This window comes from Canis lupus, chromosome 2 (assembly GCF_011100685.1).
Source record: "Canis lupus familiaris isolate Mischka breed German Shepherd chromosome 2, alternate assembly UU_Cfam_GSD_1.0, whole genome shotgun sequence".
Taxonomy (NCBI): Eukaryota; Metazoa; Chordata; class Mammalia; order Carnivora; family Canidae; genus Canis; species Canis lupus.
In genome coordinates, this window is record NC_049223.1 from 29,442,133 (window position 1) to 29,584,768 (window position 142,636).

Here is a 142,636-nt window from a genome sequence, read left to right on the forward strand (position 1 = left end):
TCACAGAGCGCTAGAGCTGAAGGGGGTTCCTCAAGGTGACGGCAATGGTGGCTGTCACTTATTAAGCACCTACTGCATGCCAGGCATGTTCAGAAGGTGATTCCTAACCCTCTGGCAAATGCTCCAGAGCCGCCCTGTTATGGTCAGCGGTGCCAGTGGAGGCGAAGGGGGTGTGCAGGGGCTGCACAGTGTGGTCCAGGGCGCAGACCTGCGGCCTCAGCCCCTCACCCCGCAGCTCGGAAGGTGGGGAAGCTACTCAGCGCAGCCCCTGCGCCGGGTGGTGCCGAGCCACCGTGCTCCCCAGTGCTCCCCACGGTGCCCCCCCGCCGCTGCCGTGGGAAGCAGGTGGAGACCCCCGTCTGTCCAGCGCCAGTGCTCATGTTCCTGGTTTTACACATGAGGACACGCGTGGTGGGGACGGGGTGTGGGGGAAAGGACTTCTCCGAGAGCAGCCAGCTGCTTCGTGACGGTCCCTTGAGCCCCAGGACCGTGTCCACTGCAGACGCTGCTCCCTTGGGCACCGAAATGACCCCTTTGCATGGTCCCTTTGACCTCAGGGTTACTGGGCGCGCCTTCTGGGAGGGACTCCACGCGGGGGGCTGGGGTGCCGTGGGTGCTGGGGGGCAGTGCGCACCCTCCACTGCCCACCTGGCCCCACCCTTGGAGCGGCGCAGCCCAGGGCTGCCAGGGCCGGGAATGCACCTGTTACCCACTCCAGGGGCTCTGCCTCTCGTTGTAACCACTCCTTGCCACTGACCTAGCCATTTCGTGTGACATCAACTTGCCAGAGTTACCTTATTAGGCTTCTGTGTTTTCGCGACGGCCTCCGACGCAAGGCTCCGCTGCCTTTTCTAAATGCAGGAGCGCGGAGAGCCTGCCTCGCCTACACCCAGGCCGCGGCAAGGATCGTTTCAGCGGGATCCAGAACAAAAAAGCAAGCGTTTTATTATTCCCTCCCCTTCTGCTCAAATTCCCCTCCGTGGAGCTGAACACGAGCATGTTACAACAGACCCCGGCTTTACTCTCAGCATCAAAGGATGAATCACAGACAAGACAGCACGCAGTGGAAGGAGGCGAGGTCTCTCTGGAAGCTGGATCTGCAGCATCGTCACCTTCAGCGGCCCCCTCACCCCGGGGCCCTCATCACCCCCAGTCCAGCAGCAGATGGAGCCCGCCCCCCTGCACTGGGGGCTACCGCCCCCCCGGGCGAGTGTTGAGGGTCTGTCAGGGGTCCAGCCAAGGGCTCTGTGATGTCTCACTGCGCCTCCCCCAGGAGCCAGCCAGCACGGCTTGATCTGTCCTCTGCTCGGCGACGGTGCAGAGTGATGCTGCTGTGGCTTCTGAGCACCAGAAGCACCTCGTGTTTGCTGGGCTTGTGGGTGGCCTTTGTCATTCCGGCTGAGAAGAGGCTCAGGGAGGGTTGGCAGGAAAAAGGGGGCCAAGGAAGTGCTGGCAAGTGGGCGGAATCACCTGGTCGGAGAAGCAGCAGGGCCCAGAGGGGCCGGAGGGACGCAGGGAGCACCGCAGGGCCCAGGTGCCCACGGCAGAGCCGGGTGGCCGGCTACGGAGGCCGCGGCGCCAGGCCCGGCCCCTCACTTGGACACCAGCATGTGGACGAACTCTTCGTAGTTCACCTGCCCGTCCCCGTCCACGTCGGCGGCCCGGATCATCTCGTCCACCTCCTCGTCACTCAGCTTCTCCCCCAGCCTGGTCATCACGTGCCGCAGCTCGGCTGCGCTCACCAGGCCGTTGCCGTCCTTGTCGAAGACGCGGAAGGCCTCGCGGATCTGCTCCTCGCTGTCCCTGCCCTTCAGCTGCCTGGCCATCATGCCCAGGAACTCGGGGAAGTCCACGGAGCCGTTGCCGTCCCGGTCGATCTCGCCCACCATGTCCCGCAGCTCGGCCTCCGTGGGGTTCTGGCCCAGGGAGCGCATGACGGTGCCCAGCTCCTGGGTGGTGATGGCCCCGTCCCCGTCCTTGTCAAACAGGCAGAAGGCCTCCTTGAACTCGGCCACCTGTTCCTCGCTCAGCTGGTCAGCCATGGAGGGTGGGCGGAGGAGGGCGGCGGTGGCCGGCCCCGGTGGCGGTGGCGGTGGCGGTGGCGGCCGGTGGAGCAGCAGGACGGGAGGCGGCGGGGCCCGGGGCGCGGGGCGCAGGCTGCTGGCCGTCTGGCCCGGGCTTGACTGGCGGGCGCTTAAGAGGGAGCAGGGCCCTCCGCACACGCAGACTCCCCGCCCTGCGGTTGCCCCAGGCCGGGTGCTGTTGGAACAGGAGTCCGGCTGGCCGAGGGTTGAGCTGACGCCAGCGCCGGGCGTGTGTGTGTGTGTGTGTGTGTGTGTGTGTGTGTGTGTGTGCACGGCTCCCCACCCCTGCACCGGGAGCCCCGGTAACCCCGCGAGGACACCCTCAGGGAGGGCGGCCTGCCCAGCCCCAGGGACTGGCTCCGGCCCTTCCTGCTCACTCTGAATCGCCCCGTCCCGTCTTCAGACCCTGCGCTCCGCAGGACAGCCAGCTTCCCTCCAGGGGCGGCCGGGGCAGGAGGAGAGGCCCAGGCTGCCTTTGCCTCACGGGACCGTCCCCTGCTTGTCTTTGCTTTCCACAGCCTGAAAGCCTTCGGGTTCCCAAGAGGGTTTGCAGAGAAGGAACGAGGTTTTCTTCTTTGGGTAGGAGCAGACTGTCTTCTCGTCTCCAGAAGAAACATGAATGGAGAAGGATTTCCCCCAGCTCCTTCATTCCTACCCGTGTACTGAGGGCCTGGGCAGGTATGGTTTGAGAAGCTGGGGATGGAGCCACGAGCCAGACGGGCAGCTTCCGGTCCTCCAGAAGCTTACATTCCCTCTGCGAGACAGCCGGCTAGCAAGTAAGCTGACAGGTGAGATACTTGGAGATGGCGACGAATGCCATGAAGGAAATTAAAAGGGTCCTGGTGGGGAGAACACGGGAAGGTCACACAGTAATGGTCAGGGGACGCAATCTCAGAGGCAGCACCCGAGGGTGACCTGACGGGAGAAGGTGCGGTCCGGGCAGGGGGCTGAGCTGGCTGGGACAGGGCTTGGTGTGGCCAAGTGGCAGAAAGGGGCTGGCGTGGCTGCAGCCCGATGGATGAGGGGACAGAAGCACCCGAGGAGGGGCACGCTAGCAGGCCAGGTAAGAGGCGGTGAGGGGTTCCCATTTTGCCCTCTGACTGACGGGAAGACATGCAAAGGCACGTCTGCATCTGGACCCCCGGGTTTGGGAGAGCAGAGCAGAAGAGGGGATATTTTCGAGAAGGTGAAGTGGGGGTGCTCACTGAGCATAGCCTCCTGCCCCCAAGTCCCAGGAAGCCTGGGGGAATGACCACCCACTGCCTGTGGGGATCCATGAAAAACTGGGAGAGACCCTGAGAGCCACCAGGATATTGCAGGAGAACAAAGTTGGAGGGTGGACACTACCTGGCTTCAGGACTCACTGTGAGCCCTGGTAATCTGGGTGGTGCGGTGTTGCCAGAGTGGATCAGTGGAGCAGGAGCATGGGGTGCCCAGAAATAGCCCCTCACGACACAGTTGGCTGGTCTTTGACAAAGGAGCGACGAGAGGGAGGAATGATAGTCTTTCCAACAAATGGTTCTGGCATTGGCATGAGCGGACATCGATGCGCAACAAGTGAGGCTAGACACAGGCCTTCCACCCTTCCCTAAAAGTGACTCAAAATGGATCGTAGACAAAATATAAAATGCAAAACTATAAAACTGGCAGACGATGGCATAGAAAAGTCTGAATGACCTGGGGCTTGGCCATGACATCCAGCTCATCCAGTTTGGGTCTGGGGTGGGTTTAGATATGACATCAAAGATATGATCCGTGAAAGAAGGAATCATTAAACTGGATGCCGTGGTCTGAATGTGTCCCTCTAAAATTCAGAAGCTGAAATCTCACCCCCAAAGGGATGTACCCATGAGATAATTCGAGGGCGGCAGCAGGAGGCAGAAGGAGAACCGCCATGGTGGGAGAGCTCGTGCCTGAGACAGGCCCCCTGATGGATGCTACGGTCGGTCTTGCTTCCTGCCTACCTCACCTGCAAGGGGGTAAGTGGCCAACAGGTGTCTGCAGGTTTCTGGATTATGGTTTCGGGGCTCCAACATCCATCCCTCGCCCTAAGCGTGTTCTTCAACAAGGGACATTGAAAGGGAGCTCAGTAAGGATTTTAAGCAAAGTTACTCATGACTCAGCAAGGAGAGTGCTGGGATGGGCTCAGCTGGGGCGTCTCGCTAGTTAGGAAACCAGCTCTTTTTTCATGAGCTTCTGCAACTCTCTCCCTTGTAGCCTTCCCTCAGAACACATTTTTGATCTTCGGATGCATCTAAGCATCTACAATTATTGAGGACCCCGAGGAGCTTTTGTGTATGTGGGGTGTATCTGTCAATAGTTATTGGACTTGGAATTGAGACTGGAAAAACGTGAACTATTGAAATATATTTTTCTCGATTTATCTGTAACAGAAAAAAAAGAAATGAAAAACTCATTATATGCAAATATTGTTTTCCGGAAAATAATTACATTTCTAAAACTAAAAAAAAAAAAAAAAAGGAGATGAGGGGCACCTAATAAAAATAATTTTGCAAGTCTTTTTATACGTCCGGTCTTGTAGAAGCATGTCTGCCCCTGCCGCACTGGATTTGTGGGAAGGTGCTTTGATTTGAAACATGGGTTAACCCAGCTTCACACAGATTCGCAGTTGGAAAAAGAAAGAACATGTAAGTGACTCCTCTGGATATTGGTGGCTAGTCTTCTTTGGTACGGTATCAAAATTTGATAAGTGGTGGTTCCTCAAACATTACCCGTAGTGTGGAATCTAAAACCACGCCAACGAATCTATTCGTACTGTCACATTAAAATCCGTTGGTCGTCTTGTGCTTTGTGATTTTGTCACGCTGTGGTTGGTCATTTGGATGATATTGGTTCACCGAGTTCTGCAGATCTACAGGTTGAGCCATTGCACATATAATTAAAAAAAAATCACATTCATTAATGTCACCACCAATCCTATTAGAAAAGTATCAGAAAGTCTCAAGCACATGTGAAATTTCCAAAAATTTATAATTTTCATTTGAAAACTCCAATATCATCATCGACAACAAATAGGGTCAGTTGTTTTTCTTGAAGCGACAGGCTCACTTCATCCAATTTTGAAAAAGCGTCTGCCAAATACGCAGTCTGAGCGACCATACTTGTCACATCAGCTGTTCTTTCCAGTAAAAGTGGCATTCCGTCCAAAAGGCGGTCCCTGTTACTTAGGGTGTTCGCACGGGCGCTTTTCTGATGGCAGCCACTATATCTCCACATTCAGTAGTGTATTAAAGATGCACGTGCAAGGGGGGAAATTGAATAAAATTCACCACTCCAAGAATATTCTTAAGTGAAACTGGCTTTTTTTTTTTTTTTTAAACAATTGAGATGCCATGAAGAATATCATGACTGTTCGTGCAGGAGCCTTGATTCACGCCAAGGGGCTGTGATTGCACCCAACATTGCTTTGGCCTCAGAGCAAGATGTCAGCACAGGAAAAAAAAAAAAGGCAAATAATGTATTATTAGGAGAATCATTCTGACCTCCCAGGCTCTCTGAAGGGCACTGGGGCCACCCTTCCCCCACAGGGGTCCTTGGAATACACTTGGAGGATGACGACGGTGGAGCATGGAGAACCAAGTCTGAACCAAGAGCAGAGCTCCCTGGGCTGGAGGTGAGAGGTGCCGAGGACGCTGGGATCCTGGCCGGGGCAGGGTTGGCCTTACAGAATCCGTATTCATGAGGACCCCGATCAATCCCCCGGCCTTCATGAAGACGCCCGTCAAAGGGACTGCCTACTGCGGCTACTGCCTTTGAAGAGTAGGGGACCCGAGGTATCGCTGGTCTGTGTGAATTGGTGGCAGAGTAGGTTTTGTTAAAGGGTTCATGGAGCACCCTCGGGGCGGTGCCTCTGCCGCCGGGGGCTCTGGAGAAGCCCACCGGGATTCCCCAGTGCGGTCAGCCGGTGCCATGCGTGTGCCCTGCAAGAAGGGCCATGAGAACTTCTCCCCCCTCCACGCCTCTCTCTTAAGCCACTCCCCAGGCCTAACAGTTGCTCAACAACCAGCCCCCAGGATGAATTAGAAACACCTTGTCCTGGTGTGTTCAGGTCACTACAACAAAATACAACAAACTGGGTGGCTTCCAGACTCAGTGCATGACCCAGCTCTTGGAATGACTCTTGGTCACTCTCGTGTGAGTCATCCAGAGCCCTCCACAGCCGTCCTGGGTTAGGTAGGCTAAGACTGGAGTTTGAGCTGAGGGAGGAGATCGTTGTTCTGATCACACCTGGGAGTCGTTTGACTGAAATCTGATTGAGTAACCGAGTGACCTCATGGTTTAGGAGGCTGGTAGAGGGTGTGAGAGCACCTTTTCCCGAGCTGGCAGGGCAGCGCCTGTTGCCTCTTGCTAGGTCATAAAGGGAAAGGAGTGGTTCACTTTTATGATCGGAGGCCTCACCTGCAGAATGAAGTCCACCGAGGCACAGGAAGCAAAAAATTGGGCTGTTCTGAGAAGTTTCTTGGATCTTCTCGGGTCAGTGTGTCCTCACGTCAGCTTCCCCTGCTTTTACCGGCAGCAGATCTGGGGGCAGCCTTCAGGGGGGTTCTCCACCGTGCCAAGGCCCCCTGTTGGGTATCTCCAAGCTTCTTAGCAGCTCGACGACTGAAGCCTCTGCCTCCAGTGACTTAGAGCACCTCAATCAGAACACGTACACAAGAGGCAGGAGGATGCAGGACACGAAGTGACCTCTATTTAATTATTGACAGTCCCTTGGATTAAGTCAAGATTAAATGATCACCCCAAACGAAAGCAAATTAGTACTAAATCCCACAATAAAAGCAGATAAACAAATTCAAATCTCTTCTCAGACTTCCTGTTTTCCAGGGATAAGGGTGATTTTTTTTTTTTTTTTCTGACACCTGCTGGTGACTTAGCCCAGGTAACTCACTGTGATCCCTGGTGTCTCCCGTGACCATCTGGGCAGGCGACAGAGTCCTGGAGAAGCCTTAGGGGAGGGCAGGGTGGAGAGGCAGGGCAGGGGTCTGGAAGGGCCTCTCTGTACCACCCGCTGGCCTTTGAAATCTGATATTGGATATGGTGTTTACATTTTTAACTTATTTTATTTTTTTAAGGATTTGTTTATTTATTCATGAGAGACAGAGGCAGAGACATGGGCAGAGGGAGAAGCAGTCTGAGCTGAGCAACTCAGGCACCCCCGTTGCATTTTTTTATATAAAACTTTAAAAAAATTTTAAATTAAAAAATTTTTTAATTTTATTTTAAAATTTTTAAATTAAAAAAAATCTAAAATTAAAATTAATAAAATTAAATTAATTAATAAAAACTAAAGTCTAAAAAAATATTTGATGTTTTGAAATGAAATCAACCAACAGAAAACATTAAAGGAGGTGACGTTGCTGAGGGGCTGGAGCAATGCTCGCCGGCAGGCTACACTTGGGTGGCCAGGCGGGTGACCCCCAGTCCCCACGAGAACAGGGTGCGGGACTTACCTTCCAGAGAACGAGCTGGTCTTCCCGGAGGGTTCAGAGCTCTTGAAGAGGCCGGAAGAGCGTTTGTTCCAAGTTCCAGGCCTTTGAAGTTTATAATTGTGATGAAAACATTTTCCCTGGATGCAGAAAGCACGTGTGCGTGCATGTGCTTGTGTGTGTGCAAGTGTGTGCTCGTGTGGGCATGGGGCTCAGGTGAGCGCCAGGTGAGCCCCCCCACCTGCCGGGAGCACCGGCGGGGTGGGGAAGGCAGGAGCGTCTGGGGCGCGGGCTCCGTACCCGTAAGCGATTTGAGAGGGGCGAAGGGGTTCAGCCAAGTGCGGACGTCTCTTTGCAGGCTGCTCACTCGGTGGCTCTCAACTCGCTGGGCGTCGGCAGGGGTCCCTCCCGAGAGGCCGGTGACCGAGAGGGGGATGCGGAGGCCCGGGTGCCTGTCCTTCCTGCGCGGGGCCCGGTTGCGGCTCTGCTGGCCCGGGGTCGTCATCTGCAGGGTGGCACAGGGGTCAGCCCGTGTGACGCCGAGGGCTCCATAGGAGCCGATGGTCACTGAGCATCTGAGGAAGATGTCCTTGCAAAACCGGCCTCCGCGGCTCAGGATTTCCGAAAGACGCCTCCCGCCTAAACCCCCTTCTTCCCCAGACAAGGACGTGGTCACCCACCAGCCTCGGGTGATTACCCCGGACTCGGCACCTTGGGATGGAGCCACAAAACCGCGCCAGCGGGAGGGTGTCCTGGCTTTCTGGGCTCTGGGGACCGGGCTGAGGGGCGTCACCACCGCCGAGGGAATCTCTCCTCTGAGTCCCTGGGAGGCAGGGAGGGCGTCTCGTTCACGGGAGACTCTCCAGGTCCCGCAGAGCCCCCAGCATGGAGCCGGCGTTCAAGAAACACCTGCTGCACGGGCGATGAGGCCTTTGGCCAAGGTCAGCTGGCGGGGGTGGAACCTGGGAGACAGAAGGTGCTGGAAGGCTTGGTCCCAGGAGTGGGGCTGTGTGGTGGGGGGGACGGGGCAGGAGGGCTGGTGACCTGGGGCGCAGTGTCTCGGAGCCAGCCAAGGCTCTCCAGGGCCCAGCTGACCCGGAGCGCCCCCCGCGTCCAACCCGGCGTCCAACCCGGCGTCGGCGTTTCTGGGTTTGAGCCCGGAGGACAGGCCACCCCGAGCTCCTTTGAAGCAGTACAGGGGCCCCCAGTGCACCTCACCCAGGAGCAAGCATTGCACGTGGACAAGGCCAAATTTGGGGACGCGGAGAAGGGATGGCCCCAGGAGGAGAAAGGGGCCGGGTGTGCGGTGTGGAGTTGCCTCCGGGAGCCCCACCAGGAGTCCGGGGCAAAGGGGGGAATGGATGGGGCGGTGCTCAGTTCTGAGATTTTCCTCCGCGGGGTGCTGGAGGGCAAGTCACAGGTGAGCTCGGGGCGGGCTCGAGAAGGAGGCACCTGCTGCAGGCCTGACTTGGGGGGTGGGGGTGGGCCCAGCATCGGGTCCGCCCCGGGGGGCCTGACATTGTACCCCCCAACTTCCCCTGACCTCCTCTGTCTGCGCGGAGCCAGGCGTGTCTCGGTGGGCAGGTGTGGGGACAGCATCTTTGGCCTCCCGAGGAGTCGGGGTTTCGGCAGCACCTGACCCCTAGACCTGCCAGGGCGGAGGCCCCTGTGAGGCTGGGCGCTGGGTGGGTGCTGCTTCCCTACAGGGAAGGAGGCGGCAGGTGCAGGATGCGCGGAGGGCTGGGTGGGGCTCTTGGTGTGTGCCCCCGCTGCTCCGCTCATCGGTGCCCCAACTCCTTGCCACGCTGACCTGGGGAGCTGCAGAACTATGGCCCCCCTCTCTCACCCGTTATCGATCAGTCTTCTCTTATCTACTATCTATTATCCATATGTCTGTCCGTCTAGTAGACCCAGAGGAAGGAATTTCAAATGCATCGTAGGGGGAAAAGCTGTGCAGCTCGAGGAAACAAATGTACCACATGACCATGAACCCAAATATTTAGCACTAGTGTGCAACACTTTGGTTCTAAAAGAAGATTGTTTCAGTGTGCGTGGTAACAGTTTGGAATACACTCAGGGAAGCGAGATGGCCCAGCATCAGCGGCGGCACAGGGAGCAGGAAGAGAGAGCTAGGCAGGTGCTGTCGGCCGCGTGGGGATCAGGCTGCAGAGCACGGCCTGCGTGGGCGGGCACAGGTGGAGAGGAAGCTCTGCTCCCCTCTTCTCTCTCTCTTTTTTAAAGATTTTATTTATTTCTTCATGAGAGACACAGGGAGAGAGGCAGAGACACAGGCAGAGGGAGAAGCAGGCTCCCTGCGGGGAGCCCGGTGCGGGACTCGATCCCAGGACCCTGGGGTCATGACCTGGGCTGAAGGCAGACGCTCAACCACTGAGCCCCCCAGGTGCCCTTCTGTTCTCTTTTCAAGATGCCGGAAAGTAGTCAGATAAGCTAAAAAAATGTGAAGAAAATTCTTAAATTTTCTTCAAGGTAAAGACTGGAGATCTTTAAAAAACAAATCATTGTTCCATATGTGAATGGGGAGCGTGGACCTCAAAAAGACACACAGATGAAGAACCCGGAGGAAAAGTAGGAGAAAAACATGAAAAAGCCCCAGAAAAGAGATGGGCGAGGCCACAGGCCAGGTTACCCAGGGACGGAGGGGGTCAGGCAGGAGGGGGGCAGCGTGCCCCGGAAGGCTGGGGAGCAGGAAGCTGAGGGCGGACGAAGGTGGATGCAGGCTCGTGGAGGCGACGCGGGGGGCAGGCGCGTGGGTGCAGCCCGGGCAGGTGAGCCCATGTGGAGGGGCCAGGCAGAGCAGTGGGCGTGAGGGGCCCTGACCCAGAAGGTCTGATATCCCCACACCCAAGGTGGTGGGAACTCGGGGCCAGGTGACCTCAGGTCCAGGGCTCCCCCAGGGGGAGTGTGAGCTCAGGGCCTGCACTGACCCAGGCCTGGGGTCTGTGGGGGTGGGCACCGCACCCCCCCCCAGGGAGGGAGGAAGGAGTGAACACAGCCTGGGGTCCCTGGGGTGGGCACAGCCCCCCGGGGAGGCAGCACTGAGCAATCCCTGCTGGGGCACCTCTCCGCGGGCAGCAGGGGCTCTGGGAACAGCCGGAGCTGGGGCATGGGGCGTCTGTGCCGAGGCCCCCCTCCCCCCCCCGCGCTGAAGCTGGCACAAGGGGACGGGCTCCTTGGGGATGACTGAGCCTTTCCGGGCGGGGTCATGAGGAGCCGCCCCGCGGTGTGTCACCTGGTCCTGCCCAGGTTGGGCAAGGAGCCTGTCAGGCGGGGCGGGCGGCCCTTCTCCCTGGCTCTGGGCTCTGTGGAGCCCCCCACATCCGCTGTCAGAGCCCCCAGGAACCCCGAGCCTGCCCCGCCACTCGGCCGCAGGTCCCTCTCTCCCCGGCCCCCCGGGCAGGTGCAAGGACCGCCAGCGTCTTCCTTTGCAGCATCTGGGTCAAAAGGAGCCTCCGGGTCAGCCCAGGCGGGGGGTGGTGAACACGAAGACGCTGGGTCACCCCCTACCGGTGGTCGGCTGGCCCGGGGCCCCTGGGATCCAGGGGAGGCTGGGCGGTCTAGAGAGGACGCGGGGGGATCACCCCGGGACGGCCCCATTCACTCCTGAGCAGTGGCTTCTCCGCAGCCTGATGGGCAGGGCAGCCGCTGAGCCCCTCGTCCTGCGAGGCCTCCTCTCCCAGGCTGGTCCCTCGGGGCCCCGCGCACCCTGCCTGGGCGCCCTCACACGGCCCCTGCCCCGGGCCCTCCTGGGCCGCTCCATTCCCTCCCTCTGGGGTCAGGGGCCGTCCAGGACCTGAGACTAGAAAGTTCCTTCGCGGGGTTGGCCTGGGGGCAGCAGGAGTGGCCCTGGGGGCGCGCCGGCCACAGGCCTCAGGCCCGCTCCTGGGGACTCCAGGGGGATCGGAGGAGCCCTGCTGTGCCCATTGTCCCACCGTTGCTAACCTGGGCATTATGGAAAGGCCCCCCCTTCCCCGGAGTTGAGTCGGTGGCTCAGCCACACCACCTAGTACCAGCCGAGCCTCAGATACACCCCGTCAGGCGCCAACAGGCCCATGGGCCGCATCTCGTGGAAGCATGTCCTCGCCACCTCCTTAGGCCCAGAGCGGGGACCCCTGGTGTCAGGGAATGTGCCCTACGGAGGTTCCGTTCCACGTGTTCTACACTTGGCTCCCTGAACAGCCGAGAGTCTCCCTGAACGTGATGATCTAACAGAGTCACCTTGCCCGACTTGCTACCTGCTTCCCAGGTGACACTCAAAAGATACCAAACGTGCAGCTTGAGAAAACATAACAAAAATCAAGACCTGCTCACGTCCTGGGCAAGTTTGAGGAGCCAACAAGACAGTCCCTCAGGTGGATCTAAAAGGAAAGAGGGAGTGCCCGGGGTCTCCATCAGTTGAGGGTCTGCCTTGGGCTCAGGTCATGACCTCAGAGCCCTGGGATCCAGCCCTGCCTCAGTGAGCCTCCCAGCTCAGCGGGGAGCCTGCCTCTCCCCCCTGCCCCTTACCCCATTGGTGCTCTCTCTCTCACTCAAATAAATAAATAAAAATCTTAAAAAAAACAAAAGGCCGGAGAGAAAGAACCCCTCTGAAACCCCCTTGGGCCGGAAGCCCCAAGGACCAGAAGCCGCTGGGCCTGCGGACCCTTCCCAGTGGCAGGGAGGCCTCACTCGCGCCTGGGGGCCACCGCCGGGGGACCAGGCCTCCCCCTCCGGCTCTCTGGAAACCCAGGATGGTGAATCGATTCCACCAAGCGTGCCTCTCTTGATTCCCTTTTTTCTTAAAAATGAAAGCCCTGCGAAGCCTGGGATTTGTGAAAAACACAAACAAGGGGTAGTGGAAGGGAGGTGGGTGGAGGAATGGGGTGACTGGGTGATGGGCACTTGATGGGATGAGCACTGGGTGTTATGCTATATATTGGCAAATCGAACTCCAATAAAAAATATACAAAAAAAAAAGAGAGTGAAGACAAATAGTTCAGAGATCAAATCAAACATTGCAGGTCACAGATGTTAAGAACAACAGAATAAACTTCCAATTTTAATACATGAGCTACATAACCCCAATGGGTCAAAACACATATTATCTGTGAAAACAACAAACCAAGTAAATAATCTCTCTGTAGAAAACCATTTATAACTCCCTTGGAAACTGAATTCATAATCTTTAATAAAGCTTGTTCATAATGATGATGAAAGAGTCAACCTAAAAAAAAAAAAAAAAAAAAAAAAAGAAAGAGTCAACCTAAAAGATTTTCCACTAGCCAAAGTTGGGACAAGTTCAGCAGCAATTATGATAATAACTGCAATGGATTAGAACACACCCAAAGCACTTAAATCCATGAATTTATAATGACACTCAGAAAACAAAACAACTCTCACTGGTCACCTTCAGGGGATGCTAAGAGAACAACCTATTTTTCCAAAAACTGATAAATAAGCTGAAAAAAAAATCAAAGTATTTATCCTGTTTTTCCTCTACAAACTGCCTCAAGATAACCAAATAGTTAATAGGAAATGTCTTTTTTATATAAGTCTTACAACTAAGAAAAATGAAAGAATTAGAAAATTTAAAAAAAAAGGAAAATGAGTCATCACAGAAATAGCAGCAGATATAAAGGTCCTTTAAAGATAAGTTGTCTTGCACACGTACACCCGTGCTCATGTGCGCACACGGACCATATCATGCATGTTTTTCATCTTTTCCTTCTCTTTGTACTTCTTTCCCTGCGCTCCCCGCCCTGCTCACGGCCCAGATTTGTGATCGTGCTCATATAATCCTACTCCGGGTTTTACTGCATGACCTGTTGCTGCCCCAGCTGACCTCTTGCCGAGCAACCTGGAGCGATACCCATTTCTTGGTGTCCTCTCTCTCTGGCAATAGCGATTTCAACGAATTTTTGCCAGCCAGACTGGGGATAAAATGATACCTTGTTATTATTATTACTCTAGTTTGTACGTCTCCATCTCCTGCCAAATGGCAGAGTCTTTCCATATGTTTGTTGGCCATTTGGATTTGCTCTTCTGTGAGCTGGCTTCGTATCCTTGGCCTGTTTTTTTCTATTTAATTATGGTTTCTTAAAAAAAAAAATTAAGGGCTCTTCATTGATATATTAAATGACTGGTCTCTCGATCATTTCCTCCAAGACCTGTCACTTTTTCTTTTTCTTTCTCTTGTCTTTTTTTTTTTTTTTTTTTTTTTTAGCTTACACAATGTAGGATTTTATTCCATGAATATAAAGGAAGTCCACAGGAGAGCCATGTGATGATGTCCCTACTTCTACACCACCTCCTGATCCCCAGCGACGGGTCAGGGCCTCGCCTCAAGCTGGAATTCTGGAAAATGGTGGAGAAAGTCCATCTCCTCCTTCCCTTCTAGCAAGGGAAGTTGTAAGTGTATTCTTGGAAGCCTCCAGCTGGCCACATTTCCTGGGAGAAATAATGGGGTTTATGACATTCATATTACTTTTAGGGAAGGCTGTGAGTATAAACTCTTGGTCGTCTTTGCCACGAAATCCCAGAGAAGCTGTTTGCGTTCTCGGCACGACCCAGGCTCTAAATGAGATATTTCATCTCTCCTTCTGAGCCCTGACCGCTAGGAGTATTCATGCCAACACAAAAGGCACCAACTTTTCTTTATGGACAGTCACTTTTTACCACTCACAAGACAGCTTATTTTTAACAGAGTCCCTCTTATTTTTTAGCGTAGTCTTTCATGACTTCGCATTTCCAGAATCATTTTACTGTATTTCTGCTGTTTCACCTCTGACTTTGGGCCTCCATCCACTGGCACGTCGAGTCAGATCTAAACTTCCTGATGGCTGTCTGAGTCCGCGTGTCACAGCATTTAGCATGACCAGGACAGGGCACTGGTTATGTCCTCGTGTAACAGGTGGATTATTTGTGTCCTGGGACTTCTGGCAAAATGGTGAAGAATCGTAATTAGTTTCTGGCAACTTCTCTGCTTTGGGGCTCCCCTCTTCTTCTCCCTCCTGTTACCACTTGTCTCTCCAGGGACCCAGAGACCCTGCTCTTCCCCCCTCACATCCTGACACCCCACTGGCCCCCCCAGATTGCCCCCCAAGCTCTAGCAGCTGTGCCCCCCTGCTTCCCGCTTCTACCCTGTGCTATGCCTGCACCCCCACCTCGGGGATCCCCAAAGTCAGCCCCTGGTCTGGTGCCTGACCGACTGTGATGGAGCGTTCACCTACCCATTGAGAAAGGAGTTTATATAAACTTGCCAACTGTTTTTTAACGGAGAAGGTCCTTAAGGTTCTTAAGGGTAAAAGGAAAGGTGGTCCTGTCTTGAACTGTCCTTACCCTACAAGGTAAAATGTGGGCGGTCATGTCGTTCCAGTCCTTCGTGCGGATGTGCGTGCGTTCAAGCCAATGTAGAGAGCAAGAGAAGGGCATGCGTCAGGTATTACCAGTCCTGCGGTGGGGGGGAGGCTATCATCCACGCTCTGGAATGTTCTACTCACCAACATAGGACATCGTGACCCAGTTAGTGTGGTCATGTCCACAGTGGGGCGGGCATGTTTGGACGGAGACCCTGTTAGCCTCCTGCCTGGCTCTCCTCCGGGCAGATGGAAAAGGGGACTTGGGGCGGGATGGCGAAGAGCTGTTGGGAGCTCTCCAAGGGAACCCCAGCGGGTAGGGAGGGCCCCGCGGCTGGCGCTCTGGGAGCTCCGCAGCCTAACTGGCTCTTTCTGAGCAATGCACTGGGACGCACTGGGATGAGCTGGGACACACTGGGACATATGGGATGCACTGGGACGCGTGGGTGCACCCGGCACTCCTCCATCTGCAGGATGACCTGGGGCTGCTCCCTCCCTCATTTCTTTCCTTCTTTAAGATTTTATTTATTTCTTCATGAGAGACACAGAGAGAGAGGCAGAGACACAGGCGAGGGAGAAGCAGGCTCCTTGCAGGGAGCCTGATGTGGGACTCGATCCCAGGACTCCGAGATCACTCCCTGAGTTGAAGGCAGGCGCTCCACTGCTGAGCCACCCAGGGGCCCCTCCCTCCCTCATTTCTTGCCAGGTGGATGGAACCAGCGGCAGCCCTGGAGCAGGGGTCAGGGGAGGGAGCTGCAGCAGGTGTGTCTGAGCCAGGGTGCAGGGAACAGCAGCCTCATGCGATGCGTTAGGGTCTCTTCCGGAATCCAGAGATAAATTAGATGCACCCGGCACCGCCCTCAGACTGATTGATTTATTATTGTTTTTTTTAATTAACATTTAAAAATTTTTTGAAAGCCCCTGGGTTGTTCAGTCGGTGAAGCATCTGCCTTCCGCTCAGGTCATGACCTTGGGGTCCTGGGATCGAGCCCCGAGTCGGGCTCCTGCTCACTGGGGAGTCTGCTTCTCCCTCTCCCACCCCCGCCCATGCTCACACACTCTCTCTCTCTCTGCCATGTTGTCTCTCAAATAAATAAAAATCTTTAAAAATAAGTAAATAAATTTTTTTTTTTTTTTTTTTTTTTTTAGAGAGTGAGCATGCACACTAGTGAGGGAGAGAGAGAAGCCCTAGCAGACTCCCTGATGAGCTCAGAGCCTGACCGGGGGCTCAACCTCACGACCCCGACATCACGACCTGAGCTGAAACCAAGAATCAGACCCTCAACCCGCAGAGCCACCCGGGAGCCCCGATTTATTACTGTTTTTAAATTAAGCTTGCTGATTTACACGTTTGATCGACTTTTTTCTTCCCTGACAACTTCGGTTCCACCTTGTTGTGTCTAAACCGCTGTGAAACGAGGCCGGGAGCCGTGGCAGGTGCACGGTTGTGTGCAGACAGGAGCTGGGGCTGGTCGGCCCGAGAAGGTGCAGCAACTGGACCCTCCAGGGCTCGGTGTGTGCACCTGTCCTGTCCCCACTGTGACGGGACCCACGAGGCCATTTCTTGGGGCCACAGCCCGCCCCGCTTGCCCAGAGTGACGGGGAGTAGAGTAGGGAACCCCCTTGGAAGGTCCCCACCACAGATGGCCAAAATTAACGTGCTTGGTGCCTGAAGGGCCACCTCTCTGTCCCCGGAAAAGCATCTCGCGTGGAAAGCACTGGAGAGCTAGAGGGCCCTCGTTGCCGGGGCCGCGTGCGTGTGTGGGGACGGTGCGAGGAGGGCGGCGTGTGTCCTGCCGAGCTCCCAGGGGTGTCACAGGGTGGGAAGGATGGCCCTTGCCCACCGCCCGGCAAGTCTAGGCAGACCACGGGCACCGACGGTGCCAGCAGGCAGCGCTGGGGGCATAGGGTCACCCGCAAGGCCTGCTCTTTGAACACGAGCCTCATGGCAGCAGGGCCTCTGCCCTTGTCCAGGTGACCTGCTGGTAGCCTGAGAATCCTGGCGTGGCTTGCACAACCATCCAAAATGGAAAGATGCGGGGCGCCCAGGGGGCTCAGTCAGTTCAGTGTCTGACTTGATTTCAGCTCAGGTCATGATCCCGGGGCCGTGGGATCGAGCCCCGAGTTGGCCTCTGTGCTCAGTGCAGAGTCTGCTTGGATTCTCTCTCCCTCTCCCTGCCCCTCCCTCCTGCTCTCTCTCTCTCTCTCTCTCAAGTCCACAAATCCTTAAAAAAAATAAGAATAAAATGGAAAGATGACCTCTGACTTCTGAGCCTTCAACGTGTGACTGCTTCCTGTAGGATGATGGTCACCTACCAGATTGACTCGGCGCCCCTGGGAGCACCTGCTCCATCGTGGGTGAGAGGGGTGGAAGCGGTGAAGGCGACAGACACTGACCCTCACAGCAGTGAGACCAGGTGTTTGCCCAGGCCTGGGACTTTCTGGGAACGGGGCGCAGCCCCCCTGGTCTGCTTCTAGGATGTCTGTCCTGCGACCTGCAAGAAGATGCTCGCAGCCAGGGGCCACCCGAGGTCCCCCACAGCGCTGGCGCTCGGGTGACGGGGCAGGGTGGCCCTAAAGGCTCCTGGTGACTGCATGCCTGAGCCCGTCCCGAGCAGATGCTCCTCGTCCTGCAGCTGCACCGGGGTCAACCCTCTTAGGCGGGGACGGCATCCTGTCTGCAGTGAGGTCACCTGCCTTGGGCTACAGCATCTGTGACCCGTGAGGCCAGGGCGACACCCCACGTGGCTGCCGGGTTCCAGGGCCCGAGCACTCCTGGGGATGTGGCTTGGGTTTAGGTTAGGGGCTCAGCAGGGACCCTGGGGGCCCCGCCATCTGTGAGGGCAGCACAGAGGCTCAGCACTTCCACCGCCCACTGCTCTCGAGACGCCTGACGGCCTGATGGGGGGCGGGAGCCAGTTCTGGAAGCTCTGTGTGTGGATGGCCTCACGCGGGCACACGAGGTTCCAGGCGGGCTGGCGGAGGTGCCAACTCCAAGGACTGGCCGAGTGGGAGGGACAGGAGGGAGAGCAGGTTCCCGCAAGTCAGGGAAGCCAGAGGAGGCCCCCAAACCTGTCTGACTGGTTTCTCACCCATACTTGGCCCCTAGCGAAGGGAGGGCTGAGTGAGCTGCTGCTCCTGGGGAAGCCCGGGCTGGCTGGGGGTGCTGAGGCCTGGGCCACCCCCCACACACCTGGGCCCGACACAGGCACGTGCACATGCACACGCAGGGCTGCTGCATGAGCAGTGGGAGGGAGGACTCCCTCCCTGGGGGGACACTCTCAGGAACCCCCATACCCTAGGGGAGGGCTGCTGCCTCCCTGCCCTCCCTTCTGCCCCGGGGATCCCCTGGACCTCTAGGACCGCAGCCACTCACCATGGCAGCAGACCCCGTGTCCCTGGCTGCAGGGTGGGGCAGGTGAGGGAGTCAGTCCTGGGCGGGACAGCTGACCTCTGACTTCGGGCAGGTGACACCAGGAGGGCCCCAGGCTTCCTCCAGCCGGCCTGCTGGGTCTCTGGGCCACAGCCTCTGGGTTCTCGTGGGCTCCGGGCGCTCCATTCTCAGCAGACCCGGGTCCCCCTCTACCAGCAGGCAGCCTTTCTCTGTAAACCTCACACTCGGTTGGGGAGGGGGGCACCCCACGGGCTGACGTGAGGCATTCTTCTCTCCTGTGCCTGCTTTTTACAGGCCCCGGGGACCCAGTGCTGGGACACAAGCAAGTGACAGTGTCCCAGCCTCAGACTCCTCCCGGCTCCCTCCTGCTCCTTCCAAAGCGCTGGGCTCTGCGGGGGCTGCTGCGGAGCAAGAAAGGGGCTGGATCACGCTGGGTTAGGTTCTGGCAACACAGGCCCTGCTGTCCCCCTTCCCCGGCCCTGGGGTCCACCATCAGCACTCTCCAGTGCAGGGGACCCAGGGCTGCTTGAGGCAGGACACCGGGTGGGAGGGGAAGTGAGGGATTTCCATGTGGCTTGGAACATACGGTGATGCAGAGGGAGGAAGCAGGCCCCAAAGTGGCAGGTGGGGAGGTACTCACAGAGGGTGGCCCTCTCCCCAGGGGTGGGTGGCCTTGGGCAGAGGACCATCCCTCCCAAGGCCCCATCTGTGCGTGGGGACAGTGAGTGACCACCATTCTCCCCCTGCCGTCCCATGAGGACACTCGCTAGATGCTCTCTAGACACCACCTCTGCTGCGTGCGAGCCACGACGTCCACGAGCTGACGGACGCCAGAGCCTCGGACGGCTTGACAGGCTCCAGACCTCCGGGCAGACGCGTTTGGTTTATCAGCTCAATCAAGAAACGTATAATAACAAAATAGAGAGGGAGGCCCTCCTCTGAGTGTCGGGTCACATCAAACACAGCCCTTGCTACCGAAGATGAGCTTTATCCTAGAATAATAATGCCTTCCGTTGATCAAAGATGCTTTGATCTTTGATCTTAAGTGCCCTGATCATACACGGAGGATGACGTGGTATCCTATTTTATAGATGAAGATACCGAGACCAAGTTGGATTTCCAAATCAGCGGCGGAGCAAGAACCAAGAGCTTTTGCCTCCTGATAGCATCGGAAAAATTCCTCGTGGTTTACGCCGCACCATTTAATACCGAGGGAAAACAAGAAAATGGTAAGCGCCTCGGATTTTTAATCACGGGTCCCGCTCCTAAGGGAAGAGGAAAATAAAATGTGAAAATATAGATTTATATCTTCATAGAGTCTTCAGAGAACGCCCTGGTTGCCGGGAGCCCCGCCCTAGGCCAGGCCCCGCTGCACCGCGTTCTCCACCCGATGCGACTGCGGCTTTGTTGACTAACCGATTGCTCAAGACGTATCGAGGCCTCAGTCCTCTTCCAGCACGAAGATGAAACCGCGGCGCTTCTTCAAGACCTCTTTAAAGAAGTTAGACGACGAGAGCATTTCCCTTTGTGTCTCCACCTGGGGGTCCCCTGACTCGGGGTGGGCTTGGGGGGCAGGTGCGCTGAGCCCAAGGTGGGCTGAGGGGGCAGGTATACTGAGCCCGGGGTGGAATGGGGGCACAGGTGCATTGAGCCTGGGATGGGCTGGGGGGGCAGGTGCACCGAGCATGACATGGGCTTGGGGGACATTGAGTGAGGGATGAGCTGGGGGGACAGGTGCATTGAGCCCGGGGTAGACTGTCAGGGGGGGCAGGTGCGCTGAGCCCAGGGTGGGCTGAGGGGGCAGGTGCACCAGGCCGGGGAGCTGTTTGCCTGGCTGCCTCCTAGGGGAGGAGAGACTCCTCAGAGGGTTTGATGGGCTGAGGCAGAGCTGGAGTTTATCTGATCCCTCAGAGACGCAGGTCCTACTGCGTGGAGGGTGGAGGTCCTGGGAATGTGTAGGGCTCGCATGCAGAGAGACCCCATAGCGACTCCCAGCCAGAGCCTCGGGTCCCACTTGCCAAGGACTTGAGGAATAGACCCCAAGGGCTGAGCTCTTGCTCTAACTCTGTACTCAGGGCAGCGGGCATTTAGAGAACACACAAGATGGGGGTGCCCAGGCTCCCCAGCATCCCCGCTGCTCTGGGTAGGGACGCCCCACTCCTCCCTGTGGCCTCAGGGAGAGACTTGGACCTAACGATGGAACGGATTCAGAGGAGCTAGAGGAGAGGTATTCTGCGGGGACAGGAAGCCTTTCCCTCGCACCCGAAATCACCCTCGGAATATTCGTGTGACAAGTGGCACATCCATGTGCCAGGGTCTGTGCGCACCCAAGCTCCTTGCTCGCTCCAAGCCGCAGGCAGCTGGCCGCACCCTCCATTACAGACCTGTTGGCCACCTGGGCTGGGAGTTCAGTGACGCCCATGGGGCCACCCTGATTCCACTCAGTTCCAGCACATCCGCCTCCACAGTCCACCCTGTGGGGTGAGCACTGACGGGCGGCCCGAGAGGAGCACAGGATGGCCAGCCAGGCCCCCTCTCACCCGGGACCTGCTGTGTCCACCACGCGAGGCTCCCTTCCCCTTCCCAGCCGTGCTCTCTGTGGGGATCACCTCGGCAAGAAGCTTCCACAGTGGCCCATCTGCCATCAGGGCCAGGGGCTGTGGGGAGGCCGCCGATGGCCCCCCGTGTGGTGTGGCTCCCTCCAGCCTCCCCTGGGTGGGCCCCGCCACTCCAATTCCTGAATTTCTGGTCTGCAGCTGGTCTGTCCCTCCCTGGGAGGAGGATTTTGCCCAAGGACATGATGGGGAGGGTGGAGAGCCTTCCTCCTCCCTTTGCTCCAATTGCAGAAAAGGAGGGGTTCCCATCCCACGGCAAGGCTGCCACAGAGGCTGTGCCCTCGCACACACTCAGCCGCCCGTCCCCATTGCAGTGCCCAGCTCTGAGCCGGTTGGCAGCAAGGTCGGAAGCTCCGTGACAGGTGTGGGCAACATGGCCGAGGAGCTGCCTCCAGAACAGGTGGCCAAGTTCAAGGAGGTCTTCTCCAGATTTGACAAGAACGGTGACAACACCATCAACACCCAGGAGCTGGGCGCTGTGATGCAGGCCCTGGGCCAGGATATATCAGAGGACGAGCTGAAGATGCTCATCGCCCAGGTGGACACGGACGGCGACGGGGTCATCAGCTTCCAAGAGTTCCTGGAGGCGATGGTCAAGAGGATGAAGTCCTGGGGCAGTGAGCAGGAGATGCGGGAGGTCTTCCGCGCCTTTGACCTGAACGGCGACGGCCACATCAGCGTGGACGAGCTCAAGCAGGCCATGGCCAAGCTGGGCGAGTTGCTGTCCCAGGAGGAGCTGGACACCATGATCCAGGAGGCCGATGTGGACAAGGACGGGCAAGTGAACTACGAAGAGTTCATGCGCATCCTCTCCCAGAAGTGAGGCCCAGTCCTGGCCCATCTCCTGCTGGACTCCAGTCTTCAGGCCTCTTTGGGGCCCCTGCTTGTGTGGCGGGGATGTAAAGGGCAAGTGTGGGTGGTGGTTGGGAAATTACCTACTGGTGGGAAAGCATGGCCTCTCTTGGGCCTGGGTTCTGTGCTCTCTGCGCCTGGTGAGACCCTACAGAGAAGTGGGGAGCCCCCACCTCACTGCGCTGAGGAAACCCAACGCAATGTGGTGGTTGAAATAAAAGCAGTGTGAGCTCCAAAGGGGGGTGCGTGCTTGTGCTTGAGCGGTTGGAAAGTAGAAAATCGAAGGCCCCAAACGGTGGCATTTGGGTTTCCTTTGAGCCTCTACCCCCTTCACTGGGTCCCAGTGGGGAAACCCGCCTGGGTAGGCCACACAGTCCTCCTCCAGCATCTCCCGGACACCTGAGGAGAACAGGTGCAAGTGGGGTGTGACAAGGGGGGAGGACAGAAGAGGAGCATTTCTTTGGCTCGAGGGACTACCTGAGCCTGGGTCTTGACTGGAGGCCGGAGGCTGGAGCCTGGGGCTGGGACACTGCCTCTTTTGCACCCCATCGTTCTCTGCTGTGCCCTCACCCTATGTGACCTGGGGCATGTGACACTGCAGGGTGGTCCCCCTGCATCAGGCCTGCTGGACGCTGCTCGTCACCTGTCCTGGGTCTCAGAGATGGCTCCACCTGAGGTCCCCCTGTGCCAGAGGGAACTGAGGCCCAGGTGGCATCAGAATGAAATCCGAGGGCTGGAGGGGAGGCAGGATGAGCCCCGGGACCCGGGATCCAGAATGCACACACACACACACACACACACACACACACGTCGGTTTTCTGGCGGCGTCTTGCATGCGGCCGTGCGGCTCTGGGTGCCCTGCAATGGTGGGCTTCTGCGTCCTCCTTCGCGAAATGAGGTTTCTCCTCCTTCTGGCGATGACTATGTTTTCCTAGCTGCGCCAAGTCAGTGGTTTCCAGCTCTGGGCAGGGAGGCAGAGCCAGCTCCCCCGGGGGGGTTGTTGCAAAATCCTGGTGCCCGCCCTTGCCTGCCCACCCCTCTTTCCAGCCCAGGTGGTGGGTGAGTGGTGGGTGAGCGCAGGGCTGGGGGGGGCAGGGCATGGGGGTAGGCACTGCTGCTCAGATGATGCTTTTCTGGGTTTTTCCTCCCATTGACATGGTCGGTGGGTCACTGCAGTGTCCTGTGACCCTCACAGGTTGCCATCTCCCAGGCCCGTCCTCAGACCAAGTGCCCGGGATACCAGGGTATGGCCAAGCCCCCTCCAAAGCACAGCAGGTGCTGGACACAGCAGGGCAGGTCCTGGGGGGAGGGCTGGGGGCTCCGAGGTGGGGAAAGAGTTTCAGGTCCCCGAAGGTCCTGAGGGAGGCAGGGGATGGGCCGAGGAGCAGGAGGACAGAAGTGTGCAACCCAGAGGAGGTCAAGACGTGACAACGAGGAGGAGCCGGGGTGGGGGAGGGGGGAGGCAGGCGGCCCACCTGGTGTGGTGAAGGCTGCGGTGGCTGACGTCCAGCACCGGGGTGCTTCCCTCCAGAAAGTCCCTGTCCCCTCACAGATGCAGGTCACCGCGGCCTGAGTTTCTGAATTAGTGAGTCCTAAATGCCAGGCTGCCTCGGTGTGGAAACAGGCACCATAAAGACTTTCTCGACCTGCCCGAACGGATGCCGTTCTGAAATTTCTAAAGGCTACATGTCCTTGCTCCCAAGAAGCCACCAGGATGGCAGGTGGTAGTTGTGTGGGATTTCTTTCTTTTTTTTTTTTTTTAATGTTCTTAGTCTGAAAAAAACTGAAGAGTCCTTACAAGTGCCCACCCCCCTCCGCAGTTAATGTGGGGGTTTCACTGCCCCGTGGTCCCAGATGTCTGAGAACCACTGCTGGAGTGGGGGGCGTGTAAAGTCGATTTCCTTCCTTCCTTCTTTCTTTCTTTCTTTCTTGAGTGAGGGGGGGGATGGGGGGGGGGGGGGGTGGAGGGCGGATGAAGGAAGGACTTAAGGACAGGAAGTAAGGACGGCAGTCTAGTAATGTCTGCTTTATTTAGTTCGTTGTGATGTCTTTCTTTCTTTCTTTCTTTCTTTCTTTCTTTCTTTCTTTCTTTCTTTCTTTCTCTTTCCTCTTTCTCTCTTTCTTTCTACCTTTTCCCCCCCGACTTTGAGGAAGGAAGGAGGTGGCTCATCACTGGGAATAGTCAACTCCCAGAGTAAATAGTAAATGCTCCTTCAGGATGTTGGGACCGAAATGGGTAGGAAATATCAGAAAGGGAGACAGAACATGAAGACTCCTAACTCTGGGAAATGAACTAGGAGTGGTGGAAAGGGAGGTGGGCGGGGGGGGTGGGGGTGACTGGGTGACGGGCACTGAGGGGGCACTTGACGGGATGAACACTGGGTGTTATTCTGTATGTTGGCAAATTGAACACCAATAAAAAATAAATTTATTATTAAAAAAAAAAAAAAAGGATGTCAGGGCCGGGTGGGTGTTGGCCCCAGAGAGGTGTTTGCACAGGGCAGGGTGGGGGAGGCCACCACGGCCTCCTGCTGCGCTTCCCCGGGGCGGTTGCGGGGGGAGGGGGGGGGAGCTGCAGGAGTTTTGTGTGATGTTTTCTCCAGGTTTCTGGATATGCACAGGGTGTCCTACTAAGCCCAATGCACAAGGTACTTGAAAGCTGGCCCTGGCAGAGGGAAAGACAGAACTGAGGCCCTGCCAGCCCAGGCGCTGGGAGATGGGGCGCCTGAGGCTGCTCACCGTGAGCAGCTCGTGCACAGGGCACAGGGGCTTCTCCTAACCTGCTGTCCCAGGAGGACAAGTGGGGACCAAGGGTCTGGGAGACAAGTGACTCACTTCAGGTTTCCAATGAGAGATGGGGAGACGTGTGGGACCACCTCCCCCCACAAGGGCTTCTTCTGCCCCTGGAGATGCTGGCGCCATCCGCCAAGGAGCAAAGACCCTTGGGGATGCTGGTGGGTCTGGTGGAGAAGGTCGGTGGGGACCCACATTGTGGAACTTCTTCTGGAAGCCCGCAATCCCGATCCTGGTGACCTTCTCGCTGCACCTGGCACCTGGGAGCTGTGCAGAACCAGTTTCTGCGGGGCTCTGACTCCCCTGGAAGACCTCTGGGGGTGGAGTCCAAGCTCAGGAGGCAGCCCCGCCCCAATCTGGAGCTGGGGGGAGACTGGAAGGAGGGCACCCCGTGGCCAAAGGGGACCTCAGGGAAGCTCAGTTCTCTGAAAGCCTCTTCTCTGAAACTCAGTTTGCCAAGACCAGTTCTGCAAAAGGCCAGTGTGCTGGTATTTCCCAATCTACCAAAGAAAAAAAAAATTGTAAAAACACTTTATGAGGATTACAGACCTTCATACTGGATGAGATGGCTTAAGACTTTTGGAATAATTCTCTGGAGATTTCCTCACCCAGGTTAAAGCTTTCGCTACATTCCGTTGCCTGGCGCAGTACATTGCGTTACTCCGCTCACCAAAACCTCGCCCCACCACCCGACAGACACGAATGTTGGCTGTTTTCTGTTCTTGTGTTTGTTTTGGGTGCATCGGGTCTGTGATTTGGGGGAAGGAGAACGGGGCGTTTCAAGGTCGAGGGGCCTCTAATAGCAAGGATCTTCTGGATTATAAATCACAAACAGATTTCCAATGTTGGGGACTCCTGGGGGGCTCAGCGGTGGAGCGTCTGCCTTTGGCTCAGGTTGTGACCCCGGGGTCCCGGGATCGAGTCCTGCATGGGCTCCCCACAGGGAGCCTGCTTCCCCCTCTGCCTGTGTCTCTGTCTCTCTCTCTCTGTGTCTCTTATAAATAAGTAAATACAATTTAAAAAAAAAGATTTTCAATGTTGGCTGTTGCTTTCATACTTTTTTTTTTTTTTAATTCCCAGATGTATGAACTGGCTCAGCAGGATGGGTATTTTGTGTGTGTTCTAGGACGTATTTGGTGAAGGCTCGGTGTCTGAAATAGGAAATCACCCACAAAACTGACATTTAGCAGAACGGAACTGATAAGTCAACGGGCACCGGCAGGGGAGGAACAGCCTCCGTCAAAACAAAACTAATCCGAACTGAAGCAAAATTTTCCCAAAATCCTTCAAGATATTAATCAGGACATGGATTTGAGATGAATTATTCTGCGTCCGGTCAAAACAGATCTTTCGACTTCCCTACACTCGGTAATACAATCTCATCATTGAATTGCCCCTGGATTTTTAAAAAAAATTCTAATTTCTATCGATTCCGGATGGGCCTTTCTTTCAAGGTCCCTGAGTCTGCAGTAGATGTGATGACCGGGCGGGCTCCATCCCCCACGAGGCATCGCCTCTACCGCCCAGATGTGGCTTCCGCGGTGCCCACAGGATGGGGGGGGAGGTCTCCGCAACGTCCACTCAGCAGGAAAAGGAGAGACCCGGAGGGACAGAGGGGGAGCCTGCCCCCCTTCTGCACTGTGCTCTATGCGCAAGCTCTAAAATTCGACAGTCCTGGGTGCTCCAGGGAAACAGGGCCCGTGGGACATAGAGACACCCAAGAGGGGATTTATTATGGGAACTGGGTCCCAGAAGTATGACGGCCCAGAGGTGCTGCGACCCGCAGCGTCATTCAGCCCGAGTCTTTAGGCCTGAGAATCGGGGGGGCTGAGGGTAGAAATCCCATCCACGTCCCCAGGCCCAAGGAACAGCAGGGCGGGAGGCCCAGGTCAGGAGAGGATGGACGTCCCGGCTCAAGAGCAGGGAGCCGATTCGCCCTTCCTCCACCTTTTTGTTCCATCCGGGCCCTGGATGCACTGGATGGCGCCCCTGCCTCCGGGGAGGCCACCTGCTGTACACGGTGCCCCGAATCGGCCCCCTGCACACACACCCAGAAACAAGGTTTCACCAGCCGTCTGCGCGCCCCTCGGTCCAGCCAGGTTGACACCAAAAATGAACCGTCTCAAGTTCAATGGCTCTTAGAGTAGAAAGAGGGAGGTCCCAGGGCATGTGAGTCACAGGACAGAGATTGCAGGGGTCGGGCCTCTGTGCCAGTTTGCAGGATTTCAGATCAGTGCTTTTCCTGGGGCACCGTCCCCTCTGCCACCCCGGGGACAGGACCTGTATGGCCAGGTGCTCAGGACAAATCTAGATAAGACATCTCGGCCTGTGTTCCCTGTAGACTGGTCAGGTTTTGAGTTTGAGGGTGTGCAGTACGGCTGCCGCGGCCCTCCTTCTCTGGGTCTGCTCGGCACCCCACCCCACCCCCACTGAGGGAGCAGGGCCAGCCCCAGCGGGAGCGCCCCTGCTCCTCCCGCCCTTCTCTCTGGGAAAGCACCCAGACGCCCACCCTGCACTCTCCCCCTTGCCCATCTACAGTTGTTTCCTCTCTTAGGGTGCCCTCCCCCTTCCCAACAGCAGGTGGTCCTCGCGCCCAGGGACCCGGCCCCTGCTTCTCGCCCCAGCTGTGCTGATCCAGCCTGCACCTGCGCTCTGCTGAGACCAGCCATGGGTGGGTCCTCCAACGTTCTGACCCCCCAGATGGTCTAGGGGTCTTTCGATGTTCTGACTCTCCCCAGATGGTCTAGGGGTCCCCCGACGTTCTGCCCCCCCAGATGGTCTAGGGGCCCCCTGATGAGCTGACCCCCCCAAATGGTCTAGGGGTCCCCTGACGAGCTGACCCCCCCAGATGATCTAGGGGTCCCCGGCATTCTGACCCCCCCAGATGGTCTAGGGTTTCCTCGATGAGCTGACCCTCCCAGATGGTCTAGGGGCCCCCCAATGTTCTGACACCCCAGTTGGTCTGGGGGCCCAGGCTTGACCATCTGTTTTATGCTTCCAAGTGCTTGTGTGGCCATGATTGAGAAGCCAAGAGTAAGAAGTACTGCTCCAGCCTATCTCTGGAAACCATGACGCTATGCCCCCCCCCGCAACTCTTCCTTTGCCCCACTGGGCAGACGGGCACAGCATGTGGAGAGGAATCCGGGGGAGTAGGCACTCGTCTTTACAGGTCTCCACTGGTTGCACAAGTCAAGTGTGAGTCACTGTGTTTGGGAACAGATGGTGCTCTGCTTGGTGACCCGCCAGCCCCAATACCCGCTCAGGGACGCTTGGTGCCTGGAACGCCACCAGTTCAGCTCTCTGCCTCCTTTCTGCCTGGTTGACCTTTGACTCAGCTGGAAGTCCGTCTTGGGGCAGGGATGTGGGGGCCCCGGCGGAGCCCCGTGGCCGCGTGGTGGAGGTGGCAGTGGTGGCAGTGACCTCCAGCCATCCGTTGATCCATTCTGCAGAGTTCTCTTGAGCCACCCACCTTACCACGGGTCTGTGAGGACACGGAGGGAAATGTCACACCTCTGCCCGTGGAGGGTGACGAGGTGTGGTTGTGAACACACGGGCGAAGACGGTGGGTGGCAGGTGCCTCGTGATGGATTCTGGCGTCGGGAGCACACACACGGAGGGCAGAGACCTGGGGAGGAGCAAGGGGCCTTCATGCTCTTGGCAGAGGAACCATGAGACTAAAGGTGTGGCAGTGGGGACGCCCCGAGCCTTCTTGGGGCGTCCCATGGCCTGGGAGACGGGGGAGACGCTGGCGCCCTGGGACGGAGGGCCTCCCAGTGGAGCCACCCCCAGCGCGTGACCTTGGACAAGTCAGCTCCCCTCTGCCGGTTTCCTTGGCAGGTGGGGGCAATAACACGCCTCCGTCGATGTGGCCGAGAGGCCTCGGTGAGTCCTACGGAGGACGTGCTGGCAGTAGTGACCGAGTAGGGACCGAGTAGCTGGCTCTGGATTCGCACGCAGCGCGATCCGTGCAACGGAGCCTCGGGGAGGAGTTTGATGGGAGGGGACACACGGTCACACCTGCTCTTGGCAGGTTATCGTCAGCGGCAGGCGGTGAAGCAGAGCGGGGGCTCGGGGACACCCCGAACCTGAGCCGATGAGGAAGAGGTGCGGCAGACGGGTCCGGGGCGGCCAAGCAAGGGCAGGGCAGGGGTGGCGCTGACTGTGTCCACTGGGGCCTCGGGGACCCCCGGGGTGGGAGGTGGTGGTGGCAGGGAGGGGACTCCGCGCTCGGCCACACCAGGGAGGTGCCGCCCCGGCCGCCCCGCCTCGGGAGCTGCCTCTGTCCTCGCCGTGGCTGGAGGACCGGCACCGTGGGGCACGTGTGGCCTCTCGTCCCACCAAGTGGTGACAACACGTTAGTTCTCAGAATCCTGGGGCCACAGGGAGCCCGAGAGCCTCAGACTCTGGTAGAAGAGGGCAGAGTGCCTGGCCTGGAAAAGTCCCCAGTCCCCAGGTCCCAGGAATGGAGAGGGGAGCTCAGATCCCCCTTTGGCCAGGGCCCTGGCGGTGGGGTGAGGCCAAGGTGTAGAAGTGACCCCAGGGCAGCGAGAGAGGGAGAGGGAGAGGGCATGAGCAGAGGGAGCAGAAGGAGAGGGAGAAGCAGACTCCCCGCTGCGCAGTGAGCCCCTCATGGGCCTCGATCCCAGGACCGAGACCATGGCCTGAGCCGAAGGCAGACGCTCACCCACTGAGCCCCCAGGGCCCCCCCCCCCCCCGCAGATTTCCACGAGGTGCCAATGGTGAGGAGAGCCCGTTGGAGCAGCTCCCCTCCCCTTCCCCCTCCCTCCTCTCGCCCTTCCCCCCCTCCCCTCCCCTCACCCTTTCCCTTCCCTCTCCTCCCCTCCCCCTTCCCCTCCTCTGCCCTGGAAGACTGTCCTGCGCACTGCTGGTTTCCCCTGCGCGGATTCCATCCTGGAGGCCACGTGCATCCGCGAAGGCCACCCTTCTTGGCAACGGGCACCCCTTCTGAAGGCAGGGGTGCAGGCCCTTGTTGGGCAAGCAGCAGGGCAGACAGACGGACACAGTGCCTGCTGGATGCCCGGGGACATCCCCCTGCTTCCTGGGGCTAAAATCGGGGCCAGGAGGGGGGCAGGACTGGGCTCCCCCAAGCGGGGCTCCCCCAGGCTCCACGGTTGCAGGGAGCCGGTGGGCGGAGCATCCAGGAAGATGTGGTGACCACACGTCCACCCCGCCCCACTTCAGCGGTTCCCTAACTCCCTAAGACGGGTCTAAACACCCTTGTTTTATTGGAAGCAATGAGATGAACTGCATGTCGGGGTCCTGCCCGCCCCCAGAGACCTAACATTCCCCCCAGTTCCCCTCTGGGAAGCACATCCTGCAACACTGGGGGTGGGGGGGGCAAGTGAACCGGCCCAGGCTGGATGAGCTCTGGTGTCGGGGCACCCAGTGTGCCGTGCTTTGTCACTGGGTCCTGGGGGGTGCACACGGGTTGGGGAGGTGAACGGTCAGCTGCTCGCAGGGAATGGAGGAAGGGGTGCACAGTCCCCCCCTTCTGCAGCTGCGCAGGCTTTGGGGGTCTCCAAGTCCCTGATCTGCACTGAGTAGGAAGACCAGAGGAGCGCTGCTTAGCAGTGTCGGTGCTGAATTGTGCTAAAAACACCATTTGGGAATAAAGGCTCCTGGGTAGCAAAGGGTTTGGGTGGCTGTGAGCAGATTGGAAGGCGCCGCGGGCTCCCCAGGCCACAGGGGCGGGGGTGGCGAGGACCCCGGGGGGAAGGGTGGGGAGGTGGCCCCCCAGAGGGTCCCAGCTGGAGCCCAGCTCCCCCTACTGCTTTCCCGCCAGGCAGGGCGCATCTTGGGGTCGGGCTCCCCGGTTTCGGGAAGGCCTGTAACAGCGGATCAGCATCCCCTCCTCCCAGGGGGGTCAGCCTCTGCCCCCCAGGCCGGGGCGGGTCGGGGAGGAGGGTGCAGTGGTGCTTGGCCTGCGCACCCCGCTCTGTAACTGGGACTCAGGTGCCCTTGGGCTGCAGCGAGGCCGAGGACTGGAGCCGTGGTCCCTGAGGGCAGAGAGGGCCACAGCCGCCACCGCCACTGGGAGAGGAAGCCTGAGGTGCGCAGGGCAGCTGCCGGGGGCCCCAAGACCACGCTGTCCTGCACCTCCCTGTTCTCTCTCCTTCCTCCTGTGCCAGAGGCTCAGGCCGCCTTCCCTGGTGGCCTTGGACAGCTCAGCTCTTGAGTTCTGGAAGGAACAGGCGACACATCTGGGGAGCCTTGACGCCAGGGGTGGGGGGCAGGGGCGGGGCAGGCAGTGATGCTGACCTTGGCACTGACCTCGAGTTAGATCTTGGGAGCCTGCCTTCGCCCTGACTTTTCTATTTGCAGATCTGGGGGCAGCGATGCTTCTCTCTCTCTGCAGATGTTTTTAAATCTTATTTATTCATATGACACAGAAAGAGCGAGTGAGAGAGCGAGAGGGCATGAGCAGAGGGAGCGGAAGGAGGGGGAGAAGCAGACTCCCCGCTGTGCAGTGAGCCCCTCATGGGCCTCGATCCCAGAACCCTGAGATCGTGGCCTGAGCCGAGGGCAGATGCTCACCCACTGAGCCCCCAGGCCCCCCCCCACTGCAGATTTCCACGAGGTGCCGTGGGTGCGGAGACCCCGTTGGAGCAGCTCACACGCGGTGCCACGGTGAGAGGCCACTCGGGCTCTGGGGTCCCTGCCCCGGATGGTCGGAGCCCACAGGCCAGGGGAGGGGACCCAGGCCTGCCCCCCCCCCCCCGGGGACTCGGCCCTTGCAGCTCTGGGTGGAGCCTGAACCCACCGCAGGGGCTGCTCCGCTTCCCTCTCTGGGTTTTCCATGAGGCACAAGGGGATTTCCTATCAGGAACCACTGGGGTATCTCTCAGGGCCAGTGGGACAAGTGCTGGAAACACAGCCCCTTATCTCTCCCCTGACCGTGCCGGGCCCTTGTTCCATGGGCTGGCAAAAAAAGGAAAAAAAAAAAAAAAGAAAGAAAGAAAAAAAAGGGTCTTTCGAGGCGTGCCCATTCACAGCCCAGGATTGTGCTCCTGCGTGTGTTGTGATCCTCACGGGGGGTTACAGCGACCACGGGGGGATCCTGGGGGTGGAGGGGGAGAAACAAAAATAAATAGTTCCACTGGTCGCTCTGGAAGGGACCCCAAACGTCTCTGAACTCACTTGGGGCCTCTGCACCCCCCCTCCCAGGATGACAAACACAACGAGAGAGAGCAGACCCCCCCTTGCGAATCGAGGCAGGACCCTGATTGTTGTCGTTTCCTCCTATTTATGGCGAGGGAAGCTGGTTTTCCACTTAATCGGGGCCTGAAGCGGTCTCTTAAAATAAATACGGGAGGTGTAGACGGAAACGTATGCAGCACAGAAGAGCGCACCCGAGCCTCGGGGGAGTGACCCGGTGTGAGGCGTCGAGGGGGCTCGCGGGCAGCAAGGGGGGCTTGACCCCGGTACCCCCGGGCCTGTGCGAGGCCCCACGCTCGTTGGCGGGCAGCCGTTTGAGCCCGGAGTCGTGCACGGGTTTGCGGAGCGCCGGGGTTCGGGCGGCGGCGTTTATCCCGCAGGTCCGGGTCCCTAAGCTGAGCGCCCCGGCGCGATCCCGGGTAATCGCCAGTGTCACCCCGCAGAGGCGCCGCCTGCGGCCACCAGGCTGTAGCACGGAGCTGTGGTCGCCACCCTGAGCTCGTCCAGGCCGCTGACCGTCGACCGGCGGCGAGTGTCTGAAGTCCTCATTGGTTATCTCCGGCTGCCTGGACGTGTACAGCGCGTGTGTCCCCATTGGAGTCCCTTTGGGAGGAGGCCCAGCCGCCCGGGGTGACCTGCGGGGTCTCGGAGGCGTGTGCCGCACGCCCTCCACGTGGGTTAGGACAGGCCATTCCAACCCCGCCCCTGGCGGTCAGTGACGCCTCCCCGGCCACCTCCTTGGGACGCGGTGGCCGACAGAGGGGAAGCTTGGTCACGTTATGAGAATAAGTTCACTAAGCAGGAGCAACGGCCTTGAGGCGTGTGGGGCAGACACAGGATTGCGGTTGGGGTGAACCCACAATCGTGGGCTCCTGGGCGCCACTACCGCGTCCCTGACGTCTCCCCGAGCACAGGCCTCGAGGCGCCCTCCAGGGTGACCTGCTTGCACGCGGGAGGCCCTGCAGAATCGAGGGCTCCGTGGCGTGACTCGGTCTCCCCAGGCTTGGCTGCCGCGCAGTGAGGGTCTCCGGGTGCTCCAGCCTGGCTGGCGGCAGGCGGGGCTCAGGGCGGCCCGGGTGATGCCCCCCGGGTGATGCCCTGCGGCCCCTTGCAGGGAGCTGCCCTCCAGTCCCGGGGAGCCGGTGGGCTGGGGCTGGAGAGGGACCTGAGCGTGGCCTCCTCCTCGGGGAGCCCCCCGACCGGCGGCTCCCTGAGCCCCGAGCCTGAGTCCACAGGCACTGGCTTCACAGCACGGGGCGGGTGCTGGAGGACCCCTCCTGGGCTGCCTCGGGACCCCTCCCCCCGACTTGCCCTGGGATGCTGGCCTTGGGCGCGGTGCCCCCCCGACTCCGTGCCAGTCTGGGGGCCTGTGGTCCCGCTGCCACCAAGTGTGCTGCCCAGCCCGCCCCCATCGGCCCCAGGACGCTCAGGTTCAGGTCTGCACGGCTTCCCGGGGGGTCAGGCGGAGCCCCAGCGCCTCGGACAGACTTCGAGGAGACCTTCAGGCGCAGCGAGTGTCCAGGGGCAAATAAGGCCGGGCCAGGTTTCCAGCGCCTGGATGGCCGTCCTTGCCTGAGCCTGGGGCCGCTGCTCTGGGCACCCATGGGCATGTCCCCACCTGGCCAAGCCCAGGAGTCGGGCGCTGCTGGGCCCACGGCTCCGCAGCCATAGCCCCCCCTTCTGGGACCCTGCACCCGCCTCCGGGGCCTGTTTGTTCCCCACTCGGGGCAGATCGCTGCCGTTGGAGCCCCTTGACCCCGGGTGGGGTGTGGGCCGGGTGCGCAGGACCCTCTGGGCCCAGGTTGGGGTGGCGGGCGGCGGAGCCCAGGAGACAGCCGTTCCCGGTGGCGGTGTGACCGAAGTGGGGTGTTCAGGGGCTGACGGGGCTTGTGCGGCTGCTACACAGCTGGGGATGGCGTCCAGGTGCGGGGGCAGGTGGGGGCCTCTGGAGCTGCTCGGGGGCGACGGTCCCTAGTGCGACTGACAGAGTGGGGCAGTTAAGGCCAGCACGCTCGGGGACGCGGACTCGGGGACGCAGGGCAGCAGGCCCCGGGGCGTGGGCCACAGCCACGCCTGCTCAGTGTTCGCATGACCTGTGCCTCGTCTGGGCCCGGGGGTGAGCCCGGTCGCTCCTCCTGGGAGGTGCTCCTCGCTGCTTCCATCGGGCGTGTCCCGGGCCCAGGGTGCCCGCCGTGAGCCCCCGCAGCCGGCGACCCCACGGCTCTCCCCGCAGCGGCCACAACCCCGCTGAGCCTCGGGGACTTGAGATACTCGCCTGCTGCTGCGGGATGACAACCTGGTGGCTCGAGACAGAACCAGCAGGGGGTAGCTCACCTTTCGGGGAGCAGCTAGCTGCTGGGCGAGAGGCCGCACCTCTCATGAGTTTGGCCGTCGGGGCAGCTCGGTTCCACGTCCCAGGGCGCCCCCGGCGCCCCCCAAAAGCCGGACCTCCCCAGGGCCTCTCCGCCGCCTGAGCAGCCCGACTGTCCTCCAGAGTCTGCCACCCGAGGCACAGCAAGCAGCAGTCGCACGCCGTCACATCCGTGTCACTCTGTGGGTCGTGGGGACCAGCGATGCGTTGTGGGAGGGACCGGGAACAGTGTGAGCTGCAGGCGGTGGGGCTGGCCAGCGGCCACCGGGAGGGCCGGCCACGTCGGAGGCCATCGGAGAGGCCGCGAGTCGTCCCTGTGCCACCGACTCCTGCTCCCACGGGGCCGGGATAACGTATCCGTCCGGTTCCTTCAGCAAACCCACGCGAGTGCGTTCCCTGCATCGGGGGAAGTGGGGGAAGTGGCCGTTACTGGGGACACCCAGAGCCTGGACGCGACGGCGATGCTCGGCGGGAAGGTGTCCCATGTCACAGAGCTGAGCGGGCGGGATGGAGAGGGCTGCTGGGCTCAGGTGAGGGCCGGCGGGCCCCAAGGGCGCGGAGGAGGTCTCGGGGAGGACGGAGGAGCGGCGCCCAGATGCGGAGACGTGGGGCAGGTGCAGAGCCGGGCGGCCTGGGTCGGGGCGCGGCCTTGCCCCGCGAGGATGTCTCTTCTCCCACACGCTCTGGTTTCAGAACCTCCCAGAACCAATGGAAAGTTCCGCATCATTCCAGCGCGATCTGTTAGACCGATGCCAGGTTGTGCTTGTCTGTTCCTGCAACAAAGAAGCTCATTGGAAAGTTCTGGGACTTTCAGCCTGGAGGAGCTGGCTGTGGGTCACGACAGCACAGAAGGACTTTTCAGTGATGGAAAACACTGCTTCACGCCTCTTGCCTGCAGGCGGACGTGCTTTCGGGGTTTTGGCCCCCCAGTTGCTCCACAGGGCGCGGGGTGTGCGGCTGCCCGCCCGGGCGGCTGTCCTTTGCGGTGGAGAAGTGCGCTGCCCGTGGGGGAGCAGGTGGCCGGCGGTCTGGGGGACACTGGTGACCACAGGCCCGCCAGTTCCACAGCACAGCACCCCGTTTCCGGCAACCCCTCCCTCCGTACAGTGCACTGGACCCTTGATGTATGAATAGGAACCCGCGAGCTCTCTGTCCCCACGGGAGGCCTGTGTGGGTTGCCATGGGGTGGGCTTGCACCCCGTGGGGCGGGACGGGGTGCTGGGCAGGCTGTGGGCTACAGCTCCACCTGATGCTCTGTGCCCCTGCCCGCCTGCGCCCGCACGCCGCGGGCACCGCAGCCCCCGGGTTTCTGGGACAGTCGGGCGGGGCGCGGGCTGAGCTCACACCTGGAGAGCGCCCAACACCGGAGAGCGGAGACCGGGCAGGCGGCGCAGGCGGGGCGGTGAGGTCACGCGAGGGGCTCCCTTCCAGGAGGGGGGCGGCCTGGGCCAACCTCTCATGTCCTGCCCTGACAGTAGCGGTTGGAAGCGCTGGGAGCAGCGTGTGCGGGAAGGGGACACCCCGCCGGCCGCCACGAGCTCGAGCTCGTCCTCAACCCTCCGGGGTGGGCGCCAGGTGCGGCCTCGGCCAGGCGGCGGCAGTGAGGGCAGGCCCTGCTCCCTCGGACCACGGGGGCCCACGGGGACAGACTGGGACAGACGGGGGCAGTGGGGCTCCGGGGCACCGAGGACAGCGCACAGCCCCAACCGCAGATGCAAGCCGGGGAGGACGGCCGAGTCCAGGGCGCCCCTCCACACCCAGCTGGGGTGCTGCTGCTGACGGCACCTCCTCCTCCTCCTCCTCCTGCTCCTCCTCCTCCTCTGAGGGGAGGACTGGCCCAGCCGTCTTCCCATCCCAGGTCCTGGCCGGCAGGCGCCGAACCTGAGGTCCTGGCCCGGCCGTGCACACAGCTCACTTTTCTCACTTTACACCCGAAGTCTTAGAATATCCACAGTAGTGTTCCAGTTTTGGTCTCTGCAGATCTGACCTGAAAGATGCATATTCCTAAGTGCACATTTTTTTTTCTGGGCCTGGGTAATTTTTTTGTTCTTTTCTCAAAAATAAGACGTTTGAAGTGCAGCTTTCCCTTACCCTCTGCTTCCAAACACCCACAGCCGCCCCTACCATCAGCAACCCCCCCCCCCCCCCCCCCCCCCCCCCGACTGGGACAGCGGTGAACCTACACCGTCACATTACCCAAAGTCCGTAACTGACATTAGAGCTCATGCTCGGTGTTGTGCACTCTCTGGGTTTGGGCGAATGCACAATGCCATGTATCCACCCTTATGGTATCACACACACTGCCCTAGAAGTAAAAACCCCATCGCCCTATCCCCTGCCAACCACTGATCCCCACGGTCTCTTCCGTTTGGCCTTTTCCAGAACGTAGTAAAGTTGGGATCCTACAGCGCAGAGCCCTTTCAGATTGGCTTCTTCCCCTTGCTAATACGCGTCTAAGATTCCTCTCTGTCTTGTCTTCGGGGCTTGATGGCTACTTGCGTTTTTAGTGCCGAGTGTCTTATTTAGGTCTAAATGCACCATGGTTTACTTCCCCGTCACCAAGCAGAGCACCACGGTTGTTCTGGAGCTTTGGCTTTTGCGGATAAAGCTGCCATGAGCATCCATGTGCAAGTTCCTGTGTGGACAGAACTTTTCAGCTCCGTGGGTAAAACCAGAGCAGGACTGCTTGACCGCGGGGCGGGGTTTGTCCTTTGCAGTTTGGGAAGAGACTGCCCAACGCTTCGTTTGCGTTCCCAGCGGGAACGAATGAGCGTCCCTGCTGCTCTACATTTCGGCCGGGCCTGGAGTCAGGGCCTGGGGTAGGACTCACCGTCCCAACAGGCTGGAGTGGAACCCCCTTGTTAGAACATGAACTTCTCTAAGGCCGTATGATGTGGAGTCTCTCTTCCTGTGCTTGTCACCTGCGTATCTTCTTCGCTGAAGTGTCTGTTTGGGTCTTTTGTCCATTTTTTTAACTAGTTTGTTCATTTTCTTATTGTCAAGTTTTAAGGTTTTTTTTTTTTTTTTTGGTTGTTTTTGGCAGATTTTGGCTAGTATAATCCTTTATCAGATGTGTCTTTTACAAATACTCTCTCCTAGAGTCTGTAGAGTCTTATTTCCCTGACACAAGTTTTTTTTATATTTTCCTGATTTTTAAAAATTGAGAATCTATGGCATGTTTCCCTAAACAAAGTCCTGGTCAGACTACATTTGAGCAAATCTTAACTTGGGGTCCATAGATAGGTTTGGGGAATATCCCTGAACCCCACTAACCTGTGTGGATGTGTATGTACATATATACATTTTCTGGGAGAGAGCCCATACCTTGTATCGGGAGTCTCAAGGTACTCCTATCGACTGGCCCTGAGGAACTTCTATCTGAGGCATCCTCAGGCTTGCGGTTGGTTCTGGAGTTGTTCAAATACGCAGGCAAGAATCAAAACTCCTTCGGATCGTGGAGATTATGGAGTCCTCTGGATTGAGGGAGATTTTTTTCGATAGGACACTCCCCTCAGGGGAATTAGGTTCAGTGGACAAGGAAATACCATTCTTTCGTAGGTGTTCTTGAATGCTGGTTAAGAAAAGCTCAAGGTTGAGCTGTCATGTCCTCTGAATCCGGTGGACTTCTGAATGAACAACGAACACCAGTTTCATCTCTGGGGACAGGCAGGAATTTTATCTGATGGGCATCATGAAGACAAACTGTAAGACCTCCTCTCTGCATCTCAGTTACCAGGCCTGAAAGGTGGAAGGAAGCCTTCCCTGGGCATTCAACCGGACATTTGCTGTGGTTTGCAAAATTAATCTAGTAATATTATAGTTCTCTATATATTAAATAACCAAGTACTGGGCTGGATCTGCTTGTGGAGAGAAGCTAGCACAAAAGTAACTGCTCACCTGAGTCAGTTGATGAAACACCAGTCCCCACCACAGACTCAAGGGTGACTGAATGACAATGGCTTCCCGTTCTCTAGAGTTAATCTGGGCGGGTGCCTTAGTTTCCCGCCCCACCTCGTGTGCACACATCCTGAGTTTAAAAAAGATCTCCCTAGGCAGAGACTAACTTTGCTCAAAATACATAAATGCACTCACTGAAAGAAGTTAGAAAAATCAGACTTATTTCGACAGACCCTGAAGAGTGTGAGGCAGATGGACAAGTTAGCAATATGCCTATACTTACGTGTATCATTTACATAATGGCTATTGGCTGGGTCACTGATTATGAAGTGCTGACCCAAGGAGTTCACTTATCAGAATTACTAGGAGGGAGTGTTTACAAATACAGATGATCAACCCTCACTCTTGCCACCCCTTCTCCGCAAGATCCTGATTCAGGGAAATGGGTATTTATATGGGGAGGAGCTAAGGGGTGGGCCCACTTCCTTTTTTTTTTTTTTAAAGCACCCCTGGTGATTCTGATGCCTGAACTGGTTTGAGAGCCACTAGCTAGATTATCAGATGCTCTCAAATACACAGATGCAATTTCTGAAATGTTCATTCCATGTAATTATTCAGTTTCTGGGCCTATTTTCTCTCTTGAGTGAACCAAAGAAGATACAGTTTTTGATGAAAAATCATTCCATTAACAGCATTTGAACTTGTTTCTGTACCTTCAGAAGCTGAACAGGGTAATTCTGGAAGGAATATTCTATATAACATCTTGTTTTCTGACTTTTCAGATCACAACTATTCATGTAACCTACACTTTGACTTTGCATTTCCAAACCTGGAAACCTGAGATACTGACATGAAAATCTGAAATTAATCAGCATGTTTTGCTATTAGCTTTACTACTATAATCAGAAAGCAGCCAGATGTTCAGCTGACTTCAATCGAATAGCTATTTTTGATTATATCGTATTCTAATATTCTAAAAAGACTCACAAAGCTTGACCTTATAATTCAGTCTTTCTCTTACTCATCAATGAATTAAGGGTTTAGTTATTTATGATTTTTAAAAACCTTTGTGAAGCTTGTCATTAACCTCCTCTGCTGTACCAGCATGTCATGGCACATGTCGCTCAACATCCACCAGCCAATAAACCTTTAAGGGTGATTATGTGTGTGCTTTTTTTTTTAATTGTATAATTCATTTATACAGAGAAATCATTTGGATTATCTATTTACAATCTTTTTCAATTTTCATTTCCACTGGCCAGAAACAGTTCACGTAATAGTCAACATTTACTTGAGCTGATTACCAATATAGATCTGCCATGACACAGGGCTTTGGCCTTCCCTCCTTAGAGACAATGGCCTCATTGAACAGAAACATTTTACAGTGAAAGATTCATCAGTTATTTTTCCCTCTTATGAATAAATCCAGCAAAACTGATCTAAATGGTCAAATTTTCAACACATTTGTTTCCTTTCAAACCCATAAACCAAGACAAAGAAAAATTCACTTCCCCCAAGCCTTCTACGACTTACGACATACCCTCAAGTTTAGCTTTTACGATATCGTTTCAACGTCCTGGCACAACCAGACGTTTTTACCTTAAGACAAAACTACTCTCTTAGGCTCTCTTTTTTATTTGTTTGTTTTGAACTTATTACCAGTCAACTGCTTTCCCTCTTGCTTCTCAGACAACACTAAAACTTTCAAGAAAAACCTTACGGCATTTTTCTTCCCATAGTCCAGGATACACGGGGTCATTTCATGTGTGTTCTCCATTCTGACATGCTATGCTTTAAAGATTGCAATTTTCTTAATTGGCTCAAAAACAATATGGCTTGGTTTCACTTGGTCAAGTTAATCTGATTTTTTAAAAAAAGATATATATATGTATATATATGTATATATATATATATATACACACACACACACACATACATACACATTTTAATCAAAAAAGAAAAATACTTTAGAGACACACCAATTTGAAAAGGAAAATGCATCAAAGTAAAAAAAAATAAAAGCAAATACTAAAAACTACAAATTAAAAAAAAATTAAATACTTGGCAGGTTAAATGGATGAAAAATGAGGAATGTGCAATGAAAAACAAATACAAAGCATTCCAGTTGACAAAATGGAAAACTTAGTAAGTTTTACGGTTTGTTCTCCAAAGACTTTAAGTTTCACTGTAAGTTCTGAAATATCACAAACATATATTGTGTGAAGATTTCAGGTTGCTGATGCTACAAACTCAAACTCTGTATGCAGAGTTTACCAGAGAAACACTGGTGAAATCCCAGTATTTGTAAAACTTTAAGTTTTGGCAAATATTGTAAATATCACAATTAGAAAGTCTTGATGAATGCAGAAGAGAAAATCCATTTCATAAATATTTCATTTGATTAATAAAAGGCTTGCATGTTCTAAATAATCTGAGAAAAATATCTTTAAAAAAAAAGGCTACAGTTTAACAGTAATCTGCATGTATCTTTAGCTGCCTTAAAAAAAAAAAAAAAAAAGGAACAACCACCCAAACCAACCAAAAACACAGAAAATGTTAAGACTGGTATTAAGTAGCCCTGCAATGCTCCCATGCTTACATTACAAGAAAAAACAAACTGTACACATTTATAAATAAACAGTCTCTCCACCAGTTCATACACAGAACTTCCTTTATACCAAAGTCTCTTTCCGTTTGCCACTGAACTGGGCTTTGTCCCTTGCTTTTCGGAAGCCAGACTGTGTTTGGTGAACTTTCACACTCTTCACGTCCTCTGCTGTGTGCACTGGGGACACACATTCTGAAGTGTCTCCGTCAACCTGGACCTGAGTCATGCTGGACGCCGTGGAGGCCCTTCTCCGGGCCCGGATGCTCCCGGCAGAGGGGTCGTTCTCCCCACACTCCTCGTCGAGCTCTGGGAGACCCTGCAGGTCAGCTGGGCAGACAGCCTGCTGGAAAGGAGCGATGGCCGAACGGATGCAGTTGAACCACTGCTGTTTGTGGAACACATCGTTGGCCTGCAGAGTGTGGGACTGGCCTGGGGAGGGGTCTTGGAAGCGAATTCTAAAGATATTTTTAGCTAGAAGAATAAAGAAATGTAAAAAAAGAGACTTAAAAAAGTTTCTGGTAAATAAAGTCAGCATGCAATCTTAGGATGGGGGGTGTTCATATCGCAGGTACATCCATTAGGCAGACAGCCTAGGAAAAGCCCATCCCTGACTCCTTAGATACACCTGCTGGGTCAGGGCAGCAAAGCACCTGCCAACTCAGTGAGTGCAACAGGTACAGGACAATGGAATCCTTCTCATTTACAATTTTTTTTGTATAAGGACAACTAAATTCACTTAGGTTTTGAATTTATGTGTATTTAAACTACTTTAAAGCTTGTTTTCTTACCTTTATCTGAGTTGCTGAAAGCCCCTCGAAAGGACCCTCCCATTCTCACATCTCCATCCTGCAGGTCTTCCAAGACCAGCTCTTGGACAGGGATTGGCTGCCGATAAACCTGGTAAGAGTGACGCTCATTTCGTGTAACAGGCCGAGTCAAAACCAAGATGTCTTGAAACAGGAATATGTAAAGTTTCTGGAAAAACAAGAAATAAATATGTCTTAAATGTGAAACTCTGTAATTTTAAGTGACTGAAATCCACCATTAAAATGACTTGATTCGACAGTAACTTCCTCAGATTTATTTACTAACATCCTCCTTACAAATGATCTCATAAAGACTTTGATTTCAAAGCTACCCATGTTCTACTTGGAGAGCTTTTCTAATCTCAGACTATATAAAATTTATTTTTATCAGCGGGTAACATTAGATTAAGCAGCAGCTGAGTAAACGCTATGCACCACAAAACACCTACCAGTAGTAACATGTCTGGAGACACCAGTATCAGATACCAGTTTTCTAACAAAACAAGGATTAACAAATGCAAGCTGGTAAAAATGTTAATGGTTTGATTTTGTCCCACACAAATGTAAGCCTTTATAGAACAATTAGGCTTCATAATAGAAATCAGAGGTGTCAGGTTTCAACTTTTTCCGAAAAGATCTCAACTTCTAAACTGGGCTTCTAGGGAGTAGGGAAATGGGGGAAATAGGTGATGCAGATGATGGAGTGCACTTGTGGTGAGCTCTGGGTGATGTACAGAATTGGTGAATCACTACATTATACACCTGAAACTAATATTATACTGTATGTTAACTAACTGGAATTAAAATAAAACTTCCAAAAAAATGGCCTTTTTTCTGAAAAGCACATAATAAAACAAAATACCATTACATGGGGTCCCTGGGTGGCATAGTTGGTTAAGCGTCTGACTCCTGGTTTTGTCTCAGGTCATGATCTCAGGGTCCTGAGATCAAGCCCCACATCGGGCTCCATGTTGGGCATGGAACCTGCTTGAGATTCTCTCTCTCTCTCTGCCTCTGCACCTCCCTTGAACAGGTGCATTCTGTCTCTTTCTCAAATAAATAGATAAATCTTAAAAAAAAAAAAAAAAATCCATGCTTACATTTATTTAGTTCTAGCAAATACTTTTATAATAAACATTCATTTTTAAAGATTTTACTTATTTATTCATGAAAGACAGAGAGAGAGAGAGAGAGAGAGGCAGAGGGAGAAGCAGGCTCCATGCCAGGAGCCCTATGAGGGACTCCATCTCGGGATCACACCCTGAGCCGAAGGCAGACACTCAACCACTGAGCCACCCAGGTGCCTGTATAATTAATATTTAAAAAATAAGTTTGCTTTCATTCAAACTGTTGTAGAAATTTGTTTAGTAGTGCTACAAGTTACTTCTATCACTATAAACTCTTTGAAAAAAAAATTGAAAGACATGTTTTTTAAATTAGGAAACTATTAATTTATTTTGAAAGGAACCCCTAGCCAAAAAAGTTGATTTATGCTTCAAAACTAAAATATAGGGCAGCCCAGGTGGCTCAGTGGTTTACTGCCGCCTTCAGCCCTGGACCTGATTCTGAAGACCTGGGATTGAGTCCCACAGGGGCTCCCTGCATGGAGCCTATTTCTCCCTCTGCCTGTGCTTCTGTCTGTCTCTCTCTCTGCCTCTGCCTGTGTCTCTGCCTCTCTCTCTGTGTCTCTCATGAATTGGTGATAATAAATAAAATCTTTGAAAAAAAAAAAAAAAACTAAACTAAAATATACAAACTGTTCTCCAACCAAGACCTTTGAGTCATTCTGTCACAACAGAAACCAAAGTTTGCTTCATCAAAGCTAATAATGTAAAGTAAAAACTAGTAATTTTCTCACTGTGATGATTTTATTTTAAAACTTGCTTCATAACTTATGCAGAAAAAATTAAACAAGGGGGAAAGGTGAAAGTAATAGCTCATTTCATATTGGTGAGAAAAAATATACACTCACATGTCCATTTTTATTCTTCAGCTCCCCATGGCAGAGCAGTACTTTGCTTGCTTCAATTCTAGGATCCTTCTGCTTTTCGTCTAGATACTCCAGTTTGTCAATGTAATATTGGCATTCTGATTCACCTTTCTTCAAGTTGATATCAGAGAGAACTCCTTGTATTATCAGTATCTAAAAGTTATCAAGAAATCAATGAAGCATTTTCAGCATATTAGCTTTATGGTTTCCTTACAGGGCTAAAACATTATATTAAAGTGATAGGATTTTAAAGCTTGAAAGGACTCTCTCTAGAAATCAGATAATTCAGTCAGTCTCTTCAATTTACAGATGAAAAGACAGCCACAGCCAAATTGGGTGACTTGCCCAAAGCCACACAGCTAGCTGGTGGAAGAGGTCAGATATTACAATCTAGTCTTCTGATTAAAATATAAATATAACACGCATTACGTCTCTTTACTGCTTAGTACACAAGTGTACTGGGTAATGAACAGAGCATTTTGCTATGTTGCAATACGCATAAGATTTGAGAGTACCACTGTGTATATTTCTAAGGCAAGCTAATATATAAACTTGAAAAATCTAAGAATCATTTACTAGACTTACAGCTTCCTCCAAAGGCTGAACATCAGGGTGGTCTTTTGGAGTGTGTCTAAGAATTTCTTTCAACAGTAGAGGGTATTTGACCAGGCGACTTCGAGGAATATCTAGAAAGCTCCAAAGATCTAGTTTTCGACTGAAGGGAGATTCAAGACATCGTTGGAGGAAGTCCTGGACGCGTGGATCCTGTTTCTTTTGATCAAGAAGAGCTTTGGCTGCCAGCTGGTTACTACAGTAGCCTTTGTAGGCATTCAAGCCTGGCAACTAAAGAATACGAAGAGAAAACACAGTAGGATACATGTTTTTGTGAAAACAAAAACAAAACTTGCAGCTAATTCTTGAAAATTTTAATAAGCTGCAAAAGTTTCCCTGCAGATGATGATGGGGGTAAGGTAGTATCTGAGCCAACATCAGAATGTCCTTTTGTAATTTTGACTACATCTAACCCAAGACCCATGGCTTCTACTTTCTCCCAGCCTCAGTTTAGATGGTAGTCTTCTATATTTCCAGGGCACCTGAGTGTTTCTCTACCACAGTCATCACCAACCTTAAGATCGCATATGTACTTGACTACCCACCCTTTCTCACTGGATTATAAATGTAGACACCTTCCACTACTGAACCCCCAGTGAGCCCTCCTGGAACAGCACCTAGCATCTAGGAGGGACCGAAATGTTAACTGAAGGAACAAAACAGGCAATGTGGGAATTCTGTCCCAAGAGAAAGAGATTTTTAAAACAAATACAACTGTATCATTCGTGAAGTATTTTCTTAAGTAAACACTGTAACTTCTTACAGCTATATAATTTTGTTCTGTCTTAATGCCTTGTTTCTCTGTTTTTAGAATTCATTTACTAGATCTGCTATTCACCACAAATGACAAGTATGGCATAGACTGAAAAAGGAGCTGGTGTAAGGAGCTCACTACATACCCAGTTCACAAGAATGTGACCAATTTGTTCCACTGTTCCACCAGGTTTGGTTGCTTCTCCTATTCTTGCCAACAAATCTGAAATGTAAAAAGGCAGAAATACCAATAACAAATTTATCTTAAAAAGTAATTCAGCACTAAATTAGAAGTTTAGATTCAAAAGAACTTGTGTTGGAGTGTCTGGGTGGCTCAGTTGGTTGAGCATCTGACTCTTGATTTCAACTCCAGTCATGATCTCAGGGCTGTGAGATCAAGCCCCACCTCGAGCTCTGTGCTGGGCATGGAGCCTGCTTGAAATTGTCTCTCTCTCTTTCTCTCTCTCTCTCCCTTCCTTCTACCCCACCTTGCTTGCTCTAAAAAACAAACAAAAAATACCCTCCCCCACAAATTAAAAAAAAAAAAACTTTGTGTTAATGCTGTTCAGACACTAATAGAAATTAAATATCATATATCTCACCTTCATGGAGAGGTATATAAGCGTCCAAATCACCAAATATATGGGTGAGTTCCTCTTCTGACATTATAGACAACTTTAACATAGGGTCATGGTAGGCCTGTCAGAGGGGGAAAAATATGTCACCCAAAGAGATCAAGCAAATAAAACATGATGAGACACCTTCCTTGAACGCAAACATGACTAACTATATAAAAGCTAGTGTGGATTCTATATGTTACACATAAAAGAAACCAAACTATATGTTAATACTCAAAGTCTCTTATTGATACTCATATTTGAAGAGATTTTCAAGTCATATAAAAAGTTTAAAATTTGTGAAATATAATTTTTTAAAACTAGAGCAAGTGATAAGAAGTTATTTACTGACCTTTCTTGCAAGCTTGAGATCCTCAATTAAATCCTGTTCACCTCGGGACATTTCATATATTGCCTAAAAAAAGGAAAAAAAAAAATCCAGCAAACATTACAGGTCATTCCTTCCTTTGAGAAAGGAAAATTATATACAATTGATATTTGTCATTAATTATTTAGCTGATGTTTTGCAGAGTGCTTTTTAAAATGATACAGTCTGAAAACTCTAACTCAGAATGGAATCTCAAGAGGTTGCCATATGTTTTATAACTTTGGTCCATCAGAGTTAACTTTGATGACTACCACCCATCACAAAATGTTCCTGCTCAGCATGTGTTATGAATTACCACTCAGATAGAAAACTGCAAGCTGATTTTGCTTAGGTATTAGTTTGCTATTCTTAAGACACAACATGTTTAAAAAATAGGGACTTTTTTTTTTAGTGTAAGACAAAAAATATGGCCTTGCTACTGAATGCCAGCTTACCTCCTGACGTTTAATTTCTTTGGTAGTTAAAGACTCTTTCATACTGACATCTAACATCTCTGACCACAGTACACTGCTTCTCCTTTTGGCAGGTGTTGGGACTGTTGATCTGCTCGATGACTTCTGGGCAGAAGCTGGAGATCTGCTGTCACCACGAAGGGTAAATGACTTAAAAAAAAAAAAAAAAGAAAAAAAGGTGAGCAAGAGAGATTTAAAGGATACAATAATTATTTCTTTTTCTTAAAAAAACAAAGACAAAAACATAGTTCTGAGAATTTCTCAGCATCTCAGCACATAAAACAATCATTTATCCAAGTTTCAATCTAAAATTTATCAGCCAAAATTACATTTTTGGGGATTAAAAACTATTTAAGACTCCTCTTTGAATTTTTTTTTTTAATTTTTTAATTTATTTATGATAGTCATACAGAGAGAAAGAGAGAGAGAGAGGCAGAGACACAGGTAGAGGGAGAAGCAGGCTCCATGCACCGGGAGCCCGACGTGGGATTCGATCACGGGTCTCCAGGATCGCGCCCTGGGCCAAAGGCAGACGCCAAACCGCTGCACCACCCAGGGATCCCAAGACTCCTCTTTGATAGAAGATGTAACTTGATACTGTTCTGGTAAAAATATTCCTTGCCAGCCTGGTAAAAATATTCCTTGCCAGCATGTTAAAAAAACTTTGCGTTTAAATATAATAGTGCAAAACTGTTTGTACAACTCAAAGGAAAATACGTATTTTAGGCTTCTGTAAGAGGTTTCCTTACTACACTACTCACCCAGTCCCATCCCTTGCTTACCTGAATTGTTTGACCAAAGCGTCGGACTGCTCCATTTCTTACAGGAGAGATCAAATTTGCCAAGGATGTGACCCGAGCAAGAGGTCGAACTCTTTTATTGCTTGGCTCCTGTAAAAACAAAAACAGGTTACACTAAATGTGTGTTTAGGTGTAATGGTTTCAAACAAGTTTGGACAAAGTTGAACAGTCTCAAAAACCATATTTGTAAATTATAAAATAGAGAAAAACATGAAATTCTGAAAATGAATGTTGTCCTTTGCTATTAAAATACTAAGAACACTAATGATGGTAAATTATTAAAAAAGTTAATGGTTTGAAAAAGGCCAGCTGAATATCACTTTGAGAACAGAACAAATATTACCAGTACATGGAAGAAAAACTAAAATGAAAACACAGACCTTAGATTCCAGAATCCTACAGAACTTTTTAGTTTAATACACTTTAAAAAAGTATCTTATTATGAAAAATTTCAAACATACACAAAAGCAAAAAATAGTAGCATGATGGATCCCATGTACTTGTAACACAGCTTCAGTAAGTTTCTGGTGTGAGCATTTGTTTCATCTATTTCAAAGCAAATCCCAGACATCGTATATCATTTCATTCTTAAGCACTTCAGTTAGAGAATAGCTTTTAAATGAATGTATCTGCCACTGGAATGGCTGTCAATTCTGAAGGCAGAGCATCCCTGTGACGGGAGGTATTCAAATAGAGGCAGGACAGTGGTCAGGAGAGCACCAGGACTCTGCGATCAGACTGACTGGGCCCAGATCCTGGTTCCAGCACTTGTTGGGGAGTATCCCGGGCCTCAGTTTTCTCATCTGAAGAATGGAGTTAATAGTAGACCTTCTCTTATAAAGTTGTTACGAAGATTAAATAAGATATGTGTAAGTGGCTTAAACAATGCCTGGAACATGTTACGTTTCTGCTATTACTAACATTCTTAGAAATATTTCCACTTGCTACATAAACACTGGGATTTGTAATTAGATTCTCTCTCAAACATTTAATTTATTAACTTAAAGGAAGAAACACATATAAGTTGAAAAGAAATCGTTATTCTATACGTATTGTTTCAAAAATAATAGTTCAGCAAACATATTACTTAATCATTCAAGGATCTCAAAACTTACAAATTACATTATTCTAATTTTACTGCTAGGAAAATGGAGACCTAGCATTAGGTGACTCATATAGTCAGAGAAATAACATCAGGTCATACAAAAAGTCTGTCTTTTACATATCTAAGAAGCATATTTAATTGTATTTGGTGCTTTTGATAATTGTGGTATACTTAAAAAATAATTTTGATGATAATTCAGAAGGATATATAATAAAAAATTAACTTAATAAAAATAAATTAATTTTTAAATAAAGATAACATGTAAAAATTAAAATTACCATTTAAAAATGACAGATGAAACATTTTTTTCTAAGAACTCTTTGAGATGACTGAAGTCATATAAAAAAGGGGTGAGAAAATGGAGTAAAAACAGTCCCCTTAGAATAAACTAGCAGAAAGAGTTAAAATCCTCTGGGAAGAACCTTCAATGACGCAAGGCCTATCACAGCTCCTGAAGGTACACACTCGTATCAGAAGGGAGTGTGACCTATCACGTAAGGAGGCTGGGCAGGTAACAGCTCAGGTCTCTGAAGGCCTAACGAAGAAGAGTTGCAGACTAACTCTCTCCCACCAACATGATTGACCCCGAAGTAAAACTGACTATAAAACCACTAACGTGCAAATGTTAAATGAACTAAAAAAGAAACCTTCAAGATACATAGTAAAGTGACACACTGTGTGGCTAAGGACATGTGCGGATGCCTTTACAACATACATCTGTGCAAGACTGAAGTGACACGTGCACGGGCAGAAGGTCCAGCATAAGGCATTCCTTTCTATTTAGTAAAGACAGGACAAAGAGTCTTCTGTTTGAACAGAGATATAATTACCTCCTCACAAAGGAAGATATGCCAATGTTAACCAGAAACAAAGCAGTTGTCAGAAAGTTCTGTTCCACTTTTTGGAAACAGAAGTTAATTCCTCTTTCCTGCTTAAAACATAACAAATTTGACTTCCTAGTAACTCACAGAATAAGTCATTTCAACTTAAAATGTCTTTGGAAATAAGCTTTCGGCAGTGAATTTGAAAAGTTAGTTTCGATGGAAAAGATTTTTGATATCCATTTTATTATATTAAGTCAAGTTAATGATAAAAAAATTCTTATCTTTAGAGGATTAGTTACTGTTCAACCACTCATTTCCTGGTAACTCAAAATTATGTGGTACTTCAAGTTAAAACTACAGAATTTAGATTTAGATGATTAAATGTTAAATATATCTAAAGCATCTTTCTGAACTTAGTATGGATCTTGTGTATACAGTCTGTTCAGGGCGGTGGGATATTTACGTTGAGCAGTATTTGGATTTGGTGGTTAAGTACATTCTACAGCCCTTTAGAAAGCCATGTATCTCTTATCTTCACAAAGGATATGGCGGTCTTCTGAGTTTATCTAATCTAAAATGTCTTGATTAAGAGCTCCAGGCTAGCTCAGTCACTAGAACATGAGACTCTGTGACTGTCCTGGTAAGTGCAAGTACTAAATCAGGAAATGGGTGTGTGTGTGTGTGTGGGGGGAGACACCTCTGTACTCTTCACATGTTTTTGGAGATCCAGAAGTAAAGGCCTTACTGCCTTACTAAAAGGACATCTGTGATGAATGTTTAGGAGACACACACCAACTTTCAGCATATATACTTCAAGAGTATGAAAAATTTTAATAACTCAAGTGTGGGTGAAATGTAAAGCTGTAACACTGAATATGGTTCACTTCTACACATACAGTATTTGAGAAAAAAAATCACACAGAGAAAACTTCTGTGGCAACGTGATATGGGTTAGGCATTCATCTATTACAGGGTCACTTTAATAATTGGAACAAAAATTTCTTTTAAAAACACAGGTTAGGATTCAGCCTATGTCAGCTACAACCAAATGGAGTTTGTCTTTAGAGGTCCAGATGAACCATCTGAATGCTCTAGGTTTGGTTATTAAGAACCTAGACATCTGCCCTGCACCAAAACTATTTCAAACACAAAGTTTTTCAAGAACTGGTATTACACTCATATCTGCCAAGACGCACAGTGTTTGGAGGTGATGAGTGGAGTAGGGTAGGAGTCTACCTGCCTCACCATCACTCAAAATAAGGCTTACAAAATGGTTTTGTTGCTGCTGTTATTTCTGCTCTGGAGTGCGGCTAACAGTGCCATGGTGAATACATAAAGCTTAAAGAGCCAGTGCAGATGGTGAAACTATACACTCTCCTCAAAAGACACTGAACATCTATGAGAATAAACAAGGAATACCAACGAATTTTCCATACACAGGAACTTTCTCCTGTAGCCAATCTCTTACCAGGGCCAAAGTTCACAGACATGGAAATATACTCCAATACCTCTAATGTAAATTTATGTTGTTTATTTAATTTTTTTTTATTTAGATTAGGTTTTAACTAGACTTTCTAGTTTAGCCAGGCAATCACATGCATTATTTTAGGATATCTGCTTTTAGACAGTTTTCAATTTATTTTACTAATCCAGTTGAAAACAGAAAACTGTTAAGATGGATTTTATTTATTTTTTTAAAAATATTTTATTTATTTATTCATGACAGACACACACTGAGAGAGGCAGAGACACAGGCAGAAGGAGAAGCGGGCTCCATGCAGGGAGCCCAACGTGGGACTGGATCCCGGGGTCCCAGGGTCTCCAGGATCACGCCCTGGGCTGAAGGCAGACACTAAGCCGCTGAGCCACCCAGGTGTCCCAAGATGGATTTTAATTCTTTTACTGGAATGTACTTTGCACATAACAACAAAAACAGAAAAGTTCTGTTGTGAATGCAGTTGTTTCTGATAAAAAGGTTTTTTTCTCCTAATGACATCATGAAAGAGGATATGCTAGGAGAGTCTCTTCTATAGTTAACCAAAACAAGACACTTAAAATAAATAAATAAACAAACACCAGTACAGGGGCGCCTTGCTGGCTTGTTCAGCAGAACGTGCGCCTCCTGATCTTGGGGTTGTTTGAGCCTCACGTTGAGTGTAGAGTTTACTTAAAAAAAAAAAAATTAAATCTTAGTTAAAAAGAAAAAAAATCTATATATCTGGGTTTATCTGTTTGGGTTACGGGATGAACTATTTGGTAAGAACTTGAAAATAAGAAAAACAAAAAGAAAAAATTGTTTATAGAAAGATAAAAGAGTTATGATTATACAGGATTTCTTCCCTTTCTACTTAGAAACAATCAAATTTAGTCATTTATTTTAGGTTCTTATTGCTAGTACTAAAAACTTGACAACATTCCCAGTGCTTTAAATCCTTGGAATAAAGATATTCCAGAAACATGGCCAGTGCCAGATACCAATGGAAAAGGACTAGTTTTTGATGGTCCAAAAAATGATCAGTTTCAGTATTTATACTGATAATCACGTATGACTTGCCCTAAAGGAAATGCTTACACATTTTGAGAGAACTGAAACATGAAAGGAAAAACCAAAACCAAACAAAAACAAAATCCAAAACTAAACTATACCAAATGAAAGCGTAAGTCCTAGAGATGGCAGCTATTTTAACTACCAAAAGGCGTGTGTATGTATAATACGCGGCCTTACCGAGGTATACAACAAGCTGCACATATTTAAAATGTATAATCAGGTAAGTTTTGATGCAAGTGTAAAGCCACAAAACTATCACCACAATCCAGATTAAGAAGTCTGTAGTTAATTGAACACAGGAACACTATTTCTAACCCGTAAGTGATAATGTAGTATATACCGTAGGGTACTTATTTATAGTAAGCAGTATAAATAGAATATCCACACAGTATTAAATATCAACTGTCAAAATTAAGTAAAATGGCACAAAAATCACTTATTTTGATAAATGTTCATAACGACTTTTAAAAACCACGATGACTTTAGACAAAGGAGGGGAGAACTACTTAACTAATGATTTGATGGTTTAAACATTTTAACATATTTTTCTTTCCAAAAAAAAGTTACACACGATAAACTTACTAGATGCGCAAAGAAAAATAAAAACCAGCGCTGGGTGAGAGCATTTTAGTTGCCATTTGCTCCCGAGCGTGAACCTGCACGGAAGGTTTTCTTATGTTCCTTTTAGCCCACAGGCAGGTCCTCAGACGAGGAACATTAGTCCACGTTAAGAAGAACAAAGTGCGAAGCACGGGAGACGTGACCAACGTAACCAACTGGAGCAGCCTACACACTCAGCCTGCCCTGTCCGTATCAGTGTCGCTCCGGGCAAACCTGCCCGTGCAGGGTTCCCACAGCTCCACCGCGGAGCCGTTCACCTGCAGAGGGCTCCGAGTCCTGCATTTATTTCAACGCTCCGTCAAAAGTGGGGTTCGGGGCGACCGTGAACAAGCCGAGACCTCGGGCCAGCGCGGGGCCATCGAAGGCTGCGGCTGCCTTACCTCTTGCTCTCGGAAGGACGGATGACTAACATCCAGGACCCGGATCGTCCTCTTGATGGGCAGGAGACCTCCGACCTCGTCATGAGCCACCATGCTTCCCCCGCGCCCCTGCAGACCGTCAGCTGGAAGGGAGCCGAGCCGCCCTACGGCGACGCACCGCCGGCGCGCAGACCTCCCCTCCCTGCACGCGGCCCCCCCGCGGCCATGGGCCCCGCCGCTCCGTTCCCTGCCGGCCCCGCCGCTCCCGCCGCTGCCGCCGCCGACTGCAACTCCCGCGGCCGCAGCCAGAACCACCCAGCCCGCGGGGCCTGCGGGGGCGGGGCCTGCGGGGGGCGGGGCCTGCGGGGGGCGGGGCCTGCGGGCACGTGACCGCGCCTACCGACAGCCCGGCACACCTAGGCTCCCGCTGGCCCTGCAGGAGAAAGCTTTCCAAGTTTGGCATTTCTACTTGGAGACGAGCAGGCTCAAGGAAACCTTAGGGGGTCTTCCTCCCTTAAGAAGCATTCCGGAAGGGAAACTAATTGCCTATCTAGGTTACCTACTCTAGAACTCAGTCCCCGGGACAGTTTTCTTTCAAACCCTAGCAACTCGGGACGAACTCAGTTGTGGACAGCTTGGCTCCAAGTAAGAAAACTGCGTGTATGTACCGAAGAGAAGCCCGACTAGGCAAGGAGCTTTCAGTGCCAGCGCACCGACCCCCGCGAGGGCCCGCCCACCTGAGGTCACCCCACCACGCGGCTGTGGGGGAAGAACTGCCCTCCCTTGGATTGCAAAGGCAGCACTCTGGACACTTACAGGCTTTAAAAACTTGGTATCTGTGTAAGAGGTGTTTCACAACATATACACAAAAAAGGTGATTTCTAATAACAGGATTCTTTTCCGAATAACTCCTCTTGATATAGTCCTAAAAGAGTCAAAAGGCCGCCGTAAGAAGTCTTGTACTTTACAGGTAGAGAAATGAGGTTCAGGGAGGTGAAGTAACTGGCCCAAGTTATGCATTAGTGACAGTCTCTAAATTCTTTCCTCTCTAGAAAAACACCACTTATGTTGGTTTGGTAGGCCTGCTAAAAAGCAGATTTTCTTCCTCAACAGAACATACTGTATTCTATTTTGAAAGGCAGGATTTTATCTTAACTACTATGAATGATGTCAGTAATTTGCAAAAAAAAATTCTGTTCTCAGAATTTATTAGGATCAGAGAAATCTGAGAAGTGTATGTAGAAGGCCTTATTCCAGGTACTGTGGATGATATAAAAAATAGGTTTCATATCTGCTCCTAAAGTGTTAATAAACCACTGTGTAAAAAGTAGGCTACACAAAGAGTTAACTCATAAGAAGCAGCTCTTGAAAATTCCAAGTAAGTTATACAGCTAGCTAATAAGTGCCATAGGAGTTCAGGAGGAGAAGTGGCTTCTAGCAGTCCTCTGAGGAGAAATGGGACTGGGAAAGGGGAAAGGGTAGGCTTTCCCAAAAGAGCATGAAGAAGTAAACTCACAGATTGCGATCATGGACTGTGGGTAAGATAGATGAGCAGAGGATTATACTGAGCAGGTGAGAGATTCCAAATGGAAGTTAGGTTATAAGCTGGTCTTTCAGATGGTTTGAAAGATGACTGGAAATACAGTGCAAGAATCACAATCAGGTATCAAGAACTTGGCCTGAGGTAGGGACCGTGGGAAAGGAAAAGGATATGTACAAGGGCCAACACATCAAGAAGTCAAAGATGCCTACAATGTTAAAGTTAGGAGGGATTACCGTTAATACACATAAAGAAATAAGCAAGAATGACCTCTGAAAGAGAATTCTGAGTTTCATTTTTAGATCTACTGAGGTGGTGGAAGAACGTAAAATTGAAAATCCTGAGCTAATACTTGAAGATGCTGGACAAGAACCTGGAAGAGGCCAGAGGGCAGATTTAGACTGGGGAGCCATATACACAGGGACTAGAGTGGAAGCTAGGAGTGAATGAGATGCTTAGGAGAGAAAATCTGGACAAGAACAAGGATCTAACTTTGGAGAGATGCCAAGGGAAAAAGACTTTTGCAAAAGGAAAAGTCAGCAGAAAAGAAACAGCAAGATACCAAAGGAAGAAAAGGTATTGCTTACAGCAGAAAGGTTAAGAAGGGTAAGAAAAGGCCCATGGTTTGAGTGACTCTAAGTTTAATGAGGACCTGGAGTGTGCTAGTTCAGTGAAATCAAGAAAGAAGATAAACTAAGGAGGCTGGAGAGTGAATAGAGCAGAATAAATATGGGGCACAGGCTATTTATAACAAGTTACTAAGGTTTGTGGGAGAGAGTAACTCCTTACAGGAAGCATCAATGCTGCTGTTCTATAAATGCCAATGTATTTTGTATTCAAGATGAAGGCAATTCATCTTTTTGCTCGGAGACTTAAAAAAAAAAAAAAATAAGAATGGTGACTGGTTGGATCTCATGATCTATTCTGACCACACCTGGTCATACATTTCATGGATATGGTTGGCCTCAAGGGTGGCTGTGTGCAGAAGACAGTACTATATAGCAGGTAAGAACAGTTCTTACAGGTAAAAACACTGACCTGCTCAAGCCCTCAGAAAGAGGTGAGGCTACAACCCAGGAGTCTGGTTTAGTTTCACTGGTTCAAAAATGATGCAAGTAAGGCCAGTTGTTGATGGCCACTGAGCTTCCTAAGGGAATACAGGCCTTACACTCAGGGAGTGTAGGAAGAAGCTGCCAGTGTGACCTCATGGGTCTGTTACCTGACATCTCTTTTCACTGTTTTTCTATTTAGTTCTGATAGAGGTAAGGCCAAGATAATGAGGAGGGAGATTCCTGTCATTTCTCCCTGGTAGTTGAGGACCCAAGAGGTAAACAGAAGTCTTATAAAAATTGAAAGCCTACAGGAGCCACATAGGGTTTAATGGTGATAGTCATGGCACAAAAATTCCAGCTCACCAATCCTAAAATCTTCGTTTCCTTTTGAGTGTTCAGGGGTATGGTCTAAATATAATTTAGGCAACTGTAGATAGCATCTAAAAAAGCAATAATGAACACAGGATGTTCAATGAGCACCCTGAGTAATGAGCCTAAGAGGATTCCGACGCTAACAATGCTCCATAAAATCACAAGGCTGAAAAGGTCCTTGAGGTCATTAGTCTTCCTTCTCCTCCTCCATCTTCTTAGGAGGAAACTGAGCACCAGTAAAACAAGAAAAGGGAAATTTGTGTCCTTACCCCAGGATCGGAGCTTCATGCTTGGCCAGCTTTATGAAGTTTGTGTTATTAATTAGCACCATTTTACAAATGGAGGAGCTGGGCCTCAGATAGTCTAAGAAACTTGTCCGAAATTGCAGAGTTAACTAGGAGCTGGACAGGCCTGAGTCTGGTCTACCGACTCCCGTCACAGCACACCTTCCTGCTGAGATGGGCAGCACAGCACCGCCTGCAGCATGCTCAGTGTGCACTTGATGCGTGGTCAATGCCGGCCTCCTTCAGGGAATTGGGTCTCCTGGTCTCAGGCTAGTGTTTGTGAAATAAACGTGAATGCTTTGCAGAGAAGGAAATCATGAAACAATTGAGAGATGAGTTGCCTCATAGTCTTTCATAATGAGGCAGGTAAGTAAAAAGATAATAAAATAGTTCCAACTGCTTCAATTTTAGAGGAGATCCTATTTCAATCGTTTAATGTTATTCCCAGCTTATTAAAGCATGACTTGTACGTATTACTAATCACATAACTGAAGCACAGATTGGGTGTCTTTTCTCTGTGTAAAAAATCTAAAATTTATAAACTTAAAAACTGAGTTTTCTAGAAATAATGCAGCTCTGTAAGAGACCAGTTTTTGGTGAAAATACGGGTTTCCAAAGACCAGTTATAGTTGTAACCTCTGTTTTTCTGCTTGTATGGAGCCCTCAATACTTTCTTTCCTAAAATATGAAGAAGGTAAAAAGAGGGAACATTGCTTCCCTTCTATAGAGAAAGGCTACTTAACCTTTTTTCCTCCTTTTAAGATGAAATCAAAATTCTAGAATTTAGATAAACTAGAGCTAAAGAATAATCATTACTTTTTTTTGGTCTGGATACTATTTATTTTTATTTACTTTTGTCTGGAGTAATAAGCAATTGGAGATTGGGCCAGGAAAGCCCTAGTATGGGAAAGAGAAAACAAACTCTTAGCTCTCCGCTGCCCTCTGCAGGTAATACTGTGAAATGCAATTGCCAACCTACTTTTTTCTCCGTTTCGGCTCAGGTCAGGATCTCCTGGTTGTTAGATCAGTCCCACAGGCTCTGTGGGGCTCAGTGAGGAGTCTGGTTTCTCTCTGCCCACCCCCACTCCGGAAATAAATAAATCTTTGAAACAAAACAACAAAAAGGCAGTTACATTTGGACTAGATGCACATGAAAGAAGTTGGTAATAAAGTTATATGTAGATTTGAGAGTCTTTTAAAAGATTTTTATTTATTTATGAGAGAGAGCTCTGTGCCAAGAGCAAGAATGAGCATGGAAAGTGGGAGATGGAGAAGCAGATTCCTTGCTGAGCAGGGAGCTGGGTGGTTGGATCCCAGAACCCTGAGATCATAACCTGAACTAAAGGCAGACACTTAATGACTGAGCCACCCAGGTGCCCTATGGATCTGAGTTTTACAAAATTATTTGGATTAAAAACCTGATGGTCTCCAAGCTTTACTAAGAGCTTGGTTTGGAAAAAGATCAATCGAGATCTTTTACTATTAGAAAGACTATAAACAGGGGTGCCTGGGTGGCTCAGTGGTTGAGCGCCTGCCTTTTGCTCAGGGGGTGATCCTGGGGTCCTGGTACTGAGTCCTGCATTGGGGTCCCCGCAGGGAGTCTGCTCCTTCGTCTGCCTGTGTCTCTGCCTCTCTCTCTGCATCTCACGAATAAATAAATAAAACCTTAAAAAAAAAAAAAAAAGGAAAGACTATAAACAGAATACCTGAGAGGCTAAGAAGCTTGGTATTAGCAAAACCAGAGTTCTTTTTCCAATAACACAAACAGCAAATAAAATGGGGTATTGGTGCTATTAGTGGTGACTTTTATCTCAAGTACAGAGGATAGCAAGTAACACCCAGGATAATGTAAGATCACTTACACTTGCAAAGTAAGATGCCGAATGGGATTTTTCTCATTTGTCCCTGAAACTCAGCTAAGGCCCGAACCTTAAGACAAATGGTACTATGTCCTGTGCCCAGCCTATTTCCTCAGCCCACTTTTACTTCAATTGTTGCTACAGCAACCAGCTGTACTCGGCAGTTCTTGCTCCCCACTTTGGGCTTCCTGAAGGGAGTGTAGTATTTACACAGGAAGCCTGAGACTGTAAGACTAACATCCTACAGGTGAGCCACTGACTAATGGAGCACCGGGGCTGGTCGATAAGTGCTCCCTCTTCAGTCCTTCGACAAGACAATTCTGTGATGTATCTTACAAGGCTCTTCAGGAGGTTCTGGCAAAAACGAGCCTCAGCTGCCCAGTGGTGACCAGCTTAAATGCAGGCACTTGGTATTAGCTACTTTCTTCTGTTTCAATTCCCCATTCCCTGGAACCACATCTCAAAATGTCTCAGGCTGATTTCTGAAAGGAATCCAGCTAGGACACTGACACTGATACTGGCCCTAGAGACTAGACATACAGAACAAGATTCTGGAAAAAGGGTAATGAGGTCTATAGTTGCTGATCGGTACAGATGGCGTTAAGCAATGGCCCACAGAGCAGTTGTGGCATAGGAAAAACATCCTATCGGAACTGCAAAGGTTGTAGAATTGGTGGTCTTCTCTTAACTGTTTCAAAGGCTTTGAAAAAGCAGCTGGTAACTTTCATAATGTTCTCAGTGTCATTACGGTGAGAAGGGGCAAGTGGGAGCCCCTGAAATTCTATCCCCTATCCCAGAGTCAAGATGATGAATGGAAGCAATATTGCACACCAAGGGAAAATGCAGAGATAGTCACCAAAATTACAGTGGGCAGGAATGACAGTCTCCAGTACATTTTCATCCAATTAATTCATGGGGCTCCTACAATGAGATGGACCACGATGGCCAACAGTGGACTACTGTGAATTTAACTGAAGTGGTAGCTTTAATCTCAGCTGTTGGGTAAGATGCAGATCTTTTATTGGAACAGATCAAGACATCCTCTGGCATTTGATAATATGGCTATTGATCTGGCCCGTGTGTTCTTTCCAATTCACATTAGTGAGGAGGATCAAAAGTAGTTGGCTTTTATGATGGGAAGGACAGAAGTTTCTATTTCATGTCCTGAGGCTATTAACTTTTCTCTTCCGTCAGAGTCCTAAAGGACCTTCCTATCCACAGAACATATTAGTTTAGTAAACTGACAACATCGTTCAAACAGAACTTGGTGGGCAGGAGATGGCAAGTATTCTGGACACCCTAGGAAGTCAAATGAAAATCCGTGAAAATCCTGGGGCTCTCACATTAGAAGAGTTTTAATCAGTCCAATGGCCTGAGACTTTCTGAGATCTCTCCTCCAAGGTGAAGAACAAGTTGTTGTACCTTGCATTCCCTAGCACTAGGAAGGACTTTACCTGTATCTGGAAGTTTTGCTTTGACCCATTAATGGAGTAACCTAAAATGCTTTGAATGGAATCTGGAGCAAAAGAAGTCTCCGTAGCAGGTCTAGGCTGTGGTGCAAGCTGTCCTGCTGCTCAAACCATGTGACCCAGCCTATCTGATAAAGCCTGAGGTCTCTATGGTAGACAAAGATGCTGTGTGATATCTCTGGCAAAGCCAGGAAAAGAATTGCAATGCAGGTCCTTAGGGTTCTGAAACTAGGCTATGCTTTTCCACGGCAGGAAATCACTTGCTGTTTGAGCAGCAGCTCATGTGCTAGCAGCTCTATTACAGAATGAGGACCTGCCCATGGAACATCATGTGATTAATGTAATCAGAGCTGTCCAAAATGAACAGGGTCAAGCCTACTAAGTCACGAGGTTGGGCAGGTACAATGGCAATCATTTATATGATGGAAATGGTCTATGTGGAGTTAGGCCTGAACAACACCAAAAGGCCTAAGTAAATCACATAAAAAGATGTCCCCAACTGTCCCAGTACACTGATATTACACCTTCAAGCCTTCAGTTGTTGGTGGTGAGTTCTTGATAACCAACTGATAGAGGAGAAAAACTTCCCCTGGTTCCTGGGTAGATTAGCTTCATCTGTTGTTATAAGCACTACTACAGACTCCCTACTGCAATGCAGTGCCATTTAGGGATAATCTTGAAGGAGAAGGGTACAGGGAAACAATTCCAGCAGGCAGAGCTACAGGCAGTTGTCCAATTTATACAGGAGAAAGGGCAGGAAATACAGATATATACAGGCTCCTGAGAAGTAGTGAATAGCTTGGCTAATTGCTCAGGGCTTGGAAGGAGCAAGATTAAAACAAGGCTGAGAATTTGGAAAGCAGCATATAAATGGACCTATGGAGTGTGCACAACGCGAGAGGATCTTTGTCTCCTGTTATCAAGAATACAAAGGTACTAGTACCTTGGAAGCATCAGGTAAAAACAATGATTTATCCTGTGCATATCAACAAGTCTCTCTCCTAAACCATCACAGTGCTAATGGAAGAGGCCCACAGAGTGCGGCTGTAGCACGGGTATGAAGGGTATGTGCAGGTCCACCAGCAGAGCCCTCTTTTACCAAGACTGACTTAACCACTGCCACTGATGAATGCCCAACCTGTCAGCAGCTAGAAATCTGGCCAGATAGTCCCATTCTCTGGGCAGACTTGGCAGCTAATTGATTACATCAGACCCTATTTCTAAGAGTGGGCAGTGGTTCACACCTGCTGCAATGGACACCTCCACTGGACGTTGAATTTCCTGGTCTATCTTCAGGGCCCCTGCCAGCACCATCCTCTAAGGGCTTGTATAGTGCCTGCTCTACTTGCATGGGATCCTAAACAAGTGGGTCAGACTTCAGAACCCACTTTATAGCAAAGGAGTTACAGCAATGGAAAGATAATCACTTGATCCATGGGTTCCTCCATATTCCCCATTATCCAGAAGTAGACACCTTAACTGAATGACGTAATTGTTTATTAAAGATTTAGCTACTGCAGCAGCTCAGTTAAAATTCTGCAGTGTTGGAACACTGTCCTTCAGAATGTGGTCTTGTGAAATAACCTATATATGGTGCTATGTCCTCAACAGCTATCATACTTGGTCCTAGGAATCAAGGGGTGGAAGTAGAACTGATCCCTCTCATCATCACTCCCAGATGTGGTGCTTCCCAGTTACAACCTGCTCTGTAGCCACCAAGGCTCAAAAAAGGCAAACTAGGAGGTCAGACCCCTCAAGGATGAAGGTGGAGCAGGCAACTCAGACTCTGAAGTGCTGGCCAAGGGTGAAGGAACGCTATCACAGTAGTGGAGGAGTAAGATGCTCATCATTTAGGGATTTGTGTAGCAGCAGACACTGTAGCTTGTTGCTCTGTATCTGCTTGTTGCAGAGTTGGTAGCTGGCCACTACCTAGAAGCCTCTGTGACAGACGGGATTTAAAGGAGTCTATGAGCACATCTCCACAGTACAGAGTGTACACAATCAAACAGCATTTGTATCCTCCTCCTCCTCCTCCTCACATTCCCTAACCCTACCCTTTGATTAGTTGTACTACAAATCAATCTTTCTGCTCCAGGGCTTCTTGAATGCTTTATGAATATACAACCTACAAAAATACTAGGGTGCATATATCCTACAGGGAACCTGGACCAACAGATGAACTGTTTCTTCTCTGCCTGTGAGGATGCTCTATGTGACTCCTCAGAGGCCTAGCTGCCAAACCAACAAATCGCCCTGGAACTTACTTTTCCTCATTTTCCCAGTCCCTTATGTCCCCCAAATAAAAAATCTACATAAAAGCCTCATCTCATGTTCTACTTTCTGGGGGAAACGTAGACTAAGACCCCCGTATTTTTTTTTTTTTAAAGATTCGTTTATATGAGAGACACAGACTGAGAGAGAGGCAGAGACACAGGCAGAGGGAGAAGCAGGCTCCTCACAGGGAGCCCGATGTGAGACTCGATCCCGGATCCTGGGATCACAACCTGAGCCAAAGGCAGGCGCCCAACCGCTGAGCCACCCAGGTGTCCCATTATTATTATTATTTTTTTAGATTTATTTAAGAGAGAGAGAGAGAGAACACACACAAGGGGGGTAGGCAGGGGCAGAGGGAGAGGGAGAAGCTGACCTGCTGAGCAGAGAGCCTGATGTGAGCCTTGATCCCAGGACCCGAAGATCATGACCTGAGCCGAAGGCAGACAGACACTTAACCTACTCAGTCACCCAGGAGCCCCAAGACACCCATATTTCTAGTTCAATGAGTTATGAGCAAGTGGCACCAGCCACTAGCTCAGGGTGAGACAAACCTATTTTGGGTGGTGGAAGAGGAGGAGGAAAATGTCTTTCAATTACAGCTTTCCTGCAAGACTTACTCATGAGCATCTGATCAGAGAATGAACCATTCATGCCCACAGTAGCCATCTCCAATTCAGCAGAAAAGGACTCAGAAATAAAACTGTTGGTGTGGGGCCTATAGTTTGCCTGGAAAGAAACTGTTCTCTCTTCTCTCCAAGCTTTCCTTCCCTTAGGGACTTTCAAGAGGAGAGAGAGCCAACATGGCACTGAGCCCACATGAATGTCTGGTTCCTCTAGTACAAAGAGCAGAGGTGAGATTGAGGGCATAGTCTTGCTGGGGTGGCTGCACCCGGGTGGGCAAACAACAGCACGTACTGAAGGGTACATGGTATGCTACTTGCTAGAGGACATCCAAAAGACATGGCTCATCTTGCAATAAACTATCATCACTACCTTGAGGAGTTTGACAGGAATGGATCCCTCATTAGCAGGATTTGGTGGAGCCATTACTCATTCTCGCTGATCCCATAGAGGATGAGATAGAACAGAAGTTACAAACCAACACCGAAAGGATTGTAATCTCATCCAGTAAGGTAAAGAGACTCTTTCCTATTTCTCCTTTCACCCTTGGAGGAATCTGGGTCTCAAAAAGGTGGGAAGGAGATGCATGCAATAAACAGAATACAAATCTCTTCTACAAATTTCTAGGTTTGCAGACAGATACAATCTGGAGACAGATATGCCTCCACTTCATGAGGGCGAAGACTATATTTTGTTCTCTGAGTGTCTAGCACACAGAAGGAGCTCAGTAATACAAGAATGAATGAATGAAGACCAAATATGCTGAGGAGTGGATAAAAAGAGCTATGAATCAAATTTGAGATTAAAATTTTATCATAAATACAGAAAACAGAAATGGTTATACAATTTGTACAAGGTCACACTAATAGTTACACACGTGGGTTGAGTCCAAAACTTTGCAACTTCTAAACAATCTTTACTGGCCCTAGCATAATTTCATTTGGTTAATGGTTTATTTTATATTAGTTAACAAAGCAAATAGAGGGAGATGTTAAAAGAAATAGAAGTAGTATTCTCAGAAAGGTAATAGAGGGAAGTACATTAATGAAAATAAAGACTATTATGGGAAAACAAAAAATTAGAGATCTTGGAAATAAAATTGTCAAAATTTTATTTATTACCAAAATAGAAATGTAAATAGGCTAACTAGCAGAATAGACACTAATGAGGAATTAGCAAGCTAGAAAATGAAGTTGGGGAATAGCATACAAGATTAAAGAGATGGAAAGAAAAAAAGAGTTAGTAAACATAAAATAATTCCAGATTTTCTGGATTCTTCCTGAGTTCTAAAAGCTACAACCAGAGTAAGAGGATGAAAATAATCTGAAAACAAAAAATTTTACAAGGCATTTCTAAAAACAAATGTATGTAATTCTTTGCAATTAGAAGGTCCAAAATATGCCAAACAGGATTAACAAAAAAATTAATGAAAAATATTAAATAAATGATCCTATCAAAAGATAAAAACAAGAGACAAAAAAAAAAAAAAAACCAACCCAAACCCTACAAGCTGTGATGAAATACACATAAAATTTACAATTTTAACTATTTTTGAATATTTTATTTATTTGAGAGTGAGCGAGAGAACATGAGTGGGGGGAGGTACAGAACAAGGAGGAGATGCAGACTCCCTGCTGAGCAGGTACTCCCTCCCCCATCATGACCTGAGCCTAAGGCAGATGCTTAACCAAATAGGCCTGTCAGGCACCCCCCACTTTAACCATTTTGAAGGGTAAAGTACAGTAAGTAGGGCTCAGAAGGATTAAGTGCACTCACACCATTGTGCAACCATCACTACCACCATCTTCCTTCCCAAACAGAAACCCTATACACATTACTGTGCCTCTGGTAACCACTATTCTGTTCTGCTTCTATGAATTGGACTATTCTAGGTACTTCATATAAACAAACTCATACAACACTTGTCCTTTTGTGTCTGGTTTATTTTGTTTAACATAATGTTTTCAGGGTTCATCTGTGTTGTAGCATGTAATCAATTCCTCTTTAAAGTTGAATATTCCATTGGATGTATGTATCACATCTTGTTTATCCATGAGGAAGTTTCTTTCTATTCCTAGTTTGTTGGCTATTTTTTTTTTAATCACAAAAGAGTGCTGGATTTTGTCTTATGTTTTTTTCTGCATCAATTGAAACGATCATGAGGTTTTCTAGTCCTGAATTCTGTTAATGTAGGGTTATTACATTGGTTTTCATTTATTGAACCATCCTTGCATCCTGGGAATCAATCTCAGTTGGTCTCAGTGTATAATCCTATTATCATGCTGAATCCACTTTGCAAGTATCTTCTGGAAGACTTCTGCATCAAAACTTATAAGGGAATAAAGGATATTGGTCTATAGTTTTCCTGTAGTATCTTTGGCTTTGGTATCAGGGTATTGTTGGCCTCTTCAATTTTTTGGAAGAATCTGAGAAGGACTGGTGTTAATTCTACTTTAAATGTTGGGTAGAATTCACCAATGAAGTCATCTGGTCCATGGCTTTTCTTTTTTGGGAGGTGTTTTGATTACTTATTCAATCTCTTTAATAGTTATAGGTCTATTCAGATTGTCTCCATGATTCAGTCTTGGTAGGTTTCTAGGAATCTGTCCTCCTCATCTAGGTCATACAATCTGTTAGCATAAAATTGTTCACAGTTCTCTCTCATAACCCTTTTTATTTCTGCAAATTGGTAGTGATGTCTTTATTTTCATTTCATTTTCATTTATTTCATTTCATTTCTTTAGGTCAATTTACCTAAAGATTTGTTGGTTTTATCTTTTCAAAGAACCATATTTTAGTTTCATTGATTTTTCTCTATTGTTGTTCTATTCCCTTTTTAATTTAATGCCCATCAAATCTTTACTTTTTCCCTCCTCCTGCTAGCTTTGAGTTTAGCTTGTTCATCTTTTTCTAGTTCCTTAAAGTGTGAAAATAGGTTGCTCATTTGAGATCTTTTTTTTGAGAGAGAGAAAGAGAGTGCATGCACGCAAGCAGGGGTTTGGGGGAAAGGGAGAGAGAGAAAGTTAAGCAGGCTCCAAGTCCAGAGTAGAACCCAGTGTGGGTCTTGATCTCACAACCCTCATGACTGAGCCAAAATCAAGAGTTGGACACTTAACCAACTGAGCCATTCAAGTGCCCCAAGATCTTTCTTCCTTTTTAATATAAGAGTTTAGAGCTATAAATTTCCCTCTTAGCACTGCTTTTGCCGCATCCCACTAGTTTGGTATGTTTTGTTATGTCTTCATTTCCATTTGTCTTAAAGTATTTTCTGATTTTCTTTGTGATTTTTTTTCTTTGACCCACTGGTTGTCCAATACTGTGTTGTTTAATTTCTACATAGTTGTGAATTTTTCACATACATTATTATACATAATATAGTAGTAAGGTAATCTGATACGAGATAGTGCTAAAATTTTCCTTCTATTATTTCTAGTTTCATTCCATTGTGATTACAAAAATATTTTATTTTTGTAATCACAATGCAATTTTGTAATTTCAATCTTTTCCAATTGATTAAGGCTTTATATGGTCTATCTTGGAGAATGTTCTACATGCACTTGAGAAAAATGTATATTCTGCTCGTTTTGGATAGTGTTCTATAGATGTCAGGTCCAATTGGTTTACGGTGGTGTTCAAGTCTTCTATTCCCTTATTAACTTTCTGTCCGGTTGTCTATCACAACAGTGGCAAAAATTTAAAACATTAAAAACATTCAGGGTTGAGAAGAATGCAGAGATATGTTTTCATAAACTGATGAAGACGTATAAATTTGTCAAACTACTGGAAGGCAAGTGAACAATATTATCAAAATTGAAACTTGTAACCCAGCATTTCTACCTCGATATCTGTATTAGAGACACAACAATGGTTCCTCTGTATACAAGAAGACACACTGTGGCATTATTTTTAAATTTTTTTTAAAGATTTTATTTTTTATTTATTTAACAGAGAGCGCAAGCACAAGCAGGGAGAGCAGTAGAGGGAGAAGAGATGCACGCTCCTCGCGGAGAAGGGAGCCTCCTGTGTGGCTTGATCCCAGCACACTGGGATCACGACCTGAGCTGAAGGTAGGTGCTTAACTGACTGAGCCACCCAAGCACCTCTGCAGCATTATTTTTAAAGTGAAAAAAATGGAAAAGATATTAAAGGGCCATTCTTTAAGGACTGGTTAAATAAATTATGGTACTTTATACTATGGAACAGGAATATGGCAACCAAAGAATAAGGTAGCTTTATATGGTATTGATAAGACATAAAGAGAAAAAAGCAAGCTATAACACATGTATAGTAAGATCATATATAGGTAACCATTATATACATTGCGTGAAAGTACTTAAATAAACAGAAAGGAACCTGGAACACATCAAATAGTAACTGGCTACTTCACAGGATGAAGGTGATACAAGGAAACTTAAAAAAAAATATTTAATTTTGAACAAGGACAATACATTCTTGTATTACTTTTATAACTGAAAAGTAGATACAAGCATTTAAATGCACATAGTCTAGGAATGATTCACAGAGGTCTAGGAATGATTAAGCATAAGGATAAATAACTCTGGATACTTCAGTGGCTTCTTAGAGCATTATCAGGAGTAATTGTTTTATGTTTAACTTTTATGTTTTTGGCTAAGAAGAACCATTGTCTTGTATCTATCCTCTGTTCCTCTTAACTTTCATTACTTGTGCCAGCAGTTGGCTTCATTTTCTGGACCTGTGTCCCACAGAAATAATATTTTATTATATTATCTTACAGGGCAACCAGCAGAGACCATAAGTTACATCAAAATGGAAGAAGGGGGAGCAGTAAGTTAGCCTTATTCATAAGATAAGCCACTAGGGGCTCCTGGGTGACACAGTGGGTTAAGCCTCCAACTCTTAGTTTCAGCTCAGGTCTTGATCTCTGGGTTGGTGAGAACCAGCCCTGCATCAGGCTCTCTGCTCAGTACAGAGACTGTGTGAAGACTCTTTCTCCCTCTGCCCCTCCCCCTGCTCTCTCTAAATAAATCTTTAAAAAATATAATAAGCCACTAGTTTTAGCATGCCAGCGAGCTTCAAATTATTCAAATCTGTGCCTCAGAAAAATCACCAATTACCTGTCATGGTTCTAAGAGGTGGGTTTGTCAAAAGTGAGATTTTATTAAGCCAGGAACTGACAAAAGAGTATTATAATTCTAAACAATCACAAATGTTTTTAAAATCATTTATTAGGAATAATATATATAACTCATTATGTTTAATCTAAAAGTTACAGTATACAAATACTCAAAGTATAACCCTTTAATATACTATTTAATCAGAAAGTGAAATCCCTAAATCTGAACATTCTGAAAAAGAATGAACTATTTATATATATATATAATCATTTCCTTTGAAGAGTTCTGGTTTGTTTTTTGTTCATGACTATCAGAGCTAAAAAACTTTAGCCATAAAAATATGACTCAGTATTACTCATCCTGGTATTATTTGTAAAAAGTCACTTTGGACTCTTTACTATCAGAAGAAAAGGGCAAGGTTATGGTTGCTAACAACACAGCTGAGAAACACCTTTGAAAAACAAATACTTTGTTCCTTTTAAAATGAATAATTTTATATGTAATATAATGGTGAGGCAACCTGATAAAACAGAGTGCTAAAATTTAGAGACAAATTTGATTAAGCAACCACAACTTCGCAACAAAATAGCCAAAGATCCCCTACATGACAAATTCTTAACATCAGTATTACATTCCTAATGTAAGATATCCAAAATCAAAACATGTAACAATGCTCATATTACATGTTTACCTAAGTCCAAAGTCTTATTGGATTCATTTAACCTATATTATCTGTTCATTCATTAAATATTTACTGAGCACCTATTATGTGTCAGGCCATGGGGCTAGGTGACTGAAGTAGAGGTAAATGAAGCAATGGCTGGAAGCAGCAGTCCTCAAAAGACCATACAAAGTGATTAGTATATTACATAATCACTGTTGTATTTAGATGAAAGGCCACGCAAAACCAAAACAGGGCTGGGAGAGTTGGCAGTGTATCTGTTTCACGGTGTGTTTTGGGGGAGAAGGACAACCTTAAGAATGTCACATTCTAACTTAATGGTTTTCTAACCCTGGCTATACTTAAGAATCACCACAACAACTTTAACAACAAAAACAAAACCCAAGGGACACCTGGGTGGCTCAGCGGTTGAATGCTTGCCTTTGGCTCAGGGCGTGATCCCGGATTCCCAGGTTCAAGTCCCACATCAGGCTCCTTGCATGCAGCCTGCTTCTCCCTCTGCCTGTATCTCTGCCTCTCTCTCTCTCCGTGTCTCTCATGAATAAATAAATAAAAATCTTAAAAGAAACCAACAACCAGATGTTCCTAGGTCCCAAGGGCACCCATCCTTATTCCGCCATCTCCTCACATTTACACAGTCCGGGATAGGACCTAGCCATACATTTCCTCCTCTAAAAACTCTCAGGTGACTCTGACCTGCAGTCAGAGTTGAGTTGTTATTTTCAAGCTATAAATATAGCTTAATGCTACTGTGATCATCAGAACTTCAATGCTGACCTCCTTCCTCCTCATGAAATCCTAATTTGTTCCTTCTCTATTCAATTTTCCCTACCTAGAGGGCTAATGGGAAAAGTAACCAGCCCAGGTTCGTGGGGGTGGGATACAGCAGAGGTGTAAGACTCTGGGAAGGGTTCCTGGATATAATGCCTGAGTGGGGATAGGGAGGCATTCTTCAGGCAAAGAAAATAAGGATGTAGAAGGGAAAGGAAACAGGGAGTATGATAAGAAGAGAGATTTTGAAGAGATGCTGCAGGAAGCTCATACAATGGGGATTACCTGTTAAGTAATATCTGGGTTTTATCTTTAAAGCAATGAGTAGCTACTGAAACAATTTAAGCAAGGTACCGAACAGACCAAAGAGGAGCAAAGAGGAGCACCTGGGTGGCTCAGTTGGTCAGGCTTCCCGACTCCTGTTTTCAGCTCCGGTCATGAGAATGAGCACATGTTGGGCTCCACCCTGGGCATGGAGGAGTCCTCTTGAGATTCTCTCTGATTCTCTCTCCCTTCCTCTGCCCCTCCCCAACTTGCATGCACGCGCATGCTCACTTTCTAGCTCGCTCTCTCTTAAAAAAACAAAAAACAAAACAAAAAAAACAGACCCAAGAAAATCAATACAGCATCATAAAGAGGCTATAGGCAGGGAGGCCAGTTACAAGGCTGTATCTCTAGAAGCAACTGGATAAAGGGTCTGAAAATCAGGACTGTGATCTAGCTTAGAGATTCAGATTAGGGAGTCATCAATTACAGACAGCTGAATCTGGCGAGTGAATGAACTCTCCAAAGAAAGATAATTAAGTAAGAAGAAAAAAATTGATGAAGATGAAACATTAGGAATGCTTTTTTCATTTCCACAGCCATCAGTCTCATTCCAGGCTTCCAGACTCTGTACCAGGCCCTCACTAACCAGTACTTTCTACAGAGATGGAAGGACTGTAACCACAGAAAATCAGTTCAAGAATCCAGAATGTCCTTTCTGCTCATTTTCATAGATTGATAAACTCTTCAGCCTCCAAACTGAGTGGCCAATTAGGCCTCTGTACTACTTCATTTCTTAGTTCTTCCTCATATATTTGACTCTTTCCAAATAATATGTTTATTATTCCTTACACTTAACTCATTTTAATTCTTGACATGCTCCAATCCAATGACTATCTCCATTGTACACGCCCCCAACTGGGGTGTCTGGTTTTTCTCCAATCCAATGATAATCTCCATTGTAGACGCCCCCAACTGGGGTGTCTGGTTTTTCCCAGTTCATATTCACTTTCATAAAAACTCAACTCCAAATCAAAACCTCCCCAAATCTTCTATTTCTCCCTCCAATTCCTCTTTTTAAGAACACTATCATACTTCTGTAATCTATGCAGGCATGATTTTGTCCTGGTTGGAAACTAAGTATAGGACCTGGAACACTATGGGTGCTCCATAAAATATTTGTGGAATCAAAAAAAAAAAAAAGAAAGAAAGAAAAGAAAAAAGAAAGAATTTAGAGCTGACCCTAGTGAAGTTTTGAGTATACAAAGATGATATTCAATAAATTATTATTTCAAATTCATTCTTTTCTTATCACAGTTGTATATGATTACTTAGGTTTAGAAGAAATGGAGATTATATCATGGCATGCAAGTGAGTCTGGTTAATGTCACCAAATTTTTATAAGGATTTCTTTCTTGAAGATAACTCCACAATTTGAAGAAGCTAGTAACAGTACATGCAAATGTATAATCATTGCCCCAAACTTGATAAATTTTCAAAGACAATAAAAAGCTTATCTTTTGGCTAGTTGATGAATATTGGTATCAGTTCATAACATATGACCCTAAGAATTATAGCAATTTAAATAATTCCTGTAAATTCAATGTCAATAATATGTGATCAAATTATATTAGGTTCAGAAGAACGCTAAATTTGCCTTTCACCATTGGGAATAAGATACAGAAGGCATAATTCTGGCTTAAGGTGGTGGCAGAGACATAGTTTTACAATTTTTCCAAATCCTTCAGAACAAGGACAGCTAGGCCAAAACCCAAAGGTTATTATGAATAGATATGTAACAAGGTACATATCTCCATTAACTCCAAAATACAAGTTAATATGGATAAACTACCAACAACTAACTATAAGATTTATATGGTATCAGAAGAGAAAGCAGAGAAAAATAAAATATCTGCCAGGTCTGAGTAGAGAGGAATCCTGAAACCATGACAGCTACTGGCTGCAGCTTCAGAGAGCACAGTAATTGAAACCGGGAAGGGTTTTATCTCCTCAAGTGTAGCAGTAAAGGGTTCAAGGCTGGAACACATGAGCTTAGAAACTTTCAAAGCTCCCTTCCGGGACAAAGCCCTACACTGTGGCGCAAGTTCTGGGAATAGATTCAAGTCAAGAGGAATAGAAGTGACAGATACACAGGAAAGAGTTCTGAATAAAGTTGAGGAGGGAAACAGGTCCTGGAGAGCTCAAAGTCTATCTATATCTACCATTTGTTAAAGTCAACAGAAGAGGAAGCTTTAGAGTCATGAAGCTAGAAAAGCTCTACTGACGCACTCCTCCTTTCTAAGGCCATTTTCCTGTGGTAATGACCAATAGAAAAGAATCACAGTCACATCTCTATGAAATTTTCATGAAGAAAAAAGGTATAAGGGAAAAAATAATATCCCGACAAAAAAGAAAAGCCTGGTAGAAAAACATGCTCATAAAAAACTGTAATATTCCAATATTAGCTATTAAAGAGTATAAATCAGAATTAGAAAAGTGGTAATATTAACAATTAGCAATAGAGGAAAATCAAAACTTGAAATCAGACATAAAGGGTGTCCCCACGTCCTCTCAGTGGATGATTTCATCTTCTAGGATGTGCATCTTCTCTGACTCACTGTTATTGATCAGGTTTTGTGACTCTGTAACGGCAAATATTAAACTGCAGAAAGCTGAAAACAGTGCAAATACATTTTGCAGGTAGAGCTACAGATGAGGACATTAATCTGTTTTCCATCTAATTCAGCAATCTTATTCCATCATTCTTTCTTTTATTAAAAAATATTTTAATTAGTTTAGAGAGAGACAGAGAGCATGAGTGGAGGGGCAGAGGGAGAAAGAGAAGCAAACTCCAGGCTGAGCGCAGAGCCCCTCGTGGGGCTCCATCCCAGGGCCCTGAGATCACAACTCCAGCCAGAAGAAGTCAGACACCCAACAGACTGAGCCACCCAGGCCCCCCTTCACCATTCTTTCCTTCTTTCAGTAATTAGAATACTTCAGTGTTTCCTATAGTCGTTTGATTAGCTTTACCATTCTGTTGGTTCACTCATTATTATGTTAATTAAGTCTTTGACAGGTCTTCACTCTTTAAAGTTAAAAAAAAAAAAAAAAGGCAGCTAGAGCAACTAACCTAGCAAAACAGGAAACTCAATCTACAACAAAATGAAGACACAGTATTTCCCCCCAAACCTTTTCTTGGCCAGGCAGTGACAAATAGGACAGCTAGGAGACCTACAGGGTTATCAAAGGGAAGGCAACTGGGCTTCTCTGAGAGCACTGAGGACAGGGAACCCCTCACGAGCATGCTAGTCTGCGGACAGTAGTCTAACCTGGGAAGGACCCCAAGATCAAATTCTTGGGCTGAGCAAAGATCCTGCAGTGCTATAAAGGTTAAGCAGTCTGCGGCACTTAAACTCTTGAAGATAACACTACTTTGAAAAAAATACTAGGAGTAGATCCAAATTGAGTGGAACAGAGCAACAGAAGCAAAGAAAGAAAAAAAAAAAAAGCCCAGATAAAAAAGAGCAGAAAAGAAAAAGATCTCAGAAAGCCTGAGGCTGTACTGTTAAAAACCACTTTGTGCAGACAACAGAAGAGGGAGCTCTGGAGCAATGAAGGTGAAGACAGGGTAAAAGGGCTCACTCCTCTCACCTTTAAGACAGGAAAACTTATTCCACTTCAAAAAAAAAAAAAAAGAGCAACAGAAAAGAATCATGAATCCTATTTATTTATTTAAGATTTTATTTATTTATTCATGAGAGACAGAGAGAGAGAGAGAGAGATAGAGAGAGAGAGGCAGAGACACAGGCAGAAGGAGAAGCAAGTTTCCTATGGGGAGCCTGATGCAGGACTCAATCCCAGGACCCTAGGATCACTTCCTGAGCCGAAGGCAGACACTCAACTGCTGAGCCACTCAGGCGTCCCCATGAATCCCTTTTAAAAGTATTATAAAGATGCAGAAAATGTGAAGTAGAATAATATCTCTATAACATAAATTAAAAAAATTATAGAAGCTATGGAAGAACACAAAACTCAGAAATTAGATGGGCAGAGAAAGCAAGATTTGTAATGAGGTGACAGACTCAAAAACAATTAAAAATAGAAGAAAAATTATTTCAGAATAAAGAAAATCTATCTACTGCATTAAGAGAAAAAGAAGACAAAAGGGAAGACAAATTTAAAGACAGCCTGGGTGGTTCAGTCAGCAAAGCATCTGACTCTTGATCTCAGCTCAGGTCATGGTCATGAGGAGTTCAAGCCCCGCATGTTGCTCTCCATGATGGGCATGGAGCCTACTAAAAATAATAAAAATAAAAATAAAAAAGATATGAGCAGATAAAAAATATTTTTAGTGATAAATATAAAAGAAAAAAAATCCAATCCAAGTATAAAAGGCAGGGAGAGGACAGAAAACAATGGAATAGAAAAAAATGACAAAAACTATGAGGAAAAAAATGTTCCTAAAATAAAAGATGACTCAAAAATATGTATTTATAGTAACTTTTCAACAGTAGCATTTTATGCAGAAATTAATGGAGTAAAATATTTAATTATCAAGGAAAGAAAATGTGAGCCATGGATTTCATCCATTCAAACCCTTCAAGTACAGTGACTGCAAATCAACCAACATGAACATTCGGTAACTCACATAATACTGTCCTCATTAACAAACAAGTCCTCTGAATTTTACTCAAGTCTAGAGGAGGGGTCAGCAAACTCTCTATAAAAGGCCAAATAGTAAATATTTCAGTCTCTATAGGTCAGATGGTCTCTGTCACTGCTACTCAACCTCTGCCACTGTAGTGTTTTTAAAAGCAGCCGTTAACAATACATGTCAGTCAATGAGCAGATCAGAAATGGTTTGTGGGCTACAGTTTGCTGACCCCTTTGCTAGGGAATGAATTTCAGAAAACCAAAAACCTAGAACTGGTACTCAACATTCAATATACACTTACCTGTGAAACTAAAGCCTAGATAATGGTTACCAGGGTACACAGCAGTCTGCAATGGCTAAATGCTCTGATCTTATGGACACAATTAAACTGTTCAAGAAATGGAAAATGGTGATGTTCATAAAAAGTAAAATAAGCACTTAATACTTTAAATGTATTAATTTAGAATGAAGAGATATTACTTTAGTTTGTTAACAGAGGAGGAGAGGAGGGAGAAGAGGTGTTAGTTGATTAAAATAATGCTCATAGGAATGAACCAACTTACAAAGGCTAAAAAGAGCAAACTGAAGCAAAAAAAAATAACCAAGAGAACAAAAACATGAACATTCCTAAATATGGAAAGACATTACAAAGCAATAAACACACAAGCAAAACAAACAAGGAAAGAATAAAATAGAGCACATAATGAAGGACAGCGTGCTACTGTGTAGCCAATAAAGTGGGATATACAAATATACATGCAACTGCTTCTATTTTTAAAAAGTGAAAGAATAAAGCATAAAATAAAAAAAAAAAAAGAAAAAAAGGATTCTGTATGGAAGAAAGAAGTAGGGTAGAAGGGCCAGGAATAGAAACAAGAATACTGTGGAACTTAACTTTGAAATTCCATACAATTAAAAAAAAAAAAAAAAAAAAAAAAGAAATTCCATACAATTTTGTCACATGATTATAAGAAAAAATAATTAAAAAGTAGTAGTTCTTAAAAATTGAAAATAAAAAGGAACAAGTGAGTTGTTGTTGTAATTACACATAGAAAAGCACTAGTTCAGGGGCGCCTGGGTGCCACAGTTGGTTAAGCATCCAACTCTTGGTTTCAGCTCAGGTCATGATCTTGGGGTCCTGAGATTGAGCCAACCCCACCCCTCCCCATCATGCTCAGCAAGGAGGCAAGGAGTCTGCTTGAGATTCTCTCTCTCTCCTCTGCCCCTCCCCTGTTCCTACTTGCAAGTGCTATCTTAACAAAAAAAATACTAGTTCAATAATTGAAAAACATAGTAAGCTGTAATACTCACTACAACTTATATGTAAAAAACAAAAAAAATCTGAAAAATGAAACATGTTTTCAGTAATTGTCTCATTTATAGTAATACAGTAGTGATTTGCAGTAATGTAGACTGTTGTCTTTGAACTGTGAGTAAATCAAATCAGTAATTATGTCAGTATCTCCAAGACCTAGATTTTTGGTGTGGCCGAGAAATCCAGATAGTAATATTGATGAGACTGAGTAAGAAACATTGTAGCCTCAAATCTGAAATATAAGTATAAACTTATAATTTATCTGAAAAAGTGATATATATTTCCTAGCTTTGTCCATTAAAAGGCACAGAAAAAGGATCAATACAGCAGCAGGGAGTGTTCTTAAAGTACAGGTTTAAGCCTCTACCATTTCCTAAGGAAACCAGGATTTTTATAAATGACGGAGTCCAGGTATGGAGCAGAAACAACAAAATGTACAAGTGGGCATGGAATAACTGGTCATCCTTGAAGAAAGGGAGGCCACTGAGCCTCTAGGTATAAGGGGGGGGGGGGTCAATGTCAAAGGATATAGGAAATCAATGCATTGCATTCCTTAAATTTACATTATATTAAATGTCAATTATACCTTAAAACTAGGGGAAAAAAGGACCTAGGAGCAAGCCATCCTGAAGCAGCGTCCAGTGGCCAAAGATAGGGTAATCTAAACATTGTAAGAGTAATAACCAGAATGGATCAGAACACCACAAATGTGCTAATATCTGCAAGTTCATAATTATATTAAAAAGAAAAAAATTAACTATTTTCAGAGAATTGTAATGAATAAAACTCATCACTTTTGAAAACCATAAAAGGAATCAAATCAAGCACCTGTCCTACCTTTAGTATAAGTAAGTACGTCATAGTAACCAAATGGTTGATGAAGGGAGTTCTATTTATTTATTTTTTTAAAGATTTTATTTACTTATTAGAGAGAGAGCAGGAAGTGGGGGGTGTGGGGCAGAGGGAGAACAGAGGGAAAAGCAGACTCCTTGCTGAGTAGGGAGCCCAATGTGGGTCTAGATCCCAGGACCCTGAGACTATGACATGAGCTGAAGGCAGACGTGTAACTGACTGAGCCATCTAGGTGCCCCAAGGGCAGTTTTCTTTTTACAGAAATATAATAAAGATGACTGATAAAGGCACTTTCACCATTTTGCAACCCTCAATGAACAAATAAATCTAGGCAATGATAATTAATTTTGACAACATCACAAAAAGACATGATGTACCTCCCAAGGAATTAGAGAGCCCAAACCATCTCTAGCTCTATCAGTTGATCAAGAATAAAGGGAAGAGAGGACAGAAGAAATGATACCATGGAGACACAACCATGAACATGCAGACTGTAAAAGGCTCTACACACGATTTCTTTTTCAACAACAAATCCTAAAAAAACCCAAAAAGCTAGAGAGAGAATCTGTGGATTAAAAGACACTGAAGAGACAACGTTTGGACTTTTATATGAATTCCAATTCAAACAGACAAAATGAACAAAACCAAAACAAAAAAGGTGTAAGACAAATCAAGGGAAGTATGAACACTTAATCTGACGATAAAGATAAAATGATACAACTTAAAGGATTTTCTTCAAAATAATACAGGGGAGAGGAGGCAGGTTGATAGTTAAAATGAGAATGATCCAAATTGCAGAAGTTGGGATAAACCAAAGGAGGATTGTCTTTATGCAGAAGTTGGGATCAACCAGAGGATTGTCTTTAAGTAGATTTGACCATGGATTTTATTGTGGTGAATGATAAATACTGTCCTATTTCTGTATGTGATCTGATTTGAAGCATACCTAAAAATATTCAGAGCTGCCATTTTATCCTTTTTTCTCTTTGTAAGATTTTTAAGTGTAATTAAAATTGTTTTGCAAAAAGCCTAACACTTAAAACACAGAGTTCTTCCATAAACATATTATGTACATACACATGCCCCATCCCACCCCCCTCTGGCTAGCTGGATTTGGTAAAATGTTGATGGACAGACCTATAAAAATTTGCCATCATTTCACACGATGCCAGACATTTTTTAACTCACTTAACAAATGTATAACTTTTACATAACGATCTTTAAAAAAAGGTTCCTTAAAACCAAGATGGTTCTATAAAGTTGGCCAACTGACGAAAATGGTCTAAGAAATTCCAGAGACACTAGGTTTTGGGACTTAACAATTTTACATAGTATTCACTTAAAAATCCAGATTTCGATAGTCCTAAAGGTAGCCAAGGGCTAGAGCACAGTAGCAGCTGCCTCTTGCAGGAGGGCATGTTTCTCTTTTCCACCACAGCCCTTCCTTCCTCAAGGCATATACAGTAGGCCTGACCTCTTTACACATTTGAATGTGAGAGCACTAGCTAAAGCCTACATGGTTCTTAAGGAAGGCTCTCACCTCATTCTTTTTTTTTTTTTGTTTTCTCACCTCATTCTTAAGAACAACAGGAAAAAGAAAATACCTATAAGAGCCAGCATTATTCAGTTTTGCACTTACAATTTTTTAAAAATTAGCATTCATTATTATTATAGCTACAAAAAATAAAACACTATCTGCATTTTTAAAGTGCTTTTCTTTGACAGAGAAGGAAGGCTTACCTTTAGATCAAGGCTGTTAAGGCTCACAACATCATCATCCTTTGCTCTCCGCTTTCTTTTCTATGTGGAAAAAAAAAGATTTCATTCTTATATAGAAGGAATGCATGTTGCTTCATTAAACAAGGACTCCATAAAACCAGAAAAATCACTATAAAAAAAGTGAAGCTGTACTTAAAATTTTTTTAAAAGAGGTTATTTCTGAGGGATGCTCATAAATTATCTCTAGTATATTTACTACTTAGTCTCCCTGAGTGAATCATCTCATGCTACACCCTATTAAAAAAAACCTTACGGAAAGTTTTTCTAGAACACAACTCTGAGAAAAAGTAAATTATGTTTTAAACATAAAGGCAACTTTTTTTTTTTTTTTTTTTTTTTTAAGGAACACATTATTTATCCTATGGAGGGGGGAAGGCCTTCACTAGGAAAAAAAAAAAATCCTTTTCTCGTGGCTCAAAGAAATTAAGACTTGTTGCCTGAAGCAGGATTTATTGGTTGGAAGACAACACACTCCTAGCTATCATTCTTCAGCCTCATTCAACTCTGCTGATGCCTGTAGTGGAGAAACTGTACAATCTTATTTCTGTCCTTTATCACTACTGAAGAAGAATCGTTAAGTAACATGTCATCCACTTACCCCTCAGAATAACTTTTCGGATTACCTGTGACACAGTCTAGCTCTTGTGAACTCTCAAAACTGACCAGCCAGGGTTCCCTTCCAGGACCTGACTCTATCCCAAGGAGAAACTGCTAGGAGTGGAGTCAAAATCGAGCAGGATAGGGACTATAGAGAAAAGGAAAGATGAAGTCCAGACGGAAGGGGGAGAACAGATGGAGCCTGGATCTCGCAGAAGTAAGGCATCATCAAAATGAGGAGAGGGAGCTCTGTGAAGTTAGCAAAGTTCTTTGTGAAGATCAAAGTTGATCTGAATCAAGCCTCTTTGCAAAGTTCAGAAAAACTAAATTCACATTAAAATGAACAGAAAATTCTCCAAGTCAAATCCTATACAAAGTAACTAAGGAAAAAACGGGAAAAAGGGAAGAGTAACATCCCTACAGGGAATGAAAGTACCTCAGAACAAAATGCTCAAAGAAGCAGGGCAAAGCTATGACATACTTTTCAAAATTTAGCTAAAAGACATTAAGAAAATTGTGTAAGATCTGAAAGAAAATATAAATCAGGATTGGAAAAAATGAAAAATGATGTGACAAGAAATCTTTATCGATCCTAAGTTCATATCCAGAAGATCTAGAAAAATATGAATAATATGATCCTAATTTAGAAAAACAAACTAAGCAAAGATCATGCATGTGTGTATTTTATTTGTAAAGCTGTGTGTGTGTGTGTAAATAATTATATGAGCAAAACATAAAGGACAGGTACAAGGGTTAGAGTGGAGGTTGGGGATGGAAGGATTGACGGAAGAGAGGAAAGGGGGAAAACTGTCAGAAAGAAGTGTACTGAGGGGAAAAGCTCATTTATGAGTGTACTTATGCATTTATATAAAATCATGTACATGTGTCTGCATATGTATAAAGACATTTAACATATTTTAAAACATTCTATTGTACTTTCTTTTAAGTATCTTAAGAATATTTTGCTTTTCCTATTTACACGTGCAGCCCATCTAGAACTTGTTTGTTGGTATATGGTATGAGCCACAGCTAACTAACTGTCCCACCGCTATTATCTCTGTTGCAAGCACTATTCCCCCTGATGCCTATGATGCCGTAAGTTCTCATATATATGTCAGTTTCTGGGTTCTCGATCTTATGGCATTGGCCTACTTACCTAGACTTTCATTCACACTGTGGTTCCATACTTAACTGTACCTGTGGGATAAGTCTAAACAGCTAATATAATAAGTCACATGTATCCCCGACTTGCACAATACTTTTACAGCTGTCGGGCCTTCACTTTTCTTCCTGAGCTGTAGAATTGAGATCTCTTATACTCTATCAGAACTGCATTGAATTTACAAATTAATACGGGGAGTACTGATATTTTCATGTTGCGTAACTCTCTTTCCATTTAATTTGGTGTCTATGTTCTTTATTAACGCTTTCCAATCTTTCCAATAAAAATCTCACAGATCTTCTCATAGATTTATTCTAGGTTTAAAAATTGTTATTTCAATAAAAGCTTTACAAGTTACATGTAATTGTTTATTGCCAGTATATATACATTTTATTGAATTCTTTTTATAAATTTTATAGTCTGTAATCTTGCTTGAACTCTTATTAGTTCTAACAGCTGCAATTAATATTCTCTTGGATATTCTATGTAGATAGTCATATTGTTCCTAAGTAATGGAATCCTACTGTCTCTTCCTTTCTAATTTGAATACCACTCGTTTTCCTGTCTAACTGTGTTGGTTAGAAGCACCAGTACTATACTGGATAGACATGGTGACAGTAGGCTTTTTAAAAAAAATTTAAGGGGATGTTTCTAACATATTATCATTACAAAACATGTTGCTTGTGGTAGGTCTCAGGCTAAGAAAGTTCAATTCTATTCCTAGTTTGCCAAGAATTTTCTCATGATTGGGCGCTGATTTTATTTTTAACCATTCTCACTTTTCCTTCTATTTTCTTGGGTTCATTCTGCTGTTTTCTCTAATTACTTGAGCTAGATGCTTACTTTTTGTTTTTTTCCTTTCTTAAACCATGTTTTTTCCTTATAAATCTCTTTTTTTACTTATAAAAAAAGTAAGCTAGATGCTTACTTTTGTTTTTTCCTTTCTTAAACCATGTTTTTTTCCTTATAAATCTCTCTCTTAGAACTCCTTAATCACATTCCAAACGTCGTAATACATGAACCATGAGACGTTTCTTTTGTCATGGGAGAACTCTACAAAAGTGTTTTTCCCAAGTGGGATGTACCCATCCCAGAGGAGATGTAAGATATCTTCCCTGGAGTGGAGGAGGAAAATGCAAGAACTTCTATTTTTATGTATTTACTAATCCTTAAGAATAAGCTTTACTAATATTCAATACACAGATGATGAGCTCATCATCATCTACATCATAAGGAAATATAACAGATTAAGAAATTGACCTCACACTGTGAAAATGTCATGGCTATTTGCAATAAAGACTTATGTCCACTATCATGAACTTCACCCTAAGTTGAGTACTGTGCTGTTAGTAGTTAATAATGGTGGTACATACATAAAAATTCCAAATAAATGTATCAGGCATACATGTTCAAAATATTTTTGCTGATAGGTTTACAAAATCAAGTTTGGAGATACTTCTCTACTAAAGTTTTTCTGTGTGAGTTTAGGCTTGTCAACTATTAAGGGAAAGAAACTAAGATGAAAAAAGTTTCAAAGAAAATAGAGAATTATATTAAAGTCAGGAGATTCTTGTTATGAATGCTTCACTGACCAATTAATATAAGTTACTGGTGTTAAGAGTACAGAAATCTCAAAGTCTCCAACAGAAATATAAATTAAACACAAAAGAAGAGAGTACAAATTAAATCTGTATTGCTGAACCCATTGGCACATGATTATGTAAAGCTTGGCAAACTAGAAACAGAATGATATGTGCTATTTCTTCCAAATAAGAAAATAAAGAATCATGTTCTATTTGTATATACACTATTTTTATGAGTATTTATAAGGTATGAGTTTTTAATTACAAAAAGAATCAATTGTCTGGTGTCATTTTGCAGTTAGATGCCTCCGTAAAGTCTCATTCTAAAAATAATGAGACTAGGATACAAGGATGATTAACAACACAAAATAATTCACTCATATATATCATCTGAAATCATTTTTATATTTTTCAAACAAGAAAAAAGCTGTTAGAGTATGAACACAAAAACAACTTCATGTTTCATAATATATTCTAATTTAAAAACTGGTAGTAATAAGAAAAAGGGTTGCATAGGGTTAAAAATAAAAAGATCTGGTACTTTTCAAAATACGTTTTATATTTAATTGAAATAAAAGTATTTTTTTAGCTTGTTAGCAGAAAAGAATTAAATTAGACTGCCAAGGATGGTGATAGGAAGTCTGTACCTTAAGATACTCAGAGAAGTACCGACAACTGAGTTGTACACCACATTGACTGAAAGACAATCTAGGAATTAATTCTATCAATGCCCGGACATAAAATACCCAGGAGCTACTCACCAAAGTGAAGTCCCAATGGGGGCCAGGTGTTAAAAATGTGAAGGAGCTACCTCTCCGAAGGGAATATCTGTTAAAAGAAAATTCAAGTAATAAATAAACTGAGAGTAACTTTTATAAAACAAAGCACTCTAGACATACTAAAAGCTCTTTTTCATAGGTTCAAAATGATTTTAAGTAGCCTTATTAGTCATTTCATTGTAGAAATGAGAGCATGCAAAAAAAAATAAAAATAAAAAAAATAAAAAAAACCCAAAAAAACCAGGGTATAGGGTTTAGTCATTTTTACGATCTTTAAAAAGGTGAAAGGGCCTTTATAAAATTAGTGGACATATCAAAAATAATTCACCAAACCAAGCAGGGTTACTTTAGGTACATATACATGGTTCAATAGCAAGAAATCTATATAGTATAGTATACTAATAGGTTAAATAAAAAGCAGTAAATGATGCAAAAAATATTTAATAAAAGTCATTATGTATGCCTAGTATTTTAAAAATAAAAGGATGTTCAATATAATAAAACCCAAACATATTTAATTTGCATTTCATGTTTAAATCTCTTGCATGTACTTTTTAAAAAAGTTATGGCTTAATTAACCAAATAAAGAATTTTAAAAACTGTATCTGAGACGAAGATCTCAAGATTAAAATTTGACTAGTTTTTGTTCATTACTATTAAGTGACAGACTTTTCTTCTGTGTTATTTTTCCATTCATGAAAATCCTTATAACCAAAACCTGTCTTCACCTTTATAAAATATAAACCTCTATGTTTATAAAACATGTAGAAAAAAACCACAAAATATAGATAGCACAAGAAATACGGTTTATAAATACTTACCATTAATCACTTTGGATGTAAGTAAATATAAATAGGTTTTCCCCTTGTATAGAAATAAATGAGAAAAGCAAAGGCTATATATTCAGAGCCTGCCAGACGCGGGGAGTCAGTCACCATCATTTGTGTTGAGGAAGACTCAAAGGAAGGCTGAAGAGTGGGAAAGCTTCATAGTGGAAAAAAGGGAAGGTTTCAAAAGTGTGCCCTGATTGGAGACTGTTGGCAATGGGAAGCTGAAGGTGAGACATCCTATGTGATTGGTGGTGGCGGCGGAAGGTGTATTTGGCTTGCTTTGATTGGTTCTAAGTTGGAAGCAAGGATAAAAATTAGGGAACCTGGCAGTTATGATCAAGTCCTGGCCACGTGGTTCAATTGTTAGAAAAGTTAGTGTTCCGCTTTCTGGATTGAAAGGCTATCCTCCATTTGTATATTCATTCCACCTCTCACCCTTGATCCTCATGGTCTTTATTCACTCTAAGTACAAAATACCACAGACGCTATTAAACCTACAAGACTTTACAAGCTTACATCAAATACAGGTAGTTTTTTAAGCTAAATATAAAGCAGCAGTCTGCTTACATGTTGACAAGGAACACAAGGGAAAATGGCTACACAGAGAAAGAGGATGTCAAAAGGCTTCACAGAATCCATTCTTAAACAATACTAAAGCTAAATCAAAGAGAAATAGTAATTAGCAAAGCATAGGAGAGCCAGGAAGGCTTTTCCGGCAAAGAGAACAGCACAAGTGGGAGTGAAATGAATTATATTCAGGAAACAGCAAGTAGTTCCTTATGTTTGAGTATCTAAAGAAATAAGGTAGGACTAGATAAAAGGCCTTACATAACAACCCTTAGAGAGTATGGACTTGATCTTGAATGGCGGCAGCAATAAGCCTTGGAACAAGAGGGATGAACTGGGAGGCAACAAGACTGGTCGGGAAGAAGCAAGAGGGTGAAGGCATAGCAACAAAGTTTAGTGAAGCATATTAGAAAGTGGGCTCAATGACAAAACTAGCAGATTTTTCCCTCTTTCTATGTCAGCCTCAGTTTCCAGCAAGTTTCCCGGCACAGAGAAATAGGGTTCCACTGATAATTAGATGCAGAAAGATCTTAAGATATTTAAGTAAGCATTTCCTAAATAATTATTTAAATTATTATTATGAAATATTAAAACAGTAAGCCTTTGTTACTATTTTAAAAAAAGATTTTTATTCATTTATTCATGAGACACACAGAGAGAGAGGCAGAGACCCAGGTAGAGGGAGAAGCAGGTTCCCTGTAGGGAGTCCGATGCGGAACTCGATCCCAGGACCCCAGGATCACGACCTGAGCCAAAGGCAGACACTCAACCACTGAACCCCTGGATGCCCCACCTTTATTACTATTAAAACTCATCCCACCCCCTTCCGTCCCCCCATCCCAGGCCTCCCCAGGGCCTCTTTAGCGGAGCAAGAGAACTTAAGGAACTGATTTTTCTTGCCACTGCAGAAAAAGTAACAATGAAGAAAATAGTATGATTTTTGATAAAACACTAGAGTGAGGTATTTAGGTTAAACCAACATGACATCTGAAAAGAATCAGAATTCATATGTCTAAACAATACATAGATATAATATTATAAACAACGCTAAAAGATAATAGGGAAAAACAGGACATTCATACCCCATGTATCCATGGATCATACTTTTTAAAAATACTTCTCTAGGTAAGTGCTGTTATATACTACATGGTTAATAACAGCATCAGTGGGGACTTGGTTGAGAAGCATTAATTATGATTTCTCATAAGATTATTTTTAATCCAATGCAAATATTCATTACAAAGTAGTAATTATAGTAGCACTTAAAATATTCAATAAATACATCCTTAAGATGAGTTTTAAGGAGAACACAAAACCAAAGTTACTCATTTCTTTAGTCCCTAGAATCAACCAAACTGACCTCAGAATGAATTTCATGTTTGAAAGCTGGAAAGAAAAATAGCTCTTAGGAATTTCAAATAGGTCAACAAACTGGAAAAATATTTCCAATCAGATGGCAAGATTCTTTCCAGTACAAGCTGTAATCAGTTTTATAGTAATGCTATTTTTTCCCAATTGAATAACAAGTACCTATTTATTCTGAATACCCATGGAAAAAAAGAACCCAATAAACAAATTGTGCCCAAAAATCATGTAAGACAGTGCCAACTTTTAAAAAATCTTGGAAAGACATACAGTTATCTTTCACAGGGGTCAGGCCCAAATGTAATAGCTATTTTAAATCCTTGTGGGAAAAAAAGTTTTTATTTCATAAAATGTTAAAATTGTAAGTGGCCTTTCTAAAAGATACTAAGCAGAGTTCATTTAAAGAGGTATTAAGGGCTGAAATAAGAAATGATGGTCCTTCATCTTTTCAATAATTTTTGTCCAATCCTCTTTTTAATATATTCAAACAATTACAACATTTCAGGCATAAAATAAACTAATAAGTGAAGGAACCAGCTTGTTGTAGTAAATCGTGTTTTCTATTAATTCATTGTGATTATTCCTTGGCCTAACATCCATACTTCTTTTCTTATCTTTTGGTGTGTTTTTAAACAATGTAAATTATTTTTACATTGAACTAGTTTTGGCCTACACAAAGCAAAACTACAATGGTAAAGATGATATTCAATAAGAGAAAAATCGTTAGTTCATTCTTAGATTATGATTTGTATTACTGCCCTCTTCTATCGTGGCAAATAAGTAAGAACTGAATTTGAATTATAAATAGCAGAAAGACAGCTCAATGAACATTTTCATAAAATGTACTAGACAACATAAGGGAGTTAATCTTCCAATTAAAAAGGAAAACCACAAAAATGTAAAGATACTGGCTTATAACAAGGTAGACATTTAGAAGTTTTTAACAAAGAACCACCAAAATGAGTTAGCAAAATAAATATTTTTAAAAAGCAAGGAAAATAGAAGGGCTAAAGATAGGAATATAACAGACTAGGTCATTGACATTTAGCAAGACGACTTGATGCATAGGGCACCCAAAATAAGACAGAGTATAATTGAAAATTGTGATGCCTCCAGATCTGTTACGGAGAATTAGTTCCTACATGGTAAAACAAGAAAAGAATACAATAGGGCTGAAATACAGCTGCTAGACAAAGGAAGCTGGTCCTACACACCAGCAGTGCAACTCAAATAAATGTCTTAGCCTAACTACAAACTACTATGCATAACTCATAAGCAGCTAAAATTTAAAATTTTACTCTGTAGATGCTAAGGTTACCATGAATGTAGAAAGAATGATGTAAACTATTCTCTGTAGTGAAAATTTGTTGGTATTTGGGGTGCTGAACTATTAAGGTTCTCCCATTTCTTCGTAAATCAGGCAAAAAACAATGACAAATATTACTGAAACAATTCATTTATTTGGGCCAAATATCTGATATAATGGACTGTTTTGACTACTTAGCATCTTTGCTATTAAGAAATTGTCTCTTCTTGGGGCACCTGGTGGCTCAGCAATTGAGCGTCTGCTTTTGGCTCAGGGTGTGATCCTGGGGTCCTGGGATCAAGTCCCACATCGGGCTCCCCACAGGGAAGCTGCTTTTCCCTCGCCTGTGTCTCTGCCTTTCTCTCTGTGTCTCTCATTTATAAATAAATATATAAATAAATAAAATCTTAAAGAAAAAAAAAAGAAATTGTCTCTTCTCCCACTTGGTAAAGGTTCCGCAAGAAAGTCATATAGACTAATATCTCTTACTCTATTAGGGCTTTCTCAACTTTGTTATCTGTGAGCCCCAAATAATAGATATATTTTGGAACATTTCTAGAACACATTTGAGCATCACGCATATATACAAAATGTAGAATATTCATTTCATATAATGGAATACTATTTAGCAATAAAAAGGAATGAAATATTCATGCAAGCCATAATTTGGATAAACTGCAAGATTATATATTATATGATTCCATTTATATAAGATGTAAAGAAATATAAATTTATACAAATGGAAAGCAGGTTGGTGGCTGCCTAGGCCTATGGGTGGAAGTGGGGGTTGACGGCACACAAACATGAGGTAATATCCGTGGTGATGAAATGTTCCATCAACGGATTGTGGTAATAGTTGCACAACTACATAAATTTACTAATATTCACTGAATCATACACTTACAATGGGTAAATGTTATGATGTGCAAATTGTATCTCAATAAAACTGTTAAAAAAGTAATCATTTGATTTGGGAGCAAATAGCCTTAGGAACTAATGAGGATATCCTTTTATTTTTAGCAACTATATAAACAGTAATGACAATGACAATCTCAAATTATCGAGGACTGGCTCAATTATTTGTTTATATGCCCTAATGTGGTTTAAAATACGTTTTGAGGGACACCTGGGTGGCTCAGCAGTTGAGCGTCTGCCTTTGGCCCAGGGCATGATTCCAGGATCCAGGATCGAGTCCCACATCCGGCTCCTTGCAGGGAGCCTGCTTCTCCCTCTGCCTATGTCTCTGCCTCTCTCTCTGTATCTCTCATGAGTAAATAAATAAAATCTTAAACAAAACAAAACAAAACAAAATAAAATAAAATACATTTTGAAAAATAGCCTATTCAAAAAGTGAAATTTCTTTAAATAAGGGAACAGAAATCCTTAGCTCTGAGTTTATATAACAGCTAGTCTGGCTAAAGACTACCTTTAACCCTTGATAGCATTCTGTATATTTATCACTTTCATTGGAAAAAAAATGTACAGAGTAAGTCCCATCACCACTGGTTAATCACTGGGATGGAATTATCTTTCTTTTTTAATTTTTTGATTTTATTTATTTGAGAGAGACGAAGAGCATTCGCATGCACATGCGAATGACATGCACATGACAGTTGGGGGAGGGAGAGGGACAAGCGAGCTCCCTGCTGAGCATGGAGCCTGATGTAGTGTTGGGGGAGGCATGCTGCTGGATTTCAGGATCCTGAGATCATGAATCAAGGGTCTATGGCTTAACTGAGTGAGGCACCCGGGCACCCCATGTATTATCTTTCTACCAATGGAGAACATTACTTCAAGTCTGTTAAAAGAAAAATGCTATAAAATCCTTAGAAGGATCAGTAGGGATTTATGCTCCTGCTATACAAGTGATATAGAATATTTGGTAGATTCTCCCAAGGCTCCAAACAGCAGAAATAGAATTATTTAAATGTTATTTATATCCAGTAATTGTAGTATTTGCATAGAAAAGCTCCTTAAATGTGGTTACATGACTGATGGTAATTGTTCCAATGGTTAATGCTACTAATACATCTCTTTAGAGACATATTGTGGAGGCATGGCAAACGGAACATTAAGAGTTAGGAAATACAGGACATTTTCTAGCATCGAGCTGTGAAATTTCAGAGCTTCACATTCTCATCCATAGAAGAAGTTGTGCTAAATTCTAAGGCCCTCTTGGTACTAAAATGGATGACTCAATGTTTCTTAGAGTTAATAACAGCAGCATCAAGAAATTTATGGAATGCCTGTTATGTCCCAGGCACTATTCTAAGCGTCTGGATGTTTACATGAGTTCTGTACATTGACTCATAACTCTTACAAGCAACTCTAAAAGTCGGGTTCTTATAAACAAAGTATAAATGAAGAAGGTGGCAGCACACATCAGTGAAACCTTAGTCAAGGCCTCAAAGTCGGCAGTGGCAGCATCAGGATTCACATCTAGTCAGTTTGCATCTCGCATTACACTGCTAAATATCCTACACCACCTCTACAAAAGCTGACAACAGAGCTAACTGCTAATATTCTTGATAAATGTTAAGTAAGTGATAGTTCTAGTGTTTCCTGCAAAAATTACAAATTATAATACCTAATATTTATGGAGCATTTGCTCTGTCTAGGTACTGTCCTAATGCTTTACATGAATTATGTCACATGATTTTCAAAACCTAACGAGGCAGAGATACTATGAAATAAGATTTAAAGAGGCTAAGTCCTCAAGAGCCAGAGTTTGAACCCAGGAAACCTGACCGTAAAGCCTAAACTCTTTAAACACTAGTATTTTATTTGGGTTATGGGTGTCAGTCTAAAAGAATGTACATTACCAGAGAAAATAATTAGGTGAATCAAAGCTAGGGCCCGAACAGAGTCAGCATCAGGGAAATGAGACCAGGAAAGCAGGCCTTCCTCTGAGCTCTGAATTATATGGCAGGGCCTCCTACCCAGTGGACTGACCCTTTCCTCCTACCCAGGACAAGGTCCGTGGACAAGACCCTTTCCTCCTACCCAGGACAAAAAGAGAGGGACATAAGGGGAGAAAGGATTTGAGAGGCCTGCCATAGAACCTACACAGAAGCTTACACTCCACTGGATTCTAGCTGTTTCTACCTTCCTCCCCATTAATTTCTCCCCTGTTAGAGCCTATAGCAGTCACTACACATATGACATGTTCCCCCCACAATCAGTATTTAGTGGAGGCAAACCAGCTTCATAACCCTTTATTTAACTTGGTACAGACTTAAAAACAGTAAGTCATCTATCTCTCCTAGGAGCTGTACATCCTAGCCATTTCTATTGCCCACTTCATTCTGACGTAGCGCATTTCTTGCTTCGCAGGCCAGGATTAATTATTAGCAATGGGTATAGCTGGAAATGAGCTCCAGACCTGTGGGTCAGGTTATTAGAGGGTGGGCATGCATGTGTATGTATGCATGTGCATGCACACATGCACAAATACGTGTGCGCGCACACACACACCATGTGCTGACTAGTTTCACTTTAAATTTCTGACCACAAATTTTTTTTTTTAAGATTTTATTTATTTATTCACGAGAAAAAGAGAGAGAGAGAGAGAGAGAGAGAGAGAGAGAGAGGCAGAGGCACAGGCGAGGGAGAAGCAGACTCCATACAGGGAGCCTGACATGGGACTCGATCCCAGGTCTCCAGGATCATGCCCTGGGCCGAAGGCGGCGCCAAACCACTAAGCCACCCAGGCTGCCCTGACCACAAATTTCAGGTAGGTCTTCACTCTGGCCTAGCAGTGAAATTACTGGTCATTTCCTCTCCTACTTTTGGAAATAACTATTTCAAACCTTTCTCTTACTCTTCCAATACTCCCTCCTCAACTGGCCCTCACTTTCAGCTTATGACTTTGCATCTTATAATATTATATCCCCCACATTTACGCTGTCCAATCTACCAACATATTCTAAACTTTTTCTTCTTTTTTTTGTTACAATGTGTAAGCCGTATTAGGAGACCAAACCCTCCACCTATACACTGGGTTGTATCTTCTCTTCTCTACTCTTTAGAGAAGCCAGAGACAAAACACATTAACTTCAAAAAACCCCAATAATCAGATATGAAAATAACTAGATGAAATGCAACAATTTAAAGATAAAAATTGCTAGAGGAAGATCCTTGATGAATAAGGGCACATAGTTTAACAAGGTTGTCTTGAAGAAAAGCAATTGTGTGATCAATGGATTTATGAACTGATTTAGCTGGTCATTTTCAGAGAACAATGTATTTACTTGAAGGAGCCACTAACAGATAAACTATCATTATTTGGACTTGACTACTTTGCAGGCATTTACTCTACAATGAAGTATTCCTGCCAATGATAAAAATCTGTGCTTTCAAATGAAAATTAGGATGTTTGAAAACTGTATCATGTGAGCATACCTCAACACTTAAAAGCTTTTCAAGTGAGATTGGTGATTATATAAATGTGATTTTTTGATAGCATGTAATAGTTTGTATCAACCTTTAGAAGATCTGCATAACTCAGTACACCAGTATTTTTTAAATGACAAATACATGTCACAAAATCATGGATAAGTAAAACATATCTATTAAAAAATTTAAAAGACAATGGATTTTAGTATAACAAAGAATGAAAAGTTCATGATACATTTCAGATTCCAAACTGTAGCCAAACCTTAAGAAACTACCACTTGTCAAGTTCTGGTATATTAATCCAAGAAGAATACCCATAATTGTCTGAAAAGACCATTAAAGGGCTCATGCACTTTGAACTAAAAATCTATGTCAGGGCATATTTTCTTTATATACTCAAGTATACTTCATTCTCTAATATACTTCATCTCTACATACTGCAGGAAGCAAAAGAATCCTGCTCTCTTTTATTAAGCTAGGTATTAGAGGGATCCCTGGGTGGCGCAGCGGTTTGGCGCCTGCCTTTGGCCCAGGGCGCGATCCTGGAGACCCGTGATCGAATCCCACATCGGGCTCCTGGTGCATGGAGCCTGCTTCTCCCTCTGCCTGTGTCTCTGCCTCTCTCTCTCTGTGTGACTATCATAAATAAATAAAAATTAAAAAAAATCATTAAAAAAAAAAAAAGTTAGGTATTAGAAATCAATGAAACTTATAAAAACTCCAGACCTCTCACTAATTTTTGGTTTTGAAAATCTTTGTTTTCAAAAATATGTTGTTTATGCAAATATAACGGGTCTGACTGCTAAAAAAATTAACAAATTAATCATTCTAAATAAATATAATAGACATCAACAAAAGCTCTTTGGTATCCTCAATAATTTTAAAGAGTATACAGAAGTCATGATACCACAAAAATGAGAACTGCTACCCTAGAAAAGACTTGTACAGGTAAAGAAAATGGACATCCAAATATACCTTATATGATATACCAAATAAACTCCATCTGAATTATGGAAAAAGACTTAAAACTATTGTAGTAATATTTCACTGTAAAAAAGTATCATAATGTATTTAATTTCCTTCCAGTTTTTTCTAGCCTTTTTATTACTATAAAAATGTGTTGTGATATACTTGATTATACATACACCCACATATACTTGTACAGTTACTTTCTTAAGATAAATTACTTTATATATAGTGTTCAGTTTAAATATATGTGCTCTTAGGGGCATCTGGGTGGCTCAGGTCGTGATCCTAGGGTCCTGGGATTGAGCCCCCCATCAGGCTCCCCACAGGGAGCCTGCTTCTCCCTCTATGTCTCTGCCTCTCTGTGTCTCTCATGAATAAATAAATAAAATCCATATCAAAAAATATATATGTACTCTTAAAATTTTGTTTCATCTGCCAAATTTCTTCTACAACATACATGTAATGGGAGTACCAGAGAGAAAGGAGCAGAAAAAATATTTGAAGAAATAATGCCTGAAGACTCAAATTTACTGAAAAACAAAAACATATACATCCAGAAAGCTAAGTGAAGTCCAAGGAAGATAAATTCAAAGAGATCCACAGATATATCACAGTAAAAATGGTCAAACATTGGAGAGAATCTTAAAAGGAGCAAGAGAAAAATGACTTGCTAATTACAAAGTAATCCCAACATGTTTAAGGGCTGACCTATAAGCAGAAACAATGAAAGCCAAACGCAGTGGGATGTCATATTCAAAGTGCTCAAGGAAAAAGACTATTGACAAAGAATGCTATATCCAGCAAATCTATCTTGCACATATGAAAGTGAACTAAAGACATTATCAGATAAACAAAAACTGAGAAAATTTGTTATTTGTAGACCTGTCCCACATACAGAATTATTCAGACTAAAAGCAATGAGCCTATAGGAATCTACCCAAAAAAAAAAAGAGCATCAATTAAATCAGTTTAAAAGAGAAAAAAAAATCCATAAAGAAATTAAAATGCCATAAATTAGAAATTTTATGCAAAAGAAAGCAGTAAAGGGCAAACAGAGAAACAAAAGTCACATAGAAAACAAAATAAAATAGCAGGCATAAATCAAATTTTATCAATAGTTAATATTACAAATGAGGGAGTAAATCACCCAATCAAAAGAGATTGTTAACCTGGATTTAAAAAAAAGAATCATAATCCAACTATATATCATCAACCCTTGAACAATGTGGAGTTAGGAGGACATTGTGACCCCCCCACCCCCTGGACAATGTGGTCAAAAATCCACATTTAACTTTTCATTCGTGCAAAACTTAATTACTAATACCCTCTGCTGTTGACCATAACCCCTGACAATAACATAAATAGTAGATTTGCACTTATTTTGTATATGTATTATACACAATACATTTTTACTATAAAGCAAGCTTGAGAAAACGTTATTAAGAAAATCATAAGGAAAAGAAGATATATTTACAGCACTGTCAAAAATCCACATATAAGTGGGCCCATGTAGCTCAAACCCACATTGTTCAAGAGTCAACTGTACCATCTATAGAAGATATATCTTAGCTTCAAAGATACAAATAGCTTGAAAGTAAGAGAGAAGACATCATACAAACAGCAAACCACAAGAAAGCTAGACTGTTATTTAATATCAGACAAAATAGATTTTAAAACAAAAAACAGTAACCAGAGATAAGGGGGCCATTTTATAATGATAAAAGGTTCAATGCATCAGGGAAGAATAACAACTACAAATGTATGTATCTAATAACAAAATACAGGAAGCAAAAACTGACAGAAATGACGGGAAAAACAGTTCAACAATAATACCTTCAACACCTCATCTTCAATAATGGTACAGTAGTAACTAGAAGATCAACTAGGAAATACAAGACTTAAATAGCCTATAAACCAACTAGATCTAGCAGCCATCTATAGACACTACATCCAAAAGAATATAGGTTCTTTTCAAATACACATAGAACATTCTCCTTGAGAGACTATATTCTAGGGCATAAAACAACATTTAATATATTTAAAAGGATATAAATAATACAAAATACATTCTTAGCCACAGTGGAATGCAAGTGGAAATCAACAATAGGAAAAAAAATTGGGAAACTAACAAATATGTGGAAATTAAACAACCCACTCCTGAGTAAACAATGGGTCAATGAGTCTTCAAGAAGAAAGCAAAGAGAAAGCAATGAGTCTTCAAGAAGAAAGCAAAGAGAAATCACAAAATAATTTGAGATTAGTGCTAGTGAAGACACAAAACATCAAAATTTGTAGGATGCAACCAAAGTGGTGCTTGGGGAGAAAGTTACAGCTATAAATAACTATATTAAAAGATTTCAAAGAAATAGTTTTCCATTTTAAGACAATGGATAAAGAAGGGCAAACTAAACCCAAAACAAGCAAAGGAATAGAAATAATAATAGTTAAAGTAGAAATTAATGAAACAGAAAAAACAGTAGAGAAAAATCAATGAAATCAAAAGCTCATACTTTGGAAAGATCAACAAAATGGACAATCTCCAGACAGACCAAGATTAAAGGAAAGACTCAAATTACTAGAAACAGAAATAAAAGATAATAAATTATCATTTATCTTACAAAATAAAAGATTATAAAAGATACTATGAATAAGTGTATGCTGACAAATTAACTTAGATGCAATGAGCAAATTTCTAAAAGACACAAACTACTGAAACTGATTTAAGAAGCAGATCTAAAACAAGGGAAGAGACTAAATTAGCCATCAAAAAACTATAAAGAAAAGCTCAGGTCCAGATGGCTTTACCCCTGAATCCTACCAAACATTTAAAGATTTAATACCAATTCTTCACTAACTCTTCCAAAAAACGGAAGAGTAGGGAACACCATTCAATTCATGAAACCAGTATTACTTTGATGCCAAAACCAAAGACACTAGAAGAAAACTATATTGTGAATATAGATGGAAAAAAATTCTCAATAAAATACTAGCAAACTGAATCCAATAGTATAAAAGTTATACACCATGACCAGGGAGACTTATAGTCAGGCAAAGTTGTTATAACACCTAAAAATTAATGTAATACATCAAGGGTATTGCACCTGGGTAGCAAGGTTGGTTTGGGCATCTGCCTTCGGCCTGGGTCATGATCCCAGGTCCTGGGACTGAGTCCCGCATTAGGTTCCCTGCTCAGTGGAGAGCCAGATTCTCCCTCTGTTTGTGCTCCCTCTCTCTGACAAATAAATAAAAATGTTTTTAAAAATGCAATACATCAGGATCCCTGGGTGGCTCAGCGGGTTTGGTGCCTGCCTTCAGCCTGGGATGTGGTCCTGGGGTTCCTGGGATCGAGTCCTATGAGTCCCCCGTTGGGCTCCCTGCATGGAGCCTGCTTCTTCTTCTGCCTGTCTCTGCTTCTCTCTCTGTGTCTCTCATGAATAAATAAAATATTTTTTTTTTAAAAAAAAAGGCAATACAGGCAGCCCGGGTGGCTCAGCAGTTCCGCCTTCAACCCAGGGTGTGATCCTGGAAACCCGGGATCGGGTCCCACATTGGGCTCCCTGCATGGGTCCTGCTTCTCCCTCTGCCTGTGTCTCTTCCTCTCTGTCTCTCATGAATAAATAAAATCTTTGAAGAAAAAAAAAAAGGCAATACATCGTAACAATAAAAAACAGACCAAAGTTAGGGTGTGGCGGGGAGAGAAGCATCTGACAATATCCAATACCTTTTCAAGATAAAATCACTCAAAAAACTAGAAATAGAAGTTTGATAAATGGCAGTCTGATAAGGGCATCTACAAAATTCCACAGCTAACATCACAGTTAAAGGTAAAAGACTTGATGCTTTCCCTCCAAGGTCAGGAACTAGATAAGGATTTCCAGTCTCTGATTCTATTCAACAATGTACTTGAGTTTCTAGTGAAGGCAATTAGGGAAGAGAAAGAATTAAGGTATCCAGGTTGGAAAAGAAGAAATATAACTATTTTTATTTGTTGATGACATAACATTGTAGAAAAATCCTGAAGAATTCACCAAGAAAAACAATCAAAACGATAAAAAATGAGTTCAGCAACAGTGCTGGATACAAGAATCAATTGTATTTCTATACACTTGAAATTATGAAACTGTAAATGAAATTAAAGAAATTCCATTTACAATAGCATCCAAAAGAAAAAAAATACTTAGGAATAAATTAAGCAAATAGTACAAAAGTTATACTCTGAAAACTGCAAAATACTGATGAAAGAATAAAGATCTAAATAGTTGGAAAAACATTATTTGTTCATAGATGAAACACTTAACATGGCTAAGATGACAATACCTCCCACAACTGATCTACAGATTCAATGTAATCCCTATCAGAATCCCAGCTGATTTCTTTGTAAAAATGGACAAGCTGATGCTAAAATTCACATGGAGTTGCGATAGACCCAGAATAGGTGAAAGAGTCATGAAAAATGAAGAACAAAAGCAGGACTCGTATGTCTCGATTTCAAAATTTACTACAAAGTAATGATAATAAGGTGTGGTGCTGGAACAAGGATATACATACAGATCAAGGGAATAAAATCTAAAGTCCCAAAGGAAACAGATACTTATGATCAACTGGTTTTTGACAAGATGCCAAGCCCGTCTGATAGGGAAAGAACAGGTTTTTCAACAAACGGAGCTGGGGCAACTGGACAGCTACAGGAAAAAGAGTTCTCTTACTTCACATCATATATAAAAATTAACTCACATGGATCAAAATCCTAAATATAAGAGCTTAAACTGGAAAACTTAGGGGTAAGTCTTCACAACCTTGAATTTGGCAAAGGATTCTTAGATGTGACACCAAAAGAAAAAGCAACAAATACAAATAAGTTGGACTTCATCAAAATTAAAAAAAAAAAAAAAAAAACTTTTGTTCTTCAAAGGACATCAGGAAACTGAAAAGACAACCGAGAATAAGAGAAAATATCTGCAAATCATAAATCTGATAAAGGACTTGAGTCTAGAATAAAGAACTCTTGTAACTCAATAATGAAGGACAAATAACTAAAAAAAGATGGGCAAAAGATGGCCCAGCAAAAAAGGCCCCATGATTCCATCTGTATGAAATGTCCAGAGCTGGGAAATACAGAGACAGAAAGAACTCAGAGCTGGGGACAAAGGAAGGGGAGGGGCTTTGGGGAGGTGGAATGATAACCAAAGGGCATGGGGTTTCTTTTCAAGATTAATAAAATTATTCTAAAATGGTGGTGATGGTTGCACATACGTGAATACATAGAAAAACATTGTATACTTTAAATGGGCAAAATTGTACTGTATGTTGTTTTTCAAATTAGTGTACAGTGAGTTTATCTACAGAAAGTTTTATATTTACATAGATTCATACACCAGGTTTTCTCCTTAATGATTTCCGGATTTGGTGTCAACTTAAATAGTTGTTTCTTCCTTCCTCCACTATTAATTGATATTACCCTGTCATATTTTGTGTCTTTATGCAGGTGTCTTACATTCTTTCTGGAAAATGGAATAGTTATTTCACTCCCTAGTTTGCCTCCAGGGTTCTTCCAAGTTCATTTTTATCCTCATGCCGCTTGTGTTAACCTCCTTTCTTCAGCAGACCTCATTTCTACCCACACAAAAAAATGGCAGCCTCAAATTCCCGCTCACAACGTTCCCTACTCCTCAAAACTTATCCAAAAGTAAGCCATCCATAGCTCTTAGCCAGGCTAAATTCTCTACCCTTAATCTGAATTCCATCCTTTTCTGCCTTCTTGGCTCCTTGCTTAATCATCCTTTCTTTCCTGTCTCCCTCTACCTATTTCCCAATCCTATCAAGTTTATACCTGAAGAGTCTGCCCCACAAAATTGTGTTGCCTCCCCCGTTACTCTTGCCTTCCTGTTGCAATGAAACTTCTTGAAAGTGCAATCCACACTGAGTATTTCTTGTTTTCCAATCTCATTGCCAGCTCTCATTCAAAAACTCATTTTTTATCCAGACTACTACAGACTGACTTCCCACCAAGTCATCATCTACACTTGGGATTTTTAATTTGGTATCCATAGTTGGACTGCAAGGGACTACAAATCTGAAATTTGGGGGTATTTTCTAAGACTTAAGGAGTGTTATGACCCCAATTGCTACCTACTTTTCTCAGTGAAGGCAGAATGACCTTTTAAATTGCAAATATGATCATGTCCCTGGCTTGTCTTTCAGTATTTCCCCATCACCTTTAAGATAAAACCCAAACTCTTATGGCATAAAGGACTCCTTCATGATGTGGCTCTTACCTCTTCAGCATAATCTCTCATCACTATCCCTAAATCCTTCCCTCCACACAAGTAGTGTCCAGTCACAGCCAACTAGGTGATATACAGAACTCATGCTCATTTGCCTCAGGGCCTTTCAGCATGCTTCTCCCCTGTAAGAAGCCACCTGTTTACACCTCTCTAGATTGGTCCTCCAAGACTCAGGGATTTCAACAGGAAATCATTTTCTGTTCTTTTCTTAAGTGTTCCCTTTATTTGCATCTATGGCATCCTGTGTACACCTCTACGTAACTTTTGTCACAATTGTAATTATCAATGTATCTTTCTTCCCTATAAAATTATAAACTCTTACAGATTAAGGATAGTATCTTCCATCTCCGTATTTCTAGTATCTGGCATTTACATATTTCCTGAATAAATCAAACCTCATTTTCTTCTCAAACCCTGCAAACATTCTAAATTCAGTATTTTATCTAGTCTATAGAAATGATCTAAGATGATGTTCTTCTCATGACCAGATTTAATGGTCTTTTTCTTCCTTATCCAACCTAAACTTTGCAGTCCTTCCTTATCAGTAACATTTGACATAGTTTACCATATCCTCTTTCTTGAAGTCCTTTCTTCATCTGCCCTCCTAGATACTGTTCTTACTTGGTTCTGAGAATTCTCTTTACCCTGACCTTTAAATATTGGGAGTGCTTCCAGAGTTTGTCCTCAAACTCTTCTTTATTTATACTCGCTATCTAGATGACTTCCCAGTTCCATGATTTCAAGCCAATTTGCTGACAACTCTCAAATTCGTATCTGGATATGTAGGTGGGTTCACTTAATGAAATTTTACTGAGCTAAACACAATTTGTGCACTCTTTCAAGTGTTAAAGTTCAATAAGAGGTTAAAAAAAGAGAAAAAAGCAAATAAGAGAGTAACGAGTAGAATAACGTATAGAATTGTTGAATCGCCATATTGTACACCTGAAACTAATAGAACACTGTATGTTGATTATATTTCAATTTAAAAAAAAGAGGAAAAAAATAATTGTGAACTCTTTATTTTGTGAACTCTTTAATAAGCGTCTCATAACCTACCAGAAAACAAACCTCCTCCAAGTCTTCCTTTTCTGACATGAGTAAAATCCACCCTTCTAGTGCTGAGGCCAAAAACCTCAGAGTGCTCCTTTGTCTTTTTCTCTTAACTCCACAGTTAATCCATCTGCAAATCCTGTCAGCTCTATTTTCAAGCACGTCCCAAATGTGAGTATTTTCCACATCTCCCACTCTGATATGATGTCTCCACTGCAATACCTTAATTGGTCTCTGCTTTTTAACAGAGTGGTATTTTTAAAATATACATCACATCATTTCCTCTAGCTTCCCAACTCACGAATTCAAATATAAAGCCCTTTCCGGGGCTCCTAGGTACTGCATGATATGGCCCCAGCCATGTCTCTGCATCCTTTGCCCTTCTTCCCCTGAGCACTAGCTCATCTTGGCTTCTTTGCAGTTCCTTAAACACACCAAACAAGATTCTACTTCAAGGCCTTTGCACTTGCTGCTCCTCTCCAAATATTCACAAAGCTTTAGTTCCTTAATTCCTTCAGATCTCAAATGTCGTTGTAAGACAGGCTTTTCCTTCTGCTCTTTTATGTTTTTTTAATTTTTATTTATTTATTTATTTATGATCGTCAGAGAGAGAAAGAGAGGCAGAGACACAGGCAGAGGGAGAAGCAGGCTCCATGCACCGGGAGCCCGACGTGGGACTCGATCCCGGGTCTCCAGGATCGCGCCCTGGGCCAAAGGCAGGCGCTAAACCGCTGCGCCACCCAGGGATCCCCCTTCTGCTCTTTTAAAAACAGCAACACTACCCCTTCCTTAGGTCTATTAATGCCTTTATTCTCTTCACAGCATGACCACCTGTTGTTTTATATATTTGATTCAGGTCTTTCTCACCCAATCAGAATTTTTAAGACTTATTAATTCATGAGAGACACACAGAGAGAGGCAGAGAGAGAAGCAGGCTCCATGCGGGGAGGCTGATGAAGGTCCTGGGGACTTGAGCCTAAGGCAGATGCTCAACCACTGAGCCAACCAGGTGACCCTCCCCTAGTGAGAAGTCAAGCTTCACAAGAACAGGGACTTCATCTACTTTATTCACCAGAACTCCCAGAATCAAAACAAAAAAACAAAAAACCTAGACCTCTGCGGAGTAACCTACTGATGGGTTTATAAATGCCTTGCTGATGAAAGTAAGGTGTCTTGGCTCTCAAAAAGGGATCAGCACATCAGGCATACAGGGAACGTAAGTCATGTACGGGACTCTGCCCAAAGCAGTGTGTGAAATGGCCCACAGGGGCTTCTGAAATGATGAGCAGAGGTGGAACTCACAGACGAGAACCACAAGCAGGAGCGAACAGGGCTCTCTGCGCAGCTGCTCCGTCCGCCCGGCACGGGCACCATCTCACTAGACGCCCGGCACAGGTCTCGACCTGTACAAGAGGGGGCCGGCACCGTCTCCAGGTACCGACGGGCGAGGGCGAGGACAGGCCTGACATGTAGGGTCCCACCTCCCACGTGGGTGGGCAAGCGGAGCTCTCCGCACTTCCCTGCAGCGCTGCTCCTCAGACCGCCTCCTGAAGCCCTCAGTGCCCCTTCCGGACACTCGGGACACTCGAGACACGGCGTGAACAGGGAAAAAGGGTCGGCGGCCACCCTCTCGCATCTCTGCACTGGGGAGGCTGGAACCGGCAGTTCTGCTCGGTTCACCGACTGGGCCAGTTCTCCAAAAGACCGATGCTGGTGTCCCCCAACATCACAGGCACCCTCTAGGCCAAAACCTCCCTGCCTGTTGGGAGTCACCCACGGCACTTTCAGGCTCCCGGTTTGCATTTAGGACCCGCCCCCGCCACGACCCCACCCCTGCAGCCAGTGGAGAGCAGGGTCACTGCCTCCTCTGAGCCTACCCCCCAGCTGAGCCGCCCACCACACCCCCCACCCCCACCCCGCTGCCTGGGGGAGGGGCAGCAGGAGGAGCCAGAGCAGCCTGAGCCGGTCCACAGCCAGGGGGGAAAGGGGAGGAGGAGGAAAAGGGGGAGGAGGAGGAAAAGGAGAAGGAGGAGGAGGAGGAGGAGGAGGAGGAGGAGGAGGAGCAGCCTGAGGCCCCCCCAGAGCAGGGGGAGGAAGGGGAGGAGAAGCAGCCTGAGGCCCCCCCCCCAGAGCAGGGGGAGAAAGGGGAGGAGGAGGAGGGGCAGCCTGAGCCCCCCCAGAGCAGGGGAAGGAAGGGGAGGAGGACGGGGAGCAGCCTGAGCCCCCCAGAGCAGGGGGACGCGGGGGAGGCGGAGCAGCCTGACCCCCACAGGGCAGAGGGAGGAAGGGGAGGAGGAGGAGGAGCAGCCTGAGCACCCCCAGAGCAGGGGGAGGAAGGGGAGGAGGACGGGGAGCAGCCTGAGCCCCCCCAGGGCAGGGGGAGGAAGGGGAGGAGGAGGGGGAGCAGCCTGAGCCCCCCAGAGCAGGGGGGGGGAAGGGGAGGAGGAGGGGGAGCAGCCTGAGCCCCCCCAGAGCGGGGGGAGGAAGGGGAGGAGGACGAGGAGCAGCCTGAGCCCCCCCAGGGCAGGGGGAGGAAGGGGAGGAGGAGGGGGAGCAGCCTGAGGCCCCCCCCAGAGCAGGGGGAGGAAGGGGAGGAGGAGCAGCCTGAGGCCCCCCCCAGAGCAGGGGGAGGAAGGGGAGGAGGAGGAGGAGCAGCCTGAGGCCCCCCCCAGAGCAGGGGGAGGAAGGGGAGGAGGAGGAGGAGCAGCCTGAGCCCTCCCCCAGAGCAGGGGGAGGAAGGGGAGGAGGAGGAGGAGCAGCCTGAGCCCTCCCCCAGAGCAGGGGGAGGAAGGGGAGGAGGAGGGGGAGCAGCCTGAGCCCCCCCAGGGCAGGGGGAGGAAGGGGAGGAGGAGGGGGAGCAGCCTGAGCCCCCCAGGGCAGGGGGAGGAAGGGGAGGAGGGGGAGCAGCCTGAGCCCCCCCAGAGCGGGGGGAGGAAGGGGAAGAGTAGGGGGAGCAGCCTGAGGCCCCCCCAGCAGGGGGGCGCGGGGGAGGCGGAGCGCACGCCCCCTCTGAGGCAGGGCTGGAGGCGGGGGAGGCCCCTCCTCCTCTCTCCCCTCCCCCCGGTCCCGCCCTCCAGCCCCCGCCCCTCCCCCTCCATCCCCTCTCCGCCCCTCCCCCGCTCCCCTCCCCGCGCCTACCCGCCGTCCGGCTCGGGCCTGGGGGCGTCGGCCGAGGGTCCCGCGGCGCCGTCGGCGTGGAGCCCGGAGGCCCGACGGCTTCGCCTCCGCGGCCGGGGCGGCTTCGGGGCCGCGGGCGCGGGCTCCATGGCGCGGAGGGGGCGGGCGGGGGTGGGGCGGTGGCCGGGTGCCCGGGGGGCCCGCTGGGACGGGCACGGCGCCCGACCGCCTCGGCCCGGAGCGCGGGTCCTGTCAGGGGGGCGCCGCCGCCGCCGCCGCCATCTTCCGGGGTTTGAAAATGGCGGCCGCGCGGCGAGCAGCCAATCGGGGGCGGCGGGCGGTTGCTAGGAGACGCGAGGCCCGCCCCCGGCGCGCAGGCGCTTCGGACAGCTCCTGGGCTATCGCCCGCGGCCGGGGCGCGCCGGAAGGGTGCTGGGGTCCGAGAGAGGCCGAAGGTGGTGCCCTAAGCTGGGATGTGCTGGCCACATACCTCCTCGTGACGTAGATCCCCGGGAACCGCAGGTGCAGGCGACCTCGGGGCGGCGCCTGGGGAAGCCCTGCTGCGGTCTGATCGCCCTCGGGAGCCGAGTCAGCAAGTGAAGGACCTTCTCAAGTAAAGAACACGGGCGTTCAATAGCACGGTCTTTGCTTTTAAGTTCTTGCGTTTTATGTGTCAAAGGCTGCAAAACTTCTCTCTGACGCTACAGATTCCGTTTCTGGGACTACATCCTAAGGCATCATAAGGTTGCATGTGCAAAAAAATAAATACATAACATAAAAATAAAAATAATAATAAAAAAAAGGATTGCATGTGCATCGAGGGGTGCAGAGCATGCCCCCCCCCCCCCCCAGTATACTGTCGGGTCTGTTCTGAGCTATGTGCACCAGTTCTGAGCTCGTCCTTTCCTTCCTCAAACCTGGAGGTCGGACTCCCCTGTGAAAGCTGCCCTTCCTGAACCAAGAAGGAAAAAGCGTCCTGAACAACCCATTGGGGAGATAAGAGGAAGCCCAAGGACAGAGAATTCGTAGAAACAACACTCATTACAGTACCTCTTCTCTTCTCATATATTGCAGCTACTTTCCCACAATTAAGTCTCTCTTCCTCTGACCTTTTTTTTTTTTTTTAAAAAAAGATTTTATTTATTTATTCATGAGAGACACAGAGGTAGACACACAGGCAGAAGGAGAAGCAGGCTCCCTGCAGGGAGCCCAACGTGGGACTCAATCCTGGAACTCCAGGATCAGGCCCAGGGCTGAAGGCAGACGCTAAACCGCTGAGCCCCTCGGGCTGCCCTTGATTTGCTTTTCAAACCCTGTTAATCTGCATTCATTTTAACTCTCATGCCCACTGGACACCCTGAGAGGATGGATGTGACATTGGGTTCTCCCTACAACGTGAAGATGTTAAGGGCACTGATGTTTCTAATATCAGAAAAAGTAAAGACAATCTAAATAATGATAGGGAAGTGGTTAATGATAGTTGATCCGTTAGAAAGAGTATTTGCAGCCAATAAAAATTAATTTTGGAATGTATGATACAATAAGTACTGTACTTTTGAAATAAAAACAAGGAATATAAAGGTATATTCAGTATATTCTGAGTTATGACTTGTGAGCAATTAAACAGGAAGAAGATGAAATCAATGTATAAATGTATCTCTAAGTAGTCAGAGTATGAGTATTAAATTTTTTTTACTTTATTGTATTTCAGAATTTTTTAAAAAAGATTTTATTTATGTATTTATTCATGAGAGACACAGAGAAAGAGGCAGAGACACAGGCAGAGGGAGAAGCAGGCTCCTTGCAGGGAGCCCAACGCAGGACTCAATCCCAGGACCCCAGGATCCCGACCTGAGCCAAAGGCGGCGGCTCAACCACTGAGCCACCCAGGAGTCCCTATTTCGTGATTTTTTAAATCATGAGATGCTGAATTTGAATTGCATTTATAAGACAAGGAAAAGTTCTTGTGTTATGAGAATCATGTTGAGTTATCCTACCTTATCCTACCCTTCCCCCAAAGTTAAAGAAGAGAGTATTGCTTTGCAGCCATTAGAATAAAGCAGTACAGAAATGCTAGAGAGAGAGAGAGAAAAAAAAAGAAATGTTAAGGATCTGTTTTTCTTTGTTTTTATTTATTTAAGTCGTGTCTGCACCCAACAGGAGCTTGAACTCATGACCCCAAGATCAAGAGCCACATGCTCCTCCAACCGAGCCAGCCAGGTGCCCAGAAGGAGCTGGTTTCAACCAAAACAGAGATTTACAAATATTCTCTTGGGGGTCTTTCTCAAAGGTTATTTCAACAACTAGTAGACTGATATGAAGTAGTTCACAAATCAATAATTCTAAAACCTATTCTCTTCATTCCCTAAGTGAATCCCACTCTCTTTTTGTGAAACTACTTACCAAGTGATACGGATCATGCTTGTTTTAGCAACCAGCGCGGTCAGATAGTATGTGCCAGTTGTATGTGAGTGGGGTTATAGAGGGAAAATGCTGGGAATGCACAAGTTTCTTTAATTCTGCACCCTGGATACTTCAGTTCTTTCACCAGGCCCTCAGAGACATGTTTTGCAGGAAAATCAGAGTTAGAAGAATGCTTTAAAAAATATCGAAGCTGTGCTTTCATAAACTGCCAAATGGGAAGGTTACTCTGATGGTAAAATTATTTGATGAAGACAATGTTCCATCATCTAATCTGACCAGCAGAACAGTATGTACAGGCACCAGAGAGCAGACTATTTGAAATCAGTTTTATTGTTTTTTAAAATCTATCATGTGTGTTTGTGTGTAGGGGAAGGAAGGGAGAGTTATTCTTTTTTTTTTTTTCACCCATTTATCATCTATTTACTATTGTGGTTTGCTTTTAGATATTTTAAGGAGAAAAACAGTAAAATTGGAAACTAGAGTGCCAGCTGGGGGAGTTTTAGGAGAATGGAAGTTGGGGAGAAAAATGTGTGCCCAGGAGAAGCACAATTGATTAGAAGTAGATTGAGTCGAATTGCTTTTATTCTTGGACTGTCTTGTGAGGAGGCCATTGGAGTTTTAAAGTACTGAATTATGTTAGTCATGGGGGAGGAAGATGGAGAGGGAGGAATATAGGGATGTGGGCTCAGCGGGGGTGGGAATGACAATGAAAAGTGATTCTGGCTGCCAACGGAGAATTAGCAAAGATAACTTCAGAAATGTGAGAATATCAGAATTACTTCTCAATGCTGAAGAATTTTTGTTGAACAGGAATTTCTTCCTTAGAAGCTTTCTTTTTCTCATTCACTTAGCCAGTGAGTTGACTGGCCTATATTAAAAAATACTTAAGAAGAAAAAAAAAAAAAGAAAAACAAACCAAAACAAAAAATACTTAAGAGGGGAACTTTGTAAAGAAAGGAAATCCTAACTATACACACCATACTTTTATACATGCAGGTATTTTTTCATTCTCTTTCAAGATCTAAGGAGTGCCACCCCATGTGTCAGTGAGGAGTCTACCAGAGAAATAGAAATAGTAATAAATTTATATAATATATATGTGTGTATGTGTGTGTTTATGTTTATGAAAAATGGAGTTTTATATAGAGGAGAGATTATATGTATATGAGATAATGAAGTAGTATATTATACATATGTAGAGATGTATTTCATGGAATGGCTTATATCACTGTGGGCACTGTAAAGTCTCAAGTCAGTAGGACAGACTGGAAGGCTGGCAACTCAGGTAGATGCTGAAGCTGCTGCTGCTGCTTTGCTCCTAAGGCATTTCAACTGATTAGATGAGGCCCACCCACATGATCAAGGGTAATATTTAAAATCAATTGATTGTCAGTGTTAACCATATCTACAGAAGGCCTTCTCAGCAACACCTAGATTAGTGTTCAATTGAATAACTGAGCACCATGGGCTAGCCAAGTTGCTACATGAAACTAACCATCACAACAGAAGACTTCTCCAGACTTGAAATTCCAATTATTATTACTTTAGGGAACTTTATTGCTTTCAGATTTAGTCTTTCAAGGTAGTAAGGAATTACTAAAAAAAATAATACTAAGATGTATTTCTTAAGTTACTTTGCAGAAGAGATTCTTCTAATTTTGTTCTAATTCCTTTGCAAATCTAAGTTAATCATAGCTCTATATGAGGTTGAGAATTAAAAAAAAAAATGAAACATACTGAATATGTCAGTGGACCAGAAATGAGATACTCAAATCATCTCATTTTCCCTTATCTTGTTTCAATTAAAAATAATCAGAGGGCAATGGGAGAAATTTGACACAGCAACATAATAAACATGATTCTGATTTTATAAAATGGAATCGGCTTACTCTTCATCTCTATTATATAGAACTACCAGAACCCTAAAAATTTGGGGGATTATTGGCAGGTAGGGACAGACAGGATTGACTTTATGAAGATCAAATTCTGAGACAAGTAGAACTCATAAATTCAGGAGAAAACTGCTGGAGAGCACATGATTAAAGGAGCTCCCCATGCAGAATCAACAGGTACAAGATGCAGAAGGAGTTTGAATGATTTGTTGGAGCCATTAAGTTGGAAGGTATATACGGAGCACGTGAGTCAATTGTGAAGTATACTTGCCCATAGGCTAAAGCAGTGAGTGGGACTCAGAGCTGGAGATGTGGAGCAGTGCCTCAGAAAGCTGAATATTCCAGGGAAGATGGAGAACACTAAACCAGGAGATGTACAAGCCACTCTGGCAGTACATTCCAACCCTCCCCCTTTATCACTAGAAACAGGCTGTAGAAAATAGCACAGCTTGGCAAATAGAGGTCTAAGAAAACAAGATGAAAGACAAAACCATGACTGTTAAAAGATTTAAGGAAAACCTTCACGATGAGAGAGACATCAAAATCCTAAAGGGGGAAGAATTTGAACACAAGGAAAGAGAGTAAATAAAGTAAACAGAAGAAAACTTCAAAGGGAGAGATGAGATGCCAGTTCAGCCATGGAAAAAAAAAAAAACACACTAAAATTCTGGCCATTTAAAATAAAAATAAACCAAAAGACACATGAGTAGCAGAGCCAACACGGATGAGAAGCAAATTAACTAGCCAAAAGTTCTAGCTGAGGAATTTTCCAAAAATATAATGCAAAGAGCCTGGGAAACGAAAGAATGAAAGGACAATTTAGAGTCAAAAGGGTAGAACTAAAAGTTTCAACTTACATCTAACAAGAGTTCCAGGAAAGAGAACAGGCAGTATGGAGAGGAGAAAATAATCAAATAAATAAAAAGCCCAGACTCAAGAAAGCATATGACCTGAATATTTGAAGTGTCCTCCAAGTACAGAACAAGGTGATTTTAAAAAGATTTACTTATATAGACACGTCATGGAAATTTTCATGTTAGAAGAAATAAAGAGAAAAATCATAAAAGTTCTCAGAGAAAAATAGGTTATCTACAAGGAAAAAAGAATCAGAGCAGTGCAATAGTTTTCATTGGAAAGAAAAAATAACGGTCGATATCTTCAGAGATTTGAGGACATATGATTTGGAACCTAAAAGCCCATATTCAAACAGATTGGTACTTAAAGGTTAAGAACAAGAGAACACATTTTTGGATCTGCAAGAAGAACCTATCAAATGTACCATCTGCATAATTGAAAAAATTACTTGCAAAAAAAATTTAAATTAAATTTAAAAAAAGAAAAAAATAATTGCATATATAATGTAGCAACATGACTAACAAATCCTGTAAGAAAGAATAAGTGGGTTACAGGGAGCAGTAGTGTATAAAGAAGCCAAAACTATCTTTATGCCCAAATAATTTTTGATGGCTAGTGTAAAAAATTTATTTTAGTGATACTTAGGCACCAAAATTCCAGATATTTTCAGTTTGGGAAGTGATAGAAGTGAAGATAGCATCAAAAGAGGAAGAATGAGGGGTGCCTGACTGGCTCAGTCAGTGGAACATGCTACTCTTCGCTCAGTGTTATAAGTTCAAGCTCCACACTGGGTGTAGAGATCACTTAAAAATAAAATGTTGGGATGCCTGGGTGGCTCAGTGGTTGAACGTCTGCTTTCTGCTCAGGGCATGATCCTGGGGCCTGGGAATCGAGTCCCGCATTGGGCTCCCTGCGAGGAGCCTGCTTCTCTCCCTCTGCCTGTGTCCATGTCTCTTTCTTTGTCTCTGTTGAATAAATAAATACAATTTTTAAAAAGATAAATAAAATTTTTAAAAAAAATTTTTGGAAAGGGAGAGGGGAAAGATTGAAAATGTGTGTGTGTGTTTCAGCGGGTAATATATTTCTAAAAGACAAAAATATAAGATTAAAATAATATATAAATTAAAAAATATAATCAAATCTGCATATTAAAATTTTGAGAGTAACAGAAGTCCTGGAAAATGTGCTACAACTTACAAACCACTAGAAAAAAAAATTGTGGTGCAAAGAAAATTCAATCGATCTATCAAATTGGAGAAAAGTAAGAAAAGAAAAACATAGTGGAAAACATGAAGTAAGGCAAGAATATACTCAGGCATATTGGTAATCACAAGCAATGTGAACACATTTTCTCATCAAAAGACAGACTCTCATCATCGTTATAAGAAGCACATCTACAAGTTTAAAAATAAACAATTGGAGGGACACCTGGATATGTCAGTCGTTGAGCATCTGCCTTTGGCTCAGGTCATGATCCTGGGGTCCCGGGATCTAGTCCCACATCAGGCTCCCTGCAGGGAGCCTGCTTCTCCCTCTACCTGTGTCTCTGCCTCTCTCTCTATGTCTTTCATGAATAAATAAATAAAATCCTAAGAAAAAACAGTTCCAGCTCCAGTAATAAGATGGGATAAGTTATTTGGACCCTTTTGACCACTAAGTGAAACTAAAAACGCCAACAAACACACAAAAGAATATATTGAAAGGACTCATGAATAAGATAGGCCAATTCCTGAGGAAATGAGAGAGGTGGTGGAGGCCAGAAACTTGCTTTTGTGCTAAGGGTGCCAAACCGGGAAGCATCAGCTTTCATGGACTCAGTGGGCACAAGGAAGAGGACCCCAACCCAAGATAGTTTCATAGGAGATCCTTCTCCAAAAAGTTCAAATCCCAAAATACTTTTAGAATAAGGGTAAGCCGGCTCTAGTTTTCAACACTCAAGAAATGACAAAGCTTTTTCCTGGCATTGAGCAGAGCAGGATGTTGGGAGGGATTGCATCTCAGAAGTTATAACCACAAGCTGGCCCTAGACCAAAAGGGAACCTAAAATCATTCACTTGGATGGTCTGAAAAAGAAAACTTCAGTGAATCAGTGTAAACAGATAAATCCCCTAGGTGCCTTGCAGAAGCAAACGCAAATCATCTCTGGAGAAACATGTTCATCTCAGACCTCAAAGATGCTCTTCATGTAAGTTTTTGAAGAAAATCAGAAGCTCACACATAAGGGGGGAAAAGCCACTGTTGGGAAGAATCAGAAAAAAAAAAAAAACTGACAGAGGAAACAGACCAGAAGGATGTTTGTTTCATGGAATAATCAGACAGATTAGGAAACATTTACAGTTACTGTGTCTAAATGTATAGAAGACAAGATGGAAAATATCACTGGGAAAGAGTCAATTACAAAAAGAGAAAAAAGCTGGAGGGGCTCCTGGGTGGCCCAGTTGGTTAAGTGTCTGCCTTTGGCTCAAGTCATGATCTCAGGGTCCTGGGATTGAGTCTTAAGTCAGGCTCCCTGCTCAGTGGGAATTCTGCTTCTCCCTCTCCCTCTGCTCCCCACCCCGCTCGTTCTCTCTTTCTCTTGCTCTATCTCAAATAAATAAAATATTTATTTATTTATTTATAAAAAGCTGGATGTAGCAGATTTAGAAAAAAAACTTCTAAAAGCGAAAACATATATAATTACAATTAACAACTCAGTATGTGACTTTTAAAAAAGATTAGGCGAAGCCAAAGAAAAGCAATGGATGAAGAGGAAGATAGCCGTAGAAATTAAGCAGGATGTGGCACAGGGGTACAAAGAGATTGCAAATACAAGGTGTTCAGAGATGTACCAGCTACAGTAAAAATGTCGACCAAAAGGAAGAGGAAAGAGAAAATGAGAGGAAAGCAATATTCAAAAAGGTAATGGCTGAGAACTCTCTAAAACTTAAGAAAGACATGGATCTACATATCATTAAGCCCAACAAATCCAATGCTAGACAAATAAAGAAATCCACATAAAGACACATTATAAAAAATATGCAAAAAAGACACGTATGGTAAAACTAAAGAAACTGAACACAAAGATGAATTCCTTTTTTTTTTTTTTACAAAGATGAATTCTAAAGCAGCAAAAAAAAAATCAATCAGTCAATCAGTCTTGCCATTTGCAACAACGTGGATGGAACTGGAAGATACTATGATGAGCAAAATAAATCAGTCAGAAAAAGACAATTATCAAATGATCTCACTCATGTATAGAACTTAAGAAACAAAACAGGATCACAGGAGAAGAGAGGAAAAAAATAAAACAAGTTTAAATCAGAGAGAGACAAACCGTAAGAGACTCTTAAGTTTGGGAAACAAATGAGGATCTCTGGAGGGGAGGAGGATGGGGGGATGGGACAACTGGGTGGCGGGCATTAAGGAGGACACGTGGTGATGAGCACTGGGTGTAATGTAAGACTGATGAATACTGAACTCTACCTCTGGAACCAATAATACATTATGTTAATTAATTGAATTGAAATAAAATTTAAAAATGTGATATGTACAGACAAAGGAATGTTAGCCATAAAAAGAAAGGAAATTCTGACGCGTGCTACAGGGTGGATGAACCCCCAAAATACTATGCCAAGAAGAAGAAGCCAGACACGAAAGGTCACATATATTGTATGATTGCATCTGCATGAAATATCCAGAATAGGTAAATCCATAGAGATGACGTCAATTAATGGTTGTCAGGAGTTGAGAGGTGGAAGGTGGGGAGTGACAGCTTATCAGGTATGGGGTCTTTCTTGGGGTGATGCAAATTCTTTGGAACTTGATACAAGTTATAGTTGCACAACACTGGGAATGTGCTAAACACCACTGAGTTGGACAATTTAAAATGGTTAATTTATGTTGTATAAATGTCATCTCAACCTCAAAAAAAAAAAGGGAAAAAGGTCCTAAAGCAGCCAAAGAGACCTTAAAAGGAACAATATTTATACCAATAGCTTCTCGTAGTCAGGAACAGAAGCCAGAAGCCAGTGGACTCAGGGAGAAATGTTGCCATAGAATTCCTTACCTGCTGAAATAACTTTCAGGAAGATGGGTGAAAGTAAGGCATTTCAGACAAAAGCAAAAAAAAAAAAAAAAAAAAAAAAGTAACTGAAAGATGTCACTCAAGGAAATTCTGAAGGATTTACTTCAGGCAGAAGAAGTAAAAAGGAAAAAAAAGTAAGTTCTGAAATGGGAGAAGGAATGAAAAGCAAAAAAAGCTGTAACGTGGGTAAATCTAAAACAAACATTGATTTTATAAAACAACAACAACAATAATGCCCTGCAGGCTTAAATACATTTCATTGGTGCAAAAGAAAGGATGTAAAAAAATAACCTGGAACATGGGAACAGGCAGAAATAAGATAAAAGTGGTGCACCTGGGAGCTCAGTCCATTAAGCACCTGCCTTTGGCTCAGGTCATGGTCCCAGGGTCCTGGGATCGAGTTCCGCATTGGGCTCCCTGCTCAGCGGGGAGTCTGCTCCTCCCCCTGCTCCTGCTCTCTCTTGTGCCCCCTCTTACACTGTGTCTCTCTCAAATAAATAAATAAAATCTTTTTAAAAATTAAAAAAAATAAGAGGAAATAAGATAAAAGCACAAATATCTAAACCCATCTATGTTAGTTGTTGCATTAAATGTAATGAGACCAAATTATTCTATTAAAAGATAAATTGGAAAAAACTCAGTTATGCCTACAAAGGACACATCAAAAATATGACAATACTGAAGGGTTCTTAAATTCTTAAGAATGTAAAATGCTGGAAAAGACATCATTCAGATACTAAGAAAACTGCATTAAAGTAGCAACATTAATATTCAATAATAAAGATGTTAAGGCAAAATCACTCATAGATATAGTTATTTTATTTTATCTATTTTATTTTATTTTATTTTATTTTATTTTATTAATTGTATTTATTTATTTGAGAGAGAGAGAACACGAGCAGGGGAGAAGGATAGAGCTGAGCAGGGAGCCTAATGAGGAAGTTGATCCCAGGACCCTGGTATCATGACCTGAGCTGAACGCAGACGCTTAACCAATTGAGCCACCCAGGTGCCCCAATATAGCCATTTAAAAATAATAGAATATTTCAATTCCACAGAAAATATAATAATTTAAAGTTCACATGTTCTTAACATAGCCTCAAAATATATAAAGCAAAAACTGTCAGAAAGAGAAACAATAGACAAATCAACAATCATAACGGAAAAATTTAACACATCTTTAGAAGTAACCAATACTCAAAATTTAGACTACATAGTGAATCAGTTTGAAATATGTATATAAAAACGTTGCATCCAACAAACTACAGAATGTACATTCTTTTCAAGCATTCATAGAACATTTTCAAAACTTGACCACATAGCAGAACATAGAGGTTGTCTTGACAAATACATATAGAGAGAAATCGTTTAGAGTCTGTTCTCTGATCTTAGTTTGAATAATCAAAAATCACGGCATCCGTGTATATTGCGTATGACCATACCATAATTTAAAATAGAATAAATAATAAAATTAGTAATAATAAACACACAGAAAATCGCCATACATTTGGAAGTGCTGGTGATCAAGGTGCAGGAGTAGGAGGTGGGAGGTAAAAAGACACTTTCTCCGTTTGCTCTCTGCCCCCCGGGGGTTGTTTGAGTCTTATTTAAAGAGAAGATACTCAGGTAATACTGATGCACTAGAGAAAGTTATTTGCTGCAGCAGCAAATTTTACTCCTTCCCTTTCCATGCTTGACACAGTCTTTTTTATTCTTTTTTTTTTAATTTATAAATTTATTTTTTATTGGTGTTCAATTTGCCAACATATAGAATAACCCCCAGTGCTCATCCCATCAAGCGCCCCCCTCAGTGCCTGTCACCCCAACCCCCCGCCCTCCTCCCCTTCCACCACCCCTAGTTCGTTTCCCAGAGTTAGGAGTCTCTCATGTTCTGTCTCCCTTTCTGATATTTCCCACACATTTTTTCTCCTTTCCCCTTTCTTCCCTTTCACTATTTTTTATATTCCCCGAATGAATGAGACCATATAATTGACATAGTCTTAATACAGGAGGATGTTTGGAAGGAGACATTTGTTATTTTTAACAGCAACAAAAAATGAGTTTAAGGTGGAAGTAGATTTGGGTAAGCTCCACCGGTGGCCGTGCACAGACTCTCCCGGGGGGAGGGGGGTTCAGGTCCCCTGGGGGACAGAGAGCAGCGCAGAGGGGCGTGTACAGCTTTAAGTGAAGCAGGTGCCTCTGCCCTCAGGTGGAGTCATTTCCTGCCCTGTGATAGATGTGATAAAGTCGGCCTGGGCCCCGCTCACTCGTCCTTGCCGGCCCGGTGGGGGCATCTCCGGATCAGCATGGTAAGTGGCTGTGTCCCCAGCTGGCAGCGCCCTAGCCCTAGCTGAGGGTACTCCCCAGATTTGGTCCTCTCCCACTAACCCGCCCTTCATAAATTCTTACTCCAGAGAAGAAATCGGCAAGGGGGCATTTGTTTCTATCAAGATTTGGATAAGCTCTCGTCCGTCCAGCTGTAGTTTTGCGGCTTTGGGGGAAAACTTGGTGGGTGTGTAGTGCTCCACTGCTTTTAACTCAAGTGTTGAAACAAGAACCTCTCTTTCCCTTAGGTCTACATTTGTCGTAGACCTGCTGTGCTGATTTTTTTTTTTTTTTTTCTGTAGAAATCCATTGCTTCACTTTTAGTTACGCTTGTAGAGTTTCTGGGGACTTCAGACCCGGGTCATTGTTGCTAAAGCTCATAAATGCATGGCAGGGTAAAGTGCAGGGACATCCTCTCGAGTTTCCTTCTTAGGAGACAACAGGAAACTTAGTTACTTACGGTAATTCCTCTTTGGGGATCCTCTCTTAAGATCCACTTTTCCTTTAATGTCTTATGTGTCTGTCACAGTAATTTTTGGTATCTTAGAATTTTAAATTCTTAAATGGAAGTTGCCTTTCATAGTGCTTTCTCATCTTTGATGTTCTCATCCCCCTTGGACTTTCTCTCCCCAACATTTTAAGGATGCTGAAGCTGTTCTGCTCTGAAAAAAATGATTCCTTCCTACAAGAGGGGTCCCTGCAGTCAGGGAAATGTTGTTCCCCGTCTTCACTGAATCAACTTCGGTATCCTGGGTGTGAAACTGTTCTGTAGCGTCTTGCAAGATACCTACCCTTTTTTAGGACCGCATCTGAATCTAGGAATCTACGACTTCTCCTTATCTCAAAATAAAACGTTAATTAGAAAATGATGCCTTCCTAGTAATTCAGATTGACCTTGCTGCAGCTAACATGCTGCGATTTATAATATTGATACAGAATGCGCAGTTTACAATCTTACTTTATAGTGTGACTAATATTTAACAGATAGTTTGCAAAGGAGGGACAATATTTAACAGATAGTTTGCAAAGGAGGGACCGGCTAAGAGAGGAAGGTGAAGATTACCTTCTGTCCTCTGGGACACAGTCGTGTTATAAACTCAGCTGCTTCTCAAACCAGGAAGGGTGTGATCGATCCTTCTTGGGCCAAGTATTCCTGGCTTGTTCAGAAAGGACAGAGAGAAATTGAGGTGTAAGTAGCTTAAATGATGTGAAAATCTTGAAATGCTCCCCCCTTCAGCATTTTTACCTAAATCTAGGGAGTTTTGATCTGATTACAGTATCTGATGTACTGAGATCATTTGCAGTCCAGCAGGTGTGGGAGGAATAAAAGCATGCTTTGCAGACAAGTGTGTTAGAAGCCTGTTTATTATGCTGGAACATGTTTGATTTTTTTTTTCCTGTGCCGGACAGAGGTTGGAACACTGGTTGATGCTAAGCGAGGTGCTTTCTGAATTGAGAAATTTGTCATGAGACAAATTTGCCGCCTTTGTCATGAGAGACCCATAGTTACACGGGAAGGAAATAGGAGGAAATTCTACTCAGGTGGTGAATTTGCATTCCTCATAAAGCAAAGAGGGCTGTGTTAGGCCTGGCGAATCAAGGAGATGAGATATAAGGGCTTGATGCAGCGGAGCAAGAACAGAATCCAAGTCGCATTGCAGGGCTGTGACTGGCCAGAGCTCCCTCCCTCCTTCCCTCCCTGGACTAGTGGTCTTTTCGTAGTTGAATCTCAGACCTTGTCCAGGAAAAGAGCAGCCTGTACGAGGGCAGGGCTGCCCACCGGCTCACAGGCTAACAGCTGGAAGGGTCCCAGTGATGCGGAGAACACGCTGCTCGCCCCGTGAGCCCCCCTGCATACACCTGTCCTACGCCCGCTGGCAACCAAAACCCAACCACATTCGAATTGGCGATTGCTGTTCTTATGTTTTTTAAGGATTTAACCTTTTCTTTACTTCTCTTAGTTGAGTAGATATTTGTGTCTGTTTAAATGACCCAAACTTGTTGGTCTTTAAGAAGAGAGATGTGGGGATGCCTGGGTGGTTCAGTGGTTGAGAATCAGGTCGTGATCCTGAGGTCCTGGGATGGAGTCCCACTTCGGGGTCCCCACAGGGAGCCTGCTTCTCCCTCTGCCTGTGTCTCTCCTTTCTCTCTCTCTCTCTGTGTCTCGTGAATTAAAAAAAAAAAGATATGAATGGTGATTTAAACGTGGGATGGGAGAGTGGAGGCTGATGACAGTGATGGAAAACAGTAGAGTTTAAACCAGGAAAAAGATCACTGTCCAGATAGAACTGAAGTTAATATTTGATGTACTTTAAAGATCTTTTTCTATGCTTATTTTTAATATATTTGATATTTCATTTAATATATAATTATGTGACTTACATACCTTTTACTTCATCTTTTTTCATAAGCTTTTCCCATGTCATAAAATCTGGAGGGTAAACTTTTAAGGGTTGCCTAACTGTTCTTCAAATGCCCAACAATGAATGAATGTAGATTGGTTCTTGCTTCTCACTCTTATAAACAATAATGCTGTGAATGCCATTGTGCCTAAATCTTTGCATTTTAGATTCTTTTTCAAAATAATTCATTTGTGTATGTTACTTGCCTATTTATCTACTAGATATTTCAAGTATACGGTTGGGTTTTTAAAGATTTTATTTTTAGGTAATTTCTATACTCAACATGGGGCTTGAACTTACAATCCTGACATCAAGAGTAGCATGCTCTACCAACAGAGCCAGCTAGGTGCCCCTCAAGCATTTTTAAAAATTAATATATATAAAATTGCCTTATTGATAGACCTTAATATGAAGGACTATACATAACTCACTTTATATACATCATTATTCTTATTTGTTTATTACAGTATTGCGATTTTACAACTTTGGGTTGTTAAATCTATTACACATTTCCTTGGTAAATTTTCCACTACTTTTATGATTAGAACATCCTTCCTTCCTTCCTTTTTTATTTATTTAATATAAATTTATTTTTTATTGGTGTTCAATTTGCTAACATATAGAATAACCCCCAGTGCTCATCCCATCAAGTGCCCCCCTCAGTGCCCGTCACCCAGTCACCCCCACCCCCCGCCCACCTCCCCTTCCACCCCCCCAGTTCGTTTCCCAGAGTTACGAGTCTCTCATGTTCCATCCTTCCTTATTTAGAGCACATATGAATAGTAATATAAAATCTCAATATATGAAAAGGTAACATCTTCAATTTAAGTGCTATGGGTTTTAATATATATCAAGATTATACATTTATCTTTGGTTTTATCCCTTTCTAGTAACTACCTGATATTTTTCTAGGTGAGGCAGCTTGATTTCATACATATATAGTATATTATGTATATATATTTCTACCTCACTCTTGGCCTGTTACACAATAAATACTTAAGTTATGTTGTTGAAAGAAATCTTTCAGTAAGGTTGGAGTTTTTGGTTCAATTATTCTTAAAACATACCTGTACCTGGTTTTTTATTTCTATGAGATACTATTAATTAGCCTTATCGTACATTTCTCTTATTGGCTTATGCTAGCTTGCTTTCTATTGCTTGTGAGCAGAATTACTGAGTGAGCAAGCTCATGTTATCTAAGAAGACTATTTAGTTCTAACTTCCTGTGGCTTATTTCAGAGGGAGTGCCTTTCCATCCACATTGGCCAAGCTGGCATCCAGATTGGGGATGCTTGCTGGGAACTCTATTGCCTGGAACATGGAATCCAGCCAGATGGTGTTGTTCTCAACAGTAAAAAGGATCAGCTGGAAAATGCTAACATGGAGCATATAGATGCATCTTTCAATACCTTCTTTTGTGAGACGAGCACTGGGAAGCACGTGCCCCGAGCACTCTTCATGGATCTGGAGCCCACTGTTATAGGTAACATAAGACTCGCATTCAACGGTACTTAACCAGGTCCACAATCAAAGCTAACAAATCCAGTACCAGTGGATGGGATCACTAGGTTACATGAATCTATCTGAATAGGATCATAGGGACTTTTTTTTTAAATCTAGAAGTTCGCTCATGACCACCTAAGGTGATCGGCATGAAATATACCCTAAGGGAGTACTAGTGTAGTCTTCTTTTTTTGTGTGATGAAACAAATTCAAACCTTGTTAGTTTCTCCACACACATTTGTTGTGACAGAAGATTAAATCTTTTCTTGAATTTGAAGACCAGTTGCTAGAGGGTTCCAACAAAGAATCTGAAAGTTGGCATTACCTGAGCATGATTCCAAAGAGACAAGGAGCCAAACACATCTTCTAATTGTGGGGAAATCAGTACAATTTTATGATTATTAATGGCAGACTTTGTAGTATCTTGTCCAGAAGCATGGTGTGGCCGCTCGGCTCTAAGAGCAAGCATCTCATGAGCACAAAGCTGAAGTCCATGGCATTTTTATAATCTAGCCTTGGAAGTGGTGAAAGCAGCTGATCTTGTCCAAAGGCAGCTGGAATGGTTTTAGAATGAAGGAAAGAGTTTTGGTTGTGTTTATATCAACTGCTTTCGAGTTGGGTGGGCGTGGGAGCTGGTCACACCTTCTCTGCTAAAGCATACTCCTAATAATTGAGGTCGGTCTACTTTTCCCCACTTTTCTGGCACTCAGTTGGCTATTTGTAGATAGAAATACTCGCCTTAGAATGCCAGAGTGTCACAGTGTGCATGATGGGATCTGTGTGCACCTAGAACCTCAGAATGTGACTTTATTGGAAATAAGGTCTCAGTGGGTATATGAGGTTGAGGTCCTACTGGGTTGGGGTCGGCCCTAACTCTAGTAGTCTGTGTCTTTGTGAGAAGAGGGGCCACAGGCAGGGGGAGCGGACATGCATGATGGAGGCAGGAGTGGTGCAGCCCCAAGCCGAGGAGCTCCCCAAATGTCCAGCAGGAGGAAGCCAGGAGAGGGGAGTGAAACAGCTTCTCCTTGGGACCCCTGGAGGAAGCAGCATTGCTAACACTTTGATTTTTGGACTTAGGGCCTCCTGAACTGTGAGAGAAAATATTCCTCTTGCTTTAAGCCGCCAAGTTTGTTGTAATTTGTTACAGAAGCCACAAGAAACTAATAAAGGGTATAGGATGGGAGGATGGACTTTCAATCTATCTGGAAGCGATGACCCTGTTTGTAGACTAGGGAGGCCAGTCCAGTGGTGTAAAGCCCTTGTTTCACCGCAACACTGGGGATGTGTGGGCAGGGTGCTGGGCTGTGCAGGAATTGGTGAAGGGGTGGCAGCCGAATGGATGGAGCACTGACCTCCTGTCCCCTCCTGCAGATGGCATTCGAGCTGGCCCGCGCCGTGCGCTCTTCCACCCAGAACAGCTGGTCAGTGGGAAGGAAGACGCTGCAAACAACTATGCCCGCGGTCGCTACTCCGTGGGGTCAGGGATCATCGATCTTGTGCTAGAGAGGATCCGAAAGCTGGCAAGTGGCCCCCTTTCTCCCCAGCGGGTGCAGGACCCCAAGGCCTGGGACCTGCCCTCCCAACAGCACCAGCGCATCCTCCCACCTGCATCACCACTGTGGCCTCTTCCGCAGATGCTCAAAGCTGGGAAGCATCCTGCTGTTGGCCTTGGTTAGGCTCTGTCCTGTAGGAAGGGCGAAAGAAACCTTTACCCTTACTGCAGCCCCACCTACTCTCTTTTTAGACTTATGAGGAAATATTTTGGGTTTTTTTTCACTGTTTTATTGAGATAACTGACACCCAACCCTGTAAATTTAAGGTGTACAACGTGATGAGTTGATACACATCTATGGCGCAGTGATTGCCACAGTACAGTCAATGTGTGTGTGTGGGGGAGGGGCATGAGAACATTCAAGATCCACTCTCTTACCAACTTTCAGGCGTACAACATGGTGTTCACCAAAGTCACCACATTGTCCACTAGATCCCCAGAACTTACTCATCTTCTAACAGGAGGTTTGTGTCCTTTGACCTACAGCCCCTGCCAGATACCGTTCCACTTTCCGATTCTATGAGTTTGACATTTTTAGACTCCGCATATGTGAATGGGATGATATAGTATTTGTCTTTCTGCATCTGATGTCTCTCACTTGGGATAATGCCCTTAAGGTCCACCTACGCTGCCACAAATGGCAGGATGACCTGCTTTATAATGACTAGCCCCCTCCTCTACTCTTGTTTCTGCAACTCCTCATGGCTCACCTTGTCAGCACAGGCTTCCAGAGAGAGCATCCTGAACCTGGTCCTTTTCCAGTAGTATCCATTATTCATGAAGTCAACAGGAGGCACATCCTACCTGGAGATTGGTTACTGTAGTTACTGACCGTTAATTCTTCTTTAAGGACCTGCCTTTGGAGGCCCTTTTGTCTAGTGCTTATTTCGGTGTCTGGTGTAATCCTCAAGGAACCCGATGTCTTTTAGCCCAGAGTAGATTGGACATAGAAGCGATAGGTACTTCATCTCCCGGGCCGGGGGTTGGGGAGGAAAGTAGGGGGATAGGTTGCTTCAATAGTTTGCGATTTTGCTTTCTTCATTACTGAGAAAGATCTTGCTTTAGGTCACATGCAGATAAACTTGGGGAGGGCAGCTACAGACAGCTGAATATTTCTGCTTTGCTTAGAGTGAAATTCTAAAGTGCCCCCCCCAACCCCCAGAGGTAACCAACCACTTGCGTGTGTTATGATGGTGTTAATAATGGTACACCCGTCCTTTCTGAAGGTTTTGTTTGTTTGGGGGGGAACTTGTTGACCTCCCACTACCACTGCTCCTAGGTTCATTTGACCCAGTTCTCACATCTCCTCTCACCTCCCCAGACAGAGCAGTGCAGTGGACTTCAGGGATTTTTGGTTTTCCGAAGCTGTGGAGGAGGCACGGGGTCCGGATTTACATCCCTCCTAATGGAGAAGCTCTCGATGGAATACAGCAGGAAGACGAAACTGGAGTTCTCTGTGTATCCAGCCCCTAGGATCTCCACTGCCATAGTGGAGCCCTACAACTCCATCCTCACCACGCATTCCACCATAGAGCACTCGGACTGTACCTTCTTGGTGGACAATGAGGCCATCTATGACATCTGCCACCATAAACTTGGTGTCGAGTGTCCCTCTTACGCCAGCATTAATAGGCTCATAGGTCAGGCAGTGTCTTCCATCACTACTTCCCTCAGGTTTGAAGGGCCCTTGAATGTGGACCTCATTGAATTCCAGACCAACCTGGTTCCTTATCCGAGAATACATTTCCCCACGACAACCTTTGCCCCCATCATATCCGCTGAGAGTGCCTACCGTGAGGAGCTCTCTGTGTGCGACATCACTGCTGCTTGCTTTGACTTCTCCAACCAGCTGGTCAAGTGCAACCCTCGCCTGGGGAAGTACATGGCCTGCTGTCTCCTCTACAGAGGGGACGTGGTCCCCAAAGATGTGAATTCAGCCATTGCAGCCATGAAGTCCAGGAACTCTGTGCAGTTTGTAGACTGGTGTCCAACTGGTTTCAAGGTAGGCATCAACAGCCAGCCACCCACGGTGATGCCAGGAGGGGACCTGGCCAAGGTCCAGCGGGCTGTGTGCATGCTGAGCAATAACACGGCTGTCGTGGAGGCCTGGGCCCGCCTGGACCACAAGTTTGACCTCATGTATGCCAAGAGGGCATTTCTGCATTGGTACACCAGAGAAGGCATGGAGGAAGACGAGTTCTCAGAGGCCCGGGAAGACTTGGCTGCCCTGGAGAAGGATTATGAAGAAATGGGGCGAAGTTTCTGATGTAAACGTGGTCAGGGAGAATGAGTGTTAGGTTGAAGTGTCATGCTTTCTTTTCAAGACATTATCTATTCTTGGTGGGTAGAGTTTCCCTGATTGGAAGAAACTGGAAACCAAATCAAGCAAGCCCCTAAGCTCCACACTACATTGAATAGGTCAGTATCAACACTGAGCTCGGATTTCCTTGTCTGCTAGTTCAGCGCAACTACCTGTGAACCTCCTACGTTTGGGGTCCTTTGAGCTTCTGGATCCTGTCCATGTTTCTTTTTTGTTTTTTTCTTTTTCTCCAAATGGAAACCTAGCTTTATTCTTTGCTTTTTCAACAAAAGACGATGAAACCCTCAAGTCAGTGCTTTTGCTTTTCCTTTCCTGAAGTATAAAACAGCACATAATAATGTTATTTCCCCCATGGCTATGTTTTGTACATTGATTAAATAATGAACATGTTCAGTATCATTCTTTTCTTTCTTCCAAATGTAGGCCTTACAGTCTCAGCTTGCTTTTTATACAAACAAAAACAAGAATATTCTTGGGTCTTTCAAAAATGTGCATCTGTGTTCCTATGGGTCAGAAGGTGAAAGGGATCTCTCTCACCACCCCCGTCCTTGAAAAGATGTTCTTGAAGTGTAGCCAACAGAGCCCTGCATCAGAACCAGTAGAGACATTTAGGAAAAAAATGCAGATTCTTGGGCACCTGGCTGGTCAGTGGGTGGTGTCCGACTCTTGATCTTAGGGTTGTAAGTTCAAACCCCGTGTTGGGTGTAGAGATTACTTAAAAAAATTTAAAAAATAAAAATTTTTTAAAAATGCAGATTCTTGAGCTTCACTACAGAAGCTCTAGGGGTTGGAGGGGGCATGACCTAAGAGTTTGAAGCTTAAAAAACACTTAACGGAATTCATTTTTGGTATTAAACTATACCACTTTCAAACAAGTTATAACTTAGAATGGAAACACATAGCTATAAATGCATTAAAACCATCAGTCACATTTTTATTATCCATGATGTTTTACCTGACTAATCATTAGATTCAGGGAGAACTAGACACTACAAAGGTGCTCACTTGGGCTTGGGGGTTGCTCTTGAGCTAATGGTAGTTTCCAAGTGCCTCATTCAGCTCCGGTGTTTACCCTGCAGTCCTCCATTTGTACTCTCTTGGCCTCAACATGGTCAGGGCTTTTGGTTCAGGTAGACATCTGAGGGGAATTGCCACTAAAGCCTTGGCTGAAGGCATAAAAGTTGAGTGTCCTATTTCTTTTTAAGATTTATTTATTTATTTATTTATTTATTTATTTATTTATTTATTTATTTATTTATGAGAGACACAAAGAGAGAGAGAAAGGCAGAGCCACAACACAGGCAGAGGGAGAAGCAGGCTCTTCGTAGGAGCTCAATGCGGGACTTGATCCTGGATCCTCACATTTTTCCTCTCTGTCAAGCTTCTCTAGGGAATATATGTCTGATGCCCATGCCTCATTTTCTGCTTACTGCTCGTTTGTGATGCGTCTTCCCCACCATTCTACTGAAAACTTTACCTGTAAGATCACCAATCATACCTCATTTGTTGAAACAAAGACTTTCTCAGCCTTCAGATTTCTTTGCCCTAAACGTTTGGTTATTCCTTTTTTCTTGAAACTTGTCCTGTGATTCCTTCAGCTCTACTTGGTTCTCTCACTACACCTGGCATCTCTGCAGGCTCCTCTTCCAACTCGTCCACCTCTGATGGAGGCAGGCTTGATGCTCTCCTGTGGCCCTCGGCTACTTTGTCCACAACCACATCAGCTCCACGTGGGTCACTGTGAAAACTTTAAGTTCTCCTTCTCTCTCAAGTTTTGTACTGAAACTGCCACCTACTTGCTGGACCTACCTTCTGATGTATTGCCTACACTTAAATTTAACTTTGTCCAAGAAAACCTTACCATTCTCCTCAAAAGAAATCTGCTCTTCCCCTGGTGTTCTCTCTTGTTTATGTCATCTTCCCAGATTCTAAAACACTGTCATCGTTGACTGTCTTCTGATTGTCTTCTTGCTCTCTACTTATAGGAGTCCTACCCATTCTACCTCTGTAATGGATCCATTCCCTTCCTCCTCTTCCCATAGAAGCTGACCTAGCTCAGGCCTTCACACCCTCTCCCCAGAGCTAGCACCACTAGAGCCCAAAGGCTTTTCCACCTTTCCCTTTGCCTTCCTGACCTGTCCTGCACACCACCCTGCGATGACATTCGGAATTATTTTGCCCCCTTGCTCAAAGGATTAGTGATTCCCAACTTCTTAAGTATGAGGTCTAAATCCTTGCACATGGAGTCCCCTAGGTGACTCAGCAGTTGAGCATCTGCCTTTGGCTCAGGTTGTGATCCTGGGGTCCTGGGGTCCAGTCCTGCATCGGGCTCCCCACAGGAAGCCTGCTTCTCCCTCTGCCTGTGTCTCTGCCTCTCTCTAAATTACTCATGAATAAATAAATAAATCTTTAAAAAAAATTCCTGCACGTGGTGTGCAGAGCCTGTCCTCACTAGTTCCAACTTAAATCCCCAGTGCCATCCTTCACTGTGCTGCCATGCACTCCATCCAAACTGGAGCGCCCCCCCCCCCAGCCCCTTTTAGCACCTGTTCTTCTCTCTCCTCTGCCTTTGCTCCTTCTTGCTGCTTGCTTCCTTCTTTCCTTCTGTGGCTGAGTGATGTAATACTTCAAACCTAGTTCTCCTGTTCCATGTAGCTTCTTGGGCATCCATTTACTCCCACCCCAGGATTAGGGGTACTTGGGATACACTATGAAATCTCTCACTAATTGGAAATATTATAGTAAATACTTACTAATGAATTATGCATATATTTTCATGTACATATCCTACAGAGAGCTTTGAACTTATGTTAGATTTTTACTGGTTTTAGGAGCATTTGTTGTTTCTCTCTTCAGACACCAGAGGGCACTAGTGAATGCTCAAATAACCCCCTCAGGTCACATAATTGTTCTGTTATTTTCAAGGAAATTCGTGTGTGTGGGTGTGCAAGCGAGTGCCTGTGTGTATTCATACACTCAAAAAAGACTATTCAGAGGTTTTCTCTTGTTTTCAAAAATTAATAGTCTACTAACATTAAGATTAAAAAAACTATTTGGGGGCATCTGGGTGGCACAGTTCGTTAAGCATCTGACTCTTCATTTCAGCTCAGGTCATCATTTCAGGATGGTGAGATCCAGCCTCACCAGGGCTCCGTGTTGGGCGTGGAGCCTGCTTTCTCCCTCTCTAAAAAACAAAACAAAACCTAATTATTCCTTACACTTTTAAGGTCAGCATGAGAATCTGATCATTTCTAAGCTTACCAAATTTAATCGCTTTTAAAGGGAATACACACAAATTTTTCATCTCCTTTGCAATCTTAGAAGATTGCTCTTAAATATTTTAGATTGCATTTATAAATTTAATATATTCTGTTTTCTTTTAAGGGCTTTGTCCAACAGACTTGCACAAGTACTTGAAGTAATTCTTTTAAAATCTAATAAGTGAAACTATAAACATGCTGATTAAGCATGCTCAAGTACTCCAAACCGCCTATAAGCTAGTAAGATTTTTATTTAAGATCACAAATATAAATCATTCACTCAGTTCACATATCTTAAAATCGGAATTATAAGCCTAAACGCTTCTATACTCAACTATCAGAAAAGCTGTACTTTAAATGCTAAATATGTACGGATTCCTTGTCGCAAGAACTTTACTACATTATTTAATTGACTCATTCACTAGTTATTCACTGGCCACCTCTCAGGTGCTACTCACTCTTCTGACCACTGGGGATATAATGTTGAATAAAGCAAAAATAATCCCAGCCCTCATGGAGTTTATACAGTAGTGAAGATGGGGGTGGGTATGAAAGATCATAAACAACAATTGAATTATATCAGATGTTAGAAGGTGATAGGTACAGTTGGGAAAAATAAACCATGGTAAAGGAGAGGGGGACGGTCAGTGAGAAAGAGGCATTTGTCAAAGACGTGGAGGAAGTGACATACAGAGAATGCAGATTACCTGGAGGAAGAATGTACCAGGAAAACCAACCAGCAAAGGAAGATCTAGAGGAGCAGCCCGTGGGGAAGAAGGGAAACACTCTGGTGTCCTGAAAGTCAATTGGAAAAAAGTGTGTGAAGGAGGAGATAGTTAGTGGTCCACTGTGTCAAATGATGCTTACAGGTCAAGAAGGATGAGGGCTGTCCCTTGACCATTGAATTTAGCAATGTGGAAGTCTTTTCTGACCTTGATGAGAAGTTTCAGTGGAAGGGTAGGGATGGAGGCCTGATAGCGTGGGTTTAATGGGAATGAGAGACACTCATTCCCAAGAGAGAAATGGATCAAAAGTAGATTGCCGTAAAAGAAGCAGAGTAATAGGCTACTGTCTGCAAGGAACGGCAGTCAAGGTTTTTTTGGGGTTTGGTATGATGTAGGAAAAGTACAGTGGGTTTTTGTGCTGATGTGAATGGCAGGTGGGGTAATGCCGATGACGTGGGAGAAAGAAGGAAGAGTTGTTGGATCCGTGTCTTAAGATGGCAACAGGGGAGGGGAGGAGAGGGGAACCTTGTGTATGACACAGGGCTGTCCCTGACACAGGAGCACCAATGGTGCGTCCAATGTAGAGAAGAAAGAGAGCTTGTGGATAGTGACGCTTAGCGTAGGTGAAGGCGGTGATGGGATTTTATGAAATTTTGCCTCAGAAGCATCCAATTTTCTAAGTGAAATGAAAAGCAAAGTCATCACCTAAGATTGGATATGGGGCAGAAATATGTGAGGTTGGAAGAGAGAGGAAAATGAGTGAACGTCTAGGGTAGTAGGAGTGGGAGTGTAAGGAAATGCAATGTCACTGCTGCACTGCATGAAGAGCTTGTCAGGATTGCATAGTGGGATTAGTGATTGTGTGTGCACATGGGTGTGTGCATGTTCAGCTTCAAAGTACAGGGACAGGGGGGTAGAGTGAATTCATGGGGGTTTAATCCATAAGGCAAAGCAGAAGCAGAACAGGGGAATTACAGGTGTCTACAGGGGTACAGTGATGATGATTGATCACAGCATTTACACTGGCAAAGAGTGAAGGGCAGTTTTGAGGATTGAAGGATTATTGGTCTCAGTGAGGCTGGAAGATGTTTGGGGTTGGCTTCCTGGAAGGAGCAAGCTGGGGAGATAAGGAGGGGTAGTTGGACAGCTTATGGTGTAATGGCAAAGTCTGGAGTGTGACTTTAGGAGTGAGTTGGTCAGGGTCAGGGAGTGGCAATGAGACCCAGGATGTTGGACAGGTCATCTATACGTGTGTTGAAACCATGAAGGCAGGAATGGTGTCCAAGAGACTCATGAGCTGAGAGCTAAAGTGATGGGGAAACGAGGTGTACTGACCCAGGCGTTGGTGAATGGTAACAACAATGGGCAGTGGGGTGACCAAATGATGATGTGAGGTTCAGGTGGCGAATAATGGCTTAGGGAGGAAGTGGGGAGAATGATCTCCTGGGATGAAGCATGCTTACCTTTAAGAAAATACTGGGTCATCCCATAGGTTCGGGGTTTCCTTCCCAAGATAATGTTTTTGTCTTTTGCCTTCTCGGCTTACGGAGGTTTCTTAGTGACATCCACCAGGTTGTGACAGGTTCTGATGGAACACGCTCAACCCTAGGAACAGTCTGTGATGGGAATGTCATTAATTAAAGAACAAGGGGGAGTCATTATGTTGTACCTTTGAAACTAATATAATGACATAATGGTACATGTCAATTATACCTCAACAATTTTAAAAAATATTTTATTTATTTATTTGAGAGAGAGAGAGAGAGAGAGAGCAAGTAGGGGAGTAGCAGAGGGAGAGGGGGAAGCAGATTCCCCGCTGAGCAGGGAGCCTGACATGAGGCTCAATCCCAGGACCCCAAGATCATGACCTGAGCTGAAGGCACACGCTTAATTGACTAAGCCACCCAGGTTGCCCCAATAATTTATTTTAATATAACAAATTGTCTGATGGCCCATGCTTAGATTAATGTGATTACTTAATTTTCAAGTCAGACTGGAATTCATCTGTAATCCTTATTATCTTGCCACCATTTGGCAAGATTTTGTACTTCTTTGGCTCTTAACATATGCAACTGTCTTTTTAGTTTAATACTACATTCTTGTGAACTTGTGCATCCTCCATTTTTTTGAATTATATTAAATATCTGACTGAATGCTGAGTGTCCCTCAGCTTTCCCTGGTTATTTGGTTACAGCTGTCAAGTCATGCCACTGTCACAAAGTAGGCCCTTTCGCTTGCGGTTGGTGTTTGTTTTCAGATTTCTTACGAGGTAGGACATTTAGAGATCACTTCATCCATTCACTGGTCTTTTCTCCTTTGAGCAGCCTCACTTGGCTTTTGAGCCTTGTCTTATTTTTAAAAGAGGGTTTTGACATTTTTTTCAAAGGAGTTCAAATCAACACAAATAATCCAACAGAGGGATCCCTGGGTGGCGCAGCGGTTTGGCGCCTGCCTTTGGCCCAGGGCGCGATCCTGGAGACCCGGGATTGAATCCCACATCGGGCTCCCGGTGCATGGAGCCTGCTTCTCCCTCTGCCTATGTCTCTGCCCCTCTCTCTCTCTCTCTGTGACTATCATAAATAAATAAAAATTAAAAAAAAATAATCCAACAGAAATTGTGTTGAGAATTTTCTCTGATGTGAAATCATTATTATCACCCCCAAAAACCCACTTCCAAAACTTTCCTGTGAAGCTCATATGCTTTTGTGTTCATCACATCTTTTAAAATTGTTTTCCATGATGGGATTTCCTTTCCTGGACGTGATGAAGCGACACTAGTATTTTCATTGGCCCCATGAATCTTACTGACCCTTGACAAAGAAAGAGTCCTTTTGGTATCATTCATCCCACAGTCTCTCTATGGATACAGCCAAAGCATTATAATAATAATAATTATTATTTTAATTTAAATCCACTTCAGAGGAGTGTCCTCAGTGCTAACACAGCACAGTCCCTCATAAATTCTAAGACTAGTTAGGAACCTACTATTTTTTAATTTTTAAAAATGTTTATTATATAATATGTCAGCTGAACTCAGTTCTATCAGCCTTTATCTTTGGGTGTGCCCTCCTAGACCTTCTAGCACGTGGCACTCTCAGTTCTAGGGCATGGGATCCGGGAGGCTCCCTGATATGATTTGGATGGGAGCCTACACAGTGAGACTTTGCTGAAGACCTCTGAGGATTGCAAATTCATCAGTAATCTCCACAAAATGCAATAACGCAGACCAGTGAAAACCTGAGCAGCCCTCTTCGGGACTGTCATGACACGGGGCATCCTTGATAAGGAATGGAGGCCAAGTCGCCTGCCCCGAGACAGGTCACTTGGTAACGGACTGGGCTTGTGGGTGTGAAGCAACCTGTTTGTGGGCATCTGCCCTGCAGAGTTATCCAGTTGTGTCTTGGGCAGGTGACAGGTATTGTGCCTCAAGGACTCACCAAAGCCTCAATCACAATGTTGCATCCTGTGTACCTGGAGCCTGCTGTGGCACCCAGGGATGGCCGTGGGCTTGTCATATCCTCCTAAAATACTCTTCAACTCTTGCCACTAAATTGGAATGTTAGATTCTTGTGGCTGGGGAGGTTGTTCCTTTCCTATGGACGTATTCTTCTCCACTGAGGAGAAGGCAAAGGGGATGGGGCGGGGGGGGGGTGGTCCTTCCTTATAAAACAATTAGGATTGGGACACCTGGCTGGCTCAATGGGTAGAGTGTGCGACGCTTGATCTCGAGGTTGTGAGTTCAAGCCTTACCTTGGGTATAGAAATTCGTTTAGAGATAAAATCTTAAAAATAAAATAAGAGGATTGACACCAGTTCTCTCTCCGCCTCCCCAGGGATTTCACAAAGTACAGTCAAGGGTGAAGGGGGATCACTGGGGATCTGTGGATGTGGCTGTTGTCCTCGTGGGCATCACTGATGTGACTGTGAGCCCCCTGCGGCCTCGGCGTGCGCTCAGGTCAGGGTCCGAGTCGGGAGCTCAGACAGCGAATGCTGGGTTGCTCCTACATAAACCTGTGTGTTCCCACTGTTGCTGGGACCAGTTCTGGCAAATTCCTAGTTCATTAACCCTATGTCTATGCTCACATTTAAATCACAGATAAGGGGGCACTTGATGGGATGAGCACTGGGTGTTATTCTGTATGTTGGTAAATTGAACACCAATAAAAAATAAATTTATTATAAAAAAATAAATCACAGATAAGGCTCTGAGAGCCTTTTCCAGAATGGAAACAAGCTGCATTTTCAGTTTTTTGAGCGTCGGTCCTCTTAAGAGTACCATGGTAAGAGGAGAGGAGGATGGTCAGTGAGAAAGAGGCATTTGTCAAAGACGTGGAGGAAGCGACATACAGAGAATGCAGATTACCTGGAGGAAGAATGTACCAGGAAAACCAAACATTACACATTCATCTCATGTTTGACTCACTGTTTAAAAAAATATCCAGTTTTACTTTGTCCAGTAATTTCTGCCGGAAGCAGGGTTGCTGAGTTAAAGGCAAAATGAGTTTGTAGGGGCACCTGGCTGGCTCAGTTGGTGACGTGTGTGACTCTTGATCTTGTAAATTAGAGCCCATGTTGGTGTAGAGGTTACTTAAAAAATAAAATCTCAAAAAAAATAAATGTGTAATTTTGATAGGTACCTCCAAATTGCCTCTCTGGAGTTTATATTCCCACCAGGCAGCAACGGAGGAGGGTGACTATTCGCCTTACCCGTGGAGTCTAGGTTAATGGTCATATTTAGGGACTTTTGCCAATCTGGTAGGTGAGAAATTGTTGGGAGGGCAGTTCTCATTGGAATGAAGTTTAGCATTTTCTCATACATGCAAAGAGCATTTGAATGTGTGTGTGAGAGAGAGACAGAGACAGAGAGAGACAGAGAGAGATCTATTCATGTCCTTGCTTATTTGGAGGGGAGGGGTTGTTCTTAATTTTTAGCAGCTCTATGCATTTGATCAGGGAGCCTTTGGTCCCTGTTATATGACTGGCAAGCATTTATCTAATCACGTGTCCGTCTTCAGACTTTGCCTAGCGTTGGCTGCTGGTGCGTGTGTTGTTTATTGTGAAGTAACGGCCGCGTGCGGAAGTTCCTGTTGTGACTGTGACTTATCTGCACACAGAAGGGAGCAGACCCACAGTCCCTGGTTGGGAATCTGGCCCTCGGGTTTTGCAGCCAGAGGCCACAGAGTTCTTGCGGATGCCCCTTTCTAGTGAGCTTCTGCTCATATTAAACCTTCTCATCTCTAAACCCCCCATATAAGTTTTTACACCAGTTGCTATCATCTTGCAGTCCAGCGCTTCTACAGTCCCTGGTGGAAGTTGCTTCTTCTCAGATCATCACTCAGCGTCCGGGCTCATGGAGAGTAGAGGCCCTGCCTCCCCTGCCGGCCTCTCCCACCAGGCCTGGCATCAGCTGGGTAGCTACTTCCGATCCAATGAACCCTTATTAACAGCCTAGTGGCCCCATGCTCAGCCATGGAGGAGTTTGGGGTGTCAAGGGGGGTAACTGAAAGCTCCCTTCCCACCTGACCTGGTGCCCATCCTACAGCAGACCTAGGCTCTGCCTCCTGGGTGGGACCAGGCCAAGCGCATGGCTCTAGCTTGGGTGACGGCTGGCAGTGTCCTGCCAGCTTGGCCTTCCCGAGCCTCCCTTTAGCTCTCCTAGGATCTCCAAGAAGCTCTCCATCACAGGAGACATCAGGATGGGACTCATCCACCTCCCTCCTTCACCTCCCCTTTTCCATGCTCAGAGATGTGAAGCCCATTGATGAAGGACAAGGAATTGGAACCAGTTCGGGGTTGCAGAAGCCATTGGTTTTAATGGGGGCGAGAGAGAAGGGAAGGGGTCTGAAGGCAGGACGGTGAGCGGTGCACCTCGTCTTGCAGCCCCCGTGGCTGGGAGGCGTGTGGGCACGAGGAGCGCTGTGCGCCCTCTTCTCGGGCACGGGTCACGGAGGAAGAGCCTGGCGAGCAGGCGTGAGTGACCTTGGCCACTCACTGCGGGGGAGCAGAAAGGAGGCGCAGAGCGGGAGACACCCCGACGGGCTCAGGTCCATGCAGGCGGGACAGTGTTCAGTGTGTGTGTGCAGTGGAGAGAGGGGGGCTGGAGGCACCAAAGGAACACGGGGGGCGGGCAGTGAGGCGGCCTGGAGACCTGGGCCCATCCCTCAGAACACAAAGCAGCCAAATTGGCAGACCCTCACCCTCCACCCTGACCCCCGTCCCTGTCCTTGAGGTGCCGCCGTCCTGCTGGCCTCTGCCTCTACTTCTTACGCCCAATCTGTGCCATCAGGTGCGCGTTGGCAGCTGCCTTGGCCTGCAAATTCTTGGCCTTGGCGATGTTGAAGAGGATGTTCATGATGTTAGTGGGGACATCGAGGGACAGAGTGAACTTGGTGCGCCGATCACTCTTGGCCTTGTCCTGGTGCAGCCTCCCCTTGAGCTGAGCTGGGGACAGGTATTTGTACCGGGCGCTTACGGCTCCGTTGCCACCCCCGAAGCCTGGGAAGGTCCTCTTCTTCTTGTCCTCTTCCTCCTCCTCCTTCTCCTCGTCCTCCCCTGAGGATGGGTCTTGGCTGGGCAGGTAGGGGAAGCTTCTCTTGCTCAGCAGCGGTGCATCCTCCAGCGGGCTCTGCCGGGCCTCCCACAAGGCTGTGTTGATGCAGCTGAAGAAGGACTTTCCTGGGTGGAACTTCTGGGAGAGGCCCGGCTGCGGGATTCCTGGGAGCAGCAGCAGCAGCAGCAGGAGGTAGGCTGGCATCAGCATCTCTCCCTGGAAGAGAAGACAGGGATGAGAGCAGAGGGTGTGACAAGGACTCGGAGCTCAGAAGGACCCGGGGCTTTGGTAATGTTCTACAATGTTCTCAAAGTGTGGTCTCAGGACCAGCAGCATCATCGGGAAATTTGCTAGAAATGCAAAGAATTCTCAGTTCTCACCCCCAGAACTACTAGATCAAAGTCTGGGGCCAGCAATCTGGGGCTTAACAAACCCTTCAGATGATTCTCATGGTTGGGAAAGTTTGAGCGCCACTAATCGGCTGGAATTGATGGGTTATATTTCATTCAGCTTTGCTGGTCATCACTGGCCCTGAAAAATGAAAGGCAAATAGGCGAGATGAGCATTTAGTAGCTTATTTTGGTTGATTTTAGCGGCCGAGGACTTGCAGCTCTCTCATCCTTAGCAGGGGCCCTATTGAGTGCGTCCCTATTGCTTAAAGACCATGGTGGGTGGTCCAGCCAGTGTTTCTGAGGCAGATCTTCAAGGTCCTTTGCCTGCTTCCTCAGGAGCAAACAAGTTTGTGAATTTGGTTGGCTTTACTATAGAATTTACAAAGCGAAAGTCAGTTTGGTCCCTGTGTCGAGATGTTCAATGTTTCACAAAGGACACCTATGTTCTCTAGCGTGCAGGGTTGAGGCGACCTCAATCCTAAAATTATCAGGTTTTTCTACTACATGACGCTCTTGGCTGGCCATCGACCTGAATGAGGGCCATCGTCTGAGAACGAACCCAGAGGCACCGACACCCAAGCACATGCTTTACCAGGAGTGGCTCCGTGCTTCTCTGGGTGCTTGCTCGGTCGTGGTTTGAAATGCAGGGCAGGTCGTGCAGCTGTCCAGGGCTAGACGGACATGCTCAGAGGTATGAAAGGGTTATGGTCTAGAGTGACCTTTGAATCGAGTCTTTTATTTAAAAAAAAAACAAAACAGAAGGCAAAGGAAGAAAACCTAAATTTAGTGTAGGAAGTGTGCATGGCCGTGAAAACATACAGCGCAGTGTCCCTCCTGGAACCTGGGCTGTTTGGGTTCGAAGCCATCATGGGCGTTGGGCCCCTGATCAATGGCGCTGGACGAGGCGGGGAGAAGGGCTGCGCCGGGCCAGTCCCACCCTCTGTCCCACCTCCTCTGCAGCAACAGCTCGCAGCGCTCAGAAGACACCAGCGTTTGGTTGTGTGTGGTCACTGTGCCTTAAGACGACGGCCAAGTGGGCAGCATGCCCCTCCTGGGGCCCGGGACCCCTACCCGCACCCCAGCCCCCTTGGTCTGTCCTGCCCACGCTCTCTCCTGCTCTGGGATGAATAAAGACCTGAGGTTCCCTTACTTCACTGTCTCCCTTCATCAGGCGCAGGGAAACCATGTGAGGTCCAAGGTGTGGGAGTCCATCAACCCCCCCAGAGGAAGGGCCCCGGCCTCTGCACGCCCGACCCGCCGATCCCCCCGCCCACCCCTCTTCTCAGGCTGCCCGACGGTCCAAGGGGGCATGAGGAGGGAAGGGCTGCGCTGTTCGCTTCGGCTGCTTTACCTGAACTTGGAGTTAATTCCTGCCTATGACATCCTTGGCTCCCACAAAAGAAAGCAAGAAAGGTGGAGTTCTCTGTGGAACCTGCTAGACTGCTTCTATAAGGTAGCTTTTTGGGAAGCAAAAAAAATTGGATAAATAAGTCAACACGGGGGTCCTTCTGGGCATTAAGAAGTGCTAGCCTGGGGATGCCTGGGGGGCTCAGTCGTTGAGCACCTGCCTTTGGCTCAGGTCGTGACCCTGGGGTCCTGGGATCGAGTCCTGAATCAGGCTCCCCACAGGGAGCCTGCTTCTTCCTCTGCCTGTGTCTCTGCCTCTCTCTCTGTGTCTCTCATGAATAAATAAATAAATTCTTTTTAAAAAAACCTATTAGCATAGCAGATGATCCTTCTGTTCTCTGCGGGGACAGGTGACAAGCAGAGACGAGAGGGGCTGGCCGTGGAGGCCGAGCGCTGGCCTCAGCTCTGCGAATCATTGTCAACATGACCGTAAGCAGGTCTTTTCCTGAGTGGGAATGAACCCACACCCCCTCCCAGCTTCTTTAGGCCGTGAATGGACCTAGAACCAACCCTCAGACACCCGAGCCTCGTCCTCTCTCTGAAGGAGCACCTTGTGCGCCCTCACACGCACTGACCAGGCCAGCGCCCCGTGGAAGGCCGGTGCTTTCCTGGCCATTCCGCGTTGTAGCGACCGCCTGCCTTCCCCACGTCCCCCTTAAGAACCAGGTGGATCTCTTTGTTATTTGTTTTTACATCGTTAAGATTTCAAGTTAATTGATCAGTTATGGAAAAATACACGATGCTTGCTTTCTATGACCGAAGTGCCTGACCTAGGTGCCCGGGGCACATGGCAGTGTGCGGTGACACCCACAGACTCCCAGACTTGGGAGTTAGCGAGACACAGGTTCAAGCCCACCCTGTCCCTCTTCGCCTGAGCCCCGTGGGCAGGTCACTTAACCTCCATGAGGGGGGACAGCAACGAGGACCTCAGAAAGCCCGTGTGGAGGATGAAATCGGGGTGGAAGAGCTCTTGCTCCAGCCAGACGCGCTTCGCAAAGAAGGCTGCTTCCTATTACTTATGTGCGAACATAACATAAATATATGTTTGCACATAAATCATCTCTGGGTCCCGTGAGGATGAGATTCAGGTCACGCGTAACCATCTGGGAGGTGACATCTGTGTCTCCGTATTTCGGTCTCTCTCCATCTACATCTCTCCATGCCAGGTTCTTCTCGGCCACTCACTTGATCCTGCAGGCCGATTTCTTCTTTACTGTGTTGTATTTCTGGCTTTTTTTAAGTTTTTGGCTGTTGTGCCACTTTCTCCATCCTCTCGCTCGCAGGCTTTTCCGGCCTTGAACGAAGTCCCAGTCAGCTGCTCTCAGCCTTTGGAGAAGCTCAGCATCACCCGAAGGGATTGTCCAAGCACGGCCACAGGGCGCCACCCCAGGAGCTTCTGGATCGGTGAGGTAGGGATGGGACGAGGCCTGAGCATTTGCGTCTCTAACCTGCTCCTATGGGTCCTGCTGCTGCGGGTCCGGGAACCACCCCTCGGCTGTCCCTGCCCTCCTGGGACCTGCTTAGAAAGGAACTAGGGGTGGTAGAAAGGGAGGTGGGTGTGGGGATGGGGTGACTGGGTGACGGGCACTGAGGGGGACACTTGATGGGATGAGCACTGAGTGTTATTCTATATGTTGGCAAATTGAGCACCAATACAAAATAAATTTATAAAAAAAAAAAAAAGAATTGCACACCAGGGCAGTCTGGGTGGCTCAGCAGTTTAGCGCTGCCCTCAGCCCAGGGCCTGATCCTGGAGACCCGGGATCGAGTCCCATGTCGGGCTCCCTGCATGGAGCCTGCTTCTCCCTCTGCCTGTGTCTCTGCCTCTCTCTCTCTCTCTCTCTCTCATGAATAAATAAATAAATCAATAAATTAAAAAAAAAAAAAAGAATTATGCACCAGCTCCCGGGACAGGCAACAGTCACCAGGGGCATGTGGACCGTCTCTGTGGGAAAGTGGAATTGGTCTTTCTTGTAACGTCATGTTCAACAGCCGCACATTTGGCTTTATCCTTCACTGAGGACCCAGTGGCCGCCTGTGTAAACCTGGTAGGAGCGGTGGCTTCAGCAGCCTCACACCCTGGAGACATCTTAAAGCTCCGGGGCAGGTCCCAAGGGCTCGTAAGACTGAAAGGATTTAAAGGCTCAGAAAAACCCAGTTCACAGAGAAAGGACGAGTGGTGGCGGGAAGTAGTGGAGAGAGCTTCATTTAGGGTTTTCGAGGGAAGGTCTCCGCAAGGGAGCCAGGAAGTCCTTTGCTCCGCCCGGAGGTCTGATTCCCCAGCGTTTCCCCTCCTACATTCTTAGGATTCCTTCACCATCCCCCCCTAGTGGGACCCCACAGAGGCGGACAAGTCCCAGCCACCTGCTGCGGGAGCAAGCGCTCCCCCTCCAGGGAGACAGACGGAAGGAGGGGACAGCTCTCCATCCATCGTGGGTTTGTTGGTTTGGGTACCTGACACCGCACCCTCCCCTGCGAAGCGTCACCTCTGCAGGTGCCCGTCGGAGCCGAACCCGAGAGCCCAGGCGCCCCGGGAGGGATGGGCACTGGCCCTGAAGCCAGAGGCAGACGCACCCATTCCCCAGTTGCTCCTGGGGCCAGCGCTTCCCAGCCGTGGGAGGCAGGACCAGTCCTCCCATTTTACCCTGTTCATCTGCAAACACCGGGAAGAAGTTAAATTAAAATTTTTTAAAATATAAAACCGTGGCTGTGGAATCTGGGGGACGTTTATGCGTTTCAGCAGGTGTCATAGCAAGGAGCTGCCCTCTCTGGTAGACCGGGGAGCCCTCCGTTGGCTGCGCAAGGCACCCTCAAAGTGAGCGGGCGAGGAGGGTTCCTACCTGAAGGCTCCCCCCACCCCACCCCCCCACCGCCCCAAAGACGGAGGAAGCACCGGGAGAAGCGTGTGCATGTTACGGATAACGTGTCCCCGGCAGTGCTCATGTTCACCTCACTCAATCCACTCTCAGAAGTGGTGTGTGCGCGTGTGTGCGTGTGCGCGTGTTTGCAAGGTTGCCACACGGAGAAAACGGGATTCCTCAGAGAACCCGGACATCACATAGAGACATCCAACGTCTATCTTTGTGTTCCTTCCCCCTCCCAGGTGGTGGCCCCGAGTTATTACAGACGTGAGTCCCCTCCCTCTAGGGTCCCCAGCACGGGCAAGGGAGAAAGGACGCTGGGCTTTGAAGGCAAGAGGACCTGGGTTCGAAACCCCCCTCACCCTCTCGCCTGTCCCGGGAGTGAATCCTGAGAAAGAGAGACATCACCTGCCCTGCAGGTGTCCAGGGAGGAAGCAATAAATCCCAGCACCCTCCTGCTCCTGCAGCCAGGAATGTGGGGAACAACAGGCTGTAGTTTGTAGTTTCTGTTCACACCCGCCTCCCCATTTGTTTGGAAAAAATACATTTGCGAGAACCCGCTCTGCCTCCAATCTCTTACCTTTGCAAAGCAGGTCTCTCTGTACCAACAAAGGGAGGATGCACTTCTTACCTAAAATGCACACTGGGCTCCCTTGGGCCGGTGCCCCCGTGGGGGTGGGGGGGTGCTGGCCGGCTTTGCCTCTCACCCCCGCCCGCCCAGTCCCCAGCACGTCCTGCCTTATCTAGGGGCAAATAAATTCACCCCGGATGGGCGAGTCCCAGCCAAAAGCTCACCTGGGAGTGGCCTTCGCTCTGGAGTAGAAATGCTCGGCGTGGCAGGTGCAGCTTCAGGACCAGGAGATCTGCCCCAGAAACATCCCCTTGAACTTCTGTCTCTGCTGGAGTCACTTCTTCTTTCCTTTTGTGTGTCCTAAGTGGGCCGTGATGGTTCCCTCTCTATGGAAACCACTCCACTCCCTCGTGTGTATATGTATATATAAAAGGGACAGGTCACGGGGTGGATCGTAATCCCAGACGCGGTGTCTACCCTGGGATGCGATTTCGTTTAAAAGACAACCAGACCAGCTGTCTGCGTCACGGAGATGACAGACACTCTGCATCCCTGACCCCTCCTACCCGCCTTCCCGCTGGCCCTCCCACCACCTCCCACTTCCCCTCCTGCCCTGGCAACTTGCTCATTGAGGAAAAGGAGAAAAGGCTCTATTAACCCGAGAAGCAGCTCCTGATCTTAGCTCCTACTGATTTCAGCCTTTCCATGCCCGTCCTCATCACTCCATCCCTCCTTTGTTTTTATTTTTTTTTCTTTTTGCCCCTGATATGGTTTAATAGGCTTAATATGCAAATGAGGCCCAGTAAGAGATTAACAACAATAACTAAAAAGGTAAAACAATTGTAACAATGTCCTGTAATAAAAGTTACATGAACGTGGTCTGTTCTCTTTCAACTTATCTTTTTTTTTGTATATTTTTTTTATTGGAGTTTGATTTGCCGACATATAGAATAACACCCAGTGCTCATCCCATCAAGTGCCCCCCTCAGTGCCCGTCACCCAGCACCCCCACCCCCCGCCCACCTCCCCTTCCACCACCCCTGATTCGTTTCCCAGAGTTAGGAGTCTTTCATGTTCTGTCTCCCTTTCTGATATTTCCCACTCGTTTTCTCTCCTTTCCTCTTTATTCCCTTTCACTATTTCTTATATTCCCCGAATGAGTGAGACCATAGGATGTTTGTCCTTCTCCGACTGACTTACTTCCCTCAGCATCATGCCCTCCAGTTCCATCCACCTTGAAGCAAATGGTGGGTGTTCGTCCTTTCTAATGGCCGAGGAATAGACCCCTTTCTAGGGAAATGCCTCTTTTGTTGTTAGTGTTTTGGTTGCATCAAGAAATTTTAGGTGTGTGTTATAGTAATTGTGAATTGTTTTACATTAGCACTCAGTTTTTAGCCTGAGTATGAATGGGGTTTTTTTGGGTTGAGGTTGGCTATGTTTTTCCTACCTTCTCACAGTTTTGTTGTGAAAACCTTGCTGCTTTGATCCATTTAGTGTATAATGGTTTTAAGTTGGAGATTATCCTAACATTTGGGACTGGCAATTGCATACTTTGGTTATGTTTCTGAAAAGGCTGCTTAAAGTCAAAATTATGTAACTTGACACAGTCTTTTTCTAGTAAAAACAGGGGGTTATAGCCTGAGGTCTTGAGAAATTAGCTTTGAGCACCTGTGTAATTGACTTATAAACTGTTAGGCATAATTTAATGCATTTTCAATGCCGGTATAAGTCATATTGAGGCAGTATAACAACAGCATTATAAGACTATTAGTGTCATAAGGTGCTCTCATTACCTAAATAAGGTATATAAGGTTTAGCAAGCTCCGTCTTAAGAGACAAAACTTTACCTCTGTAAAATTATTTTTCTTCATTTTTTTTCCTGCTGCTACTCTACTTGGTTCTTCAATGTTATATGCAGCAATCTACCTTTTTTTCTCTTCTTTTTTTTTCCTGTGTGGGGCTTGAATTCTCACAATCCTTCCCTCCTTTTGAAAGCTGGATGTGGGTCCTGCTTTGAAAGCAGAGAAGGTGACTTGAAGTTCAAGTGCTGTCTTCTAATTCTTGTGGGTCCTGCCGTGTGCTGTTATCCTTAGCGGCTCACAGAGCTCTGCAAGTTTGTGTTCATCAGAGGACACACAAGGGGGCAGACACACTGTGCCTAGAGCTTCTGCTGGAAAATCATCTGAATTTTACCCATTTTTTCCATCCATTCATCCAATATTTTTGGAGCCCCTGCTGTGTGCCAGGTATTGGCAGGGCCCTGAGGAGTTCAAAGTTGAGAACCCTGTTCTCTTAGGCATCACAGTATGGAAGGATGGGTAAAAACAGCCTAATGTCAGCATGGCCAGTGCCGGAGGACAGGACGGAGGAGCAGGGGAGACTGAACACAGGCAGCGTGTGCCAGGAGAGGAGAGCAGAGGTTCAGACAGAAAGGCTTGAGAAGGAGAGAACCAGGGAGGAGAAGGTCTGAGGATGTGTTGGGGGGTGGAGGGGCAGGTGGGCAGGTCTGGGTCAGGAGGCTGGCTTCCCACCCGGAGGCACCCAACGCCCAGCTGAGGGGGTTTCGATTTCATTCCAAATATAATGGCGTGAAGAAGTAGGGACACTGAGGCAGGCAACCTCCTTGTTTCACAGATGAGGGCACCGAGGACAGAGTCAGGGTGAGGATCTGGGTCTCCTGTGAGCCCAGAGCTCTTTGAACCTGGGGCTGAACCATTTGGAAGGGCCGTGCAAGACCCACGCTATGCCCAGGCCTCTGGGCAAGACCACAGCTCTCCATCCTCCATGGGCCTTCTCACCTCCTAAAATTCCTCTGGACGAAGAGCTAAGTGGACTTCCGGAACCATCTCGACATGTTAGTGCTCAGAGGTGTTTTGTGGAACAAGTGGAAAGCCCTTGTGGCCTTGTGGGGGAGGATGCGGAGTCCCCCAGCATCTCAGCCTCCACTGTGGACGAGCAGGATTGGACCTCACCTTGCTCCTTCTTCTGCAGCTGCCTGCCCCAGGTTCTCCTGAGCCTAGTGGCCACATGCAACTAGAGAGCTGATCCAAACTCATTCATTCACTTGTTCGCTCATCCATATATTTGTCATTGGGAGAAATGTTCTTTTTGCCCATTTCAGATAATTACAAAGTAATAGAATTTGCGTAGATTGAGGGGTAGGTGGTTAGAAACCTGAGTTTGACCCCCTTCTCTGCCTTTCTGAGCTCTGGGATATGAGGCAGGTGGTCTTGTGAAGATACCCCCAGAGCAGGGATCCTCAGCCTTGGCACTGCTGACATTTTGAGCCGGGTGAGGTCGTGGGGGGGCTGTCCTGAGCATGTTGGGATGTTAGCAGCAGCATCCCATCGCCTGGGACATCCCACAGCACACCCTCCCCTGCCCAGCGGTGACAACCAAGTGTCTCAGCTGGGTCCCCGGTGGACAAAATTGCCCCCAGTGGAGAACCCCTGCCCTAGACTGTGGGATTTAGGAAGAGAGACAACATTGGCCTCTTTTTGCTGATCTGCCCTGGCCCCTCTCACGTCCTACGGAGTCTCTCTACCCGAGTCGGAAGCTGCAGGGGACCGTGGGGCCTCTCTGCAGCAGTGGCTGGTGGCTGTCCCTGAGGGCACCATCCGTTCTCCAGACAGGGCTGGGCTCCTCAGGCCCTATCGGCCCATCTGGGTTGGCTTTGGGCTTGGCTCATGACTCCCATGAACTCTCAGCCTGAAAGGAGAAGGTCCCATGTGGGGTCCGTGTAGCCCTGGGCGGTGGCTGGGCGCACAGTCCTAAGGGTGCTTTTCGCAGAGATTAAAAGGTCAAGAGCAGCCTGGTTGCTTTACAGCTGCACAGCTGCTTCTAGATGCATCTGATGGAGGCTTGGAGAGAGCGCTGGGCAGAAGGAAGCCGACTGGTGAGACTTGCTCATCAACAGGGTCTCCCTCCGTCCCTCTGCAGAAGTGCACACCTGGCACTGTGCTAGGCTGGCGCTCTTCTCTGGCCCTGGTGGGTCACAGGTGTCTTCCATGGATGCAGCCTTAGAATGTGGTTGGAGGGGGGGACCCCGCGGTGGAGGCAGGTGGAGGGCGCCGAGCAGCTTCACACGCCAACAGAACCAGCTTGTGTTTATAAAGCGCCTCTCCCCAAAGTGCTCAGAGCAGGTGCATGAGATAACACCATCAGTTTCTCCGCTTCCAAGGGAGGCAGGGAAAGAAATAGAAAAGAAGGAGGCAGGGAAAGGAACGAGGGGACAGGAGCACGCTGGACCGCGAGGCAGGAGTCCTTACCTTGGTGTCAGGATAGAGCACTTTCACTTCTGCGGTGGGGGCTCGCGTGGCTCCTTGGTCACGCCCGGCACATTCTCGGCTCCTGTTTCCCGTCTCACAAAGTGTGGGGCGGCGTGCCCGCCTTCTTCTTCTACCAAGGTTGATGTCAAGGGCATTGGTACGAACCCGTTGAAGTTCTGCGCAAACAGAGAATATCACTGTCAGCCTTACTTTCCAGTCCTCCCCTTATTTTCCTTGACTCCTGGGTGGCTGACAGGTGTGTGTGCGTGCGTGCATGTGTGTGTGTGTTTCTTCTTGTGGATCTGTCCACTTTTTTGCTCTTTCTGGAGTGTTGGGTACGTGCAAGTGGCCTGTTTCATCACGTTTCATGACATTACTGCCAACCCCTTCATGCCATATAACACCTGTTGTCTCGGAGTCCGCTTTGCTTCGTATCCAAATGGCTATTCCAGGGTGCTGTTGGGTAACATTCGCCTCGTGTGACTGGTCTTTTCCGTGTCGACTTTTTTTTTGGGCAGTGGTACCTGTTTAAACTTTAAAATCTGATCTAATCACCTGTATTTTAACAAAGCCTTTAACACACTTATACCGATAGTGATTACGGATGTAGTTGGATTATTTTCTGCTGTCTTGTCTCACATTGTGCTTTCTATTTGCCCTGGGTTTTTCCTGGTGTGTTCTGCTGGGTTAGTTCTTCATTTTCATTTTTCCCTCTCGTAGTTTATAGTAGAAGCATTCAAAGCCACAATGTGTCCTCGGAGCACTGCTTTCACTGCATCCCACAAAAAATAATGAACAGTAAACTGGTAAAATCATTCTATCCTTAGGGAAGGGGAGACCCATGCTTCATTCCTGTTTCTTCAACAAGCAGGACTGATTTAATTGCAAATAGGGCATACTCCTGCAATAATAGCAGACCCATTACATCACGGTCACGTCCAGGCCTCTCCGGAGCGGTCCTGCAACACCTCCTCTGTGGATCTATCACAGATTATTTTCACTGGACTTTGTATCCATCTTGAAACCAGCGGCAGTGGGGACAGGTGGGAAAAAATTCTGGTTCGTCTCCACATCCAGGCACAGTGGTGACATGTCAGACATTTTATGGTCTTCTCCCTAATGGACTGTTGGTAGCTGATTGATTCATAGGGTCTCCTGAGGGGCCACCAGCAAGATGCAGCTGCCTCTAACAGGGCCGCCTGGGACGAAGCATCAAAAGCTTTCTGTTTCTCCAAGGAAGGGGCAGACTCAGACATGAGCCTTCTTGGATAGCCTGATACGCCTGTTCTCTGTCTTCCCAAACTCAGGGGTCTATCTAGGTGGTGGGCAAACTAAGTAGTCAATAGCACCAGATCCACATAGAGGATATACATTTCCTCCAGTAGCAAAGGAAATGGGAACTCTGAAACTTCTACACAAAAGCAATACAGCAGGCGGCGTGCTCCCACACTTCTCCGTGGAGGCTCGGCGGTAATGATGGCCAAGCAGACGCCATTCCCCCAAGTGCAGTAAATGCACCTTTGCCACTTCTTCTCTTCTAGCCACTGACCCGGCCCCTAGATGCGTTTTGGAACCTCTGCCTTGATGCCTGGAGGTCAATCAGGTACCATGCTCCACCAACTATCTAATCAGTCAATGAGAAGTAAAAGCCAGCATATTCCTATCTGCTGTGAATTTTAATCTGCTTCCCTCGGCTAAGCCTAGGCTGTGGAGCTGGCCGAGGTTAACGCTGAACTCACGGCCTACAGCGCCGCGTCTCCTGCTCGAATGGAGCTTATCTAACATGCCTTTTCTCTGTAAGGATCCTCACAATGCTCTTGCTCTCTGGACCACTAAGACAGTAGTACCTCAGCTCTATGCTTGGGGGTCATTTTAAACAGCAAAATCACCACATAAAGCACAGAAATGCCAAAA

General features: G+C 46.0%; 5 protein-coding genes and 2 long non-coding RNA genes across 8 annotated transcripts; 3 read left to right on the forward strand and 4 right to left on the reverse strand.

Annotated features, from left to right (window-relative positions):
- Positions 1–920: 920 nt before the first annotated feature.
- LOC102153034 (calmodulin-like protein 3) lies at positions 921–2,174 on the reverse strand. The gene has a single exon (XM_038530204.1). It carries the CDS (start codon positions 2,040–2,042, stop codon positions 1,593–1,595), a length of 450 nt encoding a protein of 149 aa, XP_038386132.1. The 5' UTR covers positions 2,043–2,174; the 3' UTR covers positions 921–1,592.
- Positions 2,175–12,523: 10,349 nt separating this feature from the next.
- LOC119869992 lies at positions 12,524–14,458 on the reverse strand. Its single transcript, XR_005354960.1, has 2 exons — positions 14,310–14,458; positions 12,524–12,752 (listed from the first exon to the last, which is right to left on the reverse strand). It is a non-coding gene; the product is annotated as an uncharacterized LOC119869992 (long non-coding RNA).
- Positions 14,459–21,123: 6,665 nt separating this feature from the next.
- Positions 21,124–21,981, forward strand: CALML5 (calmodulin like 5). Its single transcript, XM_038529611.1, has one exon. The coding sequence runs from the start codon at positions 21,266–21,268 to the stop codon at positions 21,713–21,715; it is 450 nt and encodes a 149-aa protein (XP_038385539.1). The 5' UTR covers positions 21,124–21,265; the 3' UTR covers positions 21,716–21,981.
- Positions 21,982–30,991: 9,010 nt separating this feature from the next.
- On the forward strand, positions 30,992–40,499 carry LOC119876066. Its single transcript, XR_005355381.1, has 2 exons — positions 30,992–31,185; positions 37,643–40,499. It is a non-coding gene; the product is annotated as an uncharacterized LOC119876066 (long non-coding RNA).
- On the reverse strand, positions 39,138–101,501 carry NET1 (neuroepithelial cell transforming 1). 2 transcript variants are annotated; one of them, XM_038530205.1, is made up of 12 exons: positions 101,374–101,501; positions 81,452–81,518; positions 77,310–77,369; positions 46,990–47,097; positions 46,190–46,357; positions 45,720–45,782; positions 45,353–45,449; positions 44,897–44,973; positions 43,971–44,228; positions 43,368–43,538; positions 41,378–41,564; positions 39,138–41,060 (listed from the first exon to the last, which is right to left on the reverse strand). In XM_038530205.1, exons 1-12 carry the CDS (start codon positions 101,499–101,501, stop codon positions 40,654–40,656), a joined length of 1,791 nt encoding a protein of 596 aa, XP_038386133.1. In that variant the 3' UTR covers positions 39,138–40,653. The 2 variants fall into 2 exon arrangements, with proteins under 2 accessions (XP_038386133.1, XP_038386135.1); XM_038530207.1 differs by lacking the exons at positions 77,310–77,369; positions 81,452–81,518; positions 101,374–101,501 and adding an exon at positions 52,486–52,728.
- Positions 101,502–112,819: 11,318 nt separating this feature from the next.
- Positions 112,820–121,057, forward strand: TUBAL3 (tubulin alpha like 3). The gene is made up of 4 exons (XM_038529612.1): positions 112,820–112,895; positions 116,553–116,796; positions 118,188–118,340; positions 119,694–121,057. The coding sequence occupies exons 1-4, from the start codon at positions 112,893–112,895 to the stop codon at positions 120,632–120,634; spliced, it is 1,341 nt and encodes a 446-aa protein (XP_038385540.1). The 5' UTR covers positions 112,820–112,892; the 3' UTR covers positions 120,635–121,057.
- Positions 121,058–130,499: 9,442 nt separating this feature from the next.
- UCN3 (urocortin 3) lies at positions 130,500–136,986 on the reverse strand. The gene is made up of 2 exons (XM_038529613.1): positions 136,679–136,986; positions 130,500–131,439 (listed from the first exon to the last, which is right to left on the reverse strand). Exon 2 carries the CDS (start codon positions 131,431–131,433, stop codon positions 130,930–130,932), a length of 504 nt encoding a protein of 167 aa, XP_038385541.1. The 5' UTR covers positions 131,434–131,439; positions 136,679–136,986; the 3' UTR covers positions 130,500–130,929.
- Positions 136,987–142,636: the final 5,650 nt, after the last annotated feature.

Coding starts and splice junctions, on each gene's coding strand:
- LOC102153034 (XM_038530204.1), bottom strand. CDS start 2,042: ATGGCTGACCAGCTGAGCGAGGAACAGGTGGCCGAGTTCAAGGAGGCC.
- CALML5 (XM_038529611.1), top strand. CDS start 21,266: ATGGCCGAGGAGCTGCCTCCAGAACAGGTGGCCAAGTTCAAGGAGGTC.
- NET1 (XM_038530205.1), bottom strand. CDS start 101,501: ATGGAGCCCGCGCCCGCGGCCCCGAAGCCGCCCCGGCCGCGGAGGCGA. Junction 46,358..46,989: donor GCTTTGGTCAAACAATTCAG/GTAAGCAAGGGA, acceptor TTTTTTTTTAAG/TCATTTACCCTTCGTGGTGA. Junction 43,539..43,970: donor TTCAGCCTTTGGAGGAAGCT/GTAAGTCTAGTA, acceptor GATAACTTTTAG/ATACTGATAATACAAGGAGT.
- TUBAL3 (XM_038529612.1), top strand. Junction 116,797..118,187: donor TCTGGAGCCCACTGTTATAG/GTAACATAAGAC, acceptor CCCCTCCTGCAG/ATGGCATTCGAGCTGGCCCG. Junction 118,341..119,693: donor GAGGATCCGAAAGCTGGCAA/GTGGCCCCCTTT, acceptor CTCCCCAGACAG/AGCAGTGCAGTGGACTTCAG.
- UCN3 (XM_038529613.1), bottom strand. CDS start 131,433: ATGCTGATGCCAGCCTACCTCCTGCTGCTGCTGCTGCTGCTCCCAGGA.